The 101,882-nt window shown below is 44.7% G+C and overlaps 1 protein-coding gene across 1 annotated transcript; it reads left to right on the top strand.

Moving 5' to 3' along the window:
• Positions 1-1,198: 1,198 nt before the first annotated feature.
• LOC311117162 (putative E3 ubiquitin-protein ligase MID2) lies at positions 1,199-70,582 on the top strand. Its single transcript, XM_084192141.1, has 10 exons — positions 1,199-1,260; positions 3,576-3,599; positions 5,312-5,407; positions 20,187-20,294; positions 31,775-31,923; positions 32,802-32,929; positions 33,410-33,553; positions 60,074-60,235; positions 66,399-66,606; positions 66,876-70,582. The coding sequence occupies exons 1-10, from the start codon at positions 1,234-1,236 to the stop codon at positions 67,288-67,290; spliced, it is 1,461 nt and encodes a 486-aa protein (XP_084048267.1). The 5' UTR covers positions 1,199-1,233; the 3' UTR covers positions 67,291-70,582.
• The last annotated feature ends 31,300 nt before the right edge of the window (positions 70,583-101,882 follow it).

The following is a 101,882-nucleotide window of genomic DNA, read 5'->3' as shown; positions in this document are numbered from 1 at the left end:
CAACGCTCTTAACAGCCAGGCTACCTGCCGTTGGGACACACTCTGCATCCCAAATGGCACCCTATTCCCTACGTAGTGCACTACCTTTGACCAGGGCCCATAGGGCAAGAGGTACCATTTGGGATGCAGGCACAGTCTTTAATGAATGACCCATCTGTCCTGCTTCCCTGCCATTCCTCTGATGTTTGATCTTCAAACCGATGACACACACAAATGCTCATCCTCATCCTGACCTCCTTCCTGCTTCTTCTGACGCAACTTGACATAAATTCTAGCAAGCAGTCATTTCACAGTCTCAGGCAGGCATAGGACAGGACAGCAGGACAGGACAGGACAGCAGGACCCAGGCTCACTGACTCACCTGCACCTAGAACAGTTTAGTCACACAGTAAGAGAAGAGAGAATTAAGCAGAAGTTTATGCTAACGTGTCAGTAGAGAGTGTAGGCAGACAGACCAGACCAGACCAGACCAGACCAGTCCAGACTAGACCAGACCAGACCAGACCAGACTAGACCAGACCAGACTAGACCAGACCAGACCAGACCAGACCAGTCTATGTGTGTTCTTAGTGTACCAGACCAGACCAGACCAGACCAGACCAGACCAGACTAGACCTGACCAGACCAGTCTATGTGTGTTCCTAGTGTAGCAGACCAGACTAGACCAGACTAGACCAGACCAGACCAGTCTGTGTGTTCTTAGTGTACCAGACCAGACCAGACCAGACCAGACCAGTCTATGTGTGTTCTTAGTGTAGCAGACCAGACCAGACCAGACTAGACCAGACCAGACCAGTCTATGTGTGTTCTTAGTGTACCAGACCAGACCAGACCAGACCAGACTAGACCAGACCAGACTAGACCTGACCAGACCAGACCAGACCAGTCTATGTGTGTTCCTAGTGTAGCAGACCAGACCAGACTAGACCTGACCAGTCTATGTGTGTTCCTAGTGTAGCAGACAGACCAGACCAGACTAGACCAGACCAGACCAGACCAGACCTGACCAGTCTATGTGTGTTCCTAGTGTAGCAGACCAGACCAGACCAGACCAGACCAGTCTATGTGTGTTCCTAGTGTACCAGACCAGACCAGACCAGACCAGACCAGTCTATGTGTGTTCCTAGTGTAGCAGACCAGACCAGACCAGACCAGACCAGACCAGACCTGACCAGTCTATGTGTGTGTTCCTAGGCTTTTCAAGTGAGTCCTGGCAGAGTATCTGACGCGGTAATGGAGGCATCAAAGACAAGCGCTGCGGTGAGTCACCCAATGGTTCGCTTGCTTTTTAAATCACTGTCTCCCTCCCAAATAGCACACTATTTCCTATATAGTGCACTACTTTTGACCAGTACCAAATAGTTCACTGTGAAGGGCAGAGGGTGCCATTTGGGATACAGACAGTGTCCCGGTTGTCCTGGTGTTTGGAGAGGGAGAGGCTACTGAGACAATGGACACGTACAGCCACACAGCCAGGTGGACGTTTGGATTGGCCTTCCTCTCATGCTTCTCATTCACACGCATGAATACACACCAGCTTCAAAAAGAGCTGTTGTGACTATTTCTCTTCATTTTGCTGCCTGCAGCTGTTGTTGTTGTTGTTGTTGTTGTGGTTGCTTCTTCTTTGCTACTGCTGCTGCTATGTTCTCTCTCTCTCTCTCTCTCTCTCTCTCTCTCTCTCCTCTCTCTCTCTCTCTCTCTCTCTCTCTCTCTCTCTCTCTCTCTCTCTCTCTCTCTCTCTCTCTCTCTCTCTCTATCTGTCTATCTCATTTGGCTGTTTAATGTCTGTCAGTGTGTTTATCAGCCATGTTTGCAGTTTTGCGTGCTTTATAAGTGTTTTATCTACTAAAGATAAATTTCGTAAAACTTGTTTGAACATGATTAAACATAGCCTAATGTAGTTATCACAGAGTAATGTTAAGCTTTTTTGTTCCTTTCTGATGTTGTATTTCTATAATATGACATTTACTTTATAAAGACTAATATACTGGTTACTCACCATTTAATATCACATTGAATTGTATCATAAAAACAACAACCCTCTGACTAACCCACTAACTGTTGGGGATCTCAACCCTCTGACAAACCCACTAACTGTCTGGGATCTCAACCCTCTGACAAACCCACTAACTGTCTGGGATCTCAACCCTCTGACAAACCCACTAACTGTCTGGGATCTCAACCCTCTGACAAACCCACTAACTGTCAGGGATCTCAACCCTCTGACTAACCCACTAACTGTCAGGGATCTCAACCCTCTGACAAACCCACTAACTGTCAGGGATCTCAATCCTCTGACAAACCCACTAACTGTCAGGGATCTCAACCCTCTGACAAACCCACTAACTGTCAGGGATCTCAATCCTCTGACAAACCCACTAACTGTTGGGGATCTCAACCCTCTGACAAACCCACTAACTGTCAGGGATCTCAACCCTCTGACAAACCCACTAACTGTTGGGGATCTCAACCCTCTGACAAACCCACTAACTGTCAGGGATCTCAATCCTCTGACAAACCCACTAACTGTCAGGGATCTCAACCCTCTGACTAACCCACTAACTGTTGGGGATCTCAACCCTCTGACTAACCCACTAACTGTTGGGGATCTCAACCCTCTGACTAACCCACTAACTGTCAGGGATCTCAACCCTCTGACTAACCCACTAACTGTTGGGGATCTCAACCCTCTGACTAACCCACTAACTGTCAGGGATCTCAACCCTCTGACTAACCCACTAACTGTCGGGGATCTCAACCCTCTGACTAACCCACTAACTGTTGGGGATCTCAACCCTCTGACTAACCCACTAACTGTTGGGGATCTCAACCCTCTGACAAACCCACTAACTGTCAGGGATCTCAACCCTCTGACAAACCCACTAACTGTTGGGGATCTCAACCCTCTGACTAACCCACTAACTGTCAGGGATCTCAACCCTCTGACAAACCCACTAACTGTCAGGGATCTCAACCCTCTGACTAACCCACTAACTGTTGGGGATCTCAACCCTCTGACTAACCCACTAACTGTTGGGGATCTCAACCCTCTGACTAACCCACTAACTGTTGGGGATCTCAACCCTCTGACTAACCCACAACTAACAATTATTAGATGCATGATTCATCAACACAGATATCTCTTGAGTCGTGGATCTCAACCTCACTCAGCACTATTGAATGTTGTGAATGTAGCTGTATAGTATTCTGAATATTTCTACAGAACTATTCTGATACTCTCTCTGCTTCAAGGTGGTTATCTTGTGTTATCTGATAACTCTCTGAACTGAATATTGGCTTTGGTTTGGACGGGTGATGCTATCTTACAGTATAAATAGCAGTCGGTTATTGGGGAACTGTAACCTGTAGTTCATATGGTTTATTGGGGAACTGTAACCTGTAGTTCATATGGTTTATTGGGGAACTGTAACCTGTAGTTCATATGGTTTATTGGGGAACTGTAACCTGTAGTTCATATGGTTTATTGGGGAACTGTAACCTGTAGTTCAGATGGAAGTGATCAATATGGTCATTTACATTGAAATAACCTTAGTTTAATTTTCTTTTTCTTTTAGCTAACATCACTGCCCACAATAATGGTAATAACATACATTTACATTTACATTTTTGTCATTTTTGTCATTTAGCAGACACTCTTATCCAGAGTGACGTACAGTAGTGAGTGCATACATTTTTCATACGGGTCCCCCGTAGGAATCGAACCCACAACCCTGGCGTTGCAAGCGCCATGCTCTACCAACTGAGCCAGACGGGACCACACAATATTAATACAGTAGCTTCGTGCGGTTTGAAATCCAATGCCATTCACACTCATTTTAAAGAGAAGACTGATCAACATTTTGTATACATCTGGCCCTTCATTGGACACTGTGTAAACAAACCTCCAAACGAGCTTCAACGCCATACAACACTCCTTCCGTAGCCTCCAACTGCTCTTAAACGCTAGTAAAACTAAATGCATGCTCTTCAATCGAACGCTGCTGGCACCCGCCCACCCGACTAGAATCACTACTCTCGACGGGTCTGACCTAGAGTATGTGGACAACTACAAATACCTAGGTGTCTGGTTAGACTGTAAACTCTCCTTCCAGACTCACATTAAGAATCTCCAATCCAAAGTTAAATCTAGAATCGGCTTCCTATTTTGCAACAAAGCCTCCTTCACTCATGCTGCCAAACATGCCCTCGTAAAACTGACTATCCTACCGATCCTTGACTTCAGCGATGTCATTTACAAAATAGCCTCCAACACTCTACTCAGCAAATTGAATGTTGTCTATCACAGTGCCATCCGTTTTGTCACCAAAGCCCCATTTACTACCCACCACTGTGACCTGTACGCTCTTGTTGGCTGGTCCTCACTACATATTCGTCGCCAAACCCACAGGCTCCAAGCCATCTATAAATCACTGCTAGGCAAATCCCCGCCTTATCTTAGCTCATTGGTCACCATAGCAACACCCACCCGTAGTATGCGCTCCACTGGTCATCCCCAAAGCCAACACCTCCTTTGGCCGCCATTCCTTCCAGTTCTCTGCTGCCAAAGACTGGAACGAATTGCAAAAATCTCTGAAGCTGGAGACTCTTATCTCCCTCACTAACTTTAAGCATCAGTTGTCAGAGCACCTTACCGATCACTGCACCTGTACACAGCCCATCTGTAATTAGCCCACCCAACTACCTCATCCCCATATTGTTATTTATTTTGCACCCCAGTATCTCTGTTTGCACATCATCTCTTGCACATCTATCATTCCAGTGTTAATACTAATTGTAATTATTTTGCACTATAGCCTATTTATTGCCTTCTCTCCATAACTTACTACATTTGCACACACTGTATATATATATGTTCTGTTGTATTTTTGACTTTATGTTTTGTTTTACCCCATATGTAACTCTGTGTTGTTGTTTTTATCGCACTGCTTTGCTTTCTCTTGGCCAGGTCGCAGTTGTAAATGAGAACTTGTTCTCAACTGGCTTACCTGGTTAAAAAAGGTTAAATAAAAAAAATAAAAAAAAATAAACATGACCGTCAACTGTGCACAGTTGATCACCTGCTGGGTGTCGACGAACAGTGGCGATTCAACATGTAGAATTGTCAGGAAATGTACCGGCCGATGTTCTGTGGTCAGAGGCAATAGGACGGCCATCCACTGCACACGGCCAACGTTCCTGTTGGTCTGTCTTCCCCCTTAGAGCAAAGCCAAATTAAAGGTGCACTTAGCTATTTCTTCCAGGTTCCCTCCCTCTATATCTCACTGGCCTGTTCCTCTGCCTGTCCCAACAGCAAACCCTGGAGAACAACCTCACCAACCTGGTGAAGAGAAACAGTGAGCTGGAGAACCAGATGGCCAAGCTCATCCAGATCTGTCAACAGGTTGAGGTGAGTCTAGGGGCTGTTGTGGTGACTGTATTACCGCCAACGCCGACAGTCATGAGTCATGACCGCAGTCAAATTCCACGTGACCGCTGAGTCACAGTGATCTCCTCTTATGCACTCTGGACATGCTTTGATAGTACCCAACTCGCTAGCTAATGGCCTGGTACACTCATTGCTCTATTGTCCCTCTAACCACTCTGACATCCAATGCAAATGCAAATCGAAAATCACTTCAAAAAACGTATTATCAAGACAGTATTATGCTTTTTAAAAAACTCACTGAGATAATCCAATTTGAAGAAAGAAGTTCAGGTTGAAACTGAGTGGAACACATGGTCATTATGATGTTGTTTCAAAGCCAAACACAAAGGAAAATGGACAGGGCTTTCTATGGTGATGATGAATTCAAAGCATTTAATAGGGTGCACGTAGAACTCCCATATTAGAGGTTATGCACAGCCCTATATATGAGCCCAAGCACCCCCCCCAAAAAACTCTGTCGTTATACAATACATAGCCTGATAGCCTACCGTATCTTACGCATGGCAGGAAAACCTAGATTGAAGATGTCTTTGGTACATAACTGGTCAAGCCTATACTCAAGAATGTAACACATTCTAGTAATGCCTTTGAGTGTGGACTGTATTATCACGCATACTGGATGGACCAGTTACCTTATGCTACGCTCCAAACTTTCTATCCATTAGTCTGGGAGAGAACGTATGGGCATAGGCGATGCTGTTGGTTCATTGATTGTGCAGGGGCTGTAGTGAATGTCTATTCGATTTATATTAATAGCCTAGTAATAGGGCATTTTTTTGTATTTTCATAATGAATAGGCTGACACGTTACCTTTAGCTACAGAATATTCCACCACCGTGCATTTCCATCTCCTCTCTCTCCTTCATTCCTTTCTCGAACGCGCAGAGAGAGGGGGTGTCAACTGTATTGTGAATATATGTTTAGTTGTGAATACATGTTACTATGGATGTTCCCAAACAGATTTCACTTGGTTTCCCAAATTAACCACAGGGTTGGAGAGCCCCATGGCATCCAGAGTTTGGGCAGAATATCACCTGTCGGGCAGCTAGATGCTGCATGCTCCTCAAACAGTGGTTGATGCCTGGAGTGAAATACTGTAGATGGGAGGGCTTGAGTGTAGCTGAAGGATGGGATTAAAGACAAACAAAAGATAACTATTGTGAAATACATTGTGTCCGTAAAATGTGTATATAGTATGGATAAGCTGGCTGTAGAAGCCTAAGTGTTATTGTCCATTAGTTTACTGCAATTAGGGAAGGGGTGGTAGGGTTAAGGAGGGGGGAGGGGGGAGGGGGGGAATACGAAAACAAGATATATATATATATATATATATGTATACACAGTAGGGAAAAAAAGTATTTAGTTAGCCACCAATTGTGCAAGTTCTCCCACTTAAAAAGATGAGAGAGGCCTGTAATTGTCATCATAGGTACACGTCAACTATGACAGACAAAATGTGAAAAATAAATCCAGAAAATCACATTGTAGGATTTTTAATGAATTTATTTGCAAATTATGGTGGAAAATAAGTATTTGGTCAATAACAAAAGTTTCTCAATACTTTGTTATATACCCTTTGTTGGCAATGACACAGGTCAAACGTTTTCTGTAAGTCTTCACAAGGTTTTCACACACTGTTGCTGGTATTTTGGCCCATTCCTCCATGCAGATCTCCTCTAGAGCAGTGAGGTTTTGGGGCTGTCGCTGGGCAACACAGACTTTCAACTCCCTCCAAAGAATTTCTATGGGGTTGAGATCTGGAGACTGGCTAGGCCACTCCAGGACCTTGAAATGCTTCTTACAAAGCCACTCCTTCGTTGCCCGGGCGGTGTGTTTGGGATCATTGTCATGCTGAAAGACCCAGCCACGTTTCATCTTCAATGCCCTTGCTGATGGAAGGACGTTTTCACTCAAAATCTCACGATACATGGCCCTATTCATTCTTTCCTTTACACGGATCAGTCGTCCTGGTCCCTTTGCAGAAAAACTGCCCCAAAGCATGATGTTTCCACCCCCGTGCTTCACAGTAGGTATGGTGTTCTTTGGATGCAACTCAGCATTCTTTGTCCTCCAAACACGACGAGTTGAGTTTTTACCAAAAAGTTCTATTTTTGGTTTCATCTGACCATATGACATTCTCCCAATCCTCTTCTGGATCATCCAAATGCACTCTAGCAAACTTCAGACGGGCCTGGACATGTACTGGCTTAAGCAGGGGGACACGTCTGGCACTGCAGGATTTGAGTCCCTGGCGGCGTAGTGTGTTACTGATGGTTGGCTTTGTTACTTTGGTCCCAGCTCTCTGCAGGTCATTCACTAGGTCCCCCTGTGTGGTTCTGGGATTTTTGCTCACCGTTCTTGTGATCATTTTGACCCCACGGGGTGAGATCTTGCGTGGAGCCCCAGATCGAGGGAGATTATCAGTGGTCTTGTATGTCTTCCATTTCTTAATATTTGCTCCCACAGTTGATTTCTTCAAACCAAGCTGCTTACCTATTGCAGTTTCAGTCTTATTAGCCTGGTGCAGGTCTACAATTTTGTTTCTGGTGTCCTTTGACAGCTCTTTGGTCTTGGCCATAGTGGAGTTTGGAGTGTGACTGTTTGAGGTTGTGGACAGGTGTCTTTTATACTGATAACAAGTTCAAACAGGTGCCATTAATACAGGTACCGAGTGGAGGACAGAGGAGCCTCTTAAAGAAGAAGTTACAGGTCTGTGAGAGCCAGAAATCTTGCTTGTTTGTAGGTGACCAAATACTTATTTTCCACCATAATTTGCAAATAAATTCATTAAAAATCCTACAATGTGATTTTCTGGATTTATTTTTCACATTTTGTCTGTCATAGTTGACGTGTACCTATGATGACAATTACAGGCCTCTCTCATCTTTTTAAGTGGGAGAACTTGCACAATTGGTGGCTGACTAAATACTTTTTTCCCCCACTTTATGCATGGTGACCTGGAGATGCTAAATGTGTTTATGTTAATTCACGGACAATTACAGTGAGACCGGTAATTAACCATCTGAGAGAATGTTATGATCATCACAGCCCTAGATGAGTCAGTCTCAGTCATATCTGTCAACAGGTGGAGGTGAGTCAGTCTCAGTCAGATCTGTCAACAGGTGGAGGTGAGTTAGTCTCAGTCATATCTGTCAACAGGTGGAGGTGAGTCAGTCTCAGTCATATCTGTCAACAGGTGGAGGTGAGTCAGTCTCAGTCATATCTGTCAACAGGTGGAGGTGAGTTAGTCTCAGTCATATCTGTCAACAGGTGGAGGTGAGTCAGTCTCAGTCATATCTGTCAACAGGTGGAGGTGAGTTAGTCTCAGTCATATCTGTCAACAGGTGGAGGTGAGTCAGTCTCAGTCAGATCTGTCAACAGGTGGAGGTGAGTCAGTCTCAGTCAGATCTGTCAACAGGTAGAGGTGAGTCAGATTCCCCAAATTCCCTGCAACTTTACAAAAATTCCCAGGTTTTCCTGATCGCTCCCGAACCAAATCAATTAAGTCCTTGATCCCATTCCAGTCAGATTCCACTGGTTTATCAGGCTGGAACATTCCAGTCAGATTCCACTGGTTTATCAGGCTGGCATTGAAATGATGTAATATGTCTGGTGTAATATGACTGTCTGGTGTAAATTCCCCCAGTTGCAGAATTTCACGTCACAGATGCTACTGGTAGGCATCTGAATGCAATGCATCATGGGGAATCCTCCAACTGGGAAACAGAATTGAACTGTGCTGTATCTGCTGATGTCTCTGTTAAGTGTGTACTGTGGTGGTGAATCTGTAATCAACAGCCAGAGTCAGAGAGACAGGAGTGAGTAAATACTGAGGGCTGTGGTAACATGGTGTCCCTGAGAGAACAACCCTCCATTTTACATTAGACAGAAGCTCAATTTACAATTCTCTATCTCTGCACAGCTTCAACCAGTGAAGAGGGACGGTGTCAGGCCAAGCATCAAGGATAGAGCCAGCCAAGGCCACGGTTCAGGGTGTGTGTGTGTGTGTGTGTGTGTGTGTGTGTGTCTGTCTGCGTGTGAGTGTGTGTGGCATCTGTGTGTGTCCAGCACTGAACTGAGCTGTATAATCAATAGAGGGGTGTTGGTATGTTAGTGACATCTCAGGCTGGTGACAGGGTCAGCTATACAGACCTATAGTTCTCTAGTCAGAGGGTGACAGGGTCAGCTGTACAGACCTATAGTTCTCTATATAGTGCTCTAGTGTGGATCCCTTTGTCAGTATGGAAATGTCCCAAATGGCACCCTATTCCCTATATAAGTGCGCTACTTTTGAACAAAGCCTATAGGGAACTGGTCTAAAGTAGTGCACTATATAGGAAATAGGGTGCCATTTGGAGTGTACGGCTTAAAGTGGTCATGTGGACAGATACTCCAATCTCCGCTGTGGAGCTTTGCAGCCCCATAGTAATGGCTGACTGAGGTGGAATGCTGGTTTAATGCTCTCCAATACTCTCAACACTATTCCTCCTTTATTACAAACTGAACTCTCTCTGAGTACCAATGGCACCCTATTCCCTAGTTAGTGCACTACTTTTGACCCAGGGCCCATAGTGCACTGTATAGGGAATAGGGTTCCATTTGGGACACAGGCCTCTATTTCCCGTTAAAGTCTGGGCCTGGAGAATCACAGTGTAACCAACTATTCATTCAGACCATCAGATTAAAACATCCTCTGTGTTATTCATTAACTCCTGAGGAGAGGAAACTGTCCAAAAAAAGTGTTTGTCTTCCCTCCTCTCCCAACTGGTGTCGTCCTCCTCCGCCTGCATACGGATACGGCTCAGCGACAATCTCTTCCTCTTATATTCATAATAAATGATTTAGCTATGCGACTGACTTGGCAATCAAGAGAACATGCCCCGTGTTAAAACAAACTGTTAAAAGCTCATTTACTTAGGGATGCTAGCTGCTAGCTATTCTCTGGAGTGATGTTTGTGTGAAAGGCTGGGCTATTCTGAAGGGAAGCAAAATATACCTTGTGTGAGGTCATGCTAATGCTAATGCTAATGCTAATGGAAATAGGGCCTACTGTGTGTGTGTGTGTGTGTGTGTGTGTGTGTGTGGGTGTGTGTGTGAGTGGGTGTTTCTTCCCAGAAGCCTCCCTGCTAGGAGGAGACAGGAGAGTTCTTTATCTCTGTTCTGTAACACTCCATGCAGGCAGAAAGGCGGGAGAAACACAGCTCACTAATAATGCATCACAACAACAGAGGACTGACTGGCTGCATGGGGCTCTAACAGTTCTGGTGTGACCTGGATTTTTCTGTTGTTGTTGCATTGCATACAGTAATCTCTCTCCAAGATGAAATGATCAAAAAAAGAGTACTGTGATTCTGCCAGTGGGTTCTATAGTGGTGGCATAGCAACACTGCCTTCAGCTATATCTCTCCTTTAGAGTATTACAGATACCCTCATTTATAAGCTTCATGTTCATTGGTGTCCACATCACCAACAAACTAACATGGTCCAAGCACACCAAGACAGTCGTGAAGAGGGCATGGGTCCTCAGATCCTCAAAAGGCTCTACAGCTGCACCATCGAGAGCATCCTGACTGGTTGCATCACTGCCTGGTATGGCAACTTCTCGGCCTCCGACCGCAAGGCACTACAGAGGGTAGTGCGTACGGCCCAGTACATCACTGGGGCCAAGCTTCCTGCCATCCAGGACCTCTATACCAGGCGGTGTCAGAGGAAGGCCCTAAAAATTGTAAAAGACTCCAGCCACCCTAGTCATAGACTGTTCTCTCTGCTACCGCACGGCAAACGGTACCGGAGCGCCAAGTCTACGTCCAAGAGGCTTCTAAACTGCTTCTACCCCCAAGCCATAAGACTCCTGAACATCTAATCAAATGGCTACCCAGACTATTTGCATTGCTGCTACACTCTGTTTATTATCTATGCATAGTCACTTTAATAACTCTACCTACATGTACATACTACCTCAATTACCTCGACTAACCGGTGCCCCCGCACATTGACTCGGTACCGGTACCCCCCTGTATATAGCCTCACTCTTGTTATTTTTACTTGCTGCTTTAATTATTTGTTACTTTTATTTCGTATTATGTTATATTGTATTTTTTCTGTGTGATTTTTGTTTTTGGTAAAGGGCTTATAACTAAACATTTCACTGTAAGGTGCTCTTTTGCACCTGTTGTATTCAGCGCATGTGACAAATACAATTTTGATTTGATTTGAGTACAGTACGCTGGGTGTTGGAGCGTTTAGTTGACACATGTGCCACAGCCATCTATATTTTAACAGACCTCATTGGTCTCTTTGCTGGGGAGTGCAGGACAGGACAGGACAGGACAGGGAGGTCCCTAGTGACTTGTGGACGTGCACTTAGCCACTTTCTGCTTTCGGAATGCTATTTAATCTGTCAGCTTGGAGGAGAGTCCAGCACTAATCACTGCTGTGACAAACATTAGCCTCTCACCACAACTCCTTCGCTGCTCTCCGCTCCGTTCTGCACGCGTTAAAGGCCCAACTAAACAAAACGTACAGCTTATTTTCTTGCTATAAATCAATGGGTATATATATCAATGATTTTAAATGATCAAGAATGGCTTTAAATATCACAGAGTGGACCTTTTAAAATAACCCAGGCCCTCAGTCTGTTGTCTGGGGCTCCTTGCTGTTTCCTTTCTGCTCTCTTTCACCTTTTTATACACTACCGGTCAAATGTTTTAGAACACCTACTCGTTCAAGGGTTTTTCTTTATTTTTAATATTTTCTACATTGTAGAATAATAGTGAAGACATCAAAACTATGAAATAATACATATGGAATCATGTAGTAACCAAAAAAGTGTTAAACAAATCAAAATATATTTTATATTTGAGATTCTTCAAATAGCCACCCTTTGCTTTGATGACAGCTTTGCGTACTCTTGGCATTCTCTCAACCAGCTTCACCTGGAATGCTTCTCCAACAGTCTTGAAGGAGTTCCCACATATGCTGAGCACTTTTTGGCTGCTTTTCCTTCACTCTGCGATCCAACTCTTCAAAAAACCATCTCAATTTGGTTGAGGTCGGGGGATTGTGGAGGCCAGGTCATCTGATGCAGCACTCCATCACTCTCCTTCTTGGTCAAATAGCCCTTACACAGCCTGGAGGTGTATTGGGTCATTGTCCTGTTGAAAAACAAATGATAGTCCCACTAAGCCCAAACCAGATGGGATGGCGTATCGCTGCAAAATGCTGTGGTAGCCATGCTGGTTAAGTGTGCCTTGAATTCTAAATAAATCACAGACAGTGTCACCAGCAAAGCATCCCGACACCAGAACACCTCCTCCTCCGTGCTTTACGGTGGGAACTACACATGCGGAGATCATCCCATTCCTTCCGCCATTCCTTCCAGTTCTCTGCTGCCAATGACTGGAAGAATTGCAAAAATCTCTGAAGCTGGAGACTCTTATCTCCCTCACTAACTTTAAGCATCAGTTGTCAGAGCACCTTACCGATCACTGCACCTGTACACAGCCCATCTGAAATTAGCCCACCCAACTACCTCATCCCTATATTGTTATTTATTTTGCTCTTTTGCACCCCAGTATCTCTATTTGCACATAATCTCTTGCACATCTAGCATTCCAGTATTAATACTAATTGTAATTATTTTGCACTATAGCCTATTTATTGCCTTACCTCCATAACTTGCTACATTTGCACACACTGTATATATATTTTCTGTTGTATTTTTTGACTTTATGTTTTTTTACCCCATATGTAACTCTGTGTTGTTTTTATCGCACTGCTTTGCTTTATCTTGGCCAGGTCGCAGTTGTAAATGAGAACTTGTTCTCAACTGTCTTACCTGGTTAAATAAAGGTTAAATAAATAAAAAATAAAAAAATATGTTCACCCACACCGCGTCACACAAAGACACAGCGGTTGGAACCAAAAATCTCCAATTTGGACTCCAGACCAAAGTACAAATTTCCACTGGTCTAATGTCCATTGCTCGTGTTTCTTGGCCCAAGCAGGTCTCTTCTTCTTATTGGTGTCCTTTAGTAGTGGTTTCTTTGCAGCAATTTGACCATGAAGGCCTGATTCACGCAGTCCTCTGAACAGTTGATGTTGAGATGTGTCTGTTACTTGAACTCTGTGAAGCATTTATTTGGGCTGCAGAGGTAACTCTGGGTCTTCCATTCATGTGGCGGTCCTCATGAGAGCCAGTTTCATCATAGCGCTTGATGGTTTTTGCGACTGCACTGAAAGAAACTTTCAAAGTTCCTGAAATGTTCCGTATTGACTGACCTTCATGTCTTAAAGTAATGATGCACTGTCGTTTCTCTTTGCTTATTTGAGCTGTTCTTGCCATAATATGGACTTGGTCTTTTACCAAATAGAGCTATCTTCTGTATACCCCCCCTACCTTGTCACAACACAACTGATTGGCTCAAACGCATTAAGAAGGAAAGAAATTCAACAAATTAACTTTTAAGAAGGCACACCTGTTAATTTAAATGCATTCCAGGTGACTACCTCATGAAGCTGGTTGAGAGAATGCCAAGAGTGTGCAAAGCTGTCATTAAAGCAAAGGGTGCCTATTTGAATAATCTAAATTCTAATTTGTTTAACACTTTTTTGGTTACTACATGATTCCATGTGTGTTATTTCATAGTTTTGATGTCTTCACAAGTTTTTCTACAATGTAGAAAATAGTAAAAATAAAGAAAAACCCTTGAATGAGAAAGTGTTTTTACATTTACATTTGAGTAATTTAGCAGACGCTCTTATCCAGAGCGACTTACAGTTAGTGAGTGCATACATTTTCATACTGTTTTCAGTGAGACATGTTGCTACTGCTGTTGGGATTTAATGAGGGAGATGAGATCATTAATATAACATGAGATGCCCAAGCTAGTAGCTATATGAGATCATTAATAAAACAGGAGACGCCCAAGCTAGTAGCTATATGAGATCATTAATAAAACAGGAGACGCCCAAGCTAGTAGCTATATGAGATCATTAATAAAACAGGAGAAGCCCAAGCTAGTAGCTATATGAGATCATTAATAAAACAGGAGACACCCAAGCTAGTAGCTATATGAGATCATTAATAAAACAGTAGACGCCCAAGCTAGTAGCTATATGAGATCATTAATAAAACAGGAGATGCCCAGGCTAGTAGCTATATGAGATCATTATTAAAACAGGAGATGTAGCTAAGCTAGTAGCTTTATGAGATCATTAATAAAACAGGAGACGCCCAAGCTAGTAGCTATATGAGATCATTAATAAAACAGGAGACTCCCAAGCTAGTAGCTATATGAGATCATTAATAAAACAGGAGACACCCAAGCTAGTAGCTATATGAGATCATTAATAAAACAGGAGACGCCCAAGCTAGTAGCTATATGAGATCATTAATAAAACAGGAGATGCCCAAGCTAGTAGCTATATGAGATCATTAATAAAACAGGAGATGTAGCTAAGCTAGTAGCTTTATGAGATCATTAATACAACAGGAGATGTAGCTAAGCTAGTAGCTTTATGAGATCATTAATAAAACAGGAGACGCCCAAGCTAGTAGCTATATGAGATCATTAATAAAACAGGAGACTCCCAAGCTAGTAGCTATATGAGATCATTAATAAAACAGGAGACGCCCAAGCTAGTAGCTATATGAGATCATTAATAAAACAGGAGACGCCCAAGCTAGTAGCTATATGAGATCATTAATAAAACAGGAGACGCCCAAGCTAGTAGCTATATGAGATCATTAATAAAACAGGAGACGCCCAAGCTAGTAGCTATATGAGATCATTAATAAAACATGAGACGCCCAAGCTAGTAGCTATATGAGATCATTAATAAAACAGGAGACGCCCAAGCTAGTAGCTATATGAGATCATTAATAAAACAGGAGACGCCCAAGCTAGTAGCTATATGAGATCATTAATAAAACAGGAGACGCCCAAGCTAGTAGCTATATGAGATCATTAATAAAACAGGAGATGTAGCTAAACTAGTAGCTATATGAGATCATTAATAAAACAGGAGACGCCCAAGCTAGTAGCTATATGAGATCATTAATAAAACAGGAGACTCCCAAGCTAGTAGCTATATGAGATCATTAATAAAACAGGAGACGCCCAAGCTAGTAGCTATATGAGATCATTAATAAAACAGGAGACGCCCAAGCTAGTAGCTATATGAGATCATTAATAAAACAGGAGACGCCCAAGCTAGTAGCTATATGAGATCATTAATAAAACAGGAGACGCCCAAGCTAGTAGCTATATGAGATCATTAATAAAACAGGAGACGCCCAAGCTAGTAGCTATATGAGATCATTAATAAAAGAGGAGATGTAGCTAAGCTAGTAGCTTTATGCTCCAGCTGTGAATCATTCAGAGACATTGGTGCTAGAAGAGCCAGTCAGGGATCAGCAGGTGTTGTCTTTGTGTCTATGTGTGCGAGCGAGAGTGAGAGCGACCTTGTGCGAAAAGTAAATGAGACAACATGATAATACATGAAGTGATTAGATAGACAGACAGACAAAGACCTGGGGTTAACGTCTGGCTACGTGTCTATGTTGTTGATACAACTCCTAGCGCACCTCAAACAACATGTTGACACTCATTACATAGGCTAAAAGTATACAGCCAATTATATGAAACAAATTCAGCTGGATAAGTGTGTACAGTATCCTTCATTACCAGCATTGGTAGTTAGACATGTTCTTCCACCTCATTACTGTATAATAACTCTAGAGTTGTTTGATGTTGTCTTATTAGGATCCACACCATCTTTCTCCATATCTTCCTTATGAGAACCTTACCCAGTGCATTTTAGAACATTACTAGTGCATTCTAGCCAAGGAGGCCGGGCTCCCTCGGTTGCCGTTATGTGTCAGAACAGAGTAATGCATCTCTCCAGTGAACAATAAAACATTGATCCGACCAAGCGGAATCATGTACGGGAGGGGAAAGTCCTCCACTAGAGGTCAGAGTGAATCATGTCGGGGTTAGGGTTAGGGAAAGTCCTCCACTAGAGGTCAGAGTGAATCATGTCGGGGTTAGGGTTAGGGAAAGTCCTCCACTAGAGGTCAGAGTGAATCATGTCGGGGTTAGGGTTAGGGAAAGTCCTCCACTAGTTGTCAGAGTGAATCATGTCGGGGTTAGGGAAAGTCCTCCACTAGTTGTCAGAGTGAATCATGTCGGGGTTAGGGAAAGTCCTCCACTAGAGGTCAGAGTGAATCATGTCGGGGTTAGGGTTAGGGAAAGTCCTCCACTAGAGGTCAGAGTGAATCATGTCGGGGTTAGGGTTAGGGAAAGTCCTCCACTAGTTGTCAGAGTGAATCATGTCGGGGTTAGGGAAAGTCCTCCACTAGAGGTCAGAGTGAATCATGTCGGGGTTAGGGTTAGGGAAAGTCCTCCACTAGAGGTCAGAGTGAATCATGTCGGGGTTAGGGTTAGGGAAAGTCCTCCACTAGAGGTCAGAGTGAATCATGTCGGGGTTAGGGTTAGGGAAAGTCCTCCACTAGTTGTCAGAGTGAATCATGTCGGGGTTAGGGAAAGTCCTCCACTAGAGGTCAGAGTGAATCATGTCGGGGTTAGGGTTAGGGAAAGTCCTCCACTAGAGGTCAGAGTGAATCATGTCGGGGTTAGGGTTAGGGAAAGTCCTCCACTAGTTGTCAGAGTGAATCATGTCGGGGTTAGGGAAAGTCCTCCACTAGAGGTCAGAGTGAATCATGTCGGGGTTAGGGTTAGGGAAAGTCCTCCACTAGAGGTCAGAGTGAATCATGTCGGGGTTAGGGTTAGGGAAAGTCCTCCACTAGAGGCATTATGTGAGTGACTGGTGACTGGAGCTCAACTCTTTGTGGTGTGGTTCCCCCTAGGTCAATATAGCCGATACGTCAATGTCGCTATTTACATTTGTTTTTATAAAGGACATATTTCTTCCCATGCCTACCTGGAGATCAGACAGACAGGGAAGATTTCAGAGGATAAATTATCCCTGAGCATTCGGGACAATTTTAGTGAGGAGCTGGTTCAGATGAGGAGATATCCCTGGTTCAGATGAGGAGATATCCCTGGTTCAGATGAGGAGATATCCCTGGTTCAGATGAGGAGATATCCCTGGTTCAGATGAGGATATACAGTGCATTTGGAAAGTATTCAGACCCTTCCCTTTTTCCACATTTATTTACGTTACAGGCTTATTCTAAAATGGATTAAATAAAAAAATGTCCTCATAAATCTACACACAATACCCCATAATGACAAAGTGAAAATAGGTTTTTAGAAAATGTTCCTTATTTATAAAAAATAAAAAACAGAAATATCTTATTTACATAAGTATTCAGACCCTTTGCTATGAGACTTGAAATTGAGCTCTGGTGCATCCCGTTTCCATTGATCATCCTTGAGATGTTTCTAACACTTGATTGGAGTCCACCTGTGGTAAATTCAATTGATTGGACATGATTTGTCTATATAAGGTCCCACTGTTGACAGTGCATGTCAGAGCAAAAACCAAGCCATGAGGTCGATGGAATTGTCCGAAGAGTTCCGAGACAGGATTGTGTCGAGGCATAGATCTGGGGAAGGTAACCCAAAAATTTCTGCAGCATTGAAGGTCCCCAAGAACAAAGTGGCCTCCATCGTTCTTAAATGGAAGAAGTTTGGAACCACAAAGACTCTTCCTAGAGCTGGCCGCCCAGCCAAACTGAGTAATCGGGGGAGAAGGACCTTGGTCAGGGAGGTGACCAAGAACCCGATGGTCACTCTGACAGAGCTCCAGAGTTCCTCTGTGGAGATGGGAGAACCTTCCAGAAGGACCACCACCTCTGCAGCACTCCACCAATCAGGCCTTTATGGTAGAGTGGCCAGACGGAAGCCACTCCTCAGTAAAAGGCACATGACAGCCCGCTTGGGGTTTGCCAAAAGGCACCTAAAGGACTGTCAGACCATGAAAAACAAGATTCTCTGGTCTGATGAAACCAAGATTGAACTCTTTGGCCTGAATGCCAAGCGTCACCTCTTGAGGAAATCTGGCACCATCCCTACGGTGAAGCGTGGTGGTGGCGGCATCATGCTGTGGGGATGTTCTTCAGAGGCAGGGAGACTAGTCAGGATCGAGGGAAAGAGAAATCCTTGATGAAAACCTGCTCCAGAGCGCTCAGGACCTCAGACTGGGGTGAAGGTTCACCTTCCAACAGGACAATGACCCTAAGCACACAGCCAAGACAACGCAGGAGTGGCTTCGGGACAAGTCTCTGAATGGCCTTGAGTGGCCCAGCCAGAGCCCGGACTTGAACCCGATCGAACATCTCTGGAGAGACCTGAAAATAGCTCTACAGCGACATTTAAGTTTTATATTTTTAATTTTTAATACCTGTTTTTGCTTTGTCATTATGGGGTGTTGTGTGTAGATTGATGAGGGGAAAAAACAATGTAATCAATTTTAGAATAAGGCTGTAACGTAACAAAATGTGGAAAACGTCAAGGGGTCTGAATACTTTCCGAATGCACTGTATCCCTGGTTCAGATGAGGAGATATCCCTGGTTCAGATGAGGAGATATCCCTGGTTCAGATGAGGAGATATCCCTGGTTCAGATGAGGAGATATCCCTGGTTCAGATGAGGAGATATCCCTGGTTCAGATGAGGAGATATCCCTGGTTCAGATGAGGAGATATCCCTGGTTCAGATGAGGAGATATCCCTGGTTCAGATGAGGAGATATCCCTGGTTCAGATGAGAATATATACCTGGTTCAGTGTTTCAGGCAGTGGGATGAGATTTGGTGATGCAGGGAGGATGAGAAGATTATTCTACCTAGTGAATCTACCAAGTGAATCTACCTAGTGAATCTACCAAGTGAATCTGCCTAGTGAATCTACCAAGTGAATCTGCCTAGTGAATCTGCCTAGTGAATCTACCTAGTGAATCTGCCTAGTGAATCTGCCTAGTGAATCTACCTAGTGAATCTACCAAGTGAATCTGCCTAGTGAATCTACCTAGTGAATCTACCTAGTGAATCTGCCTAGTGAATCTGCCTAGTGAATCTGCCAATGTCATTTTGCTGAGCAGCAATCCACAGTGATGTTGGAGCATTTAATTTATCCTTGTTAATAACAAACCTCCGTTCATAAGATGGCTGTTATGTATTTAATGGAGTTTGTGTGTCTGTACCCGCTCGTGTGCGTGCATTTTTGTTTGTGTGTTTGTGTGTGTGTGTGTGTGTGTGTGTGTGTGTGTGTGTGTGTTTGTGATTAACAAAACTTAAGTGGCTCTAACTGCTATAATGAGCTTTGTGGAGTGATGATCAGTGTTAGCGGGTGTTAGCGGGTGAACAGTTTCATACTCAGTCACAACCTTGTATAATGAGAAGATTCAACACTTAAAGTTCACAGAAAATCACATTCTCATAATACATTATAATGTATTCTAATATTTTTTTCATGTGCAATGATTCTGTCAAAATAAATCATGCTCAGACTGGAACATGTGTCACCGAACCACAGACGACAAATGAACTAATAATGTACCTGTAGCTGCGGTGATATCTCGGCTATCACAGAACAGTGTTGTCGATCCGAACTCTGTGGAAGTGTTTGATTGGCCAGCGTATTAAAAAACCTACCTCAGGTGAACACAGCCATTGACGAGGTCTCAGCTACAGTGTTGTGGCTGTTTTTGATGTTTGAACCCCGTGTTAGTGTTTGTTTGGACACCGTGTTAAAGTGTGCTACGCTCCTGTCCCCAGGTGAATACAGCGATGCACGAGGCCAAGCTAGTGGAGGAGTGTGACGAGCTTGTGGAGATCATACGCCAGAGGAAACAGATCATCGCTGTCAAGATCAAGGAGTCCAAGGTACAGTCGTTTTCTACACACAGACCCTTAATACTACACTGGAACCCTATGGTGCAAGGTACACTACTCCCGGGCTGCGTCTCAAATCATACTCTTGCACTGGCTGCTTCAGAGGTTACACCTTATTCCCTACTGAAGTCTTTAAAAACTGGCCATTTGTTTACCATTTGAAAGAGGCGTCGGTAGAAAGAGTGAGTGTTGTCTCCAGTCTCTACCGCTACACACATTAAAAGCTGATCTGACGTGTGTGACAACCTGTCTGAGTCAGGGAGACGTTGTAGGTGGCAGTTAAAACTGCATTCACAATGTGTCACTACAACTGCCACAGAGAAACAGGGAAGAGAGAGAAGTCACTACAACTGCCACAGAGAAACAGGGAAGAGAGAGAAGTCACTACAACTGCCACAGAGAGAGAGAGGGAGAAGTCACTACAACTGCCACAGAGAGAGAGAGAGAGAAGTCACTACAACTGCCACAGAGGGAGAGAGAAGACACTACAACTGCCTCAGAGAGAGAGAGAGAGAAGTCACTACAACTGCCACAGAGAGAGAGAGAGAGAAGTCACTACAACTGCCACAGAGGGAGAGAGAAGACACTACAACTGCCTCAGAGAGAGAGAGAGAGAAGTCACTACAACTGCCACAGAGAGAGAGAGAGAGAAGTCACTACAACTGCCATAGTGAGAGAGAGAGAGAAGTCACTACAACTGCCACAGAGAAACAGGGAAGAGAGAGAAGTCACTACAACTGCCACAGAGAGAGAGAGGGAGAAGTCACTACAACTGCCACAGAGAGAGAGAGAGAGAAGTCACTACAACTGCCTCAGAGAGAGAGAGGGAGAAGTCACTACAACTGCCATAGTGAGAGAGAGAGAGAAGTCACTACAACTGCCTCAGAGAGAGAGAGAGAGAAGTCACTACAACTGCCACAGAGAGAGAGAGAGAGAAGTCACTACAACTGCCACAGAGGGAGAGAGAAGACACTACAACTGCCTCAGAGAGAGAGAGAGAGAAGTCACTACAACTGCCACAGAGAGAGAGAGAGAAGTCACTACAACTGCCACAGAGGGAGAGAGAAGACACTACAACTGCCACAGAGAGAGAGAGAGAGAGAGAGAAGTCACTACAACTGCCATAGTGAGAGAGAGAGAGAAGTCACTACAACTGCCTCAGAGAGAGAGAGGGAGAAGTCACTACAACTGCCATAGTGAGAGAGAGAGAGAAGTCACTACAACTGCCTCAGAGAGAGAGAGAGAGAAGTCACTACAACTGCCACAGAGAGAGAGAGAGAGAAGTCACTACAACTGCCATAGTGAGAGAGAGAGAGAAGTCACTACAACTGCCTCAGAGAGAGAGGGAGAGAAGTCACTACAACTGCCTCAGAGAGAGAGGGAGAGAAGTCACTACAACTGCCATAGTGAGAGAGGGAGAGAGAGAAGTCACTACAACTGCCATAGTGAGAGAGGGAGAGAGAGAAGTCACTACAACTGCCACAGAGAGAGAGAGAGAGAAGTCACTACAACTGCCACAGAGAGAGAGGGAGAGAGAGAAGTCACTACAACTGCCATAGTGAGAGAGAGAGAGAAGTCACTACAACTGCCTCAGAGAGAGAGAGAAGTCACTACAACTGCCACAGAGAGAGAGGGAGAGAGAGAAGTCACTACAACTGCCATAGTGAGAGAGAGAGAGAAGTCACTACAACTGCCTCAGAGAGAGAGAGAAGTCACTACAACTGCCACAGAGAGAGAGGGAGAGAGAGAAGTCACTACAACTGCCATAGTGAGAGAGAGAGAGAAGTCACTACAACTGCCTCAGAGAGAGAGAGAAGTCACTACAACTGCCACAGAGAGAGAGGGAGAGAGAGAAGTCACTACAACTGCCACAGTGAGAGAGAGGGAGAGAGAGAAGTCACTACAACTGCCATAGTGAGAGAGGGAAGCGAGAGAAAGAGAAGTCACTACAACTGCCACAGAGAGAGAGAGAGAGAAGTCACTACAACTGCCTCAGAGAGAGAGAGGGAGAAGTCACTACAACTGCCACAGAGAGAGAGAGAGAGAAGTCACTACAACTGCCACAGAGGGAGAGAGAAGTCACTACAACTGCCACAGAGAGAGAGGGAGAGAGAGAAGTCACTACAACTGCCACAGAGAGAGAGGGAAGTCACTACAACTGCCACAGAGAGAGAGAGAGAAGTCACTACAACTGCCTCAGAGAGAGAGAGGGAGAAGTCACTACAACTGCCACAGAGAGAGAGAGAAGTCACTACAACTGCCACAGAGGGAGAGAGGGAGAGAGAGAAGTCACTACAACTGCCACAGTGAGAGAGAGGGAGAGAGAGAAGTCACTACAACTGCCACAGTGAGAGAGAGAAGTCACTACAACTGCCTCAGAGAGAGAGAGGGAAGTCACTACAACTGCCACAGAGAGAGAGGGAGAGAGAGAAGTCACTACAACTGCCACAGAGAGAGAGAGGGAGAGAGAGAAGTCACTACAACTGCCACAGTGAGAGAGAGAAGTCACTACAACTGCCACAGTGAGAGAGGGAGAGAGAGAAGTCACTACAACTGCCACAGAGAGAGAGGGAAGTCACTACAACTGCCACAGAGAGAGAGGGAGAGAGAAGAAAGAGGGGGGGGGGGCTTGTCACAGCCTGTCATGACACTCCATGGTGACATCAGAAGTATCGGATTACGGGGGGGTGTCTGAGGTTGCCGACGAATAATAACACAAAATGTGGGGGCTGCATATTTCTTGAGAACATAACTTTTCCCTTTGTCGCAGCTGTGAGTTTAGTAGGGAAAGAGCTTGTGATCTATGGCACAGTTCAGTTCAGGGGTTCTCAAACTCTTTTGGCCCACGACCCCCATTTTGATACCTGAAAATGTTCTCGACCCCACCCCATGTGATTATTTTTTGTTTGTTGTTAATTATCAGCCAATGTTTACTTTTTTATTTGAGGCTATGGCAGTCAATTCAAAAACATTCTAATAGTACTTCTGATTGTCTTATCAACTCACCATCACATGCTTTTGATGTGGGTCAGTCGATTGCAAATTAGTCTGGCATAATGAGTACGTTTACATGCACACTAATAATTCGATATTAAACTGATTATGGCAGAAGGCCCCGTATGGCAGTAGTCATGTAACCACTCTGCTTATCTTAATCGGTGTAAGGTCATAATCCAAGTAATCCGTACACCTGGTTTTCTGAGCAACCTTTTTAATTATTAGGAAACAGCTTAATTAGTAATGTATTTGATCTGAGCATGTGCCAGCACCGGGCAGCGCAAGCCTCCCTCTTACGCGTGAGTGAAGTGAGTTCGGAAAAACGGATAGTATGCATCTTATAAATAGTTTTCACTTTTCACATACAAACTTGATATGTCGAAACTCAGAATCAAAACGTTTTCGCAAAAATAGCATGGCCACTGTGGTAGAATGTTTATTTTGATTGGAGGTTTTCTGCATTTATCAAAAGTGCCATCAGTAGTCTGATTTCAGATGTGTAAACAGGATTATTAGGGAATTCGTTCTTCTTGCTAAGCATGTAAACATTTTAAACAAACTATCATAGTAACCTGACTATCCACAATAATCTCATGCAACCGTGCTCAATGTCTCTTATTTCACCTCCACTAATGAGATGCATGTCGCGTCGGAGCTTCTCAAAGTCATGGGGGCGTGGTCGACAGTGCGCACCTCATCTCTGCTGTCACATCCAACCTGGATCGATATTTGGTTGTATTCCTTTCCTGCAGTCAATGACCAAAAGTGCCCTCTTTGGCCTCGTCTGTGAAATGTTATTCATATATTTTTCATAATTAATAAAAACATTTATTTACAGACGGAAATCTGTCTGTTTCTATGTCAAACGGTTTTGTTATATTTCAGTCTTCTGTGATGTATATGAAGTGTAATATTGGGATGCAAACTCAAAATTGAATACATTTCAACTCTATATCTAACACGGTACAGTTTTCTTCTTCTTTTTAAGCCCATAAGCATGTGTGTGAGGTGTATACTTTTGTTACAAAATAGATTTGTTTAAGACTACCAAGAATCACTCTCTGTGTGACCCTGATTTTGCCCACTGCAGTAATTAATGAAGACGAGACTGAATCCAGCTTCACACAGATATGAGCTGGCAAAGGGTAGCCTACCATGAGTTTTATGGTGCTTTCAAGACAACTGGGAACTCTGAAAAATATGAGGTCAAATCATGACGTCAGTGGTCTTTAGGTCTAGGAGGTCAGAGCTCTAGAAAGAGGCCCGAGTTCCCAAGTTGTAATTCCGAGTTGAATTATCGTTCAAAACTATTTTTACCTGTCGGAGCTTGTTTCTTTCCGTGTTCCCAGTTGTCTTGAACGCACAGAAGTCGGAAGTCGGAGATTTCCGAGTTTCCAGTTGTTTTGAGCGCGGCATTATTGCTCAGAGGGAGACGGCAGGGTATTCCCTCTGAGTCAGGAACCAATACTCCTCCGTAGTGACCCGTGAATGCATTCGGTCACATGACAGCTCGACCAGCTGTTCGATTTCACTTACCGGCATGTCAACTGAGCCAGGATCACAGTCAAACGGATTGGGAAGTAGGTCCCAAAGTGCCCTGCGAAAGGAGGTAAGTATTCATCACTCGTTTGGGACACTTCTCTTCTTTTGTTTTCATTACACAGAAAGTCAACCAAGTCCGTTTTTTTTTTTTTTTTACATCCATTGTGAATGACACAACAGTTCCTCTCTCAATGCGAAAAAATCTTTCCAACACTCCCCCTTGATATCCACCAAGCCTCGGTGTGAAATAGAACGTTGTCATGCTCTGATCACATATCCCCACATAGTTTTGCGAACAGTGGATGTGTTTTTAATGTAGTTTACAATCGAAGTTACCCGCTGCAGTATATCTCTTAGCTCTGTGCTCAGCTCTTTTGCCGCCAGTTGCTCTCGGTGTATCATACAATGCGTCCGTATGGCAGAGGGAGACACATTCATAACTAGAGTGCGGAGGCCTGCCCGCCATCCCTTGATAGATGGAGCCCCGTCTGTGCAAAAGCCCACCATTCAATCCCACATGGAATCTGTTTTTCGTCAATATAACCACGCAGCACACTGAACATCCCATGTGCCGTTTCATGCTCGGCAATCGTGAGACAGAACAATATGTCCTCGTGAATAGCATCCCCCGACATGTATAGAGAACATAAGTCAATGCATCTCGGCCCTCAAAGCTAACGTCCATTTGGAGAGAATGTCAGAGTTTCCTCTTGATTGCTAGCAAAAGCATAAATTCTTCATTTAACAGTGTTATCTAAAAAAGGTATTGATGTGAGTTTCTGTGCCTCTGCCTCCCCACACATTGTTTTCACCATGTCAGTTGCGGCGGGTAATATCAACGTCTCTGCAATAGTGTGTGGTTTCATAGCGTAGCGGGCCTAGCCATTCACTGTGGGAATGATTCAAGTGCAACGGTCAAGTGCTGCCTTTTCCCATGATCTAAGGGCGCTCTCTGGTTGAATTTTATCTTTTAGATTTGAATAATTTTTATTTAGATTTTTAAGGTTAACCACATTACAATGATTTTGAGATACAAAGATGATATTATAATATATTTATATATATATATATTGGTATATATTTTTGTTCTTCAGGATTTGGGAAATTCTCCCGCGACCCTTAGTTTGGGAACCGCTGGTCTAGAGAGAGTGGAGAGAATGATGTGGAATGACAACAGGAAGAATAAAGAAGAAGGTGGCAGAGGAGATGGGAAGGGTGAGAAGAAGAGGAGAGGAGAGGAGAGGAGAGGGGCAGGTTGGGGAGAGGTAGGGGAGAGGAAGTGAGGTGAGGAAAGGAGAGAGTAGGAGTAGGGAGAGGAGAGATGAGGAGAGGAGGGGAGAGGAGAGGTAAAGGGCAGGTTGAGGAGAGGAGAGGAGAGGAAAGGGGACACGAGAGGAGGGGACAGGAGAGGAGAGTAGAGAGGAGGAGAGGAGAGGAGTAGGGAGAGGAGGGGAGGAGAGATGAGGAGAGGTGAAGGGCAGGTTGAGGAGAGGAGAGGAGAGGAGAGGAGAGGAGAGGAGAGGAGAGGAGAGGAGAGGAGAGGAGAGGAGAGGAGAGGAGAGGGGAGAGTAGGGGAGGAGAGAGGACCGGAGAGTAGAGAGTAGGAGGAGAGAGGAGGAGAGGAGTAGGGAGAGTTGAAGGGCAGGTTGAGGAGTGGAGAGGGGAGGAGAGAGGAGAGGAGAGAGGACCGGAGAGTAGAGAGTAGGAGAGAGGAGGAGAGGAGAGGAGGGGAGGGGAGAGGAGAGGTGAAGGGCAGGTTGAGGAGAGGAGAGGGGAGAGGAGGGGGGTGGTGTGGAGAGGAGAGAGTAGGAGAGGAGAGAGGAGGAGGGGAGAGGAGAAGGGCAGGTTGAGGAGAGGGGAGTGGAGAGGAGGGGAGAGGAGAGTGTAGAAGAGGAGAGGAGGAGCGAGGTTGATGGAGAGGAGAGGGGCAGGTTGAGGAGAGTAGATGGACGGGCAGTTTGAGGAGAGGAGAGGAGGGGAGGAGGGTAGAGGAGAAGGGAGAGGAGAGGAGGGGGGAGGAAGGGAGAGGAGAGAGTAGAGGAGGGTGGAGGAGAGTGTAGGAGAGGAGGAGAGAAGGGGAGGAGAGAGGAGGGGAGTGAGAAGAGGAGAAGAGAAGAGAGGACAGGTTGAGGAGAGGGGTTGAGGGGAGAGGACAGGAGAAGTAGGGGAGAGGAGGGGAGGAGAGAGTAGGAGGAGGGAGGGGAGGGGAGGGGAAGGGAGAGGAGATTAGAGGAGAGAGGAGAGAGGAGGAGAGAAGGGGAGGGGAGAGGAGGACATAGAGGAGGGGAGAAGGGCAGGTTGAGGAGAGAGGAGAGGTGAGGAGTGGGTGAAGGAGAGGAGCGGAGGGGAGGGGAGAGGAGCGGAGGGTGAGAGGAGAGAGGAGGAGAGGAGTAGGGAGGGGACGAGGAGAGGAGAAGGGCAGGTTGAGGAGAGGAGAGGAGAGGGGAGAGGAGAGGAGAGGAGAGGAGAGGAGAGAGGAGGAGGAGGGGAGAGAAGAGGGGAGAGTAGGGGAGAGGAGGAGAGACGGGGAAGGGAGAGGAGAGGAGAGGAGGAGAGGAGAGGAGAGGAGGAGAGGAGAGGAGAGGGGAGAGTAGGAGAGCAGAGGGGAGAGGAGAGGAGAGGAGAGGAGAGGAGGGGAGAGCAGAGCGGTGGAGAGGGGAGGTGAGAAGAGAGGATAAAGGAGGGGAGAGGAGAGGAGAAGGGCAGGTTGAGGAGAGGAGAAGGGCAGGTTGAGGAGAGGAGAGAGAGGAGAGGTGAGGAGTAGGGAGAGTAGGAGAGAGGAGGAGAGGTGTAGGGAGAGGAGAGGAGAAGGGCAGGTTGAGGAGGGGAGAGAAGAGAGGTGGAAAGGAGAGGGGAGAGTAGGAGAGGAGAAGGGCAGGTTGAGGAGAGAGAAGAGGAGATGGGCTGGTTGAGGAGGAGAGGAGAGGATGTGAGAGGAGAGGAGAGGAGAGGAGAGGAGAGGAGAGGAGAGGAGAGGAGAGGAGAGGAGAGGAGAGGAGAGGAGAGGAGAGGAGAGGAGAGGAGGAGGGCAGGTTGAGGAGAGAGGAGAGGAGAGGAGATGGGCAGGTTGAGGAGAGTAGACGGGCAGGTTGAGGAGAGGAGAGGGGAGGAGAAGGGCAGGTTGAGGAGAGGAGAGAGTATGAGAGGAGAAGGGCATGTTGAGGAGAGAGGAGGGGGGGTGAGGAGAGAGAAGAGGAGATGGGCTGGTTGAGGAGGAGAGGAGAGGAGGTGAGAAGAGAGGAGCGGGGAGGAGAGGAGATGGGCATGTTGAGGACAAGAGAGGAGGATGGAGAAGAGCAATGATCAGAGAGGAGTGGAGTCTCTCTCTCTGTATCTCTCTCTCTGATCTCTCTCTCTCTCTGTGTCTCTCTGTATCTCTCTCTGTGTCTCTCTGTATCTCTCTCTGTCTCTCTCTGTATCTCTCTCTCTGTGTCTCTCTGTATCTCTCTCTCTCTGTATCTCTCCCTCTCTCTGTCTCTCTGCATCTCTTTCTCCCTGCTCTCTTTTAGCCTCTTTCTCTGTCTTTCCTGTGTATTGCTGCTGTTGCTGCTGTTGTAATGCGTTGCCCGGGGGGGGGGGGCTCATCAACATTGAGGTCGCTCCACTCTGACCTGTTGCAGATGAGATCTCTGTCCCAAATGGCACCCTATTCCCTATACAGCGCGTTACTTTAGACCAGGGTCCATAGGGCCAAGGGTGAGTAGTGCTCTATGTATGGAACAGGGTGTATGAAACAGGGTGTATGGAACAGGGTGTATGGAACAGGGTGTATGAAACAGGGTGTATGGAACAGGGTATAACAGGGTGTATGGAACAGGGTGTATGAAACAGGGTGTATGAAACAGGGTGTATGGAACAGGGTGTATGAAACAGGGGACAATTTGGGATGCAGCCCTAGAATGTTGCCCTAGCTTTGTGTTCTGATTTATCTGAATTAAATCATTTATACTAAATGCAGCAATTCCAACTCGATATGAAACGAAGACAAGGCAGCGAGGCACACACACACATGCTCTCTCTCACTCTCTCTCTCAATCACATTACAACATGTACTCGGACAGGCTGAATTGTCCACAGTTTGAGAAGAAGATGATGTTTGGTAAAAAATGTGATTTATTTATTATATGAATCCTCTGTGCTACAGTTGATTAAAATGTTATTGTTGTCCGCAATCTGTTGACATGTGACTGAGCCATGCTCCAACAACGGATTATGAACAAGAAGAACTCTTACCAAACTGTGTCCCAAATGGCACCATATTCTCTATATAGTGCACTACTTTTGTACAGGGTTCATAGGGCTCTTGACAAAAGTAGTGCACTATATACGGAATAGGGTGTTATTTGGGATGCAATGAATGTCATCTAAATGTGTCATCTAAATCCAGACAGATTTTTCCGTTCTAAATAGTACTTGTCTGTTATCATGTTGATTGTAAACCACCATCATCAATATATAAGTCTTTCCAGTGGCACTTTCATGTAGCTTATGTTGCGTAGACTAAATCAAATGTAGTCTTACCAGTGACATTTATAAAGCATATTGTATTTAATACCAGTTACTGAGAATGCCTTCACATTACAGAAGCAATTAAATTCCTCAAATCCCTTCTCTCAAAGATTTGAACATTTGCCCTGACGAGGGAGAATTAAATGAAGCTAATTCAATGTGTCACATCTGAGCCAGGGATGGACTGAATATGAATAGATTATGTAGAATTAGAATTTAGAATGTTAGAATTATGTTATTCCACTCATCCCTGAGGGAATAATAACACCCCTATAGTCTGATTATTCACTTTCCATGTGATGATGATGATGATGATGAGAGAGAGAGAGAGAGAGAGAGAGAGAGAGAGAGAGAGAGAGAGAGAGAGAGAGAGAGAGAGAGAGAGAGAGAGAGAGAGAGAGAGACTATCTGAATACTTGGACATGGCTGATGTTTTTAGAGACGACACAATGAAACACAGGATATTTGGCCCTCTGTTTTGAACGTCACCTCCATTAATAAACTGAGACAACATGACCAGCTGTTGTCACAATGGTTAACAAAACGTGCTGATTCTGTGACAGCATTCCTATCCTTCTTAGTCTTATTATGATCATAGAAAACAATATATATACACTCTACCAGTCAAAAGTTTTAGAAGACCTACTCATTCAAGGGTTTTTCTTTGTTTTCTACATTGTAGAATAATAGTGAAGACATCAAAACTATGAAATAACACATATGGAATCATGTAGTAACCAAAAAAGTCTTAAACAAATCAAAATATATTTTATATTTGAGATTCTTCAAACAGCCACCCTTTGCCTTGATGACAGCTTTGCACACTCTTGGCATTCTCTCAACCAGCTTCATGAGGTAGTCACCTGGAATGCATTTCAATTAACAGGTGTGCCTTGTTAAAAGTTTATTTGTGGAATTTATTTCCTTCTTAATGCGTTTCAGCCAATCAGTTGTGTTGTGACAAGGTAGGGTTGGAATACAGAAGATAGCCCTATTTGGTAAAATACCAAGTACATATTATGGCAAGAACAGCTCAAATAAGCAAAGAGAAACGACAGTCCATCATTACTTTAAGACATGAAGGTCAGTCTTCAAGTGCAGTCGCAAAACCATCAAGCGCTATGATGAAACTGGCTCTCATGAGGACTGCCACAGGAATGGAAGACCCAGAGTTACCTCTGCTGCAGAGGATAAGTTCATTAGAGTTACCAGCCTCATCTCAACATCAACTATTCAGAGGAGACTTCGTGAATCAGGCCTTCATGGTCGAATTGCTGCAAAGAAACCACTACTAAAGGACACCAATAAGAAGAAGAGACTTGCTTGGGCCAAGAAACACGAGCAATGGACATTAGACCGGTGGAAATCTGTCCTTTTGGTCTGTAGTCCAAATTGGAGATTTTTGGTTCCAACCGCCGTGTCTTTGTGAGACACAGAGTAGGTGAACGGATGATCTCCGCGTTTGTAGTTCCCACCGTAAAGCATGGAGGAGGAGGTGTTATGGTGTGGGGTTGCTTTGCTGGTGATACTGTCTGTGATTTATTTAGAATTCAAGGGACACTTAACCAGCATGGCTACCACAGCATTCTGCAGCGATACGCCATCCCATCTGGTTTGGGCTTAGTCCCACTATCATTTGTTTTTCAACAGGACAATGACCCAACACACCTCCAGGTAGGGTAAGGGCTATTTTACCAAGAAGGAGAATGATGGAGTGCCGCATCAGATGACCTGGCCTCCACAATCACCCGACCTCAACCCAATTGAGATGGTTTGGGATGAGTTGGACCGCAGAGTGAAGGAAAAGCAGCCAACAAGTGCTCAGCATATGTGGGAACTCCTTCAAGACTGTTGGAAAAGCATTCCAGGTGACTACCTCATGAAGCTGGTTGAGAGAATGCCAAGAGTGTGCAAAGCTTTCATCAAGGCAAAGGGTGGCTACTTTGAAGAATCTCAAATATAAAATATATTTTGATTCGTTTAACACTTTTTTAGTTACTACATGATTCCATATGTGTTATTTTATAGTTGTGATGTCTTCACTATTATTCTACAATGTAGAAAATAGTAAAATTTAAGAAAAACCCTGCTAACATGAACTTCTCTTCTCTGTCCCTTGCTTGTGTGTCTGCCTACCTGTGTACCTGTGTACCTGTGTACCTGTGTACCTGTGTACCTACGTACCTGTGTGTCTGTGTCTTGTTTGTGTGTTCTCCGTCCGTGCGTGCGTGCGTGCGTGCGTGCGTGCGTGTGTGTGTGTGTGTCCTGTGTGTGTGTGTGTGTGTGTCTGTCCTGTGTGTGTGTGTGTGTGTGTGTGTGTGTGTGTGTGTGTGTGTGTGTGTGTGTGTGTGTGTGTGTGTGTGTGTGTGTGTGTGTGTGTGTGTGCGTGTGTGTGTCCTGTGTGTGTGTGCTACCTGTCTCAGGTGATGAAGCTGCGTAAGCTGGCCCAGCAGATGGCTAACTGCAGACAGTGTTTGGAGCGCTCCAGTGCCCTCATCACCCAGGCAGAACACAGCCTGAAGGAGAACGACCACGCTCGCTTCCTACAGACCGCCAGGAACGTTTCTGAGAGGTGAGACAGACATCCCTCCCTCCTTGACATCATCCTTGACCTCCCCCCTACCCCCTAAACTACCTCCCCTGCCAGCCCCCTATAGCATCAACCAGGAACATGGGCGAGAGGTGAGATATCACATCCCTCCCCCCTGGGCGGGGATGGGCTGTGTGTCTCTTGGGAGGCTTTTAAGGCCAGCAGAGAGGGAAGGACACTCAGAGCACATTCTGCAACTTTTCTATTTTGGCTGGCCTCTACTGTTTCCAAGGCTTGTTATTCATGGACTTTCCCTGAGTCAGGAATATAAGTTTCATTCAGGATTTCAGGATCTGGTGGATGTTTTAGGAATGAGGTTCCCTGGCTGACGGAGACAGGCTGGAATATGTTAAAGGGTTAAACACAGCAGGGCCCTGTCTGTCTGCGGCTGTGTCAGACACACACACACACACACTGATGTGTCTAGACAGAGAGCATCCTTGGTCTCTGCTCCTTCATCACCCTCCTGCTGAGGTTCTCCTTAGAATTAGAATACTAACAGGATCTCTATGCTCCAGTCTGACACCTCTCCTCTCTTCTCTCCTCCCTCTCTTCTCTCCTCCCTCTCTTCTCTCCTCTTTCTCTCCTCCCTCCCTTACTCTCCTCTCCTCTCTTTCTCTCCTCTCTTCTCTCCTCCCTCCCTTTCTCTCCTCCCTCTCTTCTCTCCTCCCTCCCTTTCTCTTCTCTCCTCCCTCCCTTCTCTCCTCCCTCCCTTACTCTCCTCTCCTCTCTCCTCCCTCTCTTTCTCTCCTCCCTCCCTTTCTCTCCTCCCTCTCTTCTCTCCTCCCTCCCTTTCTCTTCTCTCCTCCCTCCCTTACTCTCCTCTCCTTTCTTCTCTCCCCCCTCCCTCTCTCCCCCAGGGTTGCCATGGCCACGGCATCCTCACAGGTGCTGATACCAGATGTGAACCTGAATGAAGCCTTTGATAACTTTGCTCTGGACTTCTCCAGAGAGAAGAAGATCCTGGAGGGACTGGACTACCTGACAGGTGAGAGAGAGAGAGAGAGAGAGAGAGAGAGAGAGAGAGAGAGAGAGAGAGAGAGAGAGAGAGAGAGAGAGAGAGAGAGAGAGAGAGAGAGAGGAACCTGATCGTCCTACAAGCCTCTGGAGTTGTTATATAGTTTTTGTTGAAACACAAACGACCAGAAGTCACATAGAACAAATCTGACAACAATGTACTACACTTTCTATTTATTTGACAGGGACAATGATGGACATGTCTAAAATGATACCTAAACACTGATCTATCCCTTGTTGACACTGAAACTCCCTGCCTACATGCTGAAACTAGCAGGAAACCATCTGAAGGCCAGGGGACTATCCAAATTAAACATGTATACATTTTTAACACCTTGGAAATAAGAATTTATATTAATGCTCTCATGTGCTGTCCTCTGGGATCAAGTACACATCTTGTATTGTTCTGTAACTCTGAATAAATCCAGTCTATCCCTTGTTGGCATTGTAGCTCCAAGTCCTCCCTCCGTACGTGATGAGCTGTGCACTTCCTCCCACGACACCATCACTGTTCACTGGACGTCTGAGGACGAGTTCAGCGTCACCTCCTATGAACTGCAGTACACCATCTACACCGGCCAGACCAACTTCATCAGTAAGTACCATGACAATACATCAGCCATACACCACCCAGTTCACCATCTACCCAGTACACTACCCGTACACCACCCAGTTCACCATCTACCCAGTACACTACCCATACACCACCCAGTTCACCATCTACCCAGTACACTACCCATACACCACCCAGTTCACCATCTACCCAGTACACTACCCATACACCACACAGTTCACCATCTACCCAGGACACCACCCATACACCACCCAGTTCACCATCTACCCAGTACACTACCCATACACCACCCAGTTCACCATCTACCCAGTACACTACCCATACACCACCCAGTTCACCATCTACCCAGTACACTACCCGTACACCACCCAGTTCACCATCTACCCAGTACACTACCCATACACCACCCAGTTCACCATCTACCCAGTACACTACCCATACACCACCCAGTTCACCATCTACCCAGTACACTACCCATACACCACCCAGTTCACCATCTACCCAGTACACTACCCATACACCACCCAGTTCACCATCTACCCAGTACACTACCCATACACCACCCAGTTCACCATCTACCCAGTACACTACCCATACACCACCCAGTTCACCATCTACCCAGTACACTACCCGTACACCACCCAGTTCACCATCTACCCAGTACACTACCCGTACACCACCCAGTTCACCATCTACCCAGTACACTACCCGTACACCACCCAGTTCACCATCTACCCAGTACACTACCCGTACACCACCCAGTTCACCATCTACCCAGTACACTACCCGTACACCACCCAGTTCACCATCTACCCAGTACACTACCCATACACCACCCAGTTCACCATCTACACCGGCCAGACCAACTTCATCAGTGAGTAACAAACATCACCACTTCTACACCACCAATACACTCATACACCGGCCACAGCTTTTTCTGTTGCGTCAAACTGTTACGGCATACAGTCATACATGCAAAAATACGCTAGAATAAAAAAAGAATAAATCTACAATACCAATCTCAGGCCAAGGATTACAGTATATTATGTATGATGGTGTTATCTAAGGGCATACAGTAGATCCAGTGACTATATGAGTTGGAGAAATACACTACAGCTCCGTCATTAGAGGTCGAAGAACATACCAGGAGTCTACTGTACATGACGTTGAAATATGTGTTTGACCAGAAATACAGACCACCTACAGTAAGAACGGATAGGGTTGGACTACTTTATAATACAGTAACCTACAGTAAGAAGGGATATGGTTGGACTACTTTATAATACAGTAACCTACAGTAAGAAGGGATAGGGTTGGACTACTTTATAATACAGTAACCTACAGTAAGAACGGATATGGTTGGACTACTTTATAATACAGTAACCTACAGTAAGAAGGGATAGGGTTGGACTACTTTATAATACAGTAACCTACAGTAAGAAGGGATATGGTTGGACTACTTTATAATACAGTAACCTACAGTAAGAACGGATAGGGTTGGACTACTTTATAATACAGTAACCTACAGTAAGAAGGGATATGGTTGGACTACTTTATAATACAGTAACCTACAGTAAGAAGGGATAGGGTTGGACTACTTTATAATACAGTAGCCTACAGTAAGAAGGGATAGGGTTGGACTACTTTATAATACAGTAACCTACAGTAAGAAGGGATAGGGTTGGACTACTTTATAATACAGTAACCTACAGTAAGAAGGGATAGGGTTGGACTACTTTATAATACAGAACCTACAGTAAGAAGGGATAGGGTTGGACTACTTTATAATACAGTAACCTACAGTAAGAAGGGATAGGGTTGGACTACTTTATAATACAGTAACCTACAGTAAGAAGGGATAGGGTTGGACTACTTTATAATACAGTAACCTACAGTAAGAAGGGATAGGGTTGGACTACTTTATAATACAGTAACCTACAGTAAGAAGGGATAGGGTTGGACTACTTTATAATACAGTAACCTACAGTAAGAAGGGATAGGGTTGGACTACTTTATAATACAGTAACCTACAGTAAGAAGGGATATGGTTGGACTACTTTATAATACAGTAACCTACAGTAAGAAGGGATAGGGTTGGACTACTTTATAATACAGTAACCTACAGTAAGAAGGGATATGGTTGGACTACTTTATAATACAGTAACCTACAGTAAGAAGGGATAGGGTTGGACTACTTTATAATACAGTAACCTACAGTAAGAAGGGATAGGGTTGGACTACTTTATAATACAGTAACCTACAGTAAGAAGGGATAAGGTTGGACTACTTTATAATACAGTAACCTACAGTAAGAAGGGATAGGGTTGGACTACTTTATAATACAGTAACCTACAGTAAGAAGGGATAGGGTTGGACTACTTTATAATACAGTAACCTACAGTAAGAAGGGATATGGTTGGACTACTTTATAATACCGTAACCTACAGTAAGAAGGGATAGGGTTGGACTACTTTATAATACAGTAACCTACAGTAAGAATGGATAGGGTTGGACTACTTTATAATACAGTAACCTACAGTAAGAAGGGATAGGGTTGGACTACTTTATAATACAGTAACCTACAGTAAGAAGGGATAGGGTTGGACTACTTTATAATACAGTAACCTACAGTAAGAAGGGATAGGGTTGGACTACTTTATAATACAGTAACCTACAGTAAGAAGGGATAGGGTTGGACTACTTTATAATACAGTAACCTACAGTAAGAAGGGATAGGGTTGGACTACTTTATAATACAGCAACCTACAGTAAGAAGGGATAGGGTTGGACTACTTTATAATACAGTAACCTACAGTAAGAAGGGATAGGGTTGGACTACTTTATAATACAGTAACCTACAGTAAGAAGGGATATGGTTGGACTACTTTATAATACAGTAACCTACAGTAAGAAGGGATAGGGTTGGACTACTTTATAATACAGTAACCTACAGTAAGAAGGGATAGGGTTGGACTACTTTATAAAACAGTAACCTACAGTAAGAAGGGATAGGGTTGGACTACTTTATAATACAGTAACCTACAGTAAGAAGGGATAGGGTTGGACTACTTTATAATACAGTAACCTACAGTAAGAAGGGATAGGGTTGGACTACTTTATAATACAGTAACCTACAGTAAGAAGGGATAGGGTTGGACTACTTTATAATACAGTAACCTACAGTAAGAAGGGATAGGGTTGGACTACTTTATAATACAGTAACCTACAGTAAGAAGGGATATGGTTGGACTACTTTATAATACAGTAACCTACAGTAAGAAGGGATAGGGTTGGACTACTTTATAATACAGTAACCTACAGTAAGAAGGGATATGGTTGGACTACTTTATAATACAGTAACCTACAGTAAGAAGGGATAGGGTTGGACTACTTTATAATACAGTAACCTACAGTAAGAAGGGATAGGGTTGGACTACTTTATAATACAGTAACCTACAGTAAGAAGGGATAAGGTTGGACTACTTTATAATACAGTAACCTACAGTAAGAAGGGATAGGGTTGGACTACTTTATAATACAGTAACCTACAGTAAGAAGGGATAGGGTTGGACTACTTTATAATACAGTAACCTACAGTAAGAAGGGATATGGTTGGACTACTTTATAATACCGTAACCTACAGTAAGAAGGGATAGGGTTGGACTACTTTATAATACAGTAACCTACAGTAAGAATGGATAGGGTTGGACTACTTTATAATACAGTAACCTACAGTAAGAAGGGATAGGGTTGGACTACTTTATAATACAGTAACCTACAGTAAGAAGGGATAGGGTTGGACTACTTTATAATACAGTAACCTACAGTAAGAAGGGATAGGGTTGGACTACTTTATAATACAGTAACCTACAGTAAGAAGGGATAGGGTTGGACTACTTTATAATACAGTAACCTACAGTAAGAAGGGATAGGGTTGGACTACTTTATAATACAGCAACCTACAGTAAGAAGGGATAGGGTTGGACTACTTTATAATACAGTAACCTACAGTAAGAAGGGATAGGGTTGGACTACTTTATAATACAGTAACCTACAGTAAGAAGGGATATGGTTGGACTACTTTATAATACAGTAACCTACAGTAAGAAGGGATAGGGTTGGACTACTTTATAATACAGTAACCTACAGTAAGAACGGATAGGGTTGGACTACTTTATAATACAGTAACCTACAGTAAGAAGGGATAGGGTTGGACTACTTTATAATACAGTAACCTACAGTAAGAAGGGATAGGGTTGGACTACTTTATAATACAGTAACCTACAGTAAGAAGGAATAGGGTTGGACTACTTTATAATACAGTAACCTACAGTAAGAAGGGATAGGGTTGGACTACTTTATAATACAGTAACCTACAGTAAGAAGGGATAGGGTTGGACTACTTTATAATACAGAACCTACAGTAAGAAGGGATAGGGTTGGACTACTTTATAATACAGTAACCTACAGTAAGAAGGGATAGGGTTGGACTACTTTATAATACAGAACCTACAGTAAGAAGGGATAGGGTTGGACTACTTTATAATACAGTAACCTACAGTAAGAAGGGATAGGGTTGGACTACTTTATAATACAGTAACCTACAGTAAGAAGGGATAGGGTTGGACTACTTTATAATACAGTAACCTACAGTAAGAAGGGATAGGGTTGGACTACTTTATAATACAGTAACCTACAGTAAGAAGGGATAGGGTTGGACTACTTTATAATACAGTAACCTACAGTAAGAAGGGATAGGGTTGGACTACTTTATAATACAGTAACCTACAGTAAGAAGGGATAGGGTTGGACTACTTTATAATACAGTAACCTACAGTAAGAAGGGATAGGGTTGGACTACTTTATAATACAGTAACCTACAGTAAGAAGGGATAGGGTTAGACTACTTTATAATACAGTAACCTACAGTAAGAAGGGATAGGGTTGGACTACTTTATAATACAGTAACCTACAGTAAGAAGGGATAGGGTTGGACTACTTTATAATACAGTAACCTACAGTAAGAAGGGATAGGGTTGGACTACTTTATAATACAGTAACCTACAGTAAGAAGGGATATGGTTGGATAACTTTATAATACAGTAACCTACAGTAAGAAGGGATAGGGTTGGACTACTTTATAATACAGTAACCTACAGTAAGAAGGGATAGGGTTGGACTACTTTATAATACAGTAACCTACAGTAAGAAGGGATATGGTTGGACTACTTTATAATACAGTAACCTACAGTAAGAAGGGATAGGGTTGGACTACTTTATAATACAGTAACCTACAGTAAGAAGGGATAGGGTTGGAGTACTTTATAATACAGTAACCTACAGTAAGAAGGGATAGGGTTGGACTACTTTATAATACAGTAACCTACAATAAGAAAAGATAGGGTTGGACTACTTTATAATACAGTAACCTACAGTAAGAAGGGATAGGGTTGGACTACTTTATAATACAGTAACCTACAGTAAGAAGGGATAGGGTTGGACTACTTTATAATACAGTAACCTACAGTAAGAAGGGATAGGGTTGGACTACTTTATAATACAGTAACCTACAGTAAGAAGGGATAGGGTTGGACTACTTTATAATACAGTAACCTACAGTAAGAAGGGATAGGGTTGGACTACTTTATAATACAGTAACCTACAGTAAGAAGGGATAGGGTTGGACTACTTTATAATACAGTAACCTACAGTAAGAAGGGATATGGTTGGACTACTTTATAATACAGTAACCTAAAGTAAGAAGGGATAGGGTTGGACTACTTTATAATACAGTAACCTACAGTAAGAAGGGATAGGGTTGGACTACTTTATAATACAGTAACCTACAGTAAGAAGGGATAGGGTTGGACAACTTTATAATACAGTAACCTACAGTAAGAAGGGATAGGGTTGGACTACTTTATAATACAGTAACCTAAAGTAAGAAGGGATAGGGTTGGACTACTTTATAATACAGTAACCTACAGTAAGAAGGGATAGGGTTGGACTACTTTATAATACAGTAACCTACAGTAAGAAGGGATAGGGTTGGACTACTTTATAATACAGTAACCTACAGTAAGAAGGGATAGGGTTGGACTACTTTATAATACAGTAACCTACAGTAAGAAGGGATAGGGTTGGACTACTTTATAATACAGTAACCTACAGTAAGAAGGGATAGGGTTGGACTACTTTATAATACAGTAACCTACAGTAAGAAGGGATAGGGTTGGACTACTTTATAATACAGTAACCTACAGTAAGAAGGGATAGGGTTGGACTACTTTATAATACAGTAACCTACAGTAAGAAGGGATAGGGTTGGACTACTTTATAATACAGAACCTACAGTAAGAAGGGATAGGGTTGGACTACTTTATAATACAGTAACCTACAGTAAGAAGGGATAGGGTTGGACTACTTTATAATACAGTAACCTACAGTAAGAAGGGATAGGGTTGGACTACTTTATAATACAGTAACCTACAGTAAGAAGGGATAGGGTTGGACTACTTTATAATACAGTAACCTACAGTAAGAAGGGATAGGGTTGGACTACTTTATAATACAGTAACCTACAGTAAGAAGGGATAGGGTTGGACTACTTTATAATACAGTAACCTACAGTAAGAAGGGATAGGGTTGGACTACTTTATAATACAGAACCTACAGTAAGAAGGGATATGGTTGGACTACTTTATAATACAGTAACCTACAGTAAGAAGGGATAGGGTTGGACTACTTTATAATACAGTAACCTACAGTAAGAAGGGATAGGGTTGGACTACTTTATAATACAGTAACCTACAGTAAGAAGGGATAGGGTTGGACTACTTTATAATACAGTAACCTACAGTAAGAAGGGATAGGGTTGGACTACTTTATAATACAGTAACCTACAGTAAGAAGGGATAGGGTTGGACTACTTTATAATACAGTAACCTACAGTAAGAAGGGATAGGGTTGGACTACTTTATAATACAGTAACCTACAGTAAGAAGGGATAGGGTTGGACTACTTTATAATACAGTAACCTACAGTAAGAAGGGATAGGGTTGGACTACTTTATAATACAGTAACCTACAGTAAGAAGGGATAGGGTTGGACTACTTTATAATACAGTAACCTACAGTAAGAAGGGATAGGGTTGGACTACTTTATAATACAGTAACCTACAGTAAGAAGGGATAGGGTTGGACTACTTTATAATACAGTAACCTACAGTAAGAAGGGATAGGGTTGGACTACTTTATAATACAGTAACCTAGAGTAAGAAGGGATAGGGTTGGACTACTTTATAATACAGTAACCTACAGTAAGATGGGATAGGGTTGGACTACTTTATAATACAGTAACCTACAGTAAGAAGGGATAGGGTTGGACTACTTTATAATACAGTAACCTACAGTAAGAAGGGATAGGGTTGGACTACTTTATAATACAGTAACCTACAGTAAGAAGGGATAGGGTTGGACTACTTTATAAAACAGTAACCTACAGTAAGAAGGGATAGGGTTGGACTACTTTATAATACAGTAACCTACAGTAAGAAGGGATAGGGTTGGACTACTTTATAATACAGTAACCTACAGTAAGAAGGGATAGAGTTGGACTGATTTATATAACACTGTATGTTGCTGGTTTGCACTCTATCCCATTATGTAACGGCAGTATTTTAGTAACAGCTTTGTAATGCCATGTAATTACTGTACTGTACTGACATCCAGATGACATTAGGGAACATCAGCTGTTCCGTTTAGTCTGTTTCACCGTTTATGGAGTATAATACTTTGAGTGAGAGGAGAGAATAGGAGGGAATAGGAGGGAAAAGGAGAGAATAGGAGGGAAAGGGAGGGAATAGGGGGGGAATAGGGGGGAATAGGAGGGGATGGGAGGGAATGGGGGGGTAATAGGGGGGAATATGAGGGGATGGGAGGGAATGGGGGGGAATAGGGGGGAATAGGAGGGGATGGGAGGGAATGGGGGGGGGGGATAGGGGGGAATAGGAGGGAAAGGGAGGGAATAGGGGGGAATAGGGGGGAATAGGAGGGGATGGGAGGGAATGGGGGGGAATAGGGGGGAATAGGAGGGGATGGGGGGGGGAATAGGGGGGAATAGGAGGGGATGGGAGGGAATGGGGGGGAGTTAGGGGGGAATAGGAGGGGATGGGAGGGAATGGGGGGGGGGGGATAGGGGGGAATAGGAGGGAAAGGGAGGGAATAGGGTGGAATAGGGGGGAATAGGAGGGGATGGGAGGGAATGGGGGGGAATAGGGGGGAATAGGGGGGGATGGGAGGGAATGGGGGGGGAATAGGGGGGAATAGGAGGGGATGGGAGGGAATGGGGGGGGGGAAATAGGGGGGAATAGGAGGGAATAGGAGGGAATGGGAGGGAATGAGGGGGGAATAGGAGAGAATAGGAGGGAATGGGAGGGAATAGGAGGGAAATGGAGGGAATGGGGGGGAATAGGGGGGAATAGGAGGGGATGGGAGGGAATGGGGGGGAATAGGAGAGAATAGGAGGGAATAGGAGGGAATGGAGGGGGGGAATAGGAGAGAATGGGAGGGAATGGGGGGGTAATAGGAGAGACTAGGAGGGAATGGGAGGGAATGGGGGGGGAATATGGGGGAATAGGAGGGGATGGGAGGGAATGGGGGGGGGAATAGGGGGGAATAGGAGAGAATAGGAGGGAATGGGAGAGAATAGGAGGGAAAGGGAGGGATGGGGGGAATAGGAGGGGATGGGAGGGAATGGGGGAGGAATAGGGGGGAATAGGAGGGAATGGGAGGGGATAGGGGGGAATGGGAGGGAATGGTGGGGGGAGTAGGGGGGAATAGGGGTGAATGGGATGGAATGGGGGGGAATAGGGGGGAATGGGGGGGGGGGAATAGGGGGGAATGGGAGGGAATGGGGGGAGGGAATAGGGGGGAGTAGGAGGGAATAGGGGGGAATAGGAGGGAATGGGGGGGGGAATAGGAGGAGAATTGCTGAAGTGTAGAGCAGAGTAAATAATATCAGGTATAGGCCTAGCAGATAATGTCAGGCTGCCGTGGCAGGATACAGGAGGATCAGCTGACAGTAGAGTGGCTGGATACAGGAGGATCAGCTGACAGAGTGGCAGGATACAGGAGGATCAGCTGACAGTAGAGTGGTAGGATACAGGAGGATCAGCTGACAGTAGAGTGGTAGGATACAGGAGGATCAGCTGACAGTAGAGTGGCAGGATACAGGAGGATCAGCTGACAGTAGAGTGGCTGGATACAGGAGGATCAACTGACAGTAGAGTGGCTGGATACAGGAGGATCAACTGACAGTAGAGTGGCAGGATACAGGAGGATCAACTGACATTAGAGTGGCTGGATACAGGAGGATCAACTGACAGTAGAGTGGCAGGATACAGGAGGATCAACTGACAGTAGAGTGGCTGGATACAGGAGGATCAACTGACAGTAGAGTGGCAGGATACAGGAGGATCAACTGACAGTAGAGTGGCAGGATACAGGAGGATCAACTGACAGTAGAGTGGCTGGATACAGGAGGATCAGCTGACAGTAGAGTGGCAGGATACAGGAGGATCAGCTGACAGTAGAGTGGCTGGATACAGGAGGATCAGCTGACAGTAGAGTGGCTGGATACAGGAGGATCAGCTGACAGTAGAGTGGCTGGATACAGGAGGATCAGCTGACAGTAGAGTGGCTGGACACAGGCGGTTCAGCTGACAGTAGAGTGGCAGGATACAGGAGGATCAGCTAACAGTAGAGTGGCTGGATACAGGAGGATCAGCTGACAATAGAGTGGCTGGATACAGGAGGATCAACTGACAGTAGAGTGGCAGGATACAGGAGGATCAACTGACAGTAGAGTGGCTGGATACAGGAGGATCAACTGACAGTAGAGTGGCAGGATACAGGAGGATCAACTGACAGTAGATTGGCTGGATACAGGAGGATCAACTGACAGTAGAGTGGCAGGATACAGGAGGATCAACTGACAGTAGAGTGGCTGGATACAGGAGGATCAACTGACAGTAGAGTGGCAGGATACAGGAGGATCAACTGACAGTAGAGTGGCAGGATACAGGAGGATCAACTGACAGTAGAGTGGCTGGATACAGGAGGATCAACTGACAGTAGAGTGGCAGGATACAGGAGGATCAACTGACAGTAGAGTGGCAGGATACAGGAGGATCAACTGACAGTAGAGTGGCTGGATACAGGAGGATCAGCTGACAGTAGAGATACAGGACACAGGAGGATCAGCTGACAGTAGAGTGGCAGGATACAGGAGGATCAGCTGACAGTAGAGTACCACTCTCACATGTGGAGCTGGTTGGCCCTGCTATGCCTCACTCCTTCCTTTTCCTCTCCTCCTTTCACCTCTCATCTCTAATCCTCTCTTCTGTTTCCCTCCTTTTCCCACCACTCATCTCCTCCTCCCCTTCCCTCAACTCTCCCTATCTTTCTGTCCTCTCTCCTCTCTCCTCTCTCCTGTCACCTCTCACCTCTCACCTCTCTCTCTCCTGTCTCCTCTCTCCTCTCTCCTCTCCTCCCCTCAGTCCCAGCCTGCTCTAACCTGCTCTGAAGTGAAGTCCCAGTGCTGCAGTGAAGTAGGATTTATTTCAGCAGTGATAGACTGAAGGGTTGAGGCCATCAACAGTGATAGACTGAAGGGTTGAGGCCATCAGCAGTGATAGACTGAAGGGTTGAGGCCATCAGCAGTGATAGACTGAAGGGTTGAGGCCATCAGCAGTGATAGACTGAAGGGCTGAGGCCATCAGCAGTGATAGACTGAAGGGTTGAGGCAGTGATAGACTGAAGGGTTGAGGCAGTGATAGACTGAAGGGTTGAGGCAGTGATAGACTGAAGGGTTGAGGCAGTGATAGACTGAAGGGTTGAGGCAGTGATAGACTGAAGGGTTGAGGCAGTGATAGACTGAAGGGTTGAGGCAGTGATAGACTGAAGGGTTGAGGCAGTGATAGACTGAAGGGTTGAGGCAGTGATAGACTGAAGGGTTGAGGCAGTGATAGACTGAAGGATTGAGGCAGTGATAGACTGAAGGGTTGAGGCAGTGATAGACTGAAGGGTTGAGGCCATCAGCAGTGATAGACTGAAGGGTTGAGGCCATCAGCAGTGATAGACTGAAGGGTTGAGGCCATCAGCAGAGTCCGAGTGGGAGGGAAGAGGTGTGCTGGCTGTCAGACCTGGGTTCAAGTAATATTTGAAATATTTTCAATTCCTTTGAACGTTTGCTTTAGCCTGCCTGGAGTGCCAGTTGGGTGGGGGTTTGCACTATTAATACTTTTCTATTGGTCCATTAACCCAGACAAGCCCAATCAAGCACAAATAAAGTATTTGAAATATATATCAAATACTATTTGACCCCTGGTCTGCTGGCTGGCTGGCCTCACTGAGCTTCCATTACGTCCTCAGGAGGAAAAGAGGGAACTGTAATGGAGAGAAATACATTTTATTTCAGACTGCTGAGTTCGTAGCATTGCCCTTTTTCTGCATCTCTGAGTGCTTAAACGCTAACCACTGTTGATGTCATCTGATCCTTCTCCTCTCTCCCTGGAGGGGGAATGTGAGATGATCTGCCCATACAGGACCAGCCAGGTACCAGGGATAGGCATGGAAGATCAGCAGGAAAATTGTGAATATGCAAAGTGTGGTGCAAAAAATACATGGCAAAATATGGGGCATAACCTAAATCCCTAGACACTATGGAGAGGGACAAACATGCAGCAGAATATCAGCTGATCTGATCAGTATTCAGCAGTAGTACAGTATGACAGCTGATCAGTACTCAGCAGTACTACAGTATGACAGCTGATCAGTACTCAGCAGTAGTACAGTATGACAGCTGATCAGTACTCAGCAGTAGTAAAGTATGACAGCTGATCAGTATTCAGCAGTAGTACAGTATGACAGCTGATCAGTACTCAGCAGTAGTACAGTATGACAGCTGATCAGTACTCAGCAGTAGTACAGTATGACAGCTGATCAGTATTCTGCAGTAGTACAGTATGACAGCTGATCTGATCAGTACTCAGCAGTAGTACAGTATGACAGCTGATCAGTACTCAGCAGTAGTACAGTATGACAGCTGATCAGTACTCAGCAGTAGTACAGTATGACAGCTGATCAGTACTCAGCAGTAGTACAGTATGACAGCTGATCAGTACTCAGCAGTAGTACAGTATGACAGCTGATCAGTATTCAGCAGTAGTACAGTATGACAGCTGATCAGTACTCAGCAGTAGTACAGTATGACAGCTGAGCTGATCAGTACGCAGTAGTACAGTATGACAGCTGAGCTGATCAGTACGCAGTAGTACTACAGTATGACAGCTGAGCTGATCAGTACGCAGTAGTACAGTATGACAGCTGAGCTGATCAGTACGCAGTAGTACAGTATGACAGCTGAGCTGATCAGTACTCAGCAGTAGTACAGTATGACAGCTGATCAGTACTCAGCAGTAGTACAGTATGACAGCTGATCAGTACTCAGCAGTAGTACAGTATGACAGCTGATCAGTATTCAGCAGTAGTACAGTATGACAGCTGATCGGTACTCAGCAGTAGTACAGTATGAGAATGTTGGTTCATTGTACCAGTCTGCCTCAGAACAGAATGTTGGTTCATTGTACCAGTCTGCCTCAGGACAGAATGTTGGTTCGTTGCACCAGTCTGCCTCAGGACAGAATGTTGGTTCGTTGCACCAGTCTGCCTCAGGACAGAATGTTGGTTTGTTGCACCAGTCTGCCTCAGGACAGAATGTTAGTTCGTTTGACCAGTCTGCATCAGAACAGAATGTTGGTTCGTTGCACCAGTCTGCCTCAGGACAGAATGTTGGTTCGTTGCACCAGTCTGCCTCAGAACAGAATGTTGGTTTGTTGCACCAGTCTGCCTCAGGACAGAATGTTGGTTTGTTGCACCAGTCTGCCTCAGGACAGAATGTTGGTTCATTGTACCAGTCTGCCTCAGGACAGAATGTTGGTTCATTGTACCAGTCTGCCTCAGAACAGAATGTTGGTTTGTTGCACCAGTCTGCATCAGAACAGAATGTTGGTTCGTTGCACCAGTCTGCCTCAGGACAGAATGTTGGTTCGTTGTACCAGTCTGCCTCAGGACAGAATGTTAGTTCGTTTGACCAGTCTGCATCAGAACAGAATGTTGGTTCGTTGCACCAGTCTGCCTCAGGACAGAATGTTAGTTCGTTTGACCAGTCTGCATCAGAACAGAATGTTGGTTTGTTGCACCAGTCTGCCTCAGGACAGAATGTTGGTTCGTTGCACCAGTCTGCCTCAGGACAGAATGTTGGTTTGTTGCACCAGTCTGCCTCAGGACAGAATGTTGGTTTGTTGCACCAGTCTGCCTCAGAACAGAATGTTGGTTCGTTGCACCAGTCTGCCTCAGGACAGAATGTTGGTTCGTTGCACCAGTCTGCCTCAGGACAGAATGTTGGTTTGTTGCACCAGTCTGCCTCAGGACAGAATGTTGGTTTGTTGCACCAGTCTGCCTCAGGACAGAATGTTGGTTCGTTGTACCAGTCTGCCTCAGGACAGAATGTTGGTTCGTTGTACCAGTCTGCCTCAGGACAGAATGTTGGTTCGTTGTACCAGTCTGCCTCAGGACAGAATGTTGGTTCGTTGCACCAGTCTGCCTCAGGACAGAATGTTGATACTGTTAATATCACAATCTAGAAATGGCAGTGTGAGTCCTGAGAATAGAGCATTACACAATGGCTGCGCCCCAAATGGAACCCTATTCCCTATGGGCCCTGGTCAGAAGTTGTGTGCTATATAGGGAATAGGGTGCCGTTTGGGATGCACACAATGTCACATCTCATCAGAGTGAGTACACAGTCAGTAGGCCTATTCACTGTCTGCACCTGAGAAATCAACTCAGAATTACAGCTGGAGGGATAATTAGCGAGCTATTAGAGGCTCCATTTACACAGTGCTTCAGGCATGACTACTGACCCATAGTGAGGTGCAGCTATAAGCCTACGCTACAACCAGCCAACTGTTACTAGAGATGTTACACAACAATGTGCACAAAATGAATCCATAACGTCCACAGTTATCGTAACAACAACTAACCACAGTATGTAGTATTCTTTACTGTGTGTACTGTAGGGTAGTGTTGTTTACTGTAGTACTGTAGGGTAGTGTTGTTTACTGTAGGACTGTAGGGTAGTGTTGTTTACTGTAATACTGTAGGGTAGTGTTGTTTACTGTAGTACTGTAGGGTAGTGTTGTTTACTGTAGTACTGTATGGTAGTGTTGTTTACTGTAGTACTGTAGGGTAGTGTTGTTTACTGTAGGACTGTAGGGTAGTGTTGTTTACTGTAGGACTGTAGGGTAGTGTTGTTTACTGTAGTACTGTAGGGTAGTGTTGTTTACTGTAGGACTGTAGGGTAGTGTTGTTTACTGTAGTACTGTAGGGTAGTGTTGTTTACTGTAGGACTGTAGGGTAGTGTTGTTTACTGTAGTACTGTAGGGTAGTGTTGTTTACTGTAGTACTGTAGGGTAGTGTTGTTTACTGTAGTACTGTAGGGTAGTGTTGTTTACTGTAGTACTGTATGGTAGTGTTGTTTACTGTAGTACTGTAGGGTAGTGTTGTTTACTGTAGTACTGTAGGGTAGTGTTTACTGTAGTACTGTAGGGTAGTGTTGTTTACTGTAGGACTGTAGGGTAGTGTTGTTTACTGTAGTACTGAAGGGTAGTGTTGTTTACTGTAGGACTGTAGGGTAGTGTTGTTTACTGTAGTACTGTAGGGGAGGGTTTACTGTAGTACTGTAAGGTAGTGTTGTTTACTGTAGCACTGAAGGGTAGTGTTGTTTACTGTAGGACTGTAGGGTAGTGTTGTTTACTGTAGGACTGTATGGTAGTGTTTACTGTAGTACTGTATGGTAGTATTGTTTACTGTAGGACTGTAGGGTAGTGTTGTTTACTGTAGTACTGTATGGTAGTGTTGTTTACTGTAGTACTGTAGGGTAGGGTTTACTGTAGTACTGTAGGGTAGTGTTGTTTACTGTAGTACTGTAGGGTAGTGTTGTTTACTGTAGTACTGTATGGTAGTGTTGTTTACTGTAGTACTGTAAGGTAGTGTTTACTGTAGTACTGTAGGGTAGTGTTGTTTACTGTAGTACTGTAGGGTAGTGTTGTTTACTGTAGTACTGTATGGTAGTGTTGTTTACTGTAGTACTGTAAGGTAGTGTTTACTGTAGGACTGTAGGGTAGTGTTGTTTACTGTAGTACTGTAGGGTAGTATTGTTTACTGTAGTACTGTAGGGTAGTGTTGTTTACTGTAGTACTGTAGGGTAGTGTTGTTTACTGTAGTAGTGTAGGGTAGTGTTGTTTACTGTAGTACTGTAGGGTAGTGTTGTTTACTGTAGTAGTGTAGGGTAGTAGTGTTTACTGTAGTACTGTAAGGTAGTGTTGTTTACTGTAGTACTGTAGGGTAGTGTTGTTTACTGTAGTACTGTAGGGTAATGTTTACTGTAGTACTGTAGGGTAGTATTGTTGACTGTAGTACTGTAGGGTAGTGTTTACTGTAGTACTGTAGGGTAGTATTGTTTACTGTAGTACTGTAGGGTAGTGTTTACTGTAGTACTGTAAGGTAGTATTGTTTACTGTAGGGTAGGGTTTACTGTAGTACTGTAGGGTAGTGTTGTTTACTGTAGGGTAGGGTTTACTGTAGTACTGTAGGGTAGTGTTGTTTACTGTAGTACTGTATGGTAGTGTTGTTTACTGTAGTACTGTAGGGTAGTGTTTACTGTAGTACTGTAGGGTAGTGTTTACTGTAGTACTGTAGGGTAGTATTGTCTACTGTAGGACTGTAGGGTAGTGTTGTTTACTGTAGGACTGTAGGGTAGTGTTGTTTACTGTAGTACTGTAGGGTAGTGTTGTTTACTGTAGTACTGTAGGGTAGTGTTTACTGTAGTACTGTAGGGTAGTGTTGTTTACTGTAGTACTGTAAGGTAGTGTTGTTTACTGTAGTACTGTAGGGTAGTGTTGTTTACTGTAGTACTGTAGGGTAGTGTTTACTGTAGTACTGTAGGGTAGTGTTGTTTACTGTAGTACTGTAGGGTAGTATTGTTTACTGTAGGACTGTAGGGTAGTGTTGTTTACTTTAGTACTGTAGGGTATAGTTGTTTACTGTAGTACTGTAGGGTAGTATTGTTTACTGTAGGACTGTAGGGTAGTGTTGTTTACTGTAGTACTGTAGGGTAGTGTTGTTTACTGTAGTACTGTAGGGTAGTGTTGTTTACTGTAGTACTGTAAGGTAGTGTTTACTGTAGGACTGTAGGGTAGTGTTGTTTACTGTAGTACTGTAGGGTAGTGTTGTTTACTGTAGTACTGTAGGGTATTGTTGTTTACTGTAGTACTGTAGGGTAGTGTTGTTTACTGTAGGACTGTAGGGTAGTGTTGTTTACTGTAGTACTGTAGGGTAGTGTTGTTTACTGTAGTACTGTAGGGTAGTGTTTACTGTAGTACTGTAGGGTAGTGTTGTTTACTGTAGTACTGTAGGGTAGTGTTTACTGTAGTACTGTAGGGTAGTGTTGTTTACTGTAGTACTGTAGAGTATTGTTGTTTACTGTAGTACTGTAGGGTAGTGTTGTTTACTGTAGGACTGTAGGGTAGTGTTGTTTACTGTAGTACTGTAGGGTAGTGTTGTTTACTGTAGTACTGTAAGGTAGTGTTGTTTACTGTAGTACTGTAGGGTAGTGTTGTTTACTGTAGTACTGTAGGGTAGTGTTGTTTACTGTAGTACTGTAGGGTAGTGTTGTTTACTGTAGGACTGTAGGGTAGTGTTGTTTACTGTAGGACTGTAGGGTAGTGTTGTTTACTGTAGTACTGTAGGGTAGTGTTGTTTACTGTAGGACTGTAGGGTAGTGTTGTTTACTGTAGTACTGTAGGGTAGTGTTGTTTACTGTAGGACTGTAAGGTAGTGTTGTTTACTGTAGTACTGTAGGGTAGTGTTGTTTACTGTAGTACTGTAAGGTAGTGTTGTTTACTGTAGTACTGTAGGGTAGTGTTGTTTACTGTAGTACTGTAGGGTAGTGTTGTTTACTGTAGTACTGTAAGGTAGTGTTTACTGTAGGACTGTAGGGTAGTGTTGTTTACTGTAGTACTGTAAGGTAGTGTTGTTTACTGTAGTACTGTAGGGTAGTGTTGTTTACTGTAGTACTGTAGGGTAGTGTTGTTTACTGTAGTACTGTAGGGTAGTGTTGTTTACTGTAGTACTGTAGGGTAGTGTTGTTTACTGTAGTACTGTAGGGTAGTGTTGTTTACTGTAGTACTGTAAGGTAGTGTTGTTTACTGTAGTACTGTAGGGTAGTGTTGTTTACTGTAGTACTGTAGGGTAGTGTTGTTTACTGTAGGACTGTAGGGTAGTGTTGTTTACTGTAGTACTGTAGGGTAGTGTTGTTTACTGTAGGACTGTAAGGTAGTGTTGTTTACTGTAGTACTGTAGGGTAGTGTTGTTTACTGTAGTACTGTAGGGTAGTGTTGTTTACTGTAGGACTGTAGGGTAGTGTTGTTTACTGTAGTACTGTAGGGTAGTGTTGTTTACTGTAGTACTGTAGGGTAGTGTTGTTTACTGTAGGACTGTAGGGTAGTGTTGTTTACTGTAGAACTGTAGGGTAGTGTTGTTTACTGTAGTACTGTAAGGTAGTGTTGTTTACTGTAGGACTGTAGGGTAGTGTTGTTTACTGTAGTACTGTAAGGTAGTGTTGTTTACTGTAGTACTGTAGGGTAGTGTTGTTTACTGTAGTACTGTAGGGTAGTGTTGTTTACTGTAGTACTGTAGGGTAGTGTTGTTTACTGTAGGACTGTAGGGTAGTGTTGTTTACTGTAGTACTGTAGGGTAGTGTTGTTTACTGTAGGACTGTAGGGTAGTGTTGTTTACTGTAGGACTGTAGGGTAGTGTTGTTTACTGTCGTACTGTAAGGTAGTGTTGTTTACTGTAGTACTGTAATGTAGTATTGTTTAATACTGTAGTACTGTAGGGTAGTGTTGTTTACTGTAGTACTGTAAGGTAGTATTGTTTACTGTAGGACTGTAGGGTAGTGTTTACTTTAGGACTGTAGGGTAGTGTTGTTTACTGTAGTACTGTAGGGTAGTGTTGTTTACTGTAGGACTGTAGGGTAGTGTTGTTTACTGTAGTACTGTAGGGTAGTGTTGTTTACTGTAGTACTGTAGGGTAGTGTTGTTTACTGTAGTACTGTAGGGTAGTGTTTACTGTAGGACTGTAGGGTAGTGTTGTTTACTGTAGGACTGTAGGGTAGTGTTGTTTACTGTAGGACTGTAGGGTAGTGTTGTTTACTGTAGTACTGTAGGGTAGTGTTGTTTACTGTAGGACTGTAGGGTAGTGTTGTTTACTGTAGGACTGTAGGGTAGTGTTTACTGTAGGACTGTAGGGTAGTGTTGTTTACTGTAGTACTGTAGGGTAGTGTTTACTGTAGTACTGTAGGGTAGTATTGTTTACTGTAGTACTGTAGGGTAGTATTGTTTACTGTAGTACTGTAAGGTAGTGTTGTTTACTGTAGTACTGTAGGGTAGTGTTGTTTACTGTAGGACTGTAGGGTAGTGTTGTTTACTGTAGGACTGTAGGGTAGTATTGTTTACTGTAGTACTGTAGGGTAGTGTTTACTGTAGTACTGTAGGGTAGTGTTGTTTACTGTAGTACTGTAGGGTAGTGTTGTTTACTGTAGTACTGTAGGGTAGTGTTGTTTACTGTAGGACTGTAGGGTAGTGTTGTTTACTGTAGTACTGTAGGGTAGTGTTGTTTACTGTAGTACTGTAGGGTAGTGTTTACTGTAGGACTGTAGGGTAGTGTTTACTGTAGGACTGTAGGGTAGTGTTGTTTACTGTAGTACTGTAGGGTAGTGTTGTTTACTGTAGTACTGTAGGGTAGTGTTGTTTACTGTAGTACTGTAGGGTAGTGTTGTTTACTGTAGTACTGTAGGGTAGTGTTGTTTACTGTAGTACTGTAGGGTAGTGTTGTTTACTGTAGTACTGTAGGGTAGTGTTTACTGTAGTACTGTAGGGTAGTGTTGTTTACTGTAGTACTGTAGGGTAGTGTTGTTTACTGTAGGACTGTAGGGTAGTGTTGTTTACTGTAGTACTGTAGGGTAGTGTTGTTTACTGTAGTACTGTAGGGTAGTGTTGTTTACTGTAGTACTGTAGGGTAGTGTTGTTTACTGTAGTACTGTAGGGTAGTGTTGTTTACTGTAGTACTGTAGGGTAGTGTTGTTTACTGTAGGGTAGTGTTGTTTACTGTAGTACTGTAGGGTAGTGTTGTTTACTGTAGTACTGTAGGGTAGTGTTGTTTACTGTAGTACTGTAGGGTAGTGTTGTTTACTGTAGTACTGTAGGGTAGTGTTGTTTACTGTAGTACTGTAGGGTAGTGTTGTTTACTGTAGTACTGTAGGGTAGTGTTGTTTACTGTAGTACTGTAGGGTAGTGTTGTTTACTGTAGTACTGTAGGGTAGTGTTGTTTACTGTAGTACTGTAGGGTAGTGTTGTTTACTGTAGTACTGTAGGGTAGTGTTGTTTACTGTAGTACTGTAGGGTAGTGTTGTTTACTGTAGGACTGTAGGGTAGTGTTGTTTACTGTAGTACTGTAGGGTAGTGTTGTTTACTGTAGTACTGTAGGGTAGTGTTTACTGTAGTACTGTAGGGTAGTGTTGTTTACTGTAGGACTGTAGGGTAGTGTTGTTTACTGTAGTACTGTATGGTAGTGTTTACTGTAGTACTGTAGGGTAGTGTTGTTTACTGTAGTACTGTAGGGTAGTGTTGTTTACTGTAGTACTGTAGGGTAGTGTTGTTTACTGTAGTACTGTAGGGTAGTGTTTACTGTAGTACTGTAGGGTAGTGTTGTTTACTGTAGGACTGTAGGGTAGTGTTGTTTACTGTAGGACTGTAGGGTAGTGTTTACTGTAGTACTGTAGGGTAGTGTTGTTTACTGTAGGACTGTAGGGTAGTGTTTACTGTAGGACTGTAGGGTAGTGTTGTTTACTGTAGGACTGTAGGGTAGTGTTTACTGTAGTACTGTAGGGTAGTGTTGTTTACTGTAGTACTGTAGGGTAGTGTTGTTTACTGTAGTACTGTAGGGTATTGTTGTTTACTGTAGGACTGTAGGGTAGTGTTGTTTACTGTAGTACTGTAGGGTAGTGTTTACTGTAGTACTGTAGGGTAGTGTTGTTTACTGTAGTACTGTAGGGTAGTGTTTACTGTAGTACTGTAGGGTAGTGTTGTTTACTGTAGTACTGTACGGTAGTGTTTACTGTAGTACTGTAGGGTAGTGTTGTTTACTGTAGTACTGTAGGGTAGTGTTGTTTACTGTAGTACTGTAGGGTAGTGTTGTTTACTGTAGTACTGTAGGGTAGTGTTGTTTACTGTAGTACTGTAGGGTAGTGTTGTTTACTGTAGGACTGTAGGGTAGTGTTTACTGTAGGACTGTAGGGTAGTATTGTTTACTGTAGGACTGTAGGGTAGTGTTGTTTACTGTAGTACTGTAGGGTAGTGTTGTTTACTGTAGTACTGTAGGGTAGTGTTTACTGTAGTACTGTAGGGTAGTGTTGTTTACTGTAGTACTGTAGGGTAGTGTTGTTTACTGTAGGACTGTAGGGTAGTGTTGTTTACTGTAGTACTGTAGGGTAGTGTTGTTTACTGTAGTACTGTAGGGTAGTGTTGTTTACTGTAGTACTGTAGGGTAGTATTGTTTACTGTAGTACTGTAGGGTAGTGTTTACTGTAGTACTGTAGGGTAGTGTTGTTTACTGTAGTACTGTAGGGTAGTGTTGTTTACTGTAGTACTGTACGGTAGTGTTTACTGTAGTACTGTAGGGTAGTGTTTACTGTAGTACTGTAGGGTAGTGTTTACTGTAGGACTGTAGGGTAGTGTTGTTTATTGTAGGACTGTAGGGTAGTGTTGTTTACTGTAGTACTGTAGGGTAGTGTTGTTTACTGTAGTACTGTACGGTAGTGTTTACTGTAGTACTGTAGGGTAGTGTTGTTTACTGTAGTACTGTACGGTAGTGTTTACTGTAGTACTGTAGGGTAGTGTTTACTGTAGGACTGTAGGGTAGTGTTGTTTACTGTAGGACTGTAGGGTAGTGTTGTTTACTGTAGTACTGTAGGGTAGTGTTGTTTACTGTAGTACTGTACGGTAGTGTTTACTGTAGGACTGTAGGGTAGTGTTGTTTACTGTAGTACTGTATGGTAGTGTTGTTTACTGTAGTACTGTAGGGTAGTGTTTACTGTAGTACTGTAGGGTAGTGTTTACTGTAGTACTGTAGGGTAGTGTTGTTTACTGTAGTACTGTAGGGTAGTGTTGTTTACTGTAGTACTGTAGGGTAGTGTTGTTTACTGTAGGACTGTAGGGTAGTGTTGTTTACTGTAGTACTGTAGGGTAGTGTTGTTTACTGTAGGACTGTAGGGTATTGTTGTTTACTGTAGTACTGTACGGTAGTGTTGTTTACTGTAGTACTGTATGGTAGTGTTGTTTACTGTAGTACTGTAGGGTAGTGTTTACTGTAGTACTGTAGGGTAGTGTTGTTTACTGTAGGACTGTAGGGTAGTGTTTTTTACTGTAGTACTGTAGGGTAGTGTTGTTTACTGTAGTACTGTAGGGTTTTGTTTACTGTAGGACTGTAGGGTAGTGTTGTTTACTCTAGGACTGTAGGGTAGTGTTGTTTACTGTAGTACTGTATGGTAGTGTTGTTTACTGTAGTACTGTAGGGTAGTGTTTACTGTAGGACTGTAGGGTAGTGTTGTTTACTGTAGTACTGTAGGGTAGTGTTGTTTACTGTAGTACTGTATGGTAGTGTTGTTTACTGTAGTACTGTAGGGTAGTGTTGTTTACTGTAGTACTGTAGGGTAGTGTTGTTTACTGTAGTACTGTAGGGTAGTGTTGTTTACTGTAGTACTGTAGGGTTTTGTTTACTGTAGTACTGTAAGGTAGTGTTTACTGTAGTACTGTAGGGTAGTGCTGTTTACTGTAGTACTGTAGGGTAGTGTTGTTTACTGTAGTACTGTAGGGTAGTGTTTACTGTAGTACTGTAGGGTAGTGTTGTTTACTGTAGTACTGTAGGGTAGTGTTGTTTACTGTAGTACTGTAGGGTAGTGTTGTTTACTGTAGTACTGTAGGGTAGTGTTGTTTACTGTAGTACTGTAGGGTAGTGTTGTTTACTGTAGTACTGTAGGGTAGTGTTTACTGTAGGACTGTAGGGTAGTGTTGTTTACTGTAGTACTGTAGGGTAGTGTTTACTGTAGTACTGTAGGGTAGTGTTGTTTACTGTAGTACTGTAGGGTAGTGTTTACTGTAGTACTGTAGGGTAGTGTTTACTGTAGTACTGTAGGGTAGTGTTTACTGTAGTACTGTAGGGTAGTGTTTACTGTAGTACTGTAGGGTAGTGTTTACTGTAGTACTGTAGGGTAGTGTTGTTTACTGTAGGACTGTAGGGTAGTGTTTACTGTAGTACTGTAGGGTAGTGTTGTTTACTGTAGGACTGTAGGGTAGTGTTGTTTACTGTAGTACTGTAGGGTAGTGTTGTTTACTGTAGGACTGTAGGGTAGTGTTGTTTACTGTAGTACTGTAGGGTAGTGTTGTTTACTGTAGGACTGTAGGGTAGTGTTGTTTACTGTAGGACTGTAGGGTAGTATTGTTTACTGTAGTACTGTAGGGTAGTATTGTTTACTGTAGTACTGTAGGGTAGTGTTGTTTACTGTAGTACTGTAAGGTAGTGTTGTGTACTGTAGTACTGTAGGGTAGTGTTGTGTACTGTAGTACTGTAGGGTAGTATTTACTGTAGTACTGTAGGGTAGTCTTAGTGTTTATTTATAATGTTTATATGACACACTAATCAAAGGCTAATTCAACAGAAGTTTCATTGATACAGCCGGTCAATGATGACATAATGCTGTGAGCAGATACCAACAGTCAATCAGGTGGATTAATTAGTTCCCTGTTAATGATGTAGACATAATGGATCTCAAACACACACACACACAGACATACATACATACATACACACAAGCACTAACACACACACACACACACTCACCTCTGTTCTGTTGCAGCATCAAAGCCTGTCTCTGAACCTCACATAATGCTTTGTGTTTTCTGCTTTCATCTGCCCACAGACACTGGGACTGCGTCCCAATTAGCACCCTGTTCCCTAGGACATTACTTTTATCCAAGGCCCATAGGGCCATTTGGGACGCAACCGGGGGCTCTGTCTCAATTCATCCTTTTTCCATTAGACTCATCCTCTCTCCTCGAGACCATGGACCTTCTCCTCCAATACAGTTTAGAGAGGAGGCAAGGAGAGAGGATGAGAGGATGAGAGGATGAGAGGAGGATGAGAGGAGAGAGGATGAGAGGATGAGAGGAGGATGAGAGGAGAGAGGATGAGAGGAGAGAGGATGAGAGGATGATGAGAGGATGAGAGGAGAGAGGATGAGAGGATGAGAGGATGAGAGGAGAGAGGATGAGAGGAGAGAGGATGAGAGGATGATGAGAGGATGAGAGGAGAGAGGATTAGAGGAGAGAGGATGAGAGGATGATGAGAGGATGAGAGGAGAGAGGATGAGAGGATGATGAGAGGATGAGAGGAGAGAGGATGAGAGGATGCTAGGAATCATAAAAATACTAATTGAGAGACGGACGGACGGACGGACGTCCTCAGGCGACCTGCGTCCTGTCTCTTGTTCTCTTCTCTCCAAACATGACACATTCACTCAAATCAAATCTCATTTTATTTCTCACATGTATGCAGTATATTCTAGTTATGAGGACAGTGTTTCTAGTATAGCAGTATATTGTAGTTATGAGGACAGTGTTTCTAGTATAGCAGCATATTGTAGTTATGAGGACAGTGTTTCTAGTATAGCAGTATATTGTAGCTATGTGTGCAGCTAATTCCATGCATGAAAGAGAGTGAGAATCAAAAGCATATTAAATGTGCAACAGCAACTCACATTCAATCCCCTGTGCCCTGTTTCCGTATGTTCCCCGTCCCAGTTTGTTGTGACACACAATCTCTTTTTTCCCGCCTCAGAAAAATAATAGCCTAGATGTCTCTTTACATACAGTAGGTTACATCCCAAATGGCACCCTATTTATTTTACAGGGTAGTGCACTACTTTTGACCAGAGGCCCATAGGGCGTATAGTGCACTATATAGGGAATAGGGTGCCATTTGGGACACCTCAGTCTCTTGCTTTTATCTTTAAGGTGCCTATTCATCGTCCAGACTTCAAATTCTCACTGTTAACGCGCTTATTTACATCGTATTAACTATTGATATTTACAAGCAGACCATGTGTTTTTACCTAGACATGCTCTTGGTTCCATCTCCCTTCAATAATTCACGTCTTGTCCCTGTCTAAAGAGACACGTCTTATGGTCTTAAAGCTCTTCTTCTGGTTTTCAAGCACAATGACAATACTTTGGGGGAGTGGGGAAAAAATATATTGGATATGTTGGAAAGAACAGTACTGTCGTTCTAGTTTTACTGACTCATAGGACCCTGTATGTATCTAAGGTATTTAGTTAACTATGTATTTTACAAGGATATGTTTTAGAAATTACAATGACGTCCGTACTACCACTACTTATATTGGAATGTAAATTTCTCTGTCCAAAGTATTGTTGAAGATTATGATGCTGTAGTTTGAATGTGCATCATGCTGATCATAAGAATGCATGTTGGTGATACGACCATGTTATTGTGTTATAAGTCACCTAGTGATGTTGTAAGTCACATAGTGATGTTGTTGTGTTATAAGTCACATAGTGATGTTGTTGTGTTATAAGTCACATAGTGATGTTGTTGTGTTATAAGTCACATAGTGGTGTTGTTGTGTTATAAGTCACATAGTGATGCTGTTGTGTTATAAGTCACATAGTGGTGTTGTTGTGTTATAAGTCACATAGTGGTGTTGTTGTGTTATAAGTCACATAGTGATGCTGTTGTGTTATAAGTCACATAGTGGTGTTGTTGTGTTATAAGTCACCTAGTGGTGGTGTTGTGTTATAAGTCACCTAATGGTGTTGTTGTGTTATAAGTCACATAGTGATGTTGTTGTGTTATAAGTCACATAGTGATGCTGTTGTGTTATAAGTCACATAGTGGTGTTGTTGTGTTATAAGTCACCTAGTGGTGTTGTTGTGTTATAAGTCACCTAGTGGTGTTGTTGTGTTATAAGTCACATAGTGGTGTTGTTGTGTTATAAGTCACATAGTGGTGTTGTTGTGTTATAAGTCACCTAATGGTGTTGTTGTGTTATAAGTCACATAGTGGTGTTGTTGTGTTATAAGTCACCTAGTGGTGTTGTTGTGTTATAAGTCACATAGTGGTGTTGTTGTGTTATAAGTCACATAGTGGTGTTGTTGTGTTATAAGTCACCTAGTGATGTTGTAAGTCACATAGTGATGTTGTTGTGTTATAAGTCACATAGTGATGTTGTTGTGTTATAAGTCACATAGTGATGTTGTTGTGTTATAAGTCACATAGTGATGTTGTTGTGTTATAAGTCACATAGTGATGCTGTTGTGTTATAAGTCACCTAGTGGTGTTGTTGTGTTATAAGTCACATAGTGATGCTGTTGTGTTATAAGTCACATAGTGGTGTTGTTGTGTTATAAGTCACATAGTGATGTTGTTGTGTTATAAGTCACATAGTGATGTTGTTGTGTTATAAGTCACATAGTGGTGTTGTTGTGTTATAAGTCACATAGTGGTGTTGCGTTATAAGTCACATAGTGGTGTTGTTGTGTTATAAGTCACATAGTGGTGTTGTTGTGTTATAAGTCACATAGTGGTGTTGCGTTATAAGTCACATAGTGGTGTTGTTGTGTTATAAGTCACATAGTGATGTTGTTGTGTTATAAGTCACATAGTGGTGTTGTTGTGTTATAAGTCACATAGTGGTGTTGCGTTATAAGTCACATAGTGGTGTTGTGTTATAAGTCACATAGTGGTGTTGTTGCGTTATAAGTCACATAGTGGTGTTGTTGTGTTATAAGTCACATTCTATATCTATATTGATGTTCCCCTGAGGTTCTTGGATGGATCCAGGTTTAGTAACATGACACATACACACACCTTAGGCAAACATGTTCAGATAGTCCTGATGCAATATAGCTGTGTAGCTCTTCCACTGTTCACGTAGACCTGATATAGACCTGATGGGATATACCCTTAGCTACCTCTGCCTACACTGTTCACATAAATGATGCATGTTTGCTTAAACTTATGAAAAAGGACCATCATTATGAAGATAGAAATTTAGCCTTGTTGTTGGAACAAGAGTTTGAAGAAGTCAGCCTTGTTGTATCTCCCTCTAGGTCTGTATAACAGTATGTATCTCTCTCCAGGTCTGTATAACAGTATGTATCTCCCTCTAGGTCTGTATAGCAGTATGTATCTCTAGGTCTGTATAACAGTATGTATCTCTCTCCAGGTCTGTATAACAGTATGTATCTCTCTCTAGGTCTGTATAACAGTATGTATCTCTCTCCAGGTCTGTATAACAGTGTGGACAGTTGGATGATTGTCCCCAACATCAAGCAGAACCACTACACGGTGCATGGCCTGCAGAGTGGAACACGTTATGTCTTCTTTGTCAAGGCCATCAACCAGGCAGGCAGCCGCAACAGTGAACCAGCCCGCCTCAAAACCAACAGTAAGTCCCCCAGCACCTCTGGTCCCTCTGTCCCTCCAGCCCTCATCAAAACCAACACTAAGTCCCCCAGCCCTGTGGTCCTGCCATACCCCCAGGCTCCCGGCCTTCCAGACCCTGTTTTCCCAGCTGCTTACCCCAGCCTGGGGCTCTGCTCTCTGGGTAGACCTACTGGCCCCTGGCCTCTAATTAGACCAGTTCTTCTACACATTAGAGGATAGTTACTGGCTAGATAGATGAGAGGAAAGGCTTTATTGGTATGCCATACATGGGCTGGGACCGACGCCACCCAACCAGTGATAATGACTTCATTAGACCCGTCACTCACTTTCTCTGCCTCCCTCTCTCTCTCTCTCCCTCCCCCTCTCTCTCCCTCCCTCCTGATCACACGATAAGTTGGCTAATGCCAAGATGTCTCCCTCCTCAAGTACAACATCACACCTCTACAGCCCTGCCTGTCTGCCTCTCTCTCGCTCAGGGCTTCAATTACTTACAAATGCCCCTGTTACAGCCGGATAGGCGCTGACAGCATTCAAATGGATTATTGCATCAGAGAGGCTATGGAGTCACCCGGGGGAAGGTTTGGAGGTGAAACACAGGGTATCTGGAGCTAGCAGTGAGTTAGCTTGTCCTCCCTCTCTCATCCCTCTATTCCCTGTCGGTGGAGCCGTAGGCTGCCAGAGGTTTATCACTGGGCCCATTAGCTAGGCTAAGCTCACACACACACACACACACACACACACACACAGACACAGACAGACACAGACAGACAGACAGACACACAGACACACAGACACACAGACAGACACACAGACACACATACGGTCTCGCTGTATCTCCCGTCATGGTGCCTACTGGCCTGTGCCCTCAGCATCAGCCAAGTCGTGGCATGCAGTCCTCTGTCTCTCCTCTCCTCCTCTCCTGTCCCCTCCCCTTCTCTCCTCTCCTCTCTCCTCTCCTCCTCTCCCCTCCCCTTCTCTCCTCTCCCCTCCCCTTCTCTCCTCTCCCCTCCCCTTCTCTCCTCTCTCCTCCTCTCCCCTCCCCTCCCCTCCTCTCCCCTCCCCTTCTCTCCTCTCTCCTCCTCTCCTGTCCCCTCCTCTCTCTTCCTCTCCTCACCCCTCCTCTCCCCACCCCCCCATCCTCTCCCCTCCTCCTCTCCCGACCCCTCCCCTCTCCTCTTGTACCAACTGAGCCACTACACTCCCACTCTCTGTCACTCATTCCCTATAGATATATAGAGAGATTAATCCATCTGTGTAGCAGCATGTCCTCCCACTCTAGCTCTCAGGTTTATCCTCTTCATTATCGGAATCAGCCAGCTAGCACAATAACACAACGAATACTGTAGATGCACCGAAGGGTAGCTCTCTCTCTCTCTCTTTCTCTCTCTCTCTCAATTCAAAGGGCTTTATTGGCATGGGGAACAGATGTTTACATTGCCAAAGCAAGTGAAATAGATAATAAACAAAAGTGAAATAAAAAATGAACAGTAAACATTACACTCACAAAAGTTCCAAAGTTTCAAATGTCATATTATGGCTATATACAGTGTTGTAATTATGTGCAGAAGGGGAAATAAATATTTAAAATGGTGATTGCCTTTTTCGTGTGGCAACAGGTCACAAATCTTGCTGCTGTGATGACACACTGGTGTTTCACCCAATAGATTTGGAAGTTTATCAAAATTTAATTTATTTTTGAATTCTTTGTGGGTCTGTGTAATCTGACGGTAATATGTGTCTCTAATATGGTCATACATTTGGCAGGAGGTTAGGAAGTGCAGCTCAGTTTCCACCTCATTTTGTGGGCAGTGTGCACATAGCCTGTCTTCTCTTGAGAGCCAGGTCTGCCTACGGCGGCCTTTCTCAATAGCAAGGCTATGCTCACTGAGTCTGTACATAGTCAAAGCTTTCCTTAATTTTGGGTCAGTCACAGTGGTCAGGTATTCACTGTGTACTCTGTTTAGGGCCAAATAGCATTCTATTTATTGGTTAATTCTTTCCAATGTGTCAAGTAATTATATCGTTTTGTTTTCTCATGATTTGGTTGGGTCTAATTGTGTTGCTGTCCTGGGGCTCTGTGGGGTCTGTTTGTATTTGTGAACAGAGCCCCAGGACCAGCTTGCTTAGGGGACTCTTCTCCAGGTTAATCTCTCTGTAGGTGATGGCTTTGTTATGGAAGGTTTGGGAATCACTTCCTTTTAGGTGGTTGTAGAATTTAACATCTCTTTTCTGGATTTTGATAATTAGATAATTACTGCATGCATTATTTGATGTTTTACTTTGTACACTGAGGTTATTTTTGCAGAATTCTGCATGCAGTCTCAATTTGGTGTTTGTCCCATTTTGTGAATTATTGGTTGGTGAGCAGACCCCAGACCTCACAACCATAAAGGGCAATGGGTTCTATAACTGATTTAAGTATTTTTAGCCAGATCCTAATTGGTATGTTGAATTTTATGTTCCTTTTGATGGCGTAGAAGGCCCTTCTTGCCTTGTCTCTCAGATCGTTCACAGCTTTGTGGAAGTTACCTGTTGTGCTGATGTTTAGGCCGAGGTACAGTGCATTCGGAAAGTATTCAGACCCCTTGACTTTTTCCACATTTTGTTACGTTACAGCCTTATTTTAAAATTGATTAAATTGTTTTTTTTCCCTCATCAATCTACACACAATACCCCATAACAGGTTTTTAAGATTTTTTTTGCAAGTTTATAAAAAGAAAAAACTGAAATATGACATTTACAAGTATTCAGACCCTTTACTCAGTACTTTGTTGAAGCAACTTTGGCAGCGATTACAGCCTTGAGTCTTCTTGGGTATGACGCTACAAGCTTGGCACACCTGTATTTGTGGAGTTTCTCTCATTCTTCTCTGCAGATCCTCTCAAGCTCTGTCAGGTTGGATGGGGAGGGTTGCTGCACAGCTATTTTCAGGTCTCTCCAGAGATGTTCGATCGGGTTCAAGTCCGGGCTCTGGCTGGGCCACTCAGTGACATTCAGAGACTTTTCCCGAAGCTACTCCTGCGTTGTCTTGACTGTGAGCTTAATGTCGTTGTCCTGTTGGAAGGTGAACCTTCACCCCCCATGTCTGAGGTCCTGAGCGCTCTGGAGCAGGTTTTCATCAAGGATCTCTCTGTGGTCCTCTGTAGCTCAATTGGTAGAGCATGGCGCTTGTAACGCCAGGGTAGTGGGTTCGATCCCCGGGACCACCCAGCATGACAATGATCCCTTACACATGACTGTAAGTCGCTTTGGATAAAAGCGTCTGCTAAATGGCATATTATTATTATTATTATTATTACTTTGCTCCGTTCATATTTGCCTCGATCCTGACTAGTCTCCCAGTTCCTGCCACTGAAAAACATTCCCACAGCACCTTCAATGCTGCATACATTTTTGGTACCTTCCCCAGATCTGCGCCTCGACACAATCCTGTCTCAGAGCTCTACGGACAATTATTTCGACCTCATGGCTTGGTTTTTGCTCTGACATGCACTGTCAACTGTGGGACCTTATATAGACAGGTGTATGCCTTTCCAAATCATGTCCAATCAATTTGATTTACCACAGGTTGACTCCATTCAAGTTGTAGAAACATCTCAAGGATGATCAATGGAAACAGGATGCACCTGCGCTCAATTTCGAGTCTCAAAGCAAAGGGTCTGAATACTTATGTAAATAAGGTATTTCTGTTTTTTATTTTTAATACATTTGCAAAAATGTCTAAAAACCAGTTTTCGCTTTGTCATTATGGGGTATTGTGTGTAGATTGATGAGGAGATAGTTTTTATTTAATCCATTTTAGAATAAGGCTGTAACGTAACAAAATGTGGAAAAAGTCAAGGGGTCTGAATACTTTCCCAATACACTGTATGTATAGTTGTTTGTGTGCTCTAGGGCAACTGTGTCTAGATGGAATTTGTATTTGTGGTCCTGGCAACTGGACCTTTTTCTCTGGAATTAGTATACACAGAAAAAGCTCTTCACTAACACGTAGAGGTAGAGAGAAAATGGGTCACAACAAAAAACAACAATCCAAAAACATTCATGGTGAATGGTTGGATGTGTATGGTTGGTCCCGCTCATCAAGCACACAGCGAGCAGCCATTGAGACGAAGCGCCAAAGCTTTTAAGTACCACAGGATAAGTTTTAGTCAAAGCCTGAAGCCTTTGCGGTAAGATAGGAGGATTTTTGGTTGTCGTATTTTTCGGACGGCGAGAAGCGGCTTGGAGATTTTAGCTTTAGCTTGTCACATTTCAGCGTTGTAACACGTTTCACAAATAACAGTGACATGTAACGTTAAACCCAAAACTTCCTCCACTAGAAATACCAGAAATACCACTGTGAAATAAATTGGAACATGAATAATGTACTCTGGATGGGTATACTGTACATGGGGGGGAGGAGGAGGAGGGGGAGGAGGAGATGGAGGGTGGAGGTGGGGGTTGAGGGATGCGTTTCAGAAGGTTGCCCTGGTCTGGTAGGCCTTGTTCTCTGGGGCAGTGTCCTTGTGCTTTCTGCTTGTCTCTCTGACCCTCAGCCTGCAGCCGTGGCACATAATCTCACCACTCTCCCTTTCTCCTCCTCCTCCTCATCATGCCATCTGTCCATCTCGCTGTCTGTGTGTCCCGAGGGTGGAGCTGTCATCTAGTCCAGGTCTCTCTCGCTCTCTCTCCATCTCTCTCTCCTGTAGCAGGGAGTGTGATAGTGTCAGCCCTCCTCTGATAGGTTTACTCCAGCGCATAATCCCAAACACTGCACTCATAAAGTGTGTGTGCATTTGAAATGCATTTCCATCATTTCCCTTCCTCCGATAGCTACAGCTCTTTAGATACACATACAGAACCCCACTCAGAACGGGTACACAGCTGACACAGAAACACATTGCTCAGGCTTTCACTCCAACTCCACAGTGCCTCAACAATACACAGACACCAATAGAACTGTGAGCATCAGTGAATTACACATCTGTCATTTATAATGTATTATTGGGAAGAAGAAATGTCTAATCCTAGTTGTGAAAAAAATCCCATCTCTGTAGCTCAAATAGTATTTATCCTGCAGAGGGAAGCCCTATTGGCTGACACCTCTCTGGTCCCAAATGGCACCCTATTCCCTATATAGTGCACTGCTTTTGACCAGGGCCCATAGGGTTCTAAAGTAGTGCACTATGTAGGGAATAGGGTGACATTTGGGTTGCCGACGTGGTCTCCGTGGTAACAGGATGGAACCCTTGTAATGAGGTGGTGATGACATTAAGGGTGACACCACGGCCCTGTGATTTACAGCGCTGTCTGTGGGTGTAGGAACACCCTGGTAATGACAGGGATGCTGTGCGTGTGTTTGGGATTTTACTGTTCTGGTTGGTTGATCGCCACGCGTGTGCGTCAGTGTACCCACCTGTAGTATGTGCTTGTCCTCTGTTGCCCGTCACGTGCAGCAGCTTCAGTCCCCTCCTCTCCTCACTCAGCCAGCCAGCCAGCCAGCCAGCCAGCCAGCCAGCCAGCCAACCAGCCGGACCACTCTCAGGAGCAGTTCCCCAGGAAATGTGTGACAGAGCCTAGTGTGTGTTTGAAAATGGCTGCGCTCTCAGAGATAAGCAGATCAAAGCAGAGAGCCTATTCATGTAATTGGCTTCCAGAAGCACACTGCCAAAGCGTCTCATATCCGTGTGCAGTAACACACACACACACACTCGGGAGGGAGATTATTGAGCAGGCAGGAAGGAGAGAGAGCGAGGAGGGGATGGAGGGAGCTCCATTGTTGCTCATTAAGCCCTGGAAGAAGAGGAGGAGAAGGGGGGACAGAGGAAAAGGAGGTTGGAGGTGTAAAATGTCAAGTCCTCAAGGGCCAAGGGCAACCTCCTTTTATACCCGTTTCATCCCCAATTCTCTCTTTCTTTCTGTTTTTCCACTTTCTCAAATGATGACTTCCAAATTGAGATTTTGCAAGTGATGTTGTTATAGATGTAAATGTTATGTTCCCTGTCATAAAACTCACAGCATTATTCACAATACTCTATTTCTGATGTTCATCTGAGACACTTGACCTTAGGCTGAGTGTCCGCCTGTCTTTCTGCTGCTGATGTGGGAATGGTAATGTGTACCAGACCTAGAGAACCTCTGTGAAGCTAAACGGCTCCCCTCTCTCTCCACCTCTCTTCCAGGCCAGCCTTTTAAGCTTGACCCAAAGACGGCCCACAAGAAGCTGCGTCTGTCCAACGACTGCCTGACCATGGAGAAGGATGAGAGCTCCCTGAAGAAGAGCCACACTCCAGAGCGCTTCAGCAGCACGGGGTCGTACGGAGCAGCAGGGAACGTCTTCATCGACAGCGGCTGCCACTACTGGGAGGTGTTGCTGGGCGCCTCCACCTGGTGAGTTGTGATATTGATAATGCTGTTCACTGTTCACAGCTTTATTGTACCTCTATCGATCATATAACATCCACTATGGTAGGGGGATAAGCTTCATCCAGACAAAATATATGTACAGTTATAGAATGTCGTATTTTCTACCCTTTTGATTTATTCTCTACAATAGTGACAAAAGACTTGCATTACTTATGCACTAGTTTTCTCTGAACATTCCAAACCACAGTCAATGATTTGGCCCTTCCTTAACACTCTGTCATCTCCTCTGACAGGTACGCTGTGGGCGTGGCCTACAAGTCAGCCCCTAAGAATGAGTGGAGTGGAAAGAACTCCTCCTCCTGGGTGTTCTCCCGCTGTAACAACAACTTCATGGTGCGTCACAATGGCAAGGAGATGCTGGTGGAGGCCAGCCACCAGCTCAGGCGTCTGGGTGTCCTTCTGGACTACGACAACAACTCCCTGTCCTTCTACGACGCCATGAACTCCCAACACCTGCACACCTTCGAGGTCAGCTTCCTGCTCCCCGTGGCGCCCACCTTCATGATCTGGAACAAGTCAGTGATGATCCTGTCGGGGCTTCCGGTGCCGGACTTTGTGGACTGCCCTGAGGAACACCAGGAGGGGATGACGACCCTGTGTCGCCAGCAGGATTCACCCTACGTGTCGGGTATGAAGGGCTGTCACTGAGACCGGGGACTGGGGGTTGTGACTCGGGCCTGTTGTCACGGAGACGGCTGGGATTGTGGTCGTTGTCACGGAGACCGACGAGGGCTTGGACTGGACTCACTCGACTGGGCTGAGCTGCTCTCACTTACTTCCTGGGTTTGTGGGCCAATGGGGTTGAATCTTCCACATCCTCTGCTTCCTACTTCCTCCTCATCCTCATTTTACCCAGCTCTCCTCTCTTCTCCTCACGGATGGGTTTCAGTTACATTGCCTACTACTTCTCTCAGTGTGAGGATGTGTGTTGTTGTTTATTATATTTACAAATCATCACAGAAGCTTGACTTGCGTTATGTGACTACTAGTCTTGTATTATAAGAAACTTTATTGATCATGATTGATTAGAGGAAAACGTTAATTATTTATGAATAATAAGTTGGTTTGCTTTTTAGATTGACCTTTATTTCCCCAGTGTGTAAAAAAAAGACAGAAAATGAATTTGGACAGGATTGTTCTTCCTCTAGATAGCATTGTGAATTTATATTGTATAGAAAAGGGATATGATTATGATGTTTATGCGATTCTTAACATTTTAAAAAACTGACGGAGAAAATAAGTTCACAAAGTTGAATATTCAGGGAGGGAGGAGAGGGTTAAAACATTTGATTTGCTATCGGTTTTTGATGTCATAGCATGATATGTATTTCCTCTGTGATTGGTTCACACTTCATGTTTTGTTTGGTTCTGTTTTGTCAAAAAGCATGTTGCATTATGGGATCCCACTTAACCCTTCTGGTTCACAGGTCATTATATACACTCTATCTCCTTAACCCTTCACTGGTTCACTTCCAGGTTATCATGAGGCACTTCCTGACTCCTGACCAATAGAATCCCTCACAGTCAACACGGAGCTCCACCACCTCCCCTCACATCCAATCACTGGTCGAGGTTTACCTACTCCACAGAGTGGTGTGTTATTATTGTCCGTTCCTTTGTATAAAGTCCCCAAGACAATGTAGACCTGTTACTTTCTTACCACGTTTACCATCCCAATATTCTATCTATCATAGAAATCATCAGATTTGTATTCAAGAAAATCACATATTAAACATTTCACAAAATATGGTTCCAGATTCCGCAGAGAAGAGAAGACCATTGCAAATCTATGACATCTTCATTAAAAAGTAAAGCGTTACATAATCAGATATTTATTATTTATTTGCGCCTGCTTTTTATGGGTTGGTGGTGTGGATTATAAATATGGTTTTCCTCTGATTTGATGTTCAGGGATTGAATACATAGTGGGTCTGATCAAGACAATGAATAGTATATTATCATGCAGGCAGAAAAACATAAAGAAGGAGTGTTGTAGCAGGGAAAACGCTGAACTAGCATAACGTAATACTTGAGATACTAAAACTGTTAACTTACTGAAAACGAATGGATGCTTTATTTTTTACATTGAATTAAACGTAGTAGTGAAGATATTGGGAACAGACAGACTCATACTACTGATAATGCCGCCGTCCTGATGGTCGGTGGTTCAATCTCACTCCACACATCAGTGGATTTAGGGTGCGTTCCAAATGGTACCCTATTCCCAATATAGTGCACTACTTCTGAAAGTCAAAAATATTGCACTGTGTAGGTAATACAGTACCATTTGGAACGGAGCCTTACTTTTCCATCCTGAATGTCATATTTCCTGTTTATGTTTTATTTTTATTGAAAGCACAAACTACCCATCTGGCAGATTTATCCTTGGCACAGTGAGAGTTGGAGACAGACAGACAGACGGACGGACGGACGGACAGACAGGCGGACAGACGGACGGACAGGCGGACAGACAGACAGACGGGCAGACGGACGGACAGGGGGACAGACGGACGGACAGACGGACAGACAGACAGGCAGACAGACAGGCGGACAGACAGGCAGACAGACAGACAGACAGACAGACAGGCGGACAGACAGGCAGACAGACAGACAGACGGACAGGCAGGCAGACAGACAGACAGACAGACAGACAGACAGGCGGACAGACAGACAGACGGAAAGACAGGGGGACAGACGGACGGACAGACGGACAGACAGACAGGCAGACAGACAGACAGACAGGCGGACAGACAGACAGACAGACAGGCGGACAGACAGACAGACAGACGGACAGGCAGACAGACAGACAGACACAGACAGACAGACAGACAGACAGACAGACAGACAGACAGACAGACAGACAGACGGGCGGACGGACAGACAGACAGGTGGACGGACAGACGGACGGACGGACGGACGGACGGACGGACGGACGGACGAATGGATCTGTAACTAACTGCCGTCGAGTCCTGAGTGCCATTTTAGACCCAAGACAACACCGGTTCAGTCAGATGAGCAGGGTCTTCTGTTTAAAGAGCTAGCTGAATACTGGAGTCCTCCTAATCAGAGGTCTTTTAAATAACACACGCTTTGATTATAACGTGTGGTAACACTTCACTGTAGACCCCTTATGTATGCATTCATAAAGCCTTCATAGCAGCTACATAAGACATAACATCAGTTATATGCCGTTATTAAGGGGTAATACAGTGGTCACAAGGCAGGATAAAGAGGACTTTTGTCTTTAGTCTAGCAGCACATTTGTGAATGTCACATTTCTTGAATTCTCAGAAAGCTGATCAAGGTGAAGAAAACAGAGGTGGAAGCTGGCTGTTGATTTCTGAGCTGAACTGACAAGCTCAATTCATTTGTACAAGAAGTGCGTTTGACTGGGTCACCTACCGCATGCATGACAATGGGGTCTCTGATCTACTTGGTCCATACGGTCTTGTGTTTCTCATGAAAGTTTTATAGAAACAGATTAATCACAAAATGTCCATTTGAAATATAGAACTTTATTGAGACGTCTGTGTTCATGCATATCATTCAGGTGGTTTTTCTGTGCTTTGTGCTACTACTACTGGTCAATAAACATACTGAGAATAATTGACTCTCTTTGTAGTTGGGTTACAGCACCTTCTAGACATGGTGGAATAGATCATAATTTTGCATTTCTGTTGTGTTTCTCAAGGAATTATTTTTTACAACTCTAGAAATAGATTCTTTACTTCTCTCCTTTGATATTTGGATCATAACAACAGCTGTGTGTTCAGTACAACAACATCAACATAACGCTTCTGTTTCAATAGATAACTTGACTTGTAGAAAGAAAATTATGTAAATCATCGGGGGGAAATATATATTATATAAAATTGCATAATATACAAAAATATATGAAGTAATGTTATTTATGTGAACTTAAAAGTCAAATTAAAAGTCTGATCCCAAAAAAGTATTGAGTTATTGTATTCCATTATTGTCCTCACTTTCCTTCACTCTTTCCACAGATATCTCCTTGTATCCACAGTCTGATCTGTAGCCGTCTCATGGAGACATTAGTGGATAACATCTGCCGATACACTGGGCTCAGAACAGAGGACCTTGTAACCTCCGTGATGGACAGCAAGTAGCTAAGCATTCTCATGGGTTTGTAGGGAGGGGTTGTCTAAGCCTGCATTCTCAGGCCCGGGGGCTGTTGGCATGGGGTAGTGGTATGAGAGAGGCCTGCTGGCAACGAATATCAACAAATGTGCAAATGTGAACACGCGTGACTCTGCGCTCTGATCTGATCTGATCTGAAAAGCGCATTCTCTCGTGGGTTATTGAAAGACCGGTCATGGGCTACCCCCCCCACCCCCCCCCCACCCCACGCCAGTAGAATTCTACTCCGTTGCGCTCTGGCTCTGCCTACCACAAAATCACAGACTCAATCTTGCAAAGTTAGATTTATTTTGGTTTGTTGCATTGAAAAGGGGATGATATAATGTTGATTAGATCGCAGAAAAAACGTTGATCTATATAGTGCAAACTAATGGGGCGAACTCAGTGAAGTTCAATCTCTTGTGTCTCCAGTGGCGTGTATTCGTGGATGCCAAGGGAAGCCAGGCTTCCCCCAAAAATACATTATTTTTTTTTTCTTTAAAAAAAATTATCTTTCGTCTCTCTGTGTTTCATAATTTTCCTTCAATTCGCAAGAGGCTGAATGTATCTCACAGGAAAAAGCATCAGAGCGAGTGAAACAGCGCCCCTCTGTCTCACTACGTGTAGGCCATCTATCTGAGTATGTCTGGTCCAAACGAGGATGACATTGTTGCCGCCCGTAGCATTGAAGGCAAGGGAAGCCAGCGAGCATCGGGCCTCCCATGGCAATAAAAGTATACAAAATTAGCCAATCAGCGTTGAGCTGAACTGAGCGAGCTCAACTGTGAATGGTCCTGGCGCACCCAAAAAAAGTGTAGAAGGAAGCCAGTTTGGATTTGGCGTCACTCTTATCAAATCCCATTGAGAGCATACGTCATTGACAGAAAAACTTGAATTGTTGCATGTCGTTGTGTTGTTGTCCTCCGGTGGCTAGCTAGCAAGCTAGCTAAAATGGCCCTTTCCTAAATTAGCCATGGATGGAGATGGGGATTTGGACTTGTGGTTTTACTTAATTCTCCGTACTGGCCAATGATTATAACGGTGATTCTGATCCAACCATTAATTCATACATTGTTGTGCCCCCTGGCCTGAGAGGATGGAAGATCAATATGTAGCTAGATGTAGAAGGCTAATGTTAGCTAGCTAATTTTGACACACCACTGATGTGCTGACCCAAACAAAACTGATGTGCTGACCCAAACAAAACTGTGATGAGGATAGAGCAGAAAAGGCTGGAGACCAAAAATATATTCAACACTTTTCTCTCCCCGTTTTCAATCTTCCCCCCTTGTTTAAAAAAAAAAAAAAAAAAAAAAAAGTATTAGCAGAGTGGAATTAATGTGCCCTTCTGGTCTCTCTTTCTGCCGTGAATGAGGCATGGCATGGCTCCTAGGTCTCTGTCTGTGCCATGCCAAGTCCGATGAAGGGCAGAGGAGAGGAGAGGGTCTCTGAGTCTGGGCTCTTGGGTAGTAATGGCTCTTATCTTTGTCAACATGTGATGGCATTTGGAGAAAATCCTCCCGGAAAATGACAAATTGATACTCCACTCGTTTAGTGGCTTTTTAAAGGCTTTGCCTCTTGCAGCTGCACGATGCTGGCAACCAGAAACTTCCAGACAGAAGGAAAAGCAACCGCCTCTATCCACATGAAATGTTGATCTGATGACATATTAGACAGGGTTAGACAATACTACCCTTCATTAGCCATTCACGAGTCGTGCCCCAAAATGGACCCCTATTCCCTATGTAGTGTACTACTGTTGACCAGGGCCCATAGGGCACTATGTGGAGAATAGGGTGCCATTTGGGACCTAGCCTGCCATCTGTAAATATGATGAATATTTTTTATATATTTTGACAGTCGAGGATCAAGGAGTTCAAGTTCTTCATTTAACAACATTACAGTGAATCTCCAGATTACACTTTAAATGTTGATGTTCATTGAGTGTGCGTGTGTGTGTGTGTGCGTGCGTGAGTTGCCTCTGTAACCTCTGTTGTGAACAGGCCATGACCCAGGGACCACGGATGCACATTGGTCCAGTCGTACTCTGTGTAGGTGGAGGAGAGGGCTGGTCTCTGGATGACTGTTTGGTTCAGTCGTACTCTGTGTAGGTGGAGGAGAGGGCTGGTCTCTGTGACTGTTTGGTTCAGTCGTACTCTGTGTAGGTGGAGGAGAGGGTTGGTCTCTGGGTGACTGTTTGGTTCAGTCGTACTCTGTGTAGGTGGAGGAGAGGGTTGGTCTCTGGGTGACTGTTTGGTTCAGTCGTACTCTGTGTAGGTGGAGGAGAGGGTTGGTCTCTGGGTGACTGTTTGGTTCAGTCATACTCTGTGTAGGTAGGAGGAGAGGGTTGGTCTCTGGGTGACTGTTTGGTTCAGTCGTACTCTGTGTAGGTAGGAGGAGAGGGCTGGTCTCTGTGACTGTTTAGTTCAGTCGTACTCTGTGTAGGTGGAGGAGAGGGCTGGTGTCTGGGTGACTGTTTGGTTCAGTCGTACTCTGTGTAGGTGGAGGGGAGGGCTGGTCTCTGGGTGACTGTTTGGTTCAGTCGTACTCTGTGTAGGTGGAGGAGAGGGCTGGTGTCTGGGTGACTGTTTGGTTCAGTCGTACTCTGTGTAGGTAGGAGGAGAGGGCTGGTGTCTGGGTGACTGTTTGGTTCAGTCGTACTCTGTGTAGGTGGAGGAGAGGGCTGGTCTCTGGGTGATTGTTTAGTTCAGTCGTACCCTGTGTTGCGAATTAGAGCAATTTCTCTCTCTGACAACATCAGTATTGTTTGTATAATGACATCTGGAAGACATCACTTAGAGCTGGGCCAATGCTAAGGACTGTTAAATTAAACAATAGAAATCAATCTTTAAGGACAACAGCTCAGGGAAATGAAAGTGCACTGCATTGGTAAAATGACTTCAAACATACGTCAAATACAAGAGATGTGAAATTGATGTTTATACAATACGGCATGTGTTGTTATTCCAGACGCATACCGATCTCACAACTCCCCTACTCCTCCTCTTCCTCTTCCTCCTCCTCCTCCTTCACCTCCTCCTCCTCCTCCACCTCCTCTTTCTCCTCCTCCTCCACCTCTGCCTCCTCCTCCACCTCCTCATTCACCTCCTCTTACACCTCCTCCACCTCCTCCTTCACCTCTGCCTCCTCCTTCACCTCCTCCACCTCCTCTTTCACCTCCTCCTCCTCCTCCTCCACCTCCTCTTTCGCCCCCTCCACCTCCTCCTCCTCCTCCACCTCCTCTTTCACCTCCTCCTCCTCCTCCTTCACCTCCTCCTCCTCCTCCACCTCCTCTTTCTCCTCCTCCACCTCTGCCTCCTCCTCCTCCTGCTTCACCTCCTCTTACACCTCCTCCACCTCCTCCTCCACCTCTGCCTCCTCCTCCTCCTCATCCACCTCCTTTTTCACCTCCTACTCCTCCTCCTCCTCCACCTCCTCTCACCTCCTCCTCCTCCACCTCCTCTTTCACCTCCCCCTCTTCCTCCACCTCCTCTTTCACCTCCTCCTCCTCCACCTCCTCTTTCACCTCCTCCTCCTCCTCCACCTCCTCTTTCACCTCCTCTCCTCCACCTCCTCTTTCACCGCCTCCTCCTTCTCCTCCTCCACCTCCTCTTTTCACCTCCTCTTTCACCTCCTCCTCCACCTCCTCTTTCACCTCCTCTTTCACCTCCTCCTCCTCACCTCCTCTTTCACCTCCTCCTCCTCCACCTCCTCTTTCACCTCCTCCACCTCCTCCTCCTCCTCCTCCACCTACTCTTTCACCTCCTCCTCCTCGACCATCTCCTCTTTCACCTCCTCCACCTCCTCCTCCTCCACCTCCTCTTTCACCTCCTCCTCCTCCTCCTCTTTCACCTCCTCCTCCTCCCCTCCTCTTTCACCTCCTCCACCTCCTCCTCCTCCTCCTCCTCCTTCATCTCCTCTTTCACCTCCTCCGCCTCCTCCACCTCCTCTTTCTCCTCTGCCTCCACCTCTGCCTCCTCCTTCACCTCCTCCACCTCCTCCTCCACCCTCCTCCTCCACCTCCTGCTCCTCCTCTTTCACCTCCTCCTCCTCCTGCTCCTCCTCCACCTCCTCTTTCACCTCCTCCTGTTCCTCCTCCACCTCCTCCTCCACCTCCTCCTCCTCCTCCACCAACTCCTCCACCTCCTCCTCCACCTCCTCCACCTCCTCCTCCACCACTTCACCTCCTCCTCCTCCTCCACCTCCTCTTTCACCTCCTCCTCCCCACCCTCTTCCCCTCCTCCTCCTCCTCCTCCACCTCTTTCTCCTCCTCCTCCACCTCTGCCTCCTCCTTCACCTCCTCCACCTCCTCTTTCTCCTCCACCTCCTCCTCCTCCTCCACCTCCTCTTTCACCTGCTCCTCCTCCACCTCCTCTTTCTCCTCCTCCTCCACCTCTGCCTCCTCCTCCACCTCCTCCACCTCCTCCTCCACCTCCTCCTCCACCACCTCTTTCACCTCCTCCTCCTCCACCTCTTCTTTCACCTCCTCCACCTCCTCCTCCTCCTCCACCTCCTCTTTCACATCCTCCTCCTCCACCTCCTCTTTCACCTCCTCCTCCTCCACCTCCTCTTTCACATCCACCTCCTCCTCCTCCACCTCCTCTTTCACATCCTCCTCCTCCTCCACCTCTTTCTCCTCCTCCTCCACCTCTGCCTCCTCCTTCACCTCCTCCACCTCCTCCTCCTCCACCTCCTCTTTCACCTCCTCCTCCTCCTCCTCCTCATTCACCTCCTTTTACACCTCCTCCACCTCCTCCTCCACCTCTGCCTCCTCCTTCACCTCCTCCACCTCCTCTTTATCCTCCACCTCCTCCTCCTCCTCCACCTCCTCTTTCACCTGCTCCTCCTCCACCTCCTCTTTCTCCTCCTCCTCCACCTCTGCCTCTCCTCCACCTCCTCCTCCACCTCCTCCACCTCCTCTTTCACCTCCTCCTCCTCCTCCTCCTCCTTCACCTCCTCTTACACCTCCTCCACCTCCTCCTCCACCTCTGCCTCCTCCTTCACCTCCTCCACCTCATCCTCCACCTCCTCCTGCTCCTCCACCTCCTCCTCCCACTCCTCCACCTCCTCCTCCTCCTCCACCTCCTCATTCACCTCCTACTCCTCCACCTCCTCCTGCTCCTCCACCTCCTCCTCCTACTCCTCCACCTCCTCCTCCACCTCCTCCTCCACCTCCTCCTCCTCTACCTCCTCTTTCACCTCCTCTACCTCCTCCTCCTCCTCCATCTCCTCCTTCACCTCCTCCCCTTCCTCCTCCTCTTCCTCCTCCTCTTCCGCCCATCTACCATCAGCCGATACAGGTCAGTTATGCACATAACATGTCCCTCTGTCTGTGATCTCTAGGCTCTAGTGTCTCTTTAAAGGCCCTGTCTGCCAGCTGCCAGTTCCATTTTCAGGGGGGTGCAGATCCTGCCAAGATCTATCTAAAACGCCCGGCCCCATCACTCTCTGTCACTATGTGCCATAAAGGACTGGGGCTTTCAGTCCATCTCCTCTCTCTCTGCTCTCTCTCTCCTTCTCTCTCTCTCTCTATTCTCTCCCCCCCTCCCCCACCTGTCTATCTCTCTCTCTCTCTCTCTCTTTCTCTCTCTCTCTCTCTCTCTCTGTGTGTGTGCGTCTCTCTCTCTCTCTGCGTCTCTTGGTGGCTGGTTTGATGGATTACCCCCTCAAGAGATGAATCTGGATCGAGTTGTGTGGAGCCGTGATCTACTGCCTGTTTAGATCCTCATTTCCTGGGACTCAGAGCCTCTCTCCTTCAGCTACCCACACAATCCCTCCCTCCCTCCCAGCCCTCCCCCTCCCCTTCTCCCTCCCTCCCCCCTCCCTCCCTCCCCCTCCCTCCCTCCCTCTCTCCCAGCCCTCCCCCTCCCCTTCTCCCTCCCTCTCTCTCTCCCCCCTCCCCTTCTCCCTCCCTCCCTCTCCCCTCCCCCCTCCCTCCCTCTCTCCCCCCTCCCTCCCTCCTCCCCTCCCCAAATACATTCAGTTTCTAGCCTGTATCTAATGAATGTGTTGTTTTACACCACATTAGGGGCCGGGGTGACAATTGATCTAACGAGCTACTAACGGGATGTCTGTAATTGGTTCTGCAATTAGACATGTAATTATGGGGTGCTCTTACTGCTGGCTGGCTGGCTGGATGTGTGTGTGTGTGTGTGTGTGTGTGTGTGTGTGTGTGTGTGTGTGTGCGCGTGTGTGTATATGTGCGCGCGTGTGTGTGTGTGCGTCCATACAGAAGCAGAGTTAACATCACATTTAGCTAGTGGCCAATCTGTCACACATATACAGTAATAATATCCTAGCCCTGATGCCATAGATGCTGTTATGGAGGCTACAGCCATATCAGGTCTAAGGATATCCTATGGAGGTTACAGCCATATAAGGTCTAAGGATATCCTATGGAGGTTACAGCCATATCAGGTCTAAGGATATCCTATGGAGGCAACAGCCATATCAGGGCTAAGGATATCCTATGGAGGTTACAGCCATATCAGGGCTAAGGATATCCTATGGAGGTTACAGCCATATCAGGGCTAAGGATATCCTATGGAGGTTACAGCCATATCAGGGCTAAGGATATCCTATGGAGGTTACAGCCATATCAGGGCTAAGGATATCCTATGGAGGTTACAGCCATATCAGGGCTAAGGATATCCTATGGAGGTTACAGCCATATCAGGTCTAAGGATATCCTATGGAGGTTACAGCCATATCAGGGCTAAGGATATCCTATGGAGGTTACAGCCATATCAGGTCTAAGGATATCCTATGGAGGTTACAAAAATATCAGGTCTAAGGATATCCATATGGAGGTTACAGCCATATCAGGTCTAAGGATATCCTATGGAGGCTACAGCCATATCAGGGCTAAGGATATCCTATGGAGGTTACAGCCATATCAGGGCTAAGGATATCCTATGGAGGTTACAGCCATATCAGGGCTAAGGATATCCTATGGAGGCTACAGCCATATCAGGGCTAAAGATATCCTATGGAGGTTACAGCCATATCAGGGCTAAGGATATCCTATGGAGGTTACAGCCATATCAGGGCTAAGGATATCCTATGGAGGTTACAGCCATATCAGGTCTAAGGATATCCTATGGAGGTTACAGCCATATCAGGGCTAAGGATATCCTATGGAGGTTACAGCCATATCAGGGCTAAGGATATCCTAGCTACCATCACAAGGTGAGAAACTACACTGACTATAGAACAATATCTACTGTTTAGAATTTCCACATGGGCTCTAGGAATTGCAGTCTGCATTGCTAGCTTCGAATATACCTTCAAATATGTTGTATGTTTTTGTCTATATATATATATAGTACCAGTCAAAGGTTTGGACACACCTACTCATTCAAGGGTTTTTCTTTATTTTTACTATTTTCTACATTGTAGAATAATAGTGAAGACATCAAAACTATGAAATAACACATATGGAATCATGTAGTAACCAACATTTTTTTTAACAAATCAAAATATATTTTATATTTGAGATTCTTCAAATAGTCACCCTTTGCCTTTATGACAGCTTTGTACACTCTTGGCATTCTCTCAACCAGCTTCACCTGGAATGCTTTTCCAACTGTCTTGAAGGAGTTCCCACATATGCTGAGCACTTGTTGGCTGCTTTTCCTTCACTCTGCCGTCCGACTCATCCCAAACCATCTCAATTCCGTTGAGGTCGGGGGATTGTGGAGGCCAGGTCATCTGATGCAGCAGTCCATCACTCTCCTTCTTGGTGAAATAGCCCTTACACAGCCTGGAGGTGTGTTGGGTCATTTTCCTGTTGAAAAACAAATGATAGTCCCACTAAGCCCAAACCAGATGGGATGGCGTATCGCTGCAGAATGCTGTGGTAGCCATGCTGGTTAAGTGAGCCTTGAATTCTAAATAAATCACAGACAGTTTCACCAGCAAAGCACCCCCACACCATAACACCACCTCCTCTATGCTTTACTGAGGGAAATACACATGCGGAGATCATCCGTTCACCCACACCGCATCTCACAAAGAGACGGCGGTTGGAACCAGAAATCTCAAATTTTTACTCCAGACCAAAGGACACATTTCCACCAGTCTAATGTCCATTGCTCGTGTTTCTTGGCCCAAGCAGTTCTCTTCTTATTATTGGTGTCCTTTAGTAGTGGTTTCTTTGCAGCAATTCGACCATGAAGGCCTGATTCACACAGTCCCCTCTGAACAGTTGATGTCGAGATGTGTCTGTGACTTGAACTCTGTGAAGCATTTATTTGGGCTGCAATTTCTGAGGCTGGTAACTCTAATGAACTTATCCTCTGCAACAGAGGTAACTCTGGGTCTTCCATTCCTGTGGCAGTCCTCATGAGAGCCAGTTTCATCATAGCGCTTGATGGTTTTTGCAACTGCACTTGAAGAAACTTTAAAAGTTCTTGAAATGTTCCGTATTGATTGACCTTCATGTCTTAAAGTAATGATGGACTGTCGTTTCTCTTTGCTTATTTGAGCTGTTCTTGACATAATATGGACTTGGTCTTTTACCAAATATGGCTATCTTCTGTATAACCACCTACCTTGTCACAACACAACTGATTAGCTCAAACGCATTAAGAATGAAAGAAATTCCACAAATTAACTTTTAAGAAGGCACACCTGTTAATTAAAATGCTTTCCAGGTGACTACCTCATGAAGCTGGTTGAGAGAATGCCAAGAGTGTGCAAAGCTGTCATCAAGGCAAAGGGTGGCTATTTGAAGAATCTCAAATATAAAATATATTTTGATGTGTTTAACACTTTTTTGGTTACTACATGATTCCATATGTGTTATTTCATAGTTTTGATGTCTTCACTATTATTCTACAATGTAAAAAAATAGTAAAAAATAAAGAAAAACCCTTGAATGAGTAGGTGTGTCCAAACTTCTGACTGGCAGTGTATATATACACTGTGTATTTATGTATGTAGACTTGAGAACCATCTCCTTGGTTACCTTCTATTAGGCTGTGTGTTATAACCAGGACAAAGCGTCATTATGGCAGCCAATTCTCTTATGGAATGCTCCAGGAGGTGCTGATTCTGCAAGTACCAGATTGCGTTTGGACCTGGTGAAATGTGGAAGCTACTAGGGGCAACATGAGCGGCTATTACCATCTAGGTAGGATTGCGGCTTGCTAGGGCGCTGTGGACGGGGATGGTGGTTGGGCGCTGTGGACGGGGATGGTGCTAGGGCGCTGTGGACGGGGATGGCGCTAGGGCGCTGTGGACGGGGATGGTGGTTGGGCGCTGTGGACGGGGATGGCGCTAGGGCGCTGTGGACGGGGATGGTGGTTGGGCGCTGTGGACGGGGATGGTGGTTGGGCGCTGTGGACGGGGATGGTGGTTGGGCGCTGTGGACGGGGATGGCGCTAGGGCGCTGTGGACGGGGATGGTGGTTGGGCGCTGTGGACGGGGATGGCGCTAGGGCGCTGTGGACGGGGATGGTGGTTGGGTGCTGTGGACGGGGATGGTGGTTGGGCGCTGTGGACGGGGATGGTGGTTGGGCGCTGTGGACGGGGATGGCGCTAGGGCGCTGTGGACGGGGATGGTGGTTGGGCGCTGTGGACGGGGATGTTGGTTGGGTGCTGTGGACGGGGATGGCGCTAGGGCGCTGTGGACGGGGATGGCGCTAGGGCGCTGTGGACGGGGATGGTGGTTGGGCGCTGTGGACGGGGATGGCGGTTGGGCGCTGTGGACGGGGATGGTGGTTGGGTGCTGTGGACGGGGATGGTGCTAGGGCGCTGTGGACGGGGATGGTGGTTGGGCGCTGTGGACGGGGATGGTGGTTGGGTGCTGTGGACGGGGATGGTGCTAGGGCGCTGTGGACGGGGATGGTGGTTGGGCGCTGTGGACGGGGATGGCGGTTGGGCTATGTGGACGGGGATGGTGGTTGGGCGCTGTGGACGGGGATGGTGGTTGGGCTCTGTGGACGGGGATGGTGGTTGGGCGCTGTGCCGCAGACCTCGGCTCCGATTTAAACCACAGTCTCAGAGGTTTGTGTGTTCAATCCCAGTGCAAGGCACGTTTTTTTGTTTTAAGCCTTTCCCTAACCTTAACCCTAACCTTAACCATTCATAATTCATACCTAAACTTAAGTTTTTAGTTTCACTTTTGACTGACAGCTAAGATACGGCACCACATGGCGTAATTCAAACGGCAAGCCATGGCATAATTCTGTTGCTGCAGTTACGCCACGGGTTGGCGTTTTATTTGGAGACATTGCATTATGTGCATCAGCATGTATAGGTCTTACTATAAAACTGGATCTGGCTGACATCAAAGAGATGAAAAGCTTTGAGAAGCTAAATGTATTTTCCCTTGCTTGCATCCGCTTTGTGTCCCAGTAGTTTCCTGCCAATGTTCTGCCCTTGGAGGAAGCAAGAAAGAAGTTGTGTAGTGAATCATTGATCAACTTTGGGTGCAGATAGGGAGAAGTAAAGGGGTGGATCATTCCAGCGTGCAGCAGCGGGTGGCTCTTTCAAAGTACACTACTTTTGACCTGGGGGCCAACAAGGCTCTGGTCAAAAGTAGTGCACTATACAGTGCATTGGGAAAGTATTCAGACCCCTTGACTTTTTCCATATTTTGTTAAATTACAGCCTTATTCTGAAATGGATTAAATCGTTTTCCCCCCCTCATCAATCTACACACAATACCACGTAATGACAAAGCAAAAACAGGTTTTTATAAATTCTTGCTAACTTTTGCTAATTCTTGGGTATGACGCTACAAGCTTGGCACACCTGTATTTGGGTAGTTTCTCCCATTCTTCTCTGCAGATCCTCTCAAGCTCTGTCAGGTTGGATGGGGAGCGTCGCTGCACAGGTATTTTCAAGTCTCTCCAGAGATGTTCGATCGGGTTCAAGTCCGGGCTCTGGCTGGACATTCAGAGATTTGTCCCGAAGCCAATCCTGCGTTGTCTTGGCTGTGTGCTCCTGTTGGAAGGTGAACCTTCGCCCCAGTCTGAGGTCCTGAGTTCTCTACTACCTTTGATGAATATAGACAGACTTTATACTGGGATAATGAACCTGAGAACGGACACCTGAGCTTGGGTATAATATTATATGTTCCATCGTCTCTGTTGTATTAGTGGTGTTGGGTGACAGGCAGTGTCATCAGTGCAGCGAAAAATCAAGGCCGCGGGGGATATCGTTATCAAACTAAAGTGCAAGGATTATATTTGCAGTGTTTTAATGACCTTGCTTTGAACTCCTGTGCCTGGATCCCCAAGAGCATCTCTCTACGATGTAGGAACATCTTGATCTAATATTTTCCCCCTGATTCCGTCCAATAGAGTCAAGGGGGAAAAGCACTCTTAAAACCTTGCATACTCACAACACTATATTGACCAGCATCATTTTGTCAATACATTACTTTACGTTTTAACTCACCTTGATCCAATTATGATAATCCGTTTCACTGACTGACCGGCATCTACAGATCAGTGTTCCTCCATGTCATGTGACTGACCGGCATCTACAGATCAGTGTTCCTCCATGTCATGTGACTGACCGGCATCTACAGATCAGTGTTCCTCCATGTCATGTGACTGACCGGTATCTACAGATCAGTGTTCCTCCATGTCATGTGACTGACCGGCATCTACAGATCAGTGTTCCTCCATGTCATGTGACTGACCGGCATCTACAGATCAGTGTTCCTCCATGTCATGTGACTGATCGGCATCTACAGATCAGTGTTCCTCCATGTCATGTGACTGACCGGCATCTACAGATCAGTGTTCCTCCATGTCATGTGACTGACCGGTATCTACAGATCAGTGTTCCTCCATGTCATGTGACTGACCGGTATCTACAGATCAGTGTTCCTCCATGTCATGTGACTGACCGGCATCTACAGATCAGTGTTCCTCCATGTCATGTGACTGACCGGTATCTACAGATCAGTGTTCCTCCATGTCATGTGACTGACCGGTATCTACAGATCAGTGTTCCTCCATGTCATGTGACTGACCGGCATCTACAGATCAGTGTTCCTCCATGTCATGTGACTGACCGGCATCTACAGATCAGTGTTCCTCCATGTCATGTGACTGACCGGCATCTACAGATCAGTGTTCCTCCATGTCATGTGACTGACCGGTATCTACAGATCAGTGTTCCTCCATGTCATGTGACTGACCGGTATCTACAGATCAGTGTTCCTCCATGTCATGTCAAAGTCCATCACCCTCACCTTCTCTTCTCCTTTTCAAATGTACATTACAGAGAGGTGGAGAAGTCCCAGCCCCCCCCCCCCCTCCCCATTTGTAGATCCCACATCAGAAGGCAACAGCTACGTACTCATTAAAGCGGCAATATGTAACTTTTTGCACGACCCGACCAAATTCACATAGAAATGTGTGTTATAGATCTGTCACTCTCATTGAAAGCAAGCCAGGGCGGCAGCTAGCTTATTGGTTAAGAGCGTTGTGCCAGTAACCAAAAGGTCGCTGGTTCTAATCCCCGAGCTGACTAGGTGAAAATCTGTCGATGTGCCATTGAGCAAGGCACTTAACCCTAATTGCTCCTGTAAGTCGCTCTGGATAAGAGCGTCTGATAAATGACTAAAATGTAAAAATGTAAGAAGCAGTAGATATGTGCACTATTTCTAAGCTTCCCGTGAATAAGTTAAGTTAAGTTCTTAAGTTTTGTTTTTGCGTCTTTTACTTTCGGTTTTGTACAACAGCTTCAAACAGATGAAAATACAATATTTTTGCTTATGGAAAATATATTTCACAGCGGTTTAGATGGTACAATGATTCTCTACACAACACTTGCTTATTTTGTCACATAAACTGAAATTAGGTGAACTATTAGAATTTTTGCAACCAGGAAAGGACCCAGCGATTTATGCATCTTTAACTTGACATTTAATGAGAGGAGCTGACATTAAAAACAACACTTTCAGCCACAACTGTTTGTCAGCTTAATCATATCTGTTTCGCCATTAGAGGGCCGCTCCTCATGTCCAATCACAGACAGAGAGGAGAAGGGCAGGTTGAGGAGAGGAGGAGTGAGGAGAGCAGAGGGGAAGTTAAGTGCCTTGCTCAATGGCGCATCGACAGATTTTTCACCTAGTCGACTCGGGGATTAGAACCAGCAACCTTTCGGTTACTGGCACAACGCTCTTAACCACTAAGCCACCCTGCCGCCCTGTCGTGTTCTCGTCATGCAGCTGACCGAAGGATGTCACTGACACGTTGTTGGCTGTGCACCCTGCTACTGCTGCGTGCTCCAGCTGGACTGGGGAGGCTATTTTCAGATAGTGGTTGGGTTGGACTAAAGCATGTCCCTCAGGATGGGAGCTTTATGGATGGAGGAATATGCAGAACACAAGTGTAAACAAAACAAATGACCGTGTTGCATAAAGAATACCAATAAAGAATACATCAAGAAAGAACTGCATGATCTTTCAAGTCAGACCCTATCTGATGTTCTCAAGTTCTAAGCCTACATGAATGCCTCTCTACAAGAAACATCACATGTGCATGAGTTCTATATATAACCTGTTAATCCGCTTCATGCTCTGGTGCTGCTGAGACATCATCCAGTGGTCCATAGCTTCTCTATGTTACATCACTCTTCATTTTCATCAGCAGACACAAACACACACACACACACACACACACACACACACGATACACACACACACAGACACACACACACACACACACACACACGATACACACACACACACACACGATACACACACACACGATACACACACACACAGACACACACACACACACACGATACACACACACACACACACACACGAGACACACACACACAGACACACACACACTCACACACGAGACAGACACACAAACACATGCAAACACACAAACACGTCTTCACACTCACTCACAGTCAGTCAGTCATACATACAGTTGCTGATGGAGATGTTTTAGTAAACTATTGGATAACCAAAGGTAAATTACACACATGACAAACAAGGAGTCATAATTAAACATTGGTACATTGCTGTTGCTAGGCAAGAACTTAGTGAATTCCTTTCACTGGGCTTGTGTGTGTGTGTGAAGTGGGAATCTGACCTAGGGTCGAATTGCTCGCTCTTACCTAAATCCATGGCTGTCCTACCTTATCAGAGACTGATACCAGACTGTGGCTCTCCTTAGGCATATCCCTGGAACGAGCCAGGGTTGAACAGAGTTTAAACTGAACACGAGTGTTTTTACATGACAAGGGTGTGATTGCTTGTAATAATATTGTTTCTAAACTGAATGACAGTCAAAATTAAGGCGCTATCATAGACGAAGGGAGTGGGTGGAGCGGTAGAGAGCGGGAAACTGAAGATAATGGTGGGGAGCCCCAGAGGGAGGGGCTTTAAATTAGGATGTATGTGTGTATGACTATATAAACAAGGAGCGGGGAGATAGAAGAGGGTTACTCTGCAGATCAGCTCGGCTTTGTTGAAATTGTAATAAAGTCAATCTTGATTCTACAAAAACTCTGGAAGAACTTTGATTTTTTTGATTTTTTATATAGTATAGTGATTATGGCCCCGTGTAGCTCAATTGGTAGAGCATGGCGCTTGCAATGCCAGGGTTGTGGGTTCGATTCCCACGAGGGGCCAGTATGAAAAAGGTATGCACTCACTAACTGTAAGTCACTCTGGATAAGACCGTCTGCTAAATGACTGAAAATATTTTCAACATCATTGCTCCCATTCCTTACTAGTTTTTTGTGTGTTTGGGTATATGTTGTGAAATTGTTTTATATTACTGCACTGTCGGAGCTAGAAGCACAAGCATTTCGCTACAACCGCAATAACATCTGCTAAACACGTGTATGTGACAAATAACATTTGATTTGATTTGATGTATTCACCCCCCTTGGCATTTTTCCTCTTTTGTTGCCTTACAACCTGGAATTAAAAGGGATGTTTTGGGGGGGTTTGCATCATTTGTCAATATTTAGTAGAGCCACCTTTTGCAGCAATTACAGCTGCAAGTCTCTTGAGGTATGTCTCTATAAGCTTGGCACATCTAGCCACTGGGATTTTTGCCCATTCTTCAAGGCAAAACTGCTCCAGCTCCTTCAAGTTGGATGGGTTCCGCTGGTGTACAGCAATCTTTAAGTCATACCACAGATTCTCAATTGGATTGAGGTCTGGGCTTTGACTAGGCCATTCCAAGACATTTAAATGTTTCCCCTTAAACCACTCAAGTGTTGCTTTAGCAGTATGCTTAGGGTCATTGTCCTGCTGGAAGGTGAACCTCCGTCCCAGTCTCAAATCTCTGGCAGACTGAAGCAGGTTTCCCTCAAGAATTTCCCTGTATTTAGCACCATCCATCATTCCTTCAATTCTGACTAGTTTCCCAGTTCCTGCCGATGAAAGACATCCCCACAGCATGATGCTGCCACCACCATGCTTCACTGTGGGGATGGTGTTCTCGGGGTGATGAGAGTTGTTGGGTTTGCGCCAGACAAAGCGTTTTCCTTGATGGCCAAAAAACTCAATTTTAGTCTCATCTGACCAGAGTACCTTCTTCCATGTGTTTGGGGAGTCTCCCACATGCCTTTTGGCGAACACCAAACGTGTTTGCTTATTTTTTTCTTTAAGCAATGGCTTTTTTCTGGCCACTCTTCCGTAAAGTTCAGCTGTGTGGAGTGTACTGCTTAAAGTGGTCCTATGGACAGATACTCCAATCTCCGCTGTGGAGCTTTGCAGCAGGGTTGTCTTTGGTCTCTTTGTTGCCTCTCTGATAAATGCCCTCCTTGCCTGGTCCATGAGTTTTGGTGGGCGGCCCTCTCTGTTGTGGTGCCATATTCTTTCCATTTTTTAATAATGGATTTAATGGTGCTCCGTGGGATGTTCAAAGTTTCTGAATATTTTTTAGAACCCAACCCTGATCTGTACTTCTCCACAACTTTGTCCCTGACCTGTTTGGAGAGCTCCTTGGTCTTCATGGTGCCGCTTGCTTGGTGGTGCCCCTTGCTTAGTGGTGTTGCAGACTCTGGGGCCTTTCAGAACAGGTGTGTATATACTGAGATCATGTGACAGATCATATGACACTTAGGTTGCACACAGGTTGACTTTATTTAACTACAGTGGGGGAAAAAAGTATTTAGTCAGCCACCAATTGTGCAAGTTCTCCCACTTAAAAAGATGAGAGAGGCCTGTAATTTTCATCATAGGTACACGTCAACTATGACAGACAAATTGAGAAAAAGAAATCCAGAAAATCACATTGTAGGATTTTTAATGAATTTATTTGCAAATTATGGTGGAAAATAAGTATTTGGTCACCTACAAACAAGCAAGATTTCTGGCTCTCACAGACCTGTAACTTCTTCTTTAAGTGGCTCCTCTGTCCTCCACTCGTTACCTGTATTAATGGCACCTGTTTGAACTTGTTATCAGTATAAAAGACACCTGTCCACAACCTCAAACAGTCACACTCCAAACTCCACTATGGCCAAGACCAAAGAGCAGTCAAAGGACACCAGAAACAAAATTGTAGACCTGCACCAGGCTGGGAAGACTGAATCTGCAATAGGTAAGCAGCTTGGTTTGAAGAAATCAACTGTGGGAGCAATTATTAGGAAATGGAAGACATACAAGACCACTGATAATCTCCCTCGATCTGGGGCTCCATGCAAGATCTCACCCCGTGGGGTCAAAATGATCACAAGAACGGTGAGCAAAAATCCCAGAACCACACGGGGGGACCTAGTGAATGACCTGCAGAGAGCTGGGACCAAAGTAACAAAGCCTACCATCAGTAACATACTACGCCGCAAGGGACTCAAAATATAACTTTTTGGTAAAAACTCAACACTTCGTATTTGGAGGACAAAGAATGCTGAGTTGCATCCAAAGAACGCCATACCTACTGTGAAGCATGGGGGTGGAAACATCATGCTTTGGGGCTGTTTTTCTGCAAAGGGACCAGGACGACTGATCCGTGTAAAGGAAAGAATGAATGGGGCCATGTATCGTGAGATTTTGAGTGAAAACCTCCTTCCATCAACAAGGGCATTGAAAATGAAACGTGGCTGGGTCTTTCAGCATGACAATGATCCCAAACACACCGACCGGGCAACGAAGGAGTGGCTTCGTAAGAAGCATTTCAAGGTCCTGGAGTGGCCTAGCCAGTCTCCAGATCTCAACCCCATAGAAAATCTTTGGAGGGAGTTGAAAGTCTGTGTTGCCCAGCGACAGCACCAAAACATCACTGCTCTAGAGGAGATCTGCATGGAAGAATGGGCCAAAATACCAGCAACAGTGTGTGAAAACCTTGTGAAGACTTACAGAAAACGTTTGACCTGTGTCATTGCCAACAAAGGGTATATAACAAAGTATTGAGAAACTTTTGTTATTGACCAAATACTTATTTTCCACCATAATTTGCAAATAAATTCATTAAATATCCTACAATGTGATTTTCTGGAAAAAAAAATCTCATTTCGTCTGTCATAGTTGACGTGTACCTATGATGAAAATTACAGGCCTCTCTCATCTTTTTAAGTGGGAGAACTTGCACAATTGGTGGCTGACTAAATACTTTTTTCCCCCCACTGTACTTAGCTAGCGAATGCAGCTAGCAAGTTAAGCCTATTATGATGGTTTGGCTTGGAAAGGGTTTCTTCGCCTGGTCACAGACACCTGATGTTGTGCACTGAAGTCCACAACGCAAAGAGAAAAGGTGAGAGGAGGAGAGCGTGTGGATGCGAAAAGGAATTATAGCTACAACGATCAAAGTGATCATGCTGTTTGTATGTGGCTGCTATGAAAGTGAATTCTGTTAGAGTGTGATCAAGGGGTGTGTTCATATCGCCGATTCTGTTGAAAAGCTTTTCTTAAAACGAGAACGAAACGGGGATAAACATACCTGAATTTGTCCTAATAGAAACTCTCGTTTGCAACCGTTGGACTAATGATGGCACCCTAGATCAGCTAGATGCAGGCAAGGGCGTAGCAGAAGACAAGGACCGGTCCAATAATGAATTTCTTATTGGGCTGCGTTCATTTGGGAAATCCATTTTAAGCACATGAAGGTACTGGAACTTATACAAATATTTTATTCTGACAGACAATAACACACAGTGGTGGTAGTTGACTTCAATGACTTCTCTTGCACTCCTACAACATCAAAAAGGATAAAACCTGTTAAGTTGCGTCAATTCAAATCTGGTATTGGGAACAAAAGAGGTCAATACACGTCTTCTAAAATAGACTAGTATTTTAATTAATGCAAACCACTTCAATGGTAAATATGATGTTCGTGTATATATACGGGTCCACTGAAATACCACGCAGGGCAGACAGAGAACTGATCCATTGTTCTAAGTTCTTCTTCCAATACTCTGACAGAGATAGTTCCCGCTCCCTGCTGGCCAATCAGAGTAGAGACTGAGCGTGGTTTAGACTTACTCAGCCAATCGTTGGCGCACAGGCTGGTCCCAGCCCCTTTGTGCTTTACCGTTGCACACTGTTGCCAGGCATAAGTTGTTATCATCACACCCTGTCTCGAGTCAGCACCCATAGACAGCGTTCCCCTGTACTCTTTGTACCTACGTCCTTGGACGGTTCACAGATCACAAAGAGGCAGTGTTCGTGTATGTGAGACACAAGTTCTTATCTCCCCCTACTCCCTAAAACAGCTCCTCACATTAATCACAGCTTGTTAGGTTAAACAATTTATATCAGTACAGTACAAACCTTTTATGTTTAATCATTAATGCATTCTTTCTAAGCTAGGCATCACATCCAGTTACAAGAAAATAGAACCCCACAATCCCCCTTTTCACACCCACTGGGTGTGAACCCAAAATAAGAAATTTCAGGGAAATTTAGGATTCCCCCTATTGACACCCTCTAGGGTGTCACTCATTAAAATAGAATACAAACAAAAAGAATCACACTTTTATTAATAGGCAATAATGATAATAAAACAGCCTTCAGTCCTTCCATTTACACCTAACTTGTACTAGGTTGGCAACCAGCCACCCAGGAACTTCAAACCTTCACATAAGGAAAGACAAACATTCACAATGGTTAACTTGATTAATAAAGCATAAAACACAGGATTAATAGAACACAAAACACAAGATTACTAAAACATAAAACACAAACAGGGAAGTAAATGTTGGCCCCCTTTAGACACCCTCTAGGGTGTCACTCCACCAAGTCTGGTAGGTCATATCCGTCATTCCTTAGGTCGGAGTCCGGGATTGGGCCGTATCTCACCATCTGTTGGGAAACCGCCTGCTCCATCGCCTTTCTCACCAACCCTCAGACACAGGGAATAAGACAACATCCACAAAGAAGTATACCCATAGAAACTATAACTTCACCCAGAATAGTTACAACAATAGTTTTCCATTTGCCAAATATGTTATCAAACCAACCGTTTAGGGAGCTATCAATACCAGAGTTCTCAGCCAGTTCGTTCGCCAGCGTGGTGAGTCCCTGAAGCGCTTTGGTCACGGACCCGTCCGGTGCTGTATTGTTGGGGACGAAAGTACAGCACATAGATCCAAACAGAACACAAACTCCGCCCCGCTCAGCCAAAAGCATATCTAAAGCTATCCTATTCTGCCATGCCATTAAGCTAGTTGCCGCTGTCTGATCAGCCAATCCCTTTATTGCATCACAAGTGTGGTTTATAAATCTTTGCTGGTTATAGTAAATATAATTTATCCAATCTACGTTTTTATTAATTGTTGACCACCAGAAAATACTTGATTCAAACTCAGCTGCGATCTGATTCCTAGCTTTGAATTATTCTGGAACCCCTTGGGGTACTCCTATCCCATCAATATATATCCTTTCATCAAAGGATCCCGGGAGGAGGTCCCACTTTCTACGTGACAACTCACCAGTCTCTGACACGTTTGATTGTTTGCGTATGTAGGTGAGTTCACAATCAGTTATCACCACACAACCATCAGATGTCAGCACGGGCCTATTTTTGGTTCCTAAAATCCTCTGGCTGCAACAAAGAGGAGAGATTAGTCATGGTCTCTTTAGTTGTGACATTCTCTGTGTGGGAGCAGGAGCTAAGATGCCCTACCCTGTATCCTATCTTATTAGTCCTAGAAAAACAATAAGAATCCCCTGAGACTTCAAACGGAGGAAACCTAGGTCGGGGTGACTTTGTTATCGGGGGATACAGATAGTGCAAGTTGCTACAAGACTCCTTCACCACATTCCCAGGTGGCTTGAACAATTTAATCATGGAGGATAAACCTGACGGAGAGTTAAAGCCTGTCAAGGGGAACGGAGTAGTTGTTAACCTTGGTTTGGCTGTCCCACAGGCATAACAGTCCTCTTTAGACATAGTTCTTGCCGTATACTGAATCCATTCCAACCACAGGTTAGGATCTCTATACCCCGTCTCCACCTGTACTACTTCCTTCAGGTCTAAAGTTTGCACTATCTTCACCACAGCCCCGGTCTCACTACCTCCCTCAGAGAGGTTTACTCTATAGGGTGCCCCAGTTAAAGAGGATATCTCACTTGTCAGGTCTGTAACCTGTTTTAGCGTAATTCAGACTTTCAGACAGTACCTACCCTTATATGGGTCGCACTGCCATTTCTGGTAATTCCCTACTTTAACAAGACTACACCTGTCCATAAACTGTGTATGAGCAACATACCCCGCTCGGTATGAGCAACTACATAGTCCCAGGATGTACATGGTGACATACATATATATCTCCCATCCTTTACGATACTACCAGCCAGTAGTCCCCAACTGGTCCGCAAAGACCTCAAAAGGTGATGTCCTTCCCTAAAGTCCCTAGTACTTCCCCTTTCCCTACGTCTAGCTGTCTCCTATGCCTTCGTAGACTGTGCTCAGGTATTATTTTATCAACTTGTGTTAGGTTAACTACTACTTCTGGCGGATCAGGAGGGTTTGAGTGTGTTAGGAATATGGCCCCCACAATCAGACAGCTACCTACCGTCAGGAGACCTGTGAATCCCCACCCTTGCCCTGAGAACATCTCAGACGCCGGAGGCCAACCCATTGCTTTACCTTCTATCGAACTCACACAGGGATGATCAGACAGGGTAAGGGAATCTTCGTTAAGGAGCCAACCCCCGAGCCCTAGTGGTGATCGGTTCTTTCTCCTAACTCTGTGTTTTTTCGTCAGGTGTAGCTGGGTTTACCTTTTTGCAGTGTGTGACATGCACCCAGGTGGATCTCTCCGCTATTCTAATGGCAAAGGCAGTGAACAATAGGACTTGGTAGGGCCCTTCCCAACAGGCCTGCTTCCAGTTTTTCTTCTTTAGGGACTGGATGCTCACCAGTCACCTGGTTAGATAGAGTGGGTCTCCTTCTCCTTTAGTTCACCTGTGGGGCACAAAACCTCTGACATACGGGTGTGGTTAATAAATTATCTTCACACATGTTCAGCTCTCAATTTATTTTTGTCACGATCGTCTAAGGAGGGAGAGGACCAAGGCGCAGCGTTGAAAGCAAACATATTTATTTTATCAAGATCACACGATCAAAACAACGAAACGTGACGTCCTTGGTTACAAAAACAAACCAACACGGAACAAGAAACCACAACACAAAGTGAAAAGACCGATAGTTAAATATGGCTCCCAATCAGAGACAACCAGCTGTCACTCGTTGCCTCTGATTGGGAGTCACTCAGCCCAACATAGAAAATCAAACATAGAATACACACCCTGGCTCAACATAACATTGTCCCCAGAACCAGGGCGTGACAGTACCCCCCCCTAAAGGCGCGGACTCCGACCGCGCCAACTAAATCCCACAGGGGAGGGACCGGGTGGGCACTCCGCCTTGGCGGCGGATCCGGCTCCGGACCTGATCCCCACTCCCTCTCCAACCCCCCAAAGTACCCCTGGTCCGGTCTGGCCCCGCTGGCCGGAGCCGGACTGACGATACACACCCCTGGCTTGGTGCGTGGAGCAGGAATGGACCGGACTGGGCTGGCGACGCGCACCACAGACTTGGTGCGGAGAGCAGGAACGGGCCGGACAGGGCTGACGAAACGCACCACAGACTTGGTGCGGAGAGCAGGCACGGGCCGTGCCGGACTGATGACGCACACCACTGGCTTGGTGCGGGGAGCTTGGATGGGCCGGACTGGGCTGGCGACGCACCCCGTAGGCTTGGTGCGTGGAGCAGGGACTGGCCGGGCTGGGCTGGCGACGCACACCGTAGGCTTGGTGCTGAGAGCAGGAACGGGCCGGACAGGGCTGACGAAACGCACCACAGACTTGGTGCGGAGAGCAGGCACGGGCCGTGCCGGACTGATGACGCACACCACTGGCTTGGTGCGGGGAGCTTGGATGGGCCGGACTGGGCTGGCGACGCACCCCGTAGGCTTGGTGCGTGGAGCAGGGACTGGCCGGGCTGGGCTGGCGACGCACACCGTAGGCTTGGTGCGTGGAGCAGGGACAGGCCGGGCTGGGCTGGCGACGCGCACCGTACACTTGGTGCGAGGGGCTGGAACAGGCCGGACCGTACTGGGGACACACACCACTGGCTCTACCTCGGGATCTGGAACGGGCCGGACCGGACTGGTAACACACCCCAGTACCTCTCGCCGTGCCTCTACATCCTCCATCCCCTCTTCGACCAGTGGCCCCCGTAACCTGGCGGCCTCCTCTGGCAACCCGCTGGGCCGCTCTATCGCGGCCTCCTGCTGGTCCGACGTCGTGAGCCCCCCCCTAAAAATTTTCTGGGGGTCTCTCCTCCCCGTGGGCCAGGCCTCCATCGTTCTCGCCAGACTCTCACCCCACTGCTCCAAAGTCCAACCTCTCTCCTCTTCTCTTGGCTTGGCCCAGTCGAGACTCCTACTCAACTGCTCCCAAGTCCATCCTCTCTCTTCTTCATGCTGCTTGGTCCTGTTATGGTGGTTTCTTCTGTCACGATCGTCTAAGGAGGGAGAGGACCAAGGCGCAGCGTTGAAAGCAAACATATTTATTTTATCAAGATCACACGATCAAAACAACGAAACGTGACGTCCTTGGTTACAAAAACAAACCAACACGGAACAAGAAACCACAACACAAAGTGAAAAGACCGATAGTTAAATATGGCTCCCAATCAGAGACAACCAGCTGTCACTCGTTGCCTCTGATTGGGAGTCACTCAGCCCAACATAGAAAATCAAACATAGAATACACACCCTGGCTCAACATAACATTGTCCCCAGAACCAGGGCGTGACAATTTTAAAGTATTTTGTCCTCTCCTTCGTATATATTTATAATTTAATCCTACCATCTCCTTATCATCTCCTACCATCCCCCTTTTGACACATGATTTGCCCATGTGTCAATATTGCCACCTACCTAAACAATCACTTAGATTGTGCCTTCCTCTGATTACTGCAGCTCATTGCATTAATTTAGTTTCAAATACCAACTTGTTGTTTATTAAAGCATACTAAAAATGAAATTTAAATTACAACATTTGATAATACCTAAATTTACTTCTATCCCATAAAAGTAATCCAAGATTAGTACAATTGACTAGCAACAGGTATCCCTCATTCAGGGAAAGCTCTCTCTCTCTTCTGTTATTTTATGGTTCAAATCATATATATTATTACTAAATTTTCTTCACACTTTTCACAGTATTATAAATTACCCTCAACTTAGTAAAATAAACTATCTTAAAGTCCTCCTCTCATGCCTTTAGAATTTACTAGTGTGGATGATTAATTAACACCAGAAGGTTAAAACAGAGTTCAGAGGCAATTGAAATTATTCAACGAACTGTTCCATCCCATAGTATACCAAACATTACCATTATTCTAAATATTTCATAAATGTTACTTATCCCAAGTGTTCATTAAGTCCTCATGGCATTCATTCTCATAAGAAATCATATATACCCCAAACTCAGAAAAAACCTAAAAAACTCCATAAAATTCACTGTGTGCTCCTCTAAGACCTATCACCCTTGACCTGCTGAAAACCCCCCAAAATTGAAACAACAAGGCTTTATAAACATCATACTAGGTGTGTTGTTTTTTGTTTGAAAAAACCCAATTTGAAAAACAACAACCACAAATAGCCAGGCCCCACTTAAATACTGCCTAACTTCACTACTGCTCCCCCTAGCCCTGGGCAACATTCCAATGAGATAAGCTAATTATCTTTCTCCTGGTTATAATCTAAAGATGGTAGTACACACAAAACATGATACAGATATCCCCAGTCCTAACCCATCAATAATTGTTTGTATCAATCTAATTCCTCATAACTAATCCATAAAACCACTCAAAATTCCTCGAGTATACAATGATTATTTAATTAATTACCCCAACTCTGCTACATGTGATCTCATCTCAAATGATCCATTATCAATTATTTGATCAACCCCCTAGGAAAATCTGTCTCCCCTTCTATTGTTCCTGTCCCCCCTGTAAATGCCATTTCATTTTTTAGCCAATACAATCATGGTTACATCAAAAGTAATGCAATGTCTATATTAGGGTGTAAGGTAAATTATTCCTGTTTTCTTTTTTCAGCTAAACATTTTATATCCCTCAGTTAATGGTATTTTCTCCCTAATATATCTTCATACTCTTCTTCTTTCCCTAAATGAGATTTAATCCATTGCCTTTCCTCTACTATCCTTCTATCATTACTGGATCAATGATAATAACTGTAATAACTATTCATAATAATTGTAATAACTATTTCACATTAAATTGTACCTTTTTCTGATAATGTTATAATTGTAGCCTATTGCATTACTATAGTTTAAAATATACGTTTGTTTATTTAACAAATCCAGAACCCACACAGGCTAGCGCCATTCCCCCAGCACAACAGCCAAAACCACTTGCATCCCCTGTTCCCCGTAACGAAAATAAATTATCGTTCTAGAATTTACCAACTATTTGTATACACCACTGGCGTCAAGCAACCCATCGAATAAAGTAATAACAATTAGAATTTATCAAAGCACTGCCTTCCAGTCAAGTATCTAGACCTCTACTTGAAATCCCACAGTTCAATCTAACTCGCTTGACTGTCTCTATTTTATTATTTTTTTCTCCCGCTAACCAGAGCCATAAATTACTCTCCTTTGTCCTCAACTCAATTTTCACAGCTCTATCGCCATTTCAGTTCGCTATTCAATTTTTAAAACAGTTCTCTCTGATTAGGCCCTAATTAATAAAACAAATACTTGTTATCGTTGATAAGCATACATTTAATGATATTCCTAACATTTGAACTATCTCTCATCCCTCCCCTTGCTCCTTTCTATCCAACGGGGAAGGCGCGGGGACCTAGTAACATATTTTCATAGACCTTTCTAGAAGACTTCTACTTAAGCTATCTAATTCAACCTTTCACATTTCTCAATCCACGTAATAATCTAGGTCTATAGCCCCAATGCGAAAGCTTTACCCACTGTCCCTACCTGTGTTCGAACCAGGGACCCTCTCCATACATTGCCAGTCACTCCACACATTCCGCGATGCTTTCAAAGCACGCCAAACAACCACTTCCATTCGCACAACCAGCCACGTCATCACTCCCGACTAGCCAGCCCTTTCATCTCAAACACCCTAGTAGCAAAAATAAAACACACTTTCAAACAGCGTTCTGCAATTACCTCTATCATCGCGTTTAAAAACTAACGTAACAACATTAACCATCCTCTATTGCTGTAGTAACGTCTTGTTTGGTTCAGTTTATTTATTACGGAGTGTCCATAATACTATAATAATACATAATCGAATTCCCCTCATACCTACAGACTTCACCTCATGCCACCGAAATGCCCAACAAAACATAATAGTTCAATGGAGCCCCCTATTGGCTCTCCACTATTTATACATTACTTCCATACCCACATTAGTTATGGTCCGATTACCCATTAAACCTTATCACATGATCAAACAACGGCACAACCTTAAACTCATATGGGGCGGCAGGCAGCTTAGTGACCAATAGCGCCGCGCCAACAACCGAGAGGTCGCCGTTTCCAATCCCCGAGCCGACCAGGCGAAAAATCTGCCGATGTGCCCCTGAGCAAGGCACTCAACCCCAATCGCTCCCATAAGTTGCTCTGGACCAGAGCGTCTGCCAAATGACCAAAAATGCAAATGTAAATATTCTCTACTTTCTCACCCATGATGTAGGTCTACGTTCGGGTGAGCAAGTTCATACGTATATATCGTTAGAAATGTATAGGTACCTCTCAAACAATCGCCCCGTGGTGGCGCCCCCCAGTCTCTCCTGACTTCTCCAAAAACCATACTCTCGCTGTCTCCAGCCCCTCCCCTCCTGTGTCCAGTCGGAACAGGCTTTGTCTGCTTTTCGTTTTAGCGTTTCCAATATTCTGCCGTTATTTAAAGTACGTTAGTCTATTTATTTAAATCAAATTATTCCCACCTAATTAGTTAAAGTCGGTGCATATTTATATTTCAACGATAAACCAAATTATTTCAGTCTAATTATTTAACCAATATTTTGCAGGGTCAAACATCAAACGTTAAATCAAATAATAAACCAAATTGCTTCAACATAATTATTTAAAACCAGTATTATGCTATGTCAAACATCAAACGTTACAGTTCAGTTATATCAGTTCAAACGTTTCAGTTTAGTCATACTAGTTATTCATTATTTTACCTTTATGTTCCCAATTGTTATTAACGGGTTAGACGGTTTAAGCAACCACAAACCCAATAGTTATTCACAAATTATACAGTTTGGACAGCCACAGACATCTTTAATTCCTAATTAGTTTTCTATCAAGGTATGCAGGTTTATTAATTTTAATAACCACTCTTTCACTGTTTATTTTGTCTGGGATCATTCGCACCCTCATTCATACGACACCCTATACTTTAAAGTGCCCCTCTGATCCTAGCCGTATCTAGCCCTCTGATACGTGTCAATAGCGCAACACTTTTAACCAATAATTCCCTACGCCTCCAGTTCTCACCACTTGTGATCCTAGCCTGGAGTCGACTAAAATGTAAGTGCCCCTATGATCCTAGCCGTATCTAGCCTTCTGATACGTGTCAATAGCGCAACACTTTTAACCAATAATTCCCTACGCCTCCAGTTCTCACCACTTGTGATCCTAGCCTGGAGTCGACAAAAATTTAAGTGCCCCTATGATCCTAGCCGTATCTAGCCTTCTGATACGTGTCAATAGCGCAACACTTTTAACCAATAATTCCCTACGCCTCCAGTTCTCACCACTTGTGATCCTAGCCTGGAGTCGACTAAAATTTAAGTGCCCCTATGATCCTAGCCGTATCTAGCCTTCTGATACGTGTCAATAGCGCAACACTTTTAAGCCAATAATTCCCTGTACCCCCAGTTCCCACCCCTGGTGGTCCTAGCCTGGGGATTTCAGTATTTTTCCCCGATCCTAGCCGTACCTAACCCTCTGGTACGTGCCGGTGAAACAATACTCTATGGTACCAAGGTTTAACATCACATTCACCACAGGTTACATGTCACAATATGGTGCTTATCTACTCATAATAGTTTCATAATTTAGTTCACTTACATCAAACAGGTGTTTCACAAAATTAATTTGGATAAAGCCAATGTGCAGAACTTTAGTTATATAACAATAGGTGTCTGCTTACCTGTTTTTAGTAGTCCGGACTCTTTGTGAAACACACCGTCCAATGACAGAGATGTCCAATGGGCCGGACAATACCCAGCGAAGTCCCTTCTACCAGATCACAGTCGGTGGTCACCAATTGTTAAGTTGCGTCAATTCAAATCTGGTATTAGGAACAAAAGAGGTCAATACACGTCTTCTAAAATAGACTAGTATTTTAATTAATACAAACCACTTCAATGGTAAATATGATGTTCGTATATACGGGTCCACTGAAATACCACGCAGGGCAGACAGAGAACTGATCCATTGTTCTAAGTTCTTCTTCAAATACTCTGACAGAGATAGTTCCCGCTCCCTGCTGGCCAATCAGAGTAGAGACTGAGCGTGGTTTAGACTTACTCAGTCAATCGTTGGCGCACAGGCTGGTCCCAGCCCCTTGGCGCTTTACCGTTGCACACTGTTGCCAGGCATAAGTTGTTATCATCACACCCTGTCTCGAGTCAACACCCATAGACACCGTTCCCCTGTACTCTTTGTACCTACGTCCTTGGACGTTTCACAGATCACAAAGAGGCAGTGTTCGTGTATGTGAGACACAAGTTCTTATCTCCCCCTACTCCCTAAAACAGCTCCTCACATTAATCACAGCTTGTTAGGTTAAACAATTTATATCAGTACAGTACAAATCTTTTATGTTTAATCATTAATGCATTCTTTCTAAGCTAGGCATCACATCCAGTTACAAGAAAATAGATCCCCACAAACCTTAACACAAAAAACGCTGAATCTGGACAGCGTGCACATGTTGAAAACATGCTAGCTGTCAGTGTACATGGCTAACAGGACGAGAGCTAGCATAGCATAGCTAACAAGTTAGCATGAAAACACGGTTATAACCAAAATACATTACAACAAACTACATGTCATTACGTTGTACATTAGTTCATACAACTTCTGGGACAGTTTGGACATAATTATTTCAAAAGAAAGTGCTTTTAACTGGGAAAGGAATGGAGAAGCATTTCCGACCAACTAGTCAGTCTATCAGCATGAAACAAATGGGAATAGAGCGCATAAAAATAGAGCTAGGGTGCAATACCGTCAAGCAACCACACGATGTCAGTCAAATACCCATGAATGAAACGTCAATAGAAATCAGTTAAACTATAAGGCAAATTGAAACATGAACTCAATAACATGAATTCAATGCTTATTAAACACATTTTGTGTTGCAGCATTTCTCTCTGTGGTTACGTGTTGCAGCATCTCTGTGGTTACGTGTTACAGCATCTCTCTGTGGTTACATGTTGCAGCATCTCTCTCTGTGGTTACGTGTTGCAGCATCTCTCTGTGGTTACATGTTGCAGCATCTCTCTCTGTGGTTACGTGTTGCAGCATCTCTCTCTGTGGTTACGTGTTGCAGCATCTCTCTCTGTGGTTACGTGTTGCAGCATCTCTCTCTGTGGTTACGTGTTGCAGCATCTCTCTCTGTGGTTATGTGTTGCAGCATCTCTCTCTGTGGTTACGTGTTGCAGCATCTCTCTCTGTGGTTATGTGTTGCAGCATCTCTCTCTGTGGTTACGTGTTGCAGCATCTCTCTCTGTGGTTATGTGTTGCAGCATCTCTCTCTGTGGTTACGTGTTGCAGCATCTCTCTCTGTGGTTACATGTTGCAGCATCTCTCTCTGTGGTTACATGTTGCATCACTTCTCTGTGGTTACGTGTTGCAGCATCTCTGTGGTTACGTGTTGCAGCATCTCTCTCTGTGGTTATGTGTTGCAGCATCTCTCTCTGTGGTTACATGTTGCAGCATCTCTCTCTGTGGTTACATGTTGCAGCATCTCTCTCTGTGGTTATGTGTTGCAGCCTCTCTCTCCGTGGTTACATGTTGCAGCATCTCTCTCTGTGGTTACATGTTGCAGCATCTCTCTCTGTGGTTACGTGTTGCATGGTTTTCTGTGATGAACAAACAAGGATTAAGAGTGTCTCAGGAGTCTAAATGACTTGGATGAACATAATTTCTGTTTGTAGGAGGAATGACAACCAGGAAACCATGACTGTGTGTTCTCTAATGAACTAATTATTTAATTGTTGATGTCATTTTATATTCCCACTTATTCTCCAATCCCCTCTTGAACCCCATTCATAGCTCCGCATTGACATGATTGGGTGAAGGTAGGTGGGGGCGGGAGGTCCTGTATAAACATAAACTTACTTCCTTGACAACTTCATTCACAACAGCTCTGCGATGCTCCGCGAAGCTCAAGAAGTATGAATGCTGTGACTTCTGTAGAGGCCGTATCTCCACAAATGCTGCACGGCCAGTGCAGACTTCGGGTTGAGCATGCAGTGCCTTTTTAGGCAGGATTAGGTGGCGGTCTATGGCGGCGGATTGACGAGGGCGGCATTTTCTGAGCTAAACTGGCCAAGACGCACCTCCAACAACAACACATAAAACCTCCACATAATTCTGCCCCAAAAACAATGATACTTTCTCTCAACCAGTGGCTTATGGGCTTTTTAGGTGAGCGCTGATGCCGCCCTGTGATAAGCAGTGCCCACTTTGTCAAAGGCAGGGACGCAAAATATTTCTGTTGTCCGTTCCCAGCGCGCCTCTGCAGGGTGCTGTTGGAGAGACGCATCGTTGCAGAGCTCCATCAACGCTCCTTCAAGAAAATAATCTTAACGTAAATCATGTAGCAGAAAGAGTATGTGGCCTTTTCTGTAGCCTATAAACTGGAGATAAAATGTACGACAACGTAATGAGACGGACGCGTTTTACATCGCGCAGGTTTCTCCGATCAAATAGCCTAACCTAAATGGCGTACAATCAAATAAAAAATGGGCTGACGTGTTAACAAACAACATATCAAGATAGGTTAAAGTAAAATGGACAATATGGAATGGACAATCACGCTACTCACAACTGCTGTCCAGGAGTTTCATCCCGTGGGCTAAATTGTTATGATCAGTGGTTTAAAGTTTGTATCTGTAAAAACATGTACGGGATGATTATAGTGAAAAAGAAAACACTTCTGCATTTTAGATACGTTTTCATCATCATTTTGCTTACTGGGACTATATTCTTTCTTTTTGTGGGGGGCAGAAAGGCCAGGACCAGCTCTGAATGTGTGTGTGTGTGTGTGTGTGACCTCTGCGTTGCCCTCTGTTCAGTGTTGATGCCCTGAGTCTGTGTTCTCTGTACCTCATGTCATCAGCGTGGTCTTTTCCCAGCCTCCTGCTGGCTTCTGGCTGGCCCTAAGGTCTATATATACACACACACACACACACACACACACACACACACACACCAAGCATCCTGCTGGCTTGCCCTCTGCACCCTCTGTGGTCTAAAAGAAGACGTACACACGAGGCATCCGCAATGAACTGAAACAAATAGAAAATGAGTCTTATGAGAATGTGCCACAGAAGCAGAGATCAACCAGAGAAAACCAAGAGATGTTTGGAGCCTTTTTGAGAGCCTTTGATTCTTGTGGTAAAAGGACAATCATCAACTTG

The sequence above is a fragment of the Coregonus lavaretus genome, assembly GCF_964263955.1.
Source record: "Coregonus lavaretus genome assembly, contig: HAP1_SCAFFOLD_1622, whole genome shotgun sequence".
Taxonomy (NCBI): domain Eukaryota; kingdom Metazoa; phylum Chordata; class Actinopteri; order Salmoniformes; family Salmonidae; genus Coregonus; species Coregonus lavaretus.
The sequence above is the reverse complement of the archived record's forward strand: the minus strand, read 5'-3'. Positions and strand labels throughout refer to the sequence as shown.

Excerpts from the sequence above, each read along its gene's own strand:
- LOC311117162 (XM_084192141.1), top strand. The coding sequence starts at position 1,234 with ATGGAGGCATCAAAGACAAGCGCTGCG. Across the intron at positions 3,600-5,311 it reads CATCACTGCCCACAATAATG|CAAACCCTGGAGAACAACCT; the intron begins GTAATAACATAC and ends CTGTCCCAACAG. Across the intron at positions 5,408-20,186 it reads AGATCTGTCAACAGGTTGAG|GTGAATACAGCGATGCACGA; the intron begins GTGAGTCTAGGG and ends TCCTGTCCCCAG.